Here is a 114,561-nt window from a genome sequence, read left to right on the forward strand (position 1 = left end):
GGGGGGGGGGGGGGGGGGGGGGGGAGAGGGATGCTCACCCAGGGAGAGGAGGTGGCTGCAGATCTCCAGCATCACGTCCCAGTACAGGCATCTCTGGGCAGGGCCCAGCTGCTCCCACTCCTCCCTGCTGAAGTCCATGGTCACATCCTCAAATGACACCAATACCTGTAACATCAAACCCCAGGTCAATGCGAAATTACTCCTTATTGGAAAGAGGTCACCTGCAGACCTGTTCTTAATGATTTTTCCCCATGATGTACATGGCTCTCCACTAACCACCCACTGCATGTTGTATTTTGGGGGATTAAAACTTTTTAGAAATACCCTGCAATCTGACTACATACTCGTGATATTGTGGTTAGCTTCAGCTGTCTGGCACAGAGCTCTTAAAACACTTGAAAAAAAAAAAAGACATTCAGATCAATGCAACAGAATAGAGAACCCAGAAATGGACCCACAAACATATGGCCAACTCATCTTTGACAAAGGCGGAAAGAATATCCAATGGAATACAGTCTCCTCAGCAAGTGGTGCTGGGAAAACTGGACAGTGACATGCAGAAGAACAAACCTGGACCACTTTCTTACACCATACACAAAAACAAACTCAAAATGGAGGAAAGACTTAAATGTAAGACAGGAAGCCATCAAAATCCTCGAGGAGAAAGCGGGCAAAAACCTCTTTGATCTTGGCCACAGCAACCTCTTACTCAACACGTCTCCGGAGGCAAGGGAAACGAAAGCAAAAATGAACTACTGGGACCTCGTCAAAACAAAACGCTTCTGCACAGCAAAGGAAACAATCAACAAAACTAAAAGGCAACCGACAGAATGGGAGAAGAGATTTGCAAACAACATATCAGATAAAGGGTTAGTATCCAAAATCTATAAAGAACTTATCAAACTCAACACCCAAAACATAATCCAGTGAAGAAATGGGCAAAAGACATGAATAGACACTTCTCCAAAGACGACATCCAGATGGCCAACCAACACATGAAAAAATGCTCCACATCACTCATCATCAGGGAAATACAGATCAAAACCACAATGAGATACCACATCACGATAAAGGCTTGAGGAAGAAGATGATGGCGTAGGAGGACGCTGGGCTCACCGCGTCCTGCTGAACACTTAGATTCCACCCACACCTGCCTAAATAACCCAGAAAACCACCAGAAGACTAGCAGAACGGATTCTCCGGAGCCAAGTGTAGATGAGAGGCCCACGGAAGAGGGTAGGAAGGGCGGAGAGGCGGTGTACACTACACGGACTGGGGGGAGGGAGCCGGGGCAGAGGGGCAGCCTGCCGGCCAAGCAGAGACCCTGAGTCTGGCTTGCAAAAACAGAGGGGCTGGATGGAGTGTGTTCAGACAGCAAGCGGGACTTAACATCTGGAAGGTTATACGCTAACAGCTCTGCTTGGAGAAGGACAACGGGAGGGAGAGTTGTTGAGCCCCGGACGACAGAGCTCAGTTTGCCGGGGAACAAAGGAGCTCGCCAGTGCCATCTCCCTCGCCCATCCCCCAGCCAAAATCCCAAAGGGAACCAGTTCCTGCCAGGGAACTTGCTTGCACCGCGCAAACATCCAACGCTGTGCTTCTGCGGATCCATCCCTCCGGTGGCGGGTCTGATTCCCTCCCAGTGCTGCAGGGCCCCTCCTGAAGCGGATCACCAAAGGAAAAGTGAGCTGAGCCTGCCCCTCCTGCCCCCGTGCACCTTGCCGATCCACCCCAGCTAATAAGCCAGATACCCAGCACCACAAGCCTGGCAGTGTGCAAGTGGCCCAGACGGGCCACGCCACCCCACAGTGAATCCTGCCCCTAGGAGAGGGGAAGAGAAGGCACACACCAGTCTGACTGTGGCCCCAGCGGTGGGCTGGGGGCAGACATCAGGTCAGACTGCGGCCCCGCCCACCAACGCAAGTTATTCAAGACAGCACAGGGGAAGTGCCCTGCAGTCCCGCACCACTCCAGGGACTATCCAAAATGAAACGGATGAATTCCCCTCAAAAGAATCTCCAGGAAATAACGACAGCTAATGAACTGATCAAAAAGGATTTAAACAATATAACAGAAAGTGAATTTAGAATAATAGTCATAAAATTAATCGCTGGGCTTGAAAACAGTATAGAGGACAGCAGAGAATCTATTGCTACAGAGATCAAGGGAATAAGGAACAGACAGGAGGAGCTTTTAAAAATGCTATAAATAGCTGCAAAATAAAATGGAGACAACCACAGGTCGGATTGAAGAGGCAGAGGAGAGAATAGGTGAACTAGAAGATAAAATTATGGAAAAAGAGGAAGCTGAGAAAAAGAGAGATAAAAAAATCCAGGAGTATGAGTGGAAAATTAGAGAACTAAGTGATGCACTAAAGAGAAATAATCTATGCATAATTGGCATTCCAGAGGAGGAAGAGAGAGGGAAAGGTGTTGAAGGTGTACTTGAAGAAATAATAGCTGAGAACTTCCCTGATCTGGGGAAGGAAAAAGGCATTGAAATCCAAGAGGGACAGAGAATTCCGTTCAGATGTAACTTGAATTGATCTTCTGCACGACATATCATAGTGAAATTGGCAAAATACAAGGATAAAGAAAATTCTGAAAGCAGCTAGGGATAAACGTGCTCTAACATATACAAGGAGACCGATAAGACTCGTGACAGATCTCTCTACTGAAACTTGGCAGGCCAGAAAGGAATGGCAGGAAATCTTCAATGTGATGAACAGAAAAAAAAAATATGCACCCAAGAATCCTTTATCCAGCAAACCTGTCATTTAGAATAGGAGAGATAAAGGTCTTCCCAAACAAACAAAAACTGAAGGAATTCATCACCACTAAACCAGCCTTACAAGAGATCCTAAGGGGGGATCCTATGAGACAAAGTACCAGAGACACTGCTACAAGCATGAAACCTACAGACATCACAATGACTCTAAACCCCTATCTTTCAATAATAACACTGAATTGTAAATGGACTAAATGCTCCAAACAAAAGACACAGGGTGTCAGAATGGATAAAAAAACAAGACCCATCTATTTGCTGTCTACAAGAGACTCATTTTAGACCTGAGGACACCTTCAGATTGAAAGTGAGGGGATGGAGAACTATCTATCATGCAACTGGAAGTCAAAAGAAAGTTGGAGTAGCCATACTTATATCAGACGAACTAGACTTTAAATGAAAGGCTGTAACAAGAGATGAAGAAGGGCATTATATAATAATTACAGGGTCTATCCATCAGGAAGAGCTAACAATTATAAATGTCTATGCACCGAATACGGGAGCCCCAAATATGTAACAATTACTCACAAACATAAGCAACCTTATTGATAAGAATGTGGTAATTGCAGGGGACTTTAACACTCCACTTACAGAAATGGATCATCTAGACACACGGTCAATAAAGAAACAAGGGCCCTGAATGATACACTGGATCAGATGGACTTGACAGATATATTTAGAACTCTGCATCCCAAAGCAACAGAATATACTTTCTTCTCAAGTGCACACGGAACATTCTCCAAGATAGATCACATACTGGGTCACAAAACAGCCCTTCAGAAGTATACAAGAATTGAGATCGTACCATGCATACTTTCAGACCACAATGCTATGAAGCTTGAAATCAACCACAGGAAAAAGTCTGGAAAACCTCCAAAAATATGGAGGTTAAAGAACACCCTACTAAAGAATGAGTGGGTCAACCAGGCAATTAGAGAAGAAATTTAAAAAATATATGGAAACAAACGAAAATGAAAATACAACAATCCAAACGCTTTGGGATGCAGCGAAGGCAGTCCTGAGAGGAAAATACATTGCAATCCAGGCCTATCTCAAGCAACAAGAAAAATCCCAAATACAAAATCTAACAGAATACCTAAAAGAAATAGAAGCAGAACAGCAAAGACACCATAAACCCAGCAGAAGAAGAGAAATAATAAAGATCAGAGCAGAAATAAACAATAAAGAATCTAAAAAAAACTGTAGAGCAGATCAATGAAACCAAGAGTTGGTTTTTTTAAAAAATAAACAAAATTGATAGATAAACCTCTAGCTAGGCTTCTCAAAAAGAAAAGGGAGATGGCCCAAATAGATAAAATCATGAATGAAAATGGAATTATTACAACCAATCCCTCAGAGATACAAGCAATTATCAGGGAATATTATGAAAAATTATATGGCAACAAACTGGACAACCTGGAAGAAATGGACAAATTCCTAAACACCCACACACTTCCAAAACTCAATCAGGAGGAAATAGAAAGCTTGAACAGACCCATAACCAGCGAAGAAACTGAATCAGTTATCAAAAATCTCCCAACAAATAAGAGTCCAGGACCAGATGGCTTCCCAGGGGATTTCTACCAGACGTTTAAAGCAGAGATAATACCTATCCTTCTCAAGCTATTCCAAAAAAATAGAAAGGGAAGGAAAACTTCCAGACTCATTCTATGAAGCCAGTATTACTTTGATTCCTAAAGCAGACAGACCCAGTAAAAAAAAGAGAACTACAGGCCAATATCCCTGATGAATATGGATGCAAAAACTCTCAATAAGATACTAGTAAATCGAATTCAACAGCATATAAAAAGAATTATTCACCATGGTCAAGCGGAATTCATTCCTGGACTGCAGGGCTGGTTCAACATTCACAAATCAATCAACATGATACATCACATTAATAAAAGAAAAGAACCATATGATCCTGTCAATCAATGCAGAAAAAGCATTTGACAAAATTCAGCATCCTTGGGGCGCCTGGGTGGCGCAGTCGGTTAAGCATCCGACTTCAGCCAGGTCATGATCTCGCGGTCCGTGAGTTCGAGCCCCGCGTCAGGCTCTGGGCTGATGGCTCGGAGCCTGGAGCCTGTTTCCGATTCTGTGTCTCCCTCTCTCTCTGCCCCTCCCCCGTTCATGCTCTGTCTCTCTCTGTCCCAAAAATAAATAAAAAACGTTGAAAAAAAAAAAAAATTAAAAAAAAAATCAGCATCCTTTCTTAATAAAAACCCTCGAGAAAGTCGGGATAGAAGGAACATACTTAAACATCATAAAAGCCATTTATGAAAAGCCCACAGCTAACATCATCCTCAATGGGGAAAAACTGAGAGCTTTTTCCCTGAGATCAGGAACACTACAGGGATGTCCACTCTCACCGCTGTTGTTTAACATAGTGTTGGAAGTTCTAGCATCAGCAGTCAGACAACAAAAGGAAATCAAAGGCATCAAAATTGGGAAAGATGAAGTTAAGCTTTCACTTTTTGCAGATGACATGATAGTATACATGGAAAATCCAACAGACTCCACCCTAAGTCTGCTAAAACTGATACATGAATTCAGCAAAGTTGCAGGATACAAAATCAATGTACAGATATCAGCTGCATTCTTATACACTAATAATGAAGCAACAGAAAGACAAAGAAACTGATCCCATTCACAATTGCACCAAGAAGCATAAAATACCTAGGAATAAATCTAACCAAAGATGTACAAGATCTGTATGCTGAAAACTATAGAAAGCTTATGAAGGAAACTGAAGATATAAAGAAATGGAAAAACATTCCATGCTCATGGGTTGGAAGAATAAATATTGTCAAAATGTCAGTACTACCCAAAGCTATCTACACATTCAATGCACTCCCAATCAAAATTGCACCAGCATTCTTCTCGAAGCTAGAACAAGCAATCCTAAAATTCATATGGAACCACAAAAGGCCCCAAATAGCCAAAGTAATTTTGAAGAAGACCAAAGCAGGAGGCATCACAATCCCAGACTTTAGCCTCTACTACAAAGCTGTCATCATCAAGACAGCATGGTATTGGCACAAAAACAGACACATAGACCAATGGAATAGAATAGAAACCCCAGAACTAGACCCACAAAAGTATGGCCAACTAATCTTTGACAAAGCAGGAAAGAACATCCAATGGAAAAAAGACAGTCTCTTTAACAAATGGTGCTGGGAGAACTGGACAGCAACATGCAGAAGGTTGAAACTAGACCACTTTCTCACACCATTCACAAAAATAAACTCAAAATGGATAAAGGACCTGAATGTGAGACAGGAAACCATCAAAACCCTAGAGGAGAAAACAGGAAGAGACCTCTCTGACCTCAGCCGTAGCAATTTCTTACTTGACACATCCCCAAAGGCCAGGGAATTAAAAGCAAAAATGAACTATTGGGACCTCATGAAGATAAAAAGCTTCTGCACAGCAAAGGAAACAATTAACAAAACTAAAAGGCAACCAACGGAATGGGAAAAGATATTTGCAAATGACATATCGGACAAAGGGCTAGTATCCAAAATCTATAAAGAGCTCACCAAACTCCACACCCGAAAAACAAATAATCCAGTGAAGAAATGGGCAGAAGACGTGAATAGACACCTCTCTAAAGAAGACATCCGGATGGCCAACAGGCACATGAAAAGATGTTCAACGTCGCTCCTCATCAGGGAAATACAAATCAAAACCACACTCGGATATCACCTCACACCAGTCAGAGTGGCCAAAATGAACAAATCAGGAGACTATAGATGCTGGAGAGGATGTGAAGAAACGGGAACCCTCTTGCACTGTTGGTGGGAATGCAAACTGGTGCAGCCGCTCTGGAAAACAGTGTGGAGGTTCCTCAAAAAATTAGAAATAGGCCTACGCTATGACCTAGCAGTAGCACTGCTAGGAATTTACCCAAGGGATACAGGAGTACTGATGCATAGGGGCACCTGTGCCCCAATGTTTATAGCAGCACTCTCAACAATAGCCAAATTGTGGAAAGAGCCTAAATGTCCATCAATTGATGAATGGATAAAGAAATTGTGGTTTATATACACAATGGAGTACTATGTGGCAATGAGAAAGAATGAAATATGGCCTTTTGTAGCAACGTGGATGGAACTGGAGAGTGTGATGCTAAGTGAAATAAGCCATACAGAGAAAGACAGATACCATATGTTTTCACTCTTATGTGGATCCTGAGAAACTTAACAGGAACCCATGGGGGAGGGGAAGAAAAAAAACAAAAGAGAGGTTAGAGTGGAAGAGAGCCAAAGCATAAGAGACTTAAAAAATGAGGACAAACTGAGGGCTGATGGGGGTGGGAGGGAGGGGAGGGGGGGTGATGGGTATTGAGGAGGGCATCTTTTGGGATGAGCACTGGGTGTTGTATGAAAACCAATTTGACAATAAATTTCATATATTTAAAAAAATTGTAAAAAAAAAAAAAGATACCACCTCACACCTGTCAGAATGGCTAACATTAACAACTCAGGCAACAACAGATGTTGGCAAGGACGGGGAGAAAGAGGACCTCTTTTGCACTGCTGGTGAGAATGCAAACTAGTGCAGCCACTCAGGAAAACAGTATGGAGGTTCCTCAAAAAATTAAAAATAGAACTACCCTACGACCCAGCAATTGCACTACTAGGCATTTATCCACGGGATACAGGTGTGCTGTTTCGAAGGGACACATGCACCCCATGTTTATAGCAGCTCTATCAACAATAGCCAAAGTATGGAAAGAGCCCAAATGGCCATCGACAGATGAATGGATAAAGAAAATGTGGTATATATATACAATGAAGTATTACCCGGCAATCAAAAAGAATGAAATCTTGCCATTTGCAACTACATGGATGGAACTGGAGGGTATTATGCTAAGCGAAATTAGAGCAAGACAAATATGACTTCACTCATATGGGGAATTTAAGACAGAACAGATGAAGGGAAGGCAAGCAAAAATATAAAAACAGGGAGGGGGACAAAACAGAAGAGACTCATAAATATGGAGAACAAACTGAGGGTTACTGGAGGGGTTGTGGGAGGCTAAATGGGTAAGAGGCAGTAAGGAATCTACTCCTGAAATCATTGTTGCACTATATGCTAACTAATTTGGATGTAAATTAAAAAAAAAAAAAACAACAAAAAACCTTGAAAACTTTTTAACTTTTTTTAATGTTGATTTTATTTTTGATAGAAAGAAAGAGAGTGCAAGCAGGGGCAGGGCAAGGAGACAGGGAAACACAGAATCCGAAGGAGGCTCCAGGGTCTGAGCTGTCAGCACAAAGCCCGATGCAGGGTCGAACCCATGAGCTGTGAGATCATGACCTGAGCAAAAGTTTGCTACTCAAGTGACTGAGCCACCCATGTGCCCCAAACCCTTGAAATTTCTTAAGTGAGGAAGAGTGATAAAGGTGTCCTCTTATTATGTTGATGAGTTGAGTTTTAGGAATGGGGGGCTGGTTGCCAGGGGAACCAGAGCAGTGACTAGAGGGTTAGAACTGACCCCCAACCTCCAGGGAGGGGGGAGGAGCTGGAGGTGGAAAATGGCCAATGGCCGATGATTTCGTGCACCCTGCCTGTGTCATGAAGCCTCCATAAACACCCACAAGGGCGGGGTCTGGACAGCTTCCCGACTGCATAACCAGATCCAGTCCCCAGGGCACCCTGCGGGGCCTCTGACTGGGGACAGAAGCTCCTTTGGAATCTCACCTGATGGATCTCTTCATCTGGCTGTTGATTCTTATTACTTAATATCCTTTGCAGCAAATGGGTATCGTAATAATGGTTTCCTGGATTCTGGGGGCTACTCCTGAAAATTAACTAAACCCAAGGCGGGGATCCTGGGAACCTCCGAAGGCCCCTGGTGTTTTGGTTGGCATCTGAAGTTGGGGAAGAGGGGCTGTCTTGTAGGCTGAGCCCTTACCCTGTGGGATCTGACCCTATCTATGGTTAGACAGTGCCAGAATGGAGTTCAATATGATAACAAAAGGGGCACCTGGGTGGCTCAGTTGATTAAGCGTCTGACTCTTGATTTCTACTCAGGTCATGATCTCCCAATTCATGAGTTTGAGCCCCGCGCCACGCTCTGTGCTCACAGCACAGAGCCTGCTTAGGATTCTCTCTGCCTCTCTCTCTCCGCCCTCCCTCTTGCTCATGCTTGCTCTCTCTCAAAATAAATACACTTAAAGAAAAAAAGAAATTTTTTTAACGTTTATTCATTTTTGAGAGACAGAGACAGAGCATGAGTGGGGAAGGGGCAGAGAGAGAGGGAGACACAGATCTGAAGCAGGCTCCAGGCTCTGAGCTGTCAGTACGGAGCCCGACGTGGGGCTTGAACTCATGAACTGCGAGATCATGACCTGAGCCGAAGTCAGACACTCAACTGACTGAGCCACCCAGGCGCCCCAAGAAAAAAACTTTTTTTTAACATTGAGAACAAAAGACCCCAATAATCAGACAGCAACAGCTAACGGACAAGATGGGTTCCCTCATGGCAAGGGAGAGAAAACAGAAATTTTCACCAGGCCAGATGACCCTGAAGAATAAAAGTCAGCATGGCCTGTGGCCATGGGCCTGCACAAAATTCAGCAAAATTCATGGGAAGACACACGGTATCGTGCTCCTCCTCAGCCGCCACACCCTGGAGCCACTGCCGGAAACGGAGGGCTGGGTCCTGCTTGTCGTCTGCTCCTGAGGTTGAAGTCTGGGGTCTGACCACCCTCGACAAGGGGACAAACTTGCGGGTTTTGCCTATTTAAGCCTAAACCTTCCCCTCTGGAGTGGGCTTTCCGTTCACAGCCGAAGGCTGTGGTCTCCCCAGTCTGCATATCGTGGCAGCAAAGCTTCCCCTCGCCTGTGACCAAATCGTGGCATCCCAGGAGTTTCTGCTGACAAACCGGAGGACACCCAGCTGGCATCACAGGGAAATGAGTGGCTGTGGGGAAGAATCTCCACGCATTTGGTGACCAGGAGAGTCAGAGGCGCCGTGTTCTGTGTGGGTAAAGGAGCCACGCAGGAGAAGCGATTTCCCTTTACAACAGGGACTGTGAGGGTGCCTGGGTGGCTCAGTCAGTTGAGTGTCACAGTTCATGAGTTCGAGCCCCGCGTCAGGCTCCGAGCTGCCAGTGCAGAGCCTGCCTGGGAGTCTCTCTCTCTCAAAAATAAACAAACTTCCAAACAAAACAAAACAGGGAATACTACTCTGAGCAGAAGCTGACCTCTAGGAAGAGTAGGCATGAAGGCACGCACGTGAGTGCTGCGGGTGGAAGAACACGAAAGATGCCAGGTGCCTGGGTGGCTCAGGCAGTTAAGCCTCTAACTTCAGCTCAGGTCATGATCTCAGGTTCATGGGTTCGAGCCCCACATTGGGCTCTGTGCTGATGGCACCCAGCCTGGAGCCTAAGGCCTGCTTTGGATAGTGTGTGTGTGTGTGTGTGTGTGTGTGTGTGTGTGTGTGTGTGTGTCTGCCCCACCCCCACTCACTCTCTCTCAAAAATAAACATTAAACTTTTTTTTTAATCAAAAAAATAAAATAAAGATGCTCAATGGCAACCCAAGCAGACTCTGAGGTAGTGTTTTTTTTTTTTTTTTTCTGGACCAAGTTCCACCATATGGGTGGAGGAAGGGGGATCCCCTCACACCACCAGGCAGGATCCCTACAGTGGGGTGGCCTACAGCTCAACTTAATTCTGACGCCATCTACCTGGAGGTGGCGTCAGATCCCACAGGTGAGGGCACTCTCCTGGAAGCCCCGGCTATCACCCATGCTTCTGATCAGCAAGGGGGTGGGGGGCTGGAATTAGAGGTTCCCATGACCCCCTTCTTGGGCTCAATTAACATGCTAGAGAAGGGGCGCCTGGGTGGCTCAGTGGGTTAGGCGTCCGACTTTGGCTCAGGTCATGAGCTCATGGTTTGTGAGTTCGAGCCCCACATCGGGCTCTGTGCTGACAGCTTGGAGCCTGGAGCCTGGAAGCTGCTTCGGATTCTGTGTCTCCCTCTCTCTCTACCCCTCCCCTGTTCATGCTGTCTCTCTCTCTCTCAAAAATAAGCAAACATTAAAAAAAAGCAAAACAAAAAACCATGCTAGAGCAGCTCGAGGAATTAAGGAAACCCATTTACTCCATTGGATCACTCACTATAAAGATAGTAAAAGATATGAATTAACAGCCAGGTGAAGACATGCCCTGGGCAGGGGGTGTGGGGGAAGGGGGCTAGGGCTCCCATGCTCCCCTCCAGTGAGCCACTCTCGGGGCACCTCCACCCCACCTGGCAGCTCCCAAACCCCACCCTCTTGGGTGTTTCTGGAAGCTTTATTACATAGCTGTGATTGACTTGGCCTTGGGTCACTGATTCCACCTGCAGCCCCTCCCCCATCTCTGGAGGTGAAGAGGTGGGGCTGGAAGCCCCGACCCTCCGATCACAGGGCTGGTTCCCTTGGCAACCACCATCCTTAGGGGATTTCCCAAATTCCCCTTACTTGTATAAACCCAATAGTGGTGGACAGGGGCTGACACACACCACGGTTATGGCTCTAAAGGGTTTGGTTTTTTTTGCCAAGAACTGAAGACAAGACCAAACATTATGACAGAAGATGCCCCTGCTGCTTAGGGCTCAGGAAAATTCCAAGGATCTGGGGGGCTGTGAGCCAGGAACCATGGATGAAGACCAAATATCCTCATTTCTCCTGAATCTCAGTATCACACAGCTGTGTAAGAGTGTCATTAAAAGATCAGGAAGTAAATACCAAAATATTTAGTTAATAGGGTAAAAGTTCATCGCCTCTAAGGAGAAGAGACAATGCTGACAGCTGTTTGTTTGTTTTAAGCTGGAACACTGTGTAAGCCTATGTAACAGCTGGTCTTTGGGAGGAGAGGTAAGTGGAACAGGACAGACCTTCCAGGAGAGGAAGCTTATACTGTGTCACACAATTTCCATCATCTGCCACACAATGGTGCTTGCAAAGACAGCTGTTATTATTTACAAGCCTAGCAAAACAATCTTTTCTATGTACAAATAAAACCAAAACCACCTGCAAAGGAAAAAGTGCCAAATGTCTTAGAAATGTACATATATGCGTGATGAGTATAAAATATATTTGAAAACCAGAGGCCGAGACAAACAAAAATATAAAATATAAACATAGAATATAAATCAAACGGCAAGAAAAAAGTTAATTCACACCCAAAAAATATGCCTGACACCTGTCAGGATGGCTAGTATCAAGAACACAGTAACAGGAAGATGGCGGGGTAGGAGGACGCTGGGCTCACCTCGTCCTGCCGATCGCGTAGATTCCACCCACACCTGCCTAAATAACCCACAAAACCGCCAGAAGACGAGCAGAACGGACTCTCCGGAGCCAAGTGTAGAGGAGAGGCCCACGGAAGAGGGTAGGAAGGGTGGAGAGGTGGTGCGCCCTACACGGACTGGCAGGAGGGAGCTGGGGCGGTGGGGGGGCAGTCCGCCCCGCAAGGCAGAGCCCCTGAGTCTGGCTTGCAAAAGTGGAGGGGCCAGACCGAGTGTGTTCTGACAGCCAGCGGGACTTAACATCTGGAATGTTAAAAGTCAACAGGTCTGCTCTCGGAGAGTGGGGAGAGCGGGGAGGGCAAGAGGACACCGGGAGGGAGAGTTGTTGAGCCCCGGAGGACAGAGCCCAGCATGGTGGGGAAAAAAGGCGCTGGCAAACGCCATCCCTCTCCCATCCCTCGGCCAAAATCCCAGAGGGAACCAGTTCCCCTCACCGAACTTGCTTGCACCACGCAAACACCCAACGCTGTGCTTCTGGGGATCCATCCCTCCGACAGGTCTGCCTCCCTCCCGAAGCGGACCACCGAAGGCAAAGCGCGCTGAGCCTGCCCCTCCCACCCCTGTGCACCTTGCGGATCCACCCCGGCTAATACGCCAGATCCCATCGAAGCAGCACCACAAGCCTGGCAGTGTGCAAGTAGCCCAGACAGGGGCCACACCACTCCACAGTGAGTCCTGCCCCTGGGAGAGGGGAAGATAAGGTACACACCAGTCTGACTGTGGCCCCAGCGGTGGGCTGGGGGCAGACATCGGGTCTCACTGCAGCCCCGCCCACCAACACAAGTTACTCCACACAGCACAGGGGAAGTGCCCTGCAGTTTGGAGCCACCACAGGGACTACCCAAAATGACGAAACAAGAATTCTCCTCAAAAGAAACTCCAGGAAGTAGCGACAGCTAACGAATTGATCAAAAATGATTTCAGCAATACGACGGAACAAGAATTTAGAATAATAGTCATAAAATTAATCACTGGGCTTGAAAAAAGCATAGAGGACAGCAGAGAATCTACTGCTACAGAGATCAAGGGACTAATAAATAGTCACAAGGAGCTAAACAATGCTATAAATGAGGTGAAAAATAAAATGGAGGCGGCCATAGCACGGATTGAAGAGGCAGAGGAGAGAATAGGTGAATTAGAAGACAAAATTATGGAAAAAGAGGAAGCTGAGAAAAAGATTAAAAAAATCCAGGAGTATGAGGGGAGAATTAGAGAACTAAGTGATGCAATCAAATGGAACAATATCCATATCATAGGAATTCCAGAAGAAGAAGAGAGAGAAGGGGCTGAAGGTGTACTTGAACAAATCATAGCTGAGAACTTCCCTGATCTGGGGAAGGAAAAAGGCATTGAAATCCAAGAGGCGCAGAGAACTCCCTTCAGACGTGATTTCAATCGATCTTCTGCACGACATATAGTGAAACTGGAAAAATACAAGGATAAAGAGAAAATTCTGAAAGCAGCTAGGGATAAACACGCTCTAACTTATAAAGGGAGACCCGTAAGACTAGTGGCAGACCTATCTACTGAAACTTGGCAGGCCAGAAAGGAATGGCAGGAAATCTTCAATGTGATGAACAGGAAAAATCTGCAGCCGAGAATCCTTTACCCAGCAAGTCTGTCATTCAGAATACAAGGAAAAATAAAGGTTTTCCCAAACAAAAACTGAAGGAATTCATCACCACTAAACCAGCCCTACAAGAGATCCTAAGGGGGACTCTGTGAGTGAAATGTTGCAAGGACCACAAAGGACCAGAGACATCACTACAAGCATGAAACCTACAGACATCACAATGACTCTAAACCCCTATCTTTCAATAATAACACTGGATTGTAAATGGACTAAATGATCCAACCAAAAGACACAGGGTGTCAGAATGGGTAAAAAAAATAAGACCCATCTAATTGCTGTTTACAAGAGACTCATTTTAGACCTGAGGACACCTTCAGATTGAAAGTGAGGGGATGGAGAACTATCTATCATGCTACTGGAAGTCAAAAGAAAGTTGGAGTAGCCATACTTATATCAGACAAACTAGACTTTAAATGAAAGGCTGTAACAAGAGATGAAGAAGGGCATTATATAATAATCACAGGGTCTATCCATCAGGAAGAGCTAACAATTAAAGTTCTATGCACTGAATACGGGAGCCTTCAAATATATAAAACAATTAATCACAAACATATGCAAGTTTATTGATAAGAGTGTAGTAATTGCAGGGGACTTTAATACCCCACTTACAACAATGGATAGATCATCTAGACACAGGATCAATAAAGAAACAAGGGCCCTGAACGATACATTGGACCAGATGGACTTGACAGATACATTTAGAACTCTGTATCCCAAAGCAACAGAATACAGTTTCTTCTCGAGTGCATATGGGACATTCTCCAAGATCACACACTGGGTCACAAAACAGCCCTTCATAAGTGTAAAAGAATTGAGGTCATACCATGCATACTTTCAGACCACAATGCTATGAAACTTGAAATCAACTTCAGGAAAATGTCTAGAAAACCTCCAAAAGCATGGAGGTTAAAGAACACCCTACTAAAGAATGAGTGGGTCAACCAGGCAATTAGAGAAGAAATTTAAAAAATATATGGAAACAAACGAAAATGAAAATACAACAATCCAAACGCTTTGGGATGCAGCGAAGGCAGTCCTGAGAGGAAAATACATTGCAATCCAGGCCTATCTCAAGCAACAAGAAAAATCCTAAATACAAAATCTAACAGCACACCTAAGGGAAATAGAAGCAGAACACCAAAGACACCCCAAACCCAGCAGAAGAGAAATAATAAAGATCAGAGCAAAAATAAACAATATAGAATTTAAAAAAACTGTAGAGCAGATCAATGAAACCAAGAGTTGGCTTTTTGAAAAAATAAACAAAATTGATAAACCTCTAACCAGGCTTCTCAAAAAGAAAAGGGAGATGACCCAAAAAGATAAAATCATGAATGAAAATGGAATTATTACAACCAACCCCTCAGAGATACAAGCAATTATCAGGGAATATTATGAAAAATTATATGGCAACAAACTGGACAACCTGGAAGAAATGGACAAATTCCTAAGCACCCACACACTTCCAAAACTCAAACAGGAAGAAATAGAAAACTTGAACAGACCCATAACCAGCGAAGAAATTGAATCAGTTAACAAAAATCTCCCACAAATAAGAAATGGTTGTCTCCCAATAACCAACCAGATGGTTTCCCTGGGGAATTCTACCAGACATTTAAAGCAGAGATAATACCTATCCTTCTCAAGCTGTTCCAAAAAATAGAAAGGGAAGGAAAACTTACAGACTCAATCCATGAAACCAGCATTACTTTGATTCCCAAACCAGAGACCCAGCAAAAAAAGAGAACTACAGGCCAATATCCCTGATGAATATGGATGCAAAAATTCTCAACAAGATACTAGCAAATTGAGTTCAACAGCATATAAAAAGAATTATTCACCATGATCAAGTGGGATTCATTCCTGGGCTACAAGGCTGGTTCAACATTCACAAATCAATGTGATACATTACATTAACAAAAGAAAAGAACCATATGATCCCATCAATTGATGCAGAAAAAGCATTTGACAAAATTCAGCATCCTTTCTTAATAAAAACCCTTGAGAAAGTCGGGATAAAAGGAACATACTTAAACATCATAAAAGTCATTTATGAAAAGCCCTCAGCTAATACCATCCTCAATGGAGAAAAACTCAGAGCTTTCTTCCTGAGATCAGGAACACGACAGGGATGTCCACTCTCACCGCTGTTGTTTAACATAGTGTTGGAAGTTCTGGCATCAGCAATCAGACAACAAAAGGAAATCAAAGGCATCAAAATTGGGAAAGATGAAGTTAAGCTTTCACTTTTTGCAGATGACACGATATTATACATGGAAAACCTGACAGACTCCACCAGAAGTCTGCTAGAACTGATACATGAATTCAGCACAGTCGCAGGATACAAGATCAATGTACAGAAATCAGTTACATTCTTATACACTAATAAGGAAGCAACAGAAAGACAAAGAAACTGATCCCATCCACAATTGCACCAAGAATCATAAAATACCTAGGAATTAACCTAAGATGTAAAAGATCTGTATGCTGAAAACTATAGAAAACTTATGAAGGAAACTGAAGAAGATACAAAAAAATGGAAAAGCATTCCGTGCTCATGGGTTGGAAGCATAAATATTGTCAAAATGTCAACACTAGCCAAAGCTATCTACAGATTCAATGCAATCCCAATAAAACTGCACCAGCATTCTTCTCAAAGCTAGAACAAGGAATCCTAACATTTGTATGGAACCACAAAAGACCCCGAATAGCCAAAGTAATTTTGAAGAAGACCAAAGCAGGAGGCATCACAATCCCAGACTTTAGCCTCTACTACAAAGCTGTAATCAAGACAGCATGGTATTGGCACAAAAACAGACACATAGACCAATGGAATAGAATAGAAACCCCAGAACTAGACCCACAAAAGTATGGCCAACTAATCTTTGACAAAGCAGGAAAGAACATCCAATGGAAAAAAGACAGTCTCTTTAACAAATGGTGCTGGGAGAACTGGACAGCAACGTGCAGAAGGTTGAAACTAGACCACTTTCTCACACCATTCACAAAAATAAACTCAAAATGGATAAAGGACCTGAATGTGAGACAGGAAACCATCAAAACCCTAGAGGAGAAAGCAGGAAAAAACCTCTCTGACCTCAGCCACAGCAATTTCTTACTTGACACATCCCCAAAGGCCAGGGAATTAAAAGCAAAAATGAACTACTGGAACATCACGAAGATAAAAAGCTTCTGCACAGGAAAGGAAACAATCAACAAAACTAAAAGGCAACTGATGGAATGGGAAAAGACATTTGCAAATGACATATTGGACAAAGGGCTAGTACCCAAAACTTATAAAGAACTCACCAAACTCCACACCCGAAAAACAAATAATCCAGTGAAGAAATGGGCAGAAGACATGAATAGATACTTCTCTAAAGAAGACATCCGGATGGCCAACAGGCACATGAAAAGATGTTCAACGTCGCTCCTCATCAGGGAAATACAAATCAAAACCACACTGAGATACCACCTCATGCCAGTCAGAGTGGCTAAAATGAACAAATCAGGAGACTATAGATGGTGGCAAGGATGTAGAGAAACGGGAACCCTCTTGCACTTTGGGTAGGAATGCAAACTGGTGTAGCCGCTCTGGAAAACAGTGTGGAGGTTCCTGAAAATGTTAAAAATAGATCTACCCTATGACCCAGCAATAGCACTGCTAGGAATTTACCCAAGGGATACAGGAGTGCTGATGCATAAGGGCACTTGTACCCCAATGTTTATAGCAGCACTCTCAACAATAGCCAAATTATAGAAAGAGCCTAAATGTCCATCAACTGACGAATGGATAAAGAAGATGTGGTTTATATATACAATGGAATATTACTTGGCAATAAGAAAGAATGAAATCTGGCCCTTTGTAGCAACGTGGATGGAACTGGAGAGTGTGATGCTAAGTGAAATAAGTCATATAGACAAAGACAGATACCATATGTTTTCACTCTTATGTGGATCCTGAGAAACTTAACAGAAGACCATGGGGGAGGGAAAGGGAAGAAAAAAAAAGTTAGAGAGGGAGGGAGCCAAACCATAAGAGACTCTTAAAAACTGAGAATAAACTTGGGGTTGATGGGGGGTGGGAGGGAGGGGAGGGTGGGGGATGGGTATTGAGGAGGGCACCTTTTGGGATGAGCACTGGGTGTTGTATGGAAACCAATTTGACAACTTTCATATAAAAAGACAAAAACAAAACAAAAAAACAAAAAGACAGTAACAAGTGTTGGCAAGGATGTGGAGACCAAAGGACCTTCATGCACTGTGGGTGGAAACGTAAATGGGTGCAGCCACTGTGGTAAACAGCACGAAAGGTCCCCTAAAAATTAAAAATAGAAATACCACACAATCTAGTATTTCCACTACTGGATATTTACCCAAAGAAAATGGAAACACTGACTTGAAAAGGTTAGGACTTGTCGAAGTCCTAACCCCCAGTACCTCAGAGTGTGCCTGTATTTGGAGACACAGTCTTTTAAGAGGTAACCTATGTTTATTGCAACATTATTTACACCAGCCAAGATATGGAAGCAACCTAAGTATCTATCAACAGGTGAATGGATAAAGAAGATGTGGTGTGCATATAAATGTTAGACATACGTGTGTGTATATACCGTGTATAGACCGGGAGGGTCTTGTGCTAAGTGAAATAAGTCAGAGACAAATACCGTCTGATTTCACCTGTATGTGGAATCTAAAAAACAAAACGAATGAACAAGCAAAGTAGAAACAGACCCATAAACACAGAGAACTAGTGGCTGCCGAAGGGGAGGAGGATGGGGAGATGGGCAAAGGTGGGGAGTGGGGAGTACAGGCTTCCAGCTATGGAACCAGTGAGTCTCAAGGATAAGATACAGCGTAGGGAACACTTGTGGTGACAGATGACAGCACTTGTCAATATGTTGTACACTTGTTACCGATGTACCATTGTGTCACTATACTCCAATTTAAAAAAATTTTTTTTTTTTTTTAACATTTATTTTTTGAGACAGAGAGAGACAGAGCATGAACAGGGGAGGGGCAGAGAGAGAGGGAGACACAGAATCGGAAGCAGGCTCCAGGCTCTGAGCCATCAGCCCAGAGCCCAACGCGGGGCTCGAACTCACGGACCGCGAGATCGTGACCTGAGCTGAAGTCGGAGACTCAACCCACTGAGCCACCCAGGCGCCCCTATACTCCAATTTAAAAAGACCAATAAAGCAACAACAACATAAAAAATACAAATTAAAGCAGCCGTGGCATCTATTTATTTTTGATCAGATTAACAGGCTTAAAAAGTAGAGAATAACAACACAATATTGGCAGAAGCCGAGGGAAGACCACGATGAAAAGACTATGCGAATGTTGGTGGCAAATAGCCTAACACGAACCGAGAAGCTGAGTGAAAATCTGAATTAGCAACGGGAGGATCTACTGAAACGGCAAAACGAAAACCAGGGCAAGCCGGCAAAATTATTTTCATCATCTAAAAGGAAATGAGCCGATATGAAGTAACTAACATGTATCATAACACCCACTTGAACACGCTTTCAATCCTGCTCTTAACAGTTCAACACATGTCAAGGCAAAAGGAAAGGCATTTACCTACGATGTACTGTTTGTCACCATTTATGGGCTCAACTGTGTCTCCCCTCCAAGCTCCCCGCACCCAAGAAAATTCTTATGGCGAAGTCCTAACCCCCAGTACCATGGAGACATGGTCTTTTAAAAGCCTGGGTGTCTCAGTTGGTTGTCTGTCTAGAGTCTGACTTTGGCTCAGGTCATGATCTCGTGGTTTGTGGGTTCAGAGCCTAGAACCTGCTACGGATTCTGTGTACGTGTGTGTGTGTCTCTCTCTCTCTGCCCCACCCTCCTCCACTGGCACTGTCTCTACCTCTCTCTCAAAAATAAAGAAACATTCAAAAAAATAAATAAAAGAGGTAACCAAGTTAAAATGAGGTCAGTAGAGTAGGCTCTGATCCTGTATGACTGGGGGTCCTGATAAAAGATTAAGGGGCACCTGGGTGGCTCAGCTGGTTAAGCTGCTAGTTTAGCAGCTGACTTGATTTCAGCTCAGGTCTCAATCTCAGTTCATGAAATCGAGCTCCTCCCCAGTGAGGAGCCTGCTTTGGATCCTCTCTCCCTCTCTCAAAATAAATAAGTAAACATTAAGGGAAAAAAAAGAAAAAAAGAAAAAAAGAAAAAAAAAAAAGGAAAGGAAATGAGACACAGACCCCCACAGAGGGAAGATCACACAAGGACAGTCAGAAGCCATCCATCTACATGCCAGGGAGAGAGGCCTCAGAAGGAAGAACCCTGATGACATCTTGACTTTGCATTTCCAGCCCCTGGAATCATGAGAAAATACATTTCTGTTGTTTATGCCACCCAGGCTGTAGCACTTCGTGACGGCAGCCCGAGCAAACTAACAGTCACACAACAAAGATCTTGGACAGTTCTGGGTGAAATTTGGGTGTTTTACCTTTTCATTTTTGACATGCCTTTTAGGGGGCACCTGGGTGGCTCAGTAGGTTAAGCGTCTGACTCCTGATTTTAGGTCATGACTTCATGGTTTCGGAGTTCAAGCCCCACATCAGGCTCTGTGTGGACAGTGCAGAGCCTGCTTGGGATTCTCTGTCTTCCTCTCTCTGCCCCTTCCCTGCTCATGCTCTCACTCTCAAAAAGAAATAAACATTTTAAGTTTTTATTTATGTATTTGAGAGAGGAGACAGTGCAAACGGGAGGGGCAGAGAGAGAGCAGAGAGAGAGCCAAAGAATCGGAAGCAGGCTCCAGGCTCTGAGCTGTCAGCACACAGCCCGATGAGGGGCTCAAACCCTCGAACCCTGAAATCATGACCTCAGTCGAAGTCAGACATTTAACCGAGGGAGCCACCCAGGCGCCCCAAAAAATAAACTTTTTTTTTTTTTTTTTAACGTTTATTTATTTTTGACACAGAGACAGAGCATGAACAGGGGAGGGTCAGAGAGAGGGAGACACAGAATCTGAAACAGGCTCCAGGCTCTGAGCTGTCAGCACAGAGCCCGACGCGGGGCTCGAACTCACAGACCGCGAGATCATGACCTAAGCCGAAGTCGGCCGCTTAACCGACTGAGCCACCCAGGCGCCCCCAAAATAAACATTTTTTAAAAAAGAATGACTTTTAAGTATCTGCGGCAATATCTTTTAATTTTTAAATGATTTTTACTCGGCATTTATTTTTAATAGTTTTAATGTTCTTTGATGTTTTCTATTATCAAATGTTTCTGTCAGGTGGAGTGGATTTTAAACATAATTGAAATATATAATCTTCTCACAGTATGTTGGTTCACAGTGGTAATAACCCATGCATTTACTATACTTAAAAAACAGGACATCTCTCTGTAACTGATTATAAACCCATCACAAGGCAGTGACACACGGTTTATTATTATGGCCATCCATTACTGTTTTAAAACACACAATGTCTTGGGGCACCTGGGTGGCTCAGTCGGTTAAGCGTCCGACTTCGGCTCAGGTCATGATCTCACAGCCCGTGAGTTCGAGCCCCGCGTCGGGCTCTGTGCTGACAGCTCGGAGCCTGGAGCCTGTTTCGGATTCTGTGTCTCCCTCTCTCTGACCCTCCCCCATTCATGCTCTGTCTCTCTCTGTCTCAAAAATAAATAAACGTTAAAAAAAAAAAAATTAAAAAAAAACAACAACACACAATGTCTTTAAATACAGACTAACTTGTAATTTAGGAAGTCTTGAGTATACCCAAGAATCTTTCTTTCTTATTTCCATATATTAAATATTAATATCTGGGGGCAACTTAGAAACACTATTCTCTGGCATTTTTATTCATCGTGAAAACAGGAAAACCCACACGTGTCCTTAGAAGGCAGTTCTTGCTCTAGTATGCTATGTTCCTATAAACCATGCGGAGACGGGAAACCAAGCAAACCCCTGCCAGCAGGTAAAGAGAAGTCAGGTAGGGGGCAAGGGGCTGAGAACACGCGGACACACCCAGTGGTGGATGAAGTTTCGCATTTCCCTGCCAGTGGCTGGGGCTTCTCACCTGGATCAGGAGCTACCTTTTCCTCTTCCTCTGCCCCAGGGCCAACCCTCCCCTCCATCAGCCCGGTTTGGTTTCCTCTACAATACAGATGGCCTGTGAACGAGGGGACATCAGCCCCCGTGGCCCGCTCTCAGCAGGCGGATGCACATGGTCTGAGCGACACAAAGTCCAGAATCTGCTGCTTTCTGTATCTGCCCTCAATTTCTGGAAACTGTCCCTGGAGTGGCTCCTGCTTACCTCGCATGGTCCATCCTGCTCCTCTGAACCCAGGGCCTGGGACCTCTGGGGCAAATTCTCGCCAGCAGTCATGTCTCCTCTAGGCTTCACTTCTCGGTCTCTCTTGTGGGCAAGTCCTTTCTTCCTGGGAGCCCAAAGCTGGGTGGGCATCTGGAGGCTTCAGTCAGAGCTGCGGGGGAGAGTCTGGCTGGGCTTCTAAGGAGACCGGCAGCGTCAATGGTGTGGTCTGATCCGGGGGCTCTGCAGAGCCACCGGAAAGTCCTGGAAAGGGAACACCCACACAGTCATTCATCGAACATTTGCTCCATGCAAGTATTTTCGAGAGTCCTTCGGGGAAGGCCACTGTGCTAGACATAATTTTTTTTTAATGTTTATTTATTTATTTTGAGAAAGAGAGGGAAACAGAATCCCAAGCAGGCTCCAAGCTGTCAGCACAGAGCCTGATGCGGGGCTCGATCCCACGACCCTGGGATCATGACCTGAGCCACGCTTAACTGACTGAGCCACCCAGGTGCCCCTATACTACATACTATTGATGTGGGATCATAAGGCAAGCTAACATCTGCAACCCCCACCCCCACCAGGTGGGATACATGTGATATCCCTCAGGCACCTGTGGCTGCCCAAGAACAAAGGAAAAGGGAAAACGAATGGTTAACTGACCGAGGTCACAGTCAAGCAGGACAGGAATCCCGTGGGTTTACGTAAGTCTTGGTAAATTACAAGAAAAAGACAATCTTATCAATAGCCTAACCTCCAGAAACCCAGACTCCGTCTCCTGGAGCCTTAACATCACCCTCCCCTGCATAAAGATGTGGGGAACAAAGGCAAGAAGGAAACGGTAAATAAGATTAAATTTCCTTATAACCTGCAGTGCATGGAGGCCAGAGTGAAACATTCCTCCCAGAACTCCCTAGAGTCTTAATGTTAATGCTTTGCTAGAGAAAAAACAACTTTAGCTTAACAACAGCTAGGCTTCTAGTATCTTATAAGTCTTCTTTTCTTTAGCACATGAAAATCGTTTTTGGAAACCTCCTTTTGCCTTTCCCTCCCCCAACTCCATAGTATATAACCAGTCACCTGTCACAGCCCCAGTGCGGCTCTTTCTGCCCACGGGTCCTGTTCCCATGCTTTAATAAAATCACCATTGTGTATCAAAGACCTCTGTCTTAAGATTTTTTTTTTTTAATGTTTATTTTTGAGAGAGAGAGAGACAGAGAGAGAACACGTGCATGCACGCACCAGCGGGGGAGGGGCAGAGAGAGAGAAAGAGGGAGACACAGAATCCGCAGCAGGCTGCTGGCTCTGAGCTGTCAGCACTGAGCCCGACGCAGGGTTCGAATCCAGAAACCGCGAGACCATGACCTGAGCCGAAGTCAGACGCTCAACCAAATGAGCCACGCAGGCGCCCCTGAAGATTTCTTGGCCGTCAGCTCTGAACCCCCACCACCACTCCAAAACCCCACTGCTATGGAATAAAAGCTCAGAAGATCCCAGGTTTTTTTTTTTAGGTTTTTTCTTTTAACTTTTTTTTTAACGTTTATTTTTGAGACAGAGGGAGACAGAGCATGAATGGGGGGAGGGTCAGAGAGAGAGAGGGAGACACAGAATCTGAAGCAGGCTCCAGGCTCTGATCTGTCAGCACAGAGCCCAACGCGGGGCTCGAATTCACGGACCGCGAGATCGTGACCTGAGCCGAAGTCGGAGACTCAACCCACTGAGCCACCCAGGCGCCCCAAGATCCTAATCACAGTAAGAGTTTGCTCTAGAGGACGGTTGAATTGTAGCTCTGCCACCTTTTAGCTGTGAGAATATGAAGATATTAGTTTAACTGCAGTTTCCAAAATGGAAATGCAAGTTTTTATCACAGGCAACGGGAAACTGGTGCGTGCGGATGAGGCTTACGACGCCTCCGGCACCTGCGCGGCACGCGGTGAACGCTGGATAAAAATCAGCAAGTTAAGTAAGGTTATCAGGTACCTGGTTCTATTTGCACGTAACCCTGTCAATTAAACATTACCATCACGATTCTACCCATTTTGTGGATGAGGAAACTGAAGCTGAGTGCTGTTACATAATTTGCCTTGCGGTCACTCAGTCCGCAGAAGGAAGGAAAGAGAACCAGACCTTCCTCTGCCTTTTTTTTTTAAACATTATTTTTCAATGTTTATTTATATTTGAGAGAGAGAGAGAGAGAGAGAGAGAGAGGGAGGCAGAGAGTGAGCGGGGAAGGGGGCAGAGAGAGAGAGAGGGAGACACAGAATCCGAAGCAGGCTCCAGGCTCCGAGCTGTCAGCACAGAGGCCAACTCGGGGCTCAAACTCACCAACCGTGAGATAATGACCCGAGCCGAAGTCAGATGCTTAACCGACTGAGCGCCCCAGGTGCCCCTCTCGTGTGCCTCCTAAATTGCACACAGCTGCCTCTATCCCACGTGGTCCCCTACCCAGTCAGCTTCCATAAACACCATCTCTTTCTCCCATTGTCTTCAGAGAGCTGAGGCTTTGAGCCGGCCACGCTGGTGTGTCTAAGCTTCGGGACATTTCCGTGCCCATCCACAACACCCTAGACAGCCCGGACTTTTCTAACAAAGATAAGACTTAAATTTACTGTACTTATGGGGCACCTGCGTGGCTCAGGCGGTTAAGCGCCTGACTCTTGGTTTCGGTTCAGGTCATGATCTCAATGTTTTTGCGTTCGAGCCCAGCATCCGGCTACACGCTGACCGAGCCGAGCCTGCTTGGGATTCTCTCTCCGCCCCTCCCCTGCTTGCTCTCTACCTCTCCCTCCCAAAATAAAGTAAGTTTACTGCACTTAACCCCTACCTTCACCCCAAAACCTGCAGACATGCATCAGGACCCCATCACCTACCATGTCTTGACAATACATAATAAATTGCCTTCCAACGCCGCACCCACATGCAGTCATGACAGCAAGGGCCTCCAGAAATCCCCGAAGAGTGAACCACAGGATGGCCAGAAGGTCGCCTAATGCCTCCCCCGACACAACACGGTCACAGCCAGGCTCCACAGGCTGCCAAGAAATGTCTCTCTCCCAGGGACTGAGTTGCACAGGACCCGGAATAATCCCCAATACCGGCTTCCAATTAATGCAACCCAATAGGAGATCCTCATCCATCTGTTCCACTGCCAATTTCTGACCCTTATCACGTCCACAGGGACCTAAGGAGAGACCTTGGAAACCCCCCTAACAGATTCCTTAGGCCTCCAGTCGATGGGCTCCCATAAGCTACCCTCAGCGCCCCACTCTACTGATTTCTATAGGTCCCCAAGTACACTAGTCCCCGATGTTACAATGGGGCCCTCCAAGTCCCCCAATCCCTGAAGCCGCTTGCCCCTGCATCAATCACTGCCTCCAGGGAGTCACTCCCCCAGCGTCCCCAGTGCCACCTGAGGCCCGTCCAAGAAGCCAGTTCGCCGTCCTCAAATGAACGACTGTCAAGGACCAACAGTATAAAAGTTGGTATTAAAACACACTTGGAATTTAAGTTCCCCCCAAATACTTACACACACGGAAAACACGCAAAGACTGACAATGACCGAGCCAATCACCCAACTCAGATTAGCAGCCGCCGCCTACCCCACAGCTCCCGTCACTAAAGACCCCATCACTCGCAGACCCTCGCCACTCGTCCCCCGAGCCCGTCACACTCACCACAGAGCCGAGTTCCCCTCACTGGCCCCACAGGACGTCCACTGCTGACATCCTAATTCACCGCAGCGTCCCACGCAGGCGACGGACAGGTTAGACCCAGTTAACAACCTAAGCGAAATGGCCGCGCTGGGCCACTTCCGGCCTGGGTTCGATTCCCGTGGGCGTTTCTTGGCGCGCCGGCGATTGAATGGTGCGCAGGCTTAGTAGAAGCCGTGAGGCCACGCCCTGCCAGTAGTTATCATGGCGCACTACAGTCTATTCGGCGGTTCATCTTCTTACAGCGGTTGTCAAGGGAAGGACATGGCCGCGTCCATGAGGATTATGATACCGGAGGCCGCCATTTCCCAAAGACTTCCATTCCGTACAGCCAGGGAGGGCGTTTGCAACCTCACCAAGTCTTGGGATCCATCCCACCTTGGCAGATGTATTACTTACTTGTTTGCATATGTATTTCTAGGAGACACTGGCATTGTATATCCCGAAAAATACCTTTTCTTTGTATTTTCACACTGATTTAAAACTCCACACTCAGGAGGTGCCTGGCTGGCTCAGTCGGTGGAGCATGCGACTCTTGATCTCTGGGTTGTGAGTTGGAGTCCCGCACTGGGTGTAGAGTTTACTTAAAAATAAAATCTTAAGAAATAAACAATTTTAAAGAAAGCTTTAAAAAATGAAAAATAAATAAATGCTCAAAATCCAGGTGTTCTGCTCCCTCTTCCCTACCACAACTCACCCTGCAACAGAGATGCTAATGGTGAGAGGCAAATGGGATCCCAGAGGGTGTTGAGTCTGGCACTCAAACTCTCCATCCATCACCAGATTCCCCTGGAGGCAGCTGGGACCCCAGGCTCTGAGGACTGGGTAGGCTGGGGGCTTGCTTCTCAAGGGTCCAGCTTAGTCTGGCAGGAGTTGCTGACAATCACGGAGACCAAACACAGGGACTGGCCCTTCAGGACTGATAGAGAGGAGCCATTCCCCAGTGCGCTGCAGCTGTGGTAAGAAAATGGTAGAGACAGAAAGAGAGAGACAAAGCCAGACCTAGTGTTCAGAAGTAATTCCTCTCTGTTTCTCAGTCCCCATTGTCTAATTATTTATTTACAAAGTTCTGTAGGCATTTGCTGTTGTGGGGAACAACGGCAGAAGGAAAAGTAGATAAAATTAAATTTCCTTATAACCTGCAGCCCATTGACAGATACTTGAGACAGGTGAGTAGGATGTTCCTCTAGGAACTCCCGACTGTTTTAATGTTACTGCTTTGCTAGAGGGAAAAACAATCTTAGCTTGCGGTAGCTAAGACTTCTGGGATCCCGAACATCTTCTTTAGCATATGAAAATCCTTTTGAAAACTTTCCCAATCTTTACTTCTCCCAATTCCCAAGTATGTAATCAGTCACTCCTCACAACCCCAATGCAGCTCTTTCTGCCCTTGGGTCCTGTCCCCGTGCTTTAATATAAAAACCCTTTTGTGCCCCAAAGACATCTTAAGAATTCTTGGTGATCAGCTCCAAACCCCAATATTTCCACATCATTTATGTATTATGTATAATGTATGTATAATAATCCAGTACAAAGATTCTGGAGCTGGACTCCCTGCGTTTGAAGCCAGCTGTTCAGATTTGGGCAAGTTAGTTAACCCCTCTGTTCTTCAGTTTCTTGTTTCATAAAGTTGTGCTTTTGGTGGGGTACCTAACCGGATTTGTGTGAAAGCCGCGTGGTGGCATGGGTAGTGAAAGAATCCACCCAAGGCAGAACAAAGGAAATAGAAGTTTAATGAATACACCAGAAGGGAACTGGGGAAAAACAGTGAGGGAGACACTGGCTGCAGGGAGGTAGTGGGTGGGGGCTGTATTTAAAGGGGTAAGTGTGGCGTCTGGGTGGCTCAGTCGGTTGAGAGGCTCAGGTAATGATCTAGCAGTCTGTGAGTTCGAGCCCTGCATCAGGCTCTGTGCTGGCAATTCAGAGCCTGGAGCCTGCTTCCGATTCCGTGTCTCCCTCTCTCTCTCTGCCCCTCCCCTGCTTGCTCTCTGTCTCTCTCTCTCTCAAAAATAATAAACATTAAAAAAGAATTTTAAGGGGGAAGCCCCTTTTGGTATTTGGTAGCTGTGCCTGGTTGTAAGTAACCCATTGATTAGTTAGGGCCTATGGATATTTTGAGGTGGGTCACCTTGATGTGGGAGCAGAAGGCAAGCCTTCACCCCACAAACACCCTGCCAGGTGGGATATGTGTGATATCCCTCAGGGACTCCCGGCTGCCCAAGAACAAAGGAAAGGGGGAAATGAATGGTTAACTGATAGAGAGCACAGTCATGCAGGACAGGAGTCTCCATCAGTTTACCTATGTCTTAGTAAATTACAAGAAAAAGACAATCTTCCAGAAACCCATAGACTCAGTTCCCTGGAGCCCCAACATCACCCTCCTCTCCATAGTGATGTGGGGAACAAAGGCAAGAAGGAAATGGGAGGTAAAATTAGATTTCCTCATAACCTACAGCCCATTGACAAATACTTGAGGCAAATACAGAGTAGAACATTTCTCCAGGAACCCCCTACTGTCCAAAAGTTAATGTCCTACAGGAGGGAAAACAACCTTAGCTTAACAATAGCAAGGCCTCCCTTATCTTAGGAGTCCTCTTTAGCACATGAAAGTCCTGGAGGCCTCCCTTTTGTCTTCCCTCCCCCAATTCCATAGTATATAATCAGTCACTCTTCATAATCCCAGTGTGGCTCTTTCTGCCCAAGGGTCCTGTCCTTTAATAAGTCACCTTTTTGCACCAAGGACGTCTCAAGAATTCTTTCTTGGCCATCAGCTCCGGACCCCCACCACCACTGCCAAACCCCATCACCCTGATGGGCCTGGTTGTTTTCAGTTGATGCTCTGTTGGTCTCTGTGGGCCCTTTCTCTATTCCGTTGCTGTTGCCTAAAAGCAGCCTCTACAATGATCGTATTCAAAATGTTCAAAACAGTGCTTTTACGTAATAAGAATGAGCTGTCACTGGAGAAAAATATTCTATTTCATTCATTCAACAAATATTAGGTTCCTATCATGTGCCCAAGGGAAAAAAAAAATGAAGGATTTTATTTTTAAGTAATCTCTACACCCAACATGGCGCTAGACCTCACAACCCCAAGATCAAGAGTTGCACGCTCCACCGACTGAGTGAGCCAGGAGGCCCCCAAGAAAGACTTGTTGAATTTTTTTTTAATGTTTATTTATTTTTGAGAGATTGAGACAGAGTGTGAGCAGGTGAGGGGCAGAGAAAGGGAGACACAGAATCCGAAGTAGGTTCCAGGCTCTGAGCTGTCAGCACAGAACCCGACGTGGGGCTCAAACCCACTAACTGTGAGATCATGACATGAGCTGAAATCAAGAGTTGAATGCTTAACTGACTGAGCCCCCCAGGTACCCCTGTAGTTTAGTTTATAAGTCAACTTCTAATGCTGTCATTCCCAACTCTGAGATTATATATAATGTATATATAATACACAATGTATGTGTGTATAAACACACATATTTATATTTATGCTTATATTTATATCCTGCCAAGTTTTCCTCTTTTCACCTCTGCCCTCCACATTTCCACACACACTCCTTCCCTCTTGCCTTACAGGATTAATTTCCACAACCTGAAAATCCAAGGCCATTTCGATCCACAGCTGTCTTTGCTCTGCTCTTCCTTCTTCCTAGCATGCTTTTCTACTCCAAAATCATCAGATATACACTTCTACTTGTCCATCTTACTCTGCTTAAGTCCCTCTTCCTCCGGGAAGCCCCTCTTGATTGTTGTCTCATTGAGCTGCCTCCTTAGCCTGAGTTACTACATCACAACACTCGTCATCATCATAAATTTCATTAAGCTTAGTCCAAATCTCCTGGTATTTTCTTTCTTTTTTCTTTCTTTTTCTTAGTAGTAGAGTTTGATTTTTCTGAGTTTGAGCCTTGACTACTCTCACCGTCTAGCACAATGACCTTTACCTAAGGGTGCCCGGAAATTTTACGTGGAGACCATATGGGTATTGCCTCTCCAGGACTTTTTGGTGTCTCTGCAGAACCCCCAGGTCAGACCACATCACCGAGGCTGCAGGTCTCTTCACACCCCAGCCAGACTCTTCCCAGCAGCTCTGATGGGAGCCACCAGATGCTCACCCAGCCTGGGGGAAGTGGAGTTGTCAGCAAGAGAGACTGAGAGATAAAGCCCAAAGGACATGCCTGCTGAGGCCCCAGAGGAGCAGGATGGACTGTACAAGGTATGCAGAAGCTCCGGGAACAGTTCTCTAAAACTTGAGGGCAGACATAGGAAGCAGCAGATTCTGGGTTCCCTGCTCCTGAGATACTACTCAGCAATAAAACAAGTGACCCACTGATGTATACGATAGCATGCAGGCATCACAAGAAGCCAGATGTAAAAGAGTCTACAATATGATTCCATCTTATGAAGTCCTAGTGTGACCCAAACTAAGCTACGGCGATAGAAATCAGTAAAGGCTGCCTCAGGGAGGGAGCAGTATGATGGAAATGTGTGTAGTGATGAAAATATTCTACATCTTGATTGGGGGGGGGTGAATACATTTATCAAAACTCATTAAAACCTGGGTACTATATATAAATACACTATACAAAATGTATTTGTTATACACAAATATATTTGCATGTTATATATGATGAGTATATGTCATGCATATATGATAACATGTATGTAAGATAGGGTAATGGTGGATACATGATATTATGCTTTTGTCCAAACCCGTAAGACTGTACAATACACTAACAGAACCTTAGTTTGAACTATGGACTTTAGTTGATAATGATGTATCAATATTGAGTCCTTAATTGTAATAAATGTATTATGCTAATGCAAGATGTTAATAAAGGGGAGACTGTGATGAGAAGTGGGTATATATGGGAACTCTCTGTACTATCTGCTCAATTTTCTGTAAAATGAAAACTGTTCTAAAAAATAGTCTATGAGGGGGGGGGAGCGGTGCGCCTGGGTGGCTCAGTTGGTTAAGCGTCCAACTTCAGCTCAGGTCATGATCTCATGGTTTGTGAGTTTGAGCCCTGCGTCAGGCTCTGTGCTGACAGCTCAGAGCCTGGAGCCTGTTTCAGATGCTGTGTCTCCCTCTCTCCGCCCTCTCCTGCTCGTGCTCTGTCTCTCTCAAAAATAAATAAACATAAAAAATTTAAAAAAAGAAACGGATGGGAAAAGTTGTTTATAATCACACCAATGCAAAATAAAGAAAATATAAATATAAAACTACTTTTCTAATCTTGAATTAGCAAAAGTGAAAAAAAGTCCATCATACCAGGCACTCTTATGGGGTGTCTGCAGATTTAAATGCATTGGAAAATGTCATGTTGGCTTCAAATAGAATTGGAAGAATCATCTCCACTTTCCACATAATGTATCAATGAGGAATGCATTTTGCTCTAAATTACGAGGCAGAATTTCAGGAACCTTAATAAATAGGGTTTTATTTTTCTTTCTTTCTTTCTTTCTTTCTTTCTTTCTTTCTTTCTTTTTTTATGTTTATTTATTTTGGGGGGGGGGGAGATGAACAGGGGAAGGGAAGAGAGAGAGAGAGAGACAGAATCTGAAGCAGGCTCCGAGCTATCAGCACAGAGCCAGACGCGGGGCTCGGACCCATGAATCCTGAGATCATGCCCGGAGCCAAAGTTGGCCGCTTAACCGACTGAGCCACCCAGGTGCCCCAAGGGGCCTTTATTTTTCTCACAGAACACGATGTCTAGAGATGGGCTGCTAGGAGCTTCGATTTCAGCGGCTTGGCAGAGCCCACCAGACATTCTCCGGGGCAAATAAAGAGGAGGGAGAGGGGCCGGCTCCTCCCTGGTTTTCTCACTCCTAGGTGGGCCCAGTCCTGACTCAGCAGCTTTCCTGGCCTGAGACCCTTCCACACCGCCCAGATATTCCTGAACTCGGGACCGCATCCTGCTTCAGCACCACGGACAGCGCCACATCCAGCTTTGGGCGGGAGAGCGCGCTCCCCGGTGGGCAGGTGCTGGGAGAATTGAGAGAGGCTTGCGGACGGATTTGAACGGGATAGGTGCCCACCACCCCCGCTCCAGTCTAGCTTTGCCCTTCCTAGACTCCTTGCCACCGCCGGAAAATTAGGGCCTTAGGGTCAGTCATACCCTTCGTGTGGGACTGCTCACATGCCCTTGGTTTCTTGCCTCTAGGGGCCAACTCGACCCCCAATCTCTTCAGAGATCCCTCCTTGTCTGGGATAAACCTTTATTCTCTTCCTCACCTCTTACAGACAGGAAGGGATTCTCTCCCCAATAAGCTGATCTCTTCCTCCCCCTTTCCCTCCCCCCTTCTCTTTCCCTCCCCCCTCCTGTCTCTCTCCCCCTCTTCCTCTCCACGTGTCCCTCTTTCCTCCTCCTCCTCCTCCTCCTCCTCCTCCTTCTTCTTCTTCTTCTTCTTCTTCTTCTTCTTCTTCTCTCTCTCTCTCTCTCTCTCTCTCGCTCAGTCTCTGGCCAATACCCAAATGGAGCTCTGGAGGACTGAGAACAAGACTCACCACCCTTTCCTGATTCTAGCTGTGTCCCAAATCCTGAAAGATGGTTTAAAAATATGCCTCTGTGTCTGTCAGATAAATGAAGGAATGGAATATCAGGAGCTGACTGAGGCATTGTCTTTGGGAGCCAACGAAGACATTCAAAGTGTTTAGGCACATGTGGGACCTTGCTTAGATTGGGAAGAGTTCTGTGACCTCAGAGATGGAGCACTGTCCATGGGAGACTGGGAAGCTAAGTGAGCCTCCATGGAGGAGAGGAATTGTGGCACCTGGAAGAGTGTGGGGGAAAGGGGGAGAGAGATTCTGTATGTGCAGAGCTCAAGGGAAATGTGAGAAGAGGTAAAGACCCAGTCACAAATTCTACCTCACCCTGAACCCAGGCTACAGATTCAAGTCTGGAGCTGGAGTCAGGGCTCCAGGCTCAGTCCCAACCTCTATCCCTGCAGACGAATTCAACAGTTCAGCCAGTACTTCCTGAGGTCTCCAGGGTGGGTCTGACATGGAGAGGATTTGTTCCCAGGAGTGTCTTGGTGTTCTGTTCCTCCATCTTCATAAGAGAGTCTCCAAGAGGGGCGCCTGGAAGGCTCAGTCAGTTAAGCCTCTGACTTCAGCTCAGGTCATGATCTCATTATCTGTGGGTTTGAACCCCACATCAGGCTCTCTGCTGGCAGCATAGAGCCTGCTTCAGATCCTCTGTCTCCCTCTCTCTATCCTGTTCAAGCTCTCTCTCTTTCAAAACTAAACATTAAAAAAAAAAAAAGAGGGTCTCCCAGAAACCTATCTGGGGAAAACAGACATTTAAACTCCACATCTCTCTTGAAGGAAGTGGACTGGTCTTCAGAAGTTGAGAGGCAGGGTTCTGGGGCACAGGAGGAAGGAAACCCCCTGCCCCCCCCACACACAATGTGGTTCAGAGAGTTAAGGGCTCCACTTTCACTTCCTCTGCAGTGGCCTGAGGGAGAGAGAGGTCTCCCTGTTGAAGGGAGAAGCTGGGGACAGAAACCATCCATTGAATCCAGAAAGCATCCTCCCCTTCTACCATCCCTCAGATGCCTCCCCCTCCAAGCTGGGAGAGGATAATCATAAAGTGTTAAGGGAATCTATCTAGACTATTCTCTGCATCCCAGAGATGCCAATGCTGCTGTGGTGGCCACAACTGTGAGGGCAAGAGAGGTCTGAGGAAGAGGTCTGAATGGGGCTGTGGTCAGACACTCTGCTTGCTACCATGGTCCCGGAGGATGGTGTAAGTATGATTTGTATCCTTCCATCAGTGACAGTGAAGGAGGCCTGTGACTCCTATCCCATTCTGGACCGACTTTGACCCATCCACACACACCTTCAGATCCGAAAAACATCATAATCCTTCTCTGGCCACAGACCCTATCAAAACCAAAAAGTGAGAACCTCCTCTTGGAGGGGCCCCCAGTTGGTCTCTGAGCATCAGATTTCCCCAAATTCAGATGAGTGGAAATAGTTTAGGATACAGAAATATGGGGGCGCCTGGCTGGCTCAGTTAGTGGAGCATACAACTCTTGATCTCGGGATTGTGGGTTTGAGCCCTATGTTGGGTGTAGAGATTACTTCTTTAATCTGCACTCTTAGTGAGGAGCCCAATGAGGGGGTTGGAACTCATGAACTGTGAGATCATGACCTGAGCGGAAATTAAGAGTCAGATGCTTAACTGACTGAGCCACCCAGCCACCCCTGTGTAGAGATTACTAAAAAAAAAAAAAAAAAAAAAAGGAAAGGATAGAGAAATATGGCTTCCAATATATGAGACTGTCTCTGAACATGACAAACAGCCAAAACTCCCCAGGAAAGAACCCCAGAGATGGGAACTCATCTCCTTATCTAGAGGGTGGGGAAGGTGTACAGAGCCCTGAGGCTCATAGAAGGAGAGGACACTGTAGAGGTTGTACCCAGGATCACACTCCAGGGTCTGAGTCTTTTCATCTTCTCCAGCTTGTACCAGATGCCCCAAGTCTACACCCTTCTAACATGTAGTGCAGAGTCAATTCAGAATATAATTAGCACTTTGCCAGGAGCTTGCGTAAGAGGATGCTTCTCTCCTCCCCAGACCCCAAGACCCCCACCCCTGAGTACTCATTCATGTCTTCAGATCCCAAGATCACAACCCCAGCACTACACATCAGGTGACCTCCCTAGGTCTGTGATGGACAGAACCATCTGAGAAGGTCAGCCCATGGTTAAAGCATGTATGTGATTTTCCAGGCCTGATCATAGGCAAATATGAAGGCTTTACCTGGAGGGCAGACCCCTGCGGGTGGGGGTGGGGGGCTGGGAAGCTGCCCTCCCCACTCCAGACTTGGTGACAGCCAGTGCATCAAAATCCCAGAAGGGAGTTCCTCCCGTCAAGGACTCAGATATCTCTGGCTGGTCATAAGCTTTGCACCCTAGGCCAGCTGCCTTCATTCCTACCTCTTTTTATCTGGGTTCTTCAGGTGCCTCCACTGAGGCCTCCTGATGGGGGAAGGAGGAGGAAAACTTGAAGACACTTTCCCCACCCAGACTCTGCACTTGCTACCCCTAGCTCCCCACCCCCATCCCTTGCAGTCATTTCCTCTCAGTAATTCTCCTTCCACTGACCCACCCCCTACTCCTTGGTGATAAATTCCCACTTTTCCTTACTGTATTCAGAGTGGAGTACTGGCCTCTCTCCCCTCCTGCCACACCCTATTGTGGTGGTTCCTGTGGCCCCAAATACAGTCTTTACCTTTCCTTAATAAGTGTCACAAATAATTTTTTCCTTGACAATCATATTTTTTTCCCTTTAGCCCCCAACCACCTTTCTCTGGGGGGGAGGAAATGGAAAGCGGGGGGTGCTTTCTCCGATTTAGCTTCTTGCTTGTACAATATACCATCGCAGTGTGTGATTAAAGGCCTTGTTGTTACCTTTCATTTCGACTCATTGTTGCTTCAATTGCCTACTTAGGTATCTCGCTTAGCTAAGCTCAGCCACCACCTGGCTCAGCACCTACTACTGTTGCTGGTCAGGACACCTGGGTCCCCGAGGGCCTATGTGACCTGATGCCTGGCCAGAGACCTGGCTTGAGGAAGGAGAAGAAAGCCCACGGACAGCCTCCCCTCACCACCCCTCTGTGGATCCAAACAAAGGATTAAAACCAGCCCCTTCCCACCATTGAATTAGAACATGGTGTCATTCTCTGGTCCAAATATTGATAAGAATCTCGCTGTTGGGCCCTGGTAGGAAATGGCGCAGGTAGGGAAGAAAGACTGCTCTGGGGCAGTGATACAGGTGGAGTTTCTGCTGCTCAGGGCAGAGGTGGGGTCTCAGAGCTCCAAGTCAGGGTGAAGTTGGGGTGGGGCTCCGGGAGTCACTCCAGTAGTCCCTCCCCCACCCACCGCACCTGTCTTTCATTTTCAGTTCCTGAAAGTGTCTTAAATCACTCTTGCTTCCATCACCAAGGCTGCTGTCTCCACGTGGGCTTGGGTTTTCCTTTTCCCCAAAGTCACAACAGTTTCCTCTCTGACCTTTTGGCCTCCAGCCTCTCCCTTCCGGCTCTTCCCTACACTGGCCTCAGAGGGATCATGTTGATTACTATATGATCCTGCCCCTTTCCTGCTCAAGAACCTTCCATGGCTCCCCATTGCCTTCAGATAAAGCTCAAGCTTGTCTGTCTTCTCCCACTGCTTGAACTAGTTGAGGGTCAGGACTGATTCAAATCTGTCCTTTTTTTTATTTCTATGATAGTTTGTGAGTGAATGAATGAATGAACGATATAAGTGAGGGTGTGTGTTACTTGTCCAGATGACGACTCTTTCATACCTCTTACACTATGTAGGCTAGCCTGAGACCCATCCCGAGGAGGGCACTTCCACGAGGGTCCCGAGGCTCTGACTCTCCGGAGGGGCTGGCCAGGTGGGATTGTAACAACACTCCGACCTGCTGGAAGGGTGAACTTGCTTCAAGCTTATGCACTCCTTGCTTGCTGACTTCAGACCCTTTATCTGTACCAGAACTAGCTTGCTTTCTTTGAGGTTTGCAGCTCACTGACCTTGAGGAGTGAAGGACCAGACTTTCCCAGAAGAGAGGCGGGACTCCATTCGAAGACAGCTGCCATGGATGCCAGCCAGTCTGTTCAGGGTCATGTATCAGGTCCATGACTAACCACTTGGGCACCTGCTTCTCCTGCACTCAGCTCCCCTCCCTTTTCCTGTGCCGTCTTCCCAGGTTGCCAGCTTCCTGAATAAAGCACCATCGACTCGTCTTTCGAGTATTGATTTTTTTTCTTTTCTTTTAATTCCAGTATAGTTAACATGCAGTATTATATTAGTTTTAGTTATACTGGTTTACATGACTATTATTTATTTCCAAGCGGTGAGTGGCCGCACCTGACTTCAGGACCAGCTTCCTGTCCAGTTAACAGCTCTCGGCTACAGACAACTGGGCATGAGCCCAGGAGGCAGGGCTTGGGGGCTCCTGTCCTTCCTTACTGCCTTACTTGAGCAAGACCCTTGCCTCCTCTGAGTCTCAGGACCCGCCTGCCCCACGCAGAAAGGGGACCAGATTATCTCAAAGATTAATCACAGCTGACTGTGAGTCTGAAGTTCTCTTTTCTAGGTTTGTGGCCTCTTGTACCTACCACAGGCTTCCTGTCTGAACTTCCTCTGTCCTCCCACAGCCCACGGATTCCTTTCTCTGTCAGAGGGGCCACAGAAGGCAAACTGTCCCAGGGCATGACAGAGGGATGCCGCTGTGGCTGCTGCTGCTGTGTGGAGGTGAGTGAACTGAGGGGAGAGGGAACCCCATTTGGGGGAGGCATCGAAGCTCCGAGCTGAGTCTTTTCCTCTCTCTCCAGGGCCCCTGCTTCGGGTTCTGGGCTACCAGCTGGAGCTACAGGAGTCCGTGACTGTCCAGGAGGGCTTGTGTGTCCACGTGCGCTGCAAATTTTTTTTGCCCTGGTTTAGCTTTGGATTCATCCCCATATCTTGGTTCCAGAAAGGGGCAAATGTTTACTACGATCCTCCAGTGGCCACAAACCAGACAGGAAGCTGCATGAGAGGACCCAGGGCCGGTTCTTCCTCCTTGGGGACCCCCAGACCAAGGACTGCTCCCTGTACATCACAGATGTCAACATGGGGGACAGTGGGACTTACTTCTTACGTGTCGAAACACACTCATATCTATATAATATGCTTTCTCTGAATGTGACAGGTATGGGAGGGGCCCAGGGAAAGACCCCAGGGTGTGGGGCATCAGAGATGGAAAAATGAAGGTTCTGTGCCTTTTGGGGGTGGTGTGGAGTGGAGACGGGCATGACAAGACACTGGGGCGGGCTGACAAAACACCGAGGGGCCCCAACATTGTGTCTGTCCTCACCAGCTCTGACCCACACACCTCACATCCTTACCCCGGGGACCCTGGAGTCCGGCCGCCCCGGGAACCTGAACTGCTCTGTGCCCTGGGCCTGCGAGCGGGGAATGCCCCCCATCTTCTCCTGGACGTCAGCCGCCTTCACCTCTCTGGGTCCCAGGACGCGCCTCTCCTCAGTGCTCACCCTCACCCCACGGCCCCAGGACCACGGCACCAACCTCACCTGTCAAGTGCAATTCCCTGCAATTGGTGTGATGGTGGAAAGGACCATCCAGCTCAATGTCACCTGTGAGTGGAGGGCCAGGAGCACCCAGGTGCCTGAGGGGTGGGGCCAGGGCAGAGCTAGGCTGTGGTTTAACAGTGGGGTCTTGGTAGCTAAGCGGGAAGGGAATCCCCTTATCTGTGGCCCCGGGTCCTGGGGGAATGGCCCACCACCCACTCCTCCGTCGCCATGAATGCCGAGGCAGCCTCATCCTTCTGTCCAGATGCTCCACAGAACACGGCCATCAGGATCTTCCAAGGAAACAGAATAGGTAGGAAAGAACCTCTTTTCTCCGGGGCTGAGGTGAAACCCGGGCTCTGCCAGGACAGCCCTACTTGGCTCTCAAGCTTCTGCTGGCCAGGAACAGGCCTGAGACACATACAAGAAGCCGGACACTGAGTTCAGACAAAGGGAGCGGTGGGCCGGCCAGAGGCCTGCACAAACTTGGACTCCCTGAAGTTAATGTTTGTGCACCATATGTATCCCCTGTCTCAGCCCTCGGGCCTCCATCTGCTGGACGGTGGGGGCAGCTCCCGGGCAAACCATCCCGGTCTCGACTGCAGGCCTGCTGCCTGGACTCTGCCAGTCCCCTCCTCAGAGCGAGTGTGGACATCACAAGAGGAGAGAGTCACCGGCCTCACCCAACTCCTCTCTCCCTCTCTGCATCTCTCTCCCCCAAAGCCCTAGAGACTCTGCAAAACACCTCGAACCTTCTCATCCGGGAGGGCCAGGACCTGCGGCTGCTCTGTGCTGCTGCCGGCAACCCCCCCGCCGAGCTGAGCTGGTTCCGGGGGTCCCCTGCCCTGAATGCCACCCCCATGTACAGGACCCACATCCTGGAGCTGCCTCAAGTCGGGGCTGCGGAGGAAGGAGTCCTCACCTGCCGAGCTCAGAACTCGCTGGGCTCCCAGCACGTCTCCCTGCTTCTCTCTGTGGTCTGTGAGTGTGGGGACCCCCAGGGTGGGGGGTGCGAGACGCCCGGAGCCTGGGGAGCAGAGGCGTCGCTGACCCTGCCCCTCCCCCCCCCCTGCAGGCCCCCCGCGGCTGCTCGGCCCCTCCTGCTCCTGGGAGGGCGAGGGGCTGGGCTGCACCTGCTCCGCCCGTGCCCTGCGCTGGCGGCTGGGGGAGGGGCTGCTGGAGGGGAACCACAGCGACGCCTCCTGGACCGTCACCTCCAGCTCCGAGGGGCCCTGGGCCAACAGTTCCCTGAGCCTCAGGGGGCCGCTGGGCTCTGACCTCAGACTCGGCTGCGAGGCCCGGAATGAGCACGGGGCCCAGAGCACCGCCGTCCTGGTGCTGCGGCCAGGTCTGGGGGCTGTGGGGAGGTGGGGTGGGTGGGGGGTGTTACCTGGAGGACTAGGAGCTTGGTCCTTGCACTACATCCCTTGCTAGGGAAGCTGTGACAAAGTCCCTCAAACTGGGCAGTTCAAACAATGGAGATTTACTGTCTCCCAGTTCTGGATAGAATCAAGGTGTCCACAGATCAGTTCCTTCTGAGACTGTGAGAACCTGTTCCAGCCTCCCCCTGGCTTCTGGTGTTTGCTGGCAATCTTTGATGCTCCTCAGCTTGTGCAAGCATCACCCCTTCTCCGCCTTCACGTTTCCCTGGCACCCTCTTGGGTGCGCGTCTGTGTCCCCATTTTATGAGGACACTAGTCATATTGGGTTAGGACCCACCCTAGCGATCCCATTTTAACTTGATTACCTTTGTAAAGACCCTGTTGCAAGGAAAGTCACATTGTGAGGGTGGAGGGATGTACCAGAGGGCTGGGACTTCAGCATAGGAATTTGGCAGGGGACAAAATTCAGCCCCCAAGAGCTTCAGAGAGATGGGGCTGGGGCAGGGAGGCACCTAGGGCCCCAAATGGAGCAGTTGTAGGCTTAAGATCTTTAGTCCTGAGGCTAGGGGAAGGGGCCGGTCCAGCGTGCACAGGGCAATGGAATGCCATGTGATGGGTGGCGGGGGGACACAGGATGTCATGTATTGGAACTGGAGCTTACACAGAACTCAAATGTTCTGCAGATAAGCCAGAACCCAGGGCCAGTGGCGTCCTGGGAGCCGTCGGGGGAGCGGGCATCATGACCCTGCTATTTTCTCTCTGCCTTTGTCTCATCTTCAGGTGAGAGTGGGCTCCAGGGATGGAGGGAGAGGCCTGGAGTGGAAAGGGCATGAGGTCATGGAATCTTACAGAGCCCGAGCTAGAGGAACTTGGGCTGGTTGGAACTCCAAGAGCCAGGGAAGGAGGCTGCGTGGTGGAGTGAAGCATCCCGTAGCCAATTGGGCCAAACCTGGGTTCTCTTCCCAGCCCCTGGTCCGGCTCTTGGATTAGGGGAAGCACTTGGAGACTGGACCCACACCCACCTGCCTCCTTCTGTGCTCTTCGTGGGATGCAGGGGATGGTCTGCCCGCTGCATGCCCCAAATAACCAGACTGAAAGTCCCGGGGCTGTTCCCTTAGAGTGAAGACCCTCAGGAAGAGAGCAGCCCAGCCAGTGCAAATCATGGATTTGAACCCAGCCGGTGACTCAGGCTCTGGGGTGAGTGACAGACCACGAGCTCCTATCCAGCCTATGCCTTTTGGAAGCCACCCTCAGCGAATAATCGAGCATTTCCCTTTTTAACATCCAACACTTGCTCCAGTTCCAGTTTTAAATTATTGACTCAACTGCTCTAATCCTTGTGCTTCTGATAGAGTGGGGATATAATCCGGTTGCTCGTTGGGGGGTATTTATGCCTCCTATGTCAGAGTATTGCATTCCCCTGGAATATTAGCCTTTTTCTTGTGGCATTGGTTACCCAGAAGCGTAAGGGCCCAAGCTTAGCGTGGGTGAGACCCACTGAGTAGGGAAGTGGTGACTCGAGCCCTAGGGTAGAGACTGGGGCACCCCGAAGTCACATTTTGCGCATCACTCCCATTTTGCATCCTTCAAATCTACCACTGTCGATGGTAGATAAATATCAACCTCATTTATTATATGCACTTTACGTATAATAAAACGCACCCATTTGAATGTGAATTTTGACAAACGTGTTTGCCCTGTAACCATGTTCTCGATCAAGATGTGGAACATTTCCAGGGCACCTGAGAGGCTCAGGTGGTTAAGCGTCTGACTCTTGGTTTGGCTCAGGGCATGATCTCACAGTTCATGGGTTCGAGCCCCATGGGTTCGAGCCCCGTGCTATCAGCTGCTTGGGATTCTCTCTCTCTTTTTCTGCCCCTCCCCTGCTCTCTCTCTAGCTCTCAAAATAAATAAATAAACTAAAAAGAAATAAGCCATTAAAAAAAAAGATGTAGAACATTTCCATCGTGTCCCTAAATTCCTTTGTTCCCCTGCCCGGTCAGTTCAACCTTTCCAGAAATCACTGATTTTTATCACTGTGGATTACTTTTGTCCCTTCTGGGACTTTATATAAAAGGAATCATGCAGGGGCACCTGGGTGGCTCAGTCAATCATGTGTCCGACTTCGGCTCAGGTCATGATCTTGCAGTTTGTGAGTTCTAGCCCCGTGTCAGGCTCTGTGCTAAGAGCTTGGAACCTGGAGCCTGGTTCGGATTCTGTGTCTTCCTCTCTCTGCCCCTCCCCTGCTCATGCTCCCTCTCTGTCTCTCAATAGTGAATAAACATTAAAAAAAAAAACCCTGAAAACAAAAAAAGGAATCATGCAATATTTACTAATTTATCTGGTTTCTATCACTTCATGAAAAGACACAAAAATCCTAAACATGTATTCCTTCCATAACAGAGCACCATTCATCAAAATAAGTATACTTGAAAACTGACAGAACAGCAAGGAGAAATAGACATACTGGCAATCGTAGCTGATGATTTCAAACTCTTCTCTCCGTAACTGGTAGAACAAGTACACACAAAATCTTTTTTTAAAGTTTATTTATTTACTTCAAAAGGGAGGGAGAGCACAAGCAGGGGAGGGGCAGAGAGAGAGAGAGAGAGGGAGAGAGAGAATCCCAAGCAAGCTCCATGCTGTCAGCACAGAGCCCAACATGGGGCTCGATCCCATGAACTGTGAGATCCTGACCTGAGCCGAAACCAAGAGTTGGACGCTTAACTGACTGAGCCACCCAGGTGCGCCGCCCCCCCCCCATATCATTTTAAAAGTTTAGTTTACGTAATTCCCTGTCTTGTTTCTCCTTGGTGGATCTTGGGGAACAGAACCCTTAACATGAGCTAAATCCCCATCTTGTCGTGAATCACGACATAGATCTTCCATTTCTTTACCTTCAAATTCTCAATTTTTTTCCTTTAAGCGAACGTCTCTTGTAGTCAGTACAGTATAGTGGTTCAAAGCATGGACTCGAGCTGGACTCCTGCATTCAAATCCCATCTTTCCCTACGGACAAACTGGGTGACCTTGGGCAAGTGGCAGACACCTCCGTTTATTTTTGGTGACATGGGAATGTTAAGAGTATAGAGGGTAGTTACAAGAAGTGTCTAGAACAGTAGCTGGCACGGAGTAAGCACAGCATTCATTACTACAGTCAGAGTCGTTACCTCCTCTAGCAAATAAGTCCTAAGAGCGGTTTGTTTTATAGCTATTGTTTTATTCCCTCTTGTGTCCCCAGAGACCAGAGAAATGCCCAACAGTTTCCTCTTAATCCGAGAATTACTTCTCGTTTTGCCTCTCTCAGCGCCTGTGTGAGGGCTTCTTTTTTTTTTTTTTCTTAAGCTTATTTATTTATTTTTGAGAGAGAAAGAGAGCTAGAGTTTGCAAGTGGGGGAAGAGCATAGAGAGAGGGAGAGAGTGAATCCCAAGCAGCCTCTGTGCTGTCAGCGAGGAGCCAGATGCAAGGCTCGAACTCACAAACTTCGAGATCATGACCTGAGCCGAAACCAAGAGCTGGACGCCCAACCGACTGAGTAACCCAGGCGCCCCTGTGAGAACTTGTTTCTTGCTGCTGTCGCCTGAGGGTGTCACGGGCAGGGAGCAGGTGTGGGCGAGGGTGTCTGGTTGCCATCTTGACTGCGGGAACTGACCTCTGCTCCACCTTCTAGAGCTTGTCCAGAAACGGGATATGTCATCCATGGCCTTGCTTCATATTTCTAAATGTCTCCTAACCCAGATGTAGAACTTGGAATGTATTTGTTTTCTATTTGTTTAGTAATTGCCTCTCCTAGGAAACCATAAGCTGTGTGGTACCAGGATCTGTTATCTGCTTTCTTTGTCACCCCACGCACTGCACCTCACACACTGGCTGGACAAAGGACGGTACTATCATTGGAAAGAATTGGTTTTGAGTCTTGGCTCAATGGTGCCTTTATTTTATTTTATTTTATTTTATTTTACTTTATTTTGAGAGAGTGATCAGGGGAAGGGCAGAGAGAGAGAGGGAGGGAAAGAATCTTAAGCAGGCTCTGTGCTGAGCACAAAGCCTGCTGACACTGGGTTCCATCTCAAGACCCTGAGATCATGACCTGAGCCCAAATCAAGATCCGATGCTTAACTGACTGAGCCACCCAGGAGCCCCAGTGGTGCATTTATATAGATAGGTGTCTTTAGGACAATGTATGTATATAATCTCTCTTAGCCTTGGTTTTACTATTTGTGTGATGAATGTGATAATAATATCTTCTCCCAGCCTTTAAAAAAAAAAAAAGTAGGGACACCTGGGTGGCCCAGTTGGTTAAGCACCTGACTTTGACTTTGGTTCAGGTTGTGGTCTCACAGGTCATGGGTTCAAGCCCCTCACTGAGCTCTCTGCTGTTGGTGTGGAGCCCACTGTTCCCTTCTGTCTCTGCCCCTCCCCTGCTCTCATTCCCTCAAAACTAAATACATTAAAAAAAAAAAACAAAAAAATTTTAAAAACGTAATGCAGTTAAGATAAACACCGACTAAGGGCTGGCCAACCTTAATTATTAAACATTCAAAAATAAATGAATGGGTGAATGATAAAAGTTCCATCAGGGCCCTTCCCCTTCTGGCCCTTGGCTGCTTTCTCCCAGACCCTGCTGACTGGCTCCAAATTCCTCCTCTTCCTTCCACTCAGGCGCATCGGCACCGGGTCTGGACAGACATCCCTGCAGACCCCCCAGCTCCTGCTGGGACTAGCCCCATTTCAGGAGAAGAACAGGAACTCCACTATGCTTTCCTCCGATTTCCCAAGCTGAAGCCTCAGGAACAGGAAGGCATCAACACCGAGTACTCAGAGATCAAGACATACAAGTGAGGAATTGTTTGTCTCATAGTTCTGGAGCCTGGAAGTCTGAGATCACGTGTCAGCAGAGGTCTCTCTCCTTGGCTTGTAGATGGCCGTCTTCTCCCTGTGAACTTACCTGGTCTTCCCTCTGTGTGTCTGTGTCTCAATTTCTTCTTCTTTTTATTTTTTTAAACATTTTTTAACGTGTTTTTTCTTTTTGAGAGAGAGAGTGCAAGCAGGGGAGAGGCAGAGAGAGAGAGAGAGAGAGAGAGAGAGAGAGAGAGAGAGAGAAGGACAGAGGATTCGGATTCGAAGCAGGTTCTGCTGATAGCACAGAGCCCAGTGCAGGGCTCCAACTCACGAACCATGAGATCATGACCGGAGCTGAAGTCAGAGGCTCAACCAACTGAGCCACCCAGGTGCCCCTCAATTTCTTCTTCTGAAAAAAAAATTTTTTTAACGTTTATTTATTTTTGGGAGAGACAGAGACAGAGTGTGAACAGGGGAGGGGCAGAGAGAGGGAGACGTGGAATCTGAAACAGGCTCCAGGCTCCGAGCCATCAGCACAGAGCCTGATGCAGGGCTCGAACTCACAAGCCATGAGATCATGACCTGAGCCGAAGTCGGACGCTTAACCGACTGAGCCACCCAGGAGCCCCAATTTCTTCTTCTTATAAGGACGCCACATATACTGGATTAGGGCCCACCCTAGCGACCTCATTTTATCTGAAATTGTTCCTTTAAAGACCCTACTCCTGTAGTCACCTTGAGAGTCCTGGTCGTATCCCTTCTGCCAATTCCTTCTAGTTTCCTAATGTCCTGGTGTCTTGTCCAGCTTCCCACTGGACAGTAAGTAGTGTGTCCTGGCCAGTCAAATTCCCGCCCTATCTCTTCTCAGAAGAGAATGGACTTCTCCCTATGTGTTTGGAGAATGCAAAGCAACATAAGTTAATGAAAGACTGCCTCCCCATGTTTAGATATTGGAGTGATGAGGCGGGTAAGGCGCCCCTGAAATGTAAGGATTCAGGGGCGCCTGGGTGGCTCAGTCAGTTAAGCGTCCAACTCTTATTTCGGTTCAGGTCATGATCTCACAGTTTCATCAGTTCGAGCCCCATGTCGGGCTCTGCACTGGAGTCTGCTTGGGATTCTTTCTCTCTCTCTCTCTCTCTCTCTCTCTGCCCCTCTCCCCTGCTTGTGCATCCCCTCTCTCTCAAATAAAATAAAAATTAATTAAAAAAAATAAAATGTAGGGGCGCCTGGGTGGCTCAGTCGGTTGAGCGTCCGACTTCAGCTCAGGTCATGATCTCACAGTCTGTGAGTTCAAGTCCCGCATCAGGTTCTGTGCTGACAGCTCGGAGCCTGGAGCCTGCTTTGGATTCTCTGTCTCCCTCTCTCTCTGCCCCTCCCCTGCTCACAGTCTATCTCTCTCTGTCTCTCAAAAATGAATAAATGTTAAAAAAATTATAAAAATAAATAAAAATAAAATAAAATAAAATAAAATAAAATAAAATAAAATAAAATAAAACGTAGGGGTACCTAGATGGCCCAGTTGGTTAAGCTTCCAACATTGACTTAGGTTGTGATCTCACGGTTCATGAATTCAAGCCCCGTATCAGGCTCTGTGCTGGCAGGGCAGAGCCCGCTTGGGATTCACTCTCCCTCTCTCCCTGCCCCGCCCTGCATGGTATCTCTCTCTCTCTTCCTCTCAAAATAAATAAGTAAGCTTAAAAAATAAAATGGAAAGATTCAGAAAGGTTGAAATGACAAGATGTCTAAAGAGATACCATGCACCATGCAAGCACAAAACAAAAGAAAGCTGGTGTTGGTGTCCTAAAATCAGATGAATGAGTCTTTGAGGCAAAAGGCATCAAGAATGGGCACTTAGTAGGGCGCCTGCGTGGCTCAGTCAGTTTAGCGTCCTACTTGTGCTCAGGTCATGATCTCAAGGTTCGTGAGTTCCAGCCTGCTTCAGATCCTCTGCCCCCCTCTCTCTCTGCCCCTCCCCCTCTCGTGCGGGCACCCTCTCTCTCAAAAATAAATAAACATTCAGGGCGCCTGGGTGGCTCAGTCGGTTGAGCGTCCGACTTCAGCTCAGGTCATGATCTCACGGTCCGTGAGTTCGAGCCCCGCGTTGGGCTCTGTGCTGACGGCTCAGAGCCTGGAGCCTGTTTCAGATTCTGTGTCTCCCTCTCTCTGACCCTCCCCCGTTCATGCTCTGTCTCTCTCTGTCTCAAAAATAAATAAACATTAAAATAAATAAATAAATAAATAAACATTAAAAACAATGGGCACTTCATAAAGATCAAAGGCTTAATTCACACACACCCCAAATATACAAGTGTAATATGTAGGCATCTACAAATGGAATTTTGAAACACACAAAGCACAAATAATCACAGAATTACAGTTACTTGTCACAGAGAGCTCCAGGTGCTGGACACTTACTGTTTTACAGTGACTCTTGAGGCAGTGCCCGGGGCTAGTGTGTGACCTCGTAAGTAGGGAAGGGATGCCCACCACGTGGATTCCGAGGGAGGGAGGACAGTGGGCCTCCTCACACCCCCTTCTAGCCTCCCCCATCTCCCAGGTCCTGATACCGCCCCCCCTCCCCCACCGCCCCACCGGCAGCACTGACTTCTACAGACATGTACGGCCTGTGATTCAGGTGGTCTGGCCCAAAGGAAGGAACCCTTTTTCACTTTGCAAAAAAATGACCCCAGAAGGGGAGGGGCATTGGCAGGAAGGCAGGAGATGGGGCTCGAGCCCTGCACAGGGTGTGAATTTGGGCGAGGCTCTCACCCTCTCTGGCCTCTAGGCCCAGGGTCCCCAGCAGTGGAGATGCGGTGGTGGATGGCTGATTCCCAAGGGCTGTCCCGGCCCTGACAGCTTCTGCGTGCGAGGTTCCTTCTCTGACGAAGGCCACTGTTCTGACATCACTGTCACCTTCCTGTCGGGGCCTCCTCTCAGTCTTGCAGCTCTTAGCTTCTAAGAGACAGACCCGGAGAAACAGGCTCCCCGGGGACCCGGCACCTCCAAGCCCAGACATGCTTCTGCTGCTGTTGGCCCTGCTCTGGGGGAGAGAGGGGGCCGAGGGCCAGAGGGGGGCCGGGAGGGGGCCACAGGGGGATTACTGGCTGCAAGTGCAGGACGCAAAGGGGCAGGAGGGCCTGTGTGTGCGAGTGTCCTGCAGATGCTTCTATCCCCGGGAAGGCTGGTCTGAGTCTACCCCAGCTCTCGGCTACTGGTTCCGGAAAGGGGCCGGTGTACAACAGGATGTTCTAGTGGCCACAAACAACCCAGATGGAAAAGTGCGGCAGGAGTCCCAGGGCCGATTCCGCCTCCTTGGAAACCCCCAGGACTACGACTGCTCCCTGGACATCAGAGATGTACAGAGAGGGGACTCGGGGACATATGTCTTCAGGGTGGAGAGAGGGCCTTCTGTGAGATATACTTACACACGTGACCAGCTCTCCGTGCGTGTGACAGGTAAGGAGCAGATTGTGGGAGAAGCCACAGGGGAAGGTTGGGGGTCTCAGGACAACCCTGGAGGGGTTGGGGGTAATGCATGTTGGGACTCAGAGGCAGGGGCTGGACCAAAGCTTGAGGCTTCTCTCAAGGCTGCACCTTGGACCCTCCTCCTGATCCCCGTGTCTCCCCATCTCCCCCCAGCCCTGACCCAGACACCTGACATCCTTATCTCGGGGACCCTGGAGTCTGGACGCCCCAGTAACCTGACCTGCTCTATGCCCTGGGCCTGTGAGTGGGGCATGCCCCCCATCTTCTCCTGGACGTCAGCGGCCCTCGCTTCCCTGGGCCCCAAGACCCACCTCTCCTCTGTGCTCACCCTCACCCCACGGCTGCAGAACCACGGCACTGAGCTCACCTGTCAGGTGACCTTGCCTGGGACCGGAGTGACCACAATGAGGACCATTCACCTCAACGTGTCCTGTGAGAACTGGGCCAGGGCCACCTGGATCCCTGATGGGGTCCTGAGGGCAGTTGGCTGGGGGGTCAGGGCCTGGGACATTGGGTGTCAGGTCCTGGCATGTGGGCTGGGAGGGGGTCAGGAGGATCTCCACCCTCTTCCCATTTATGCAGCTCCCATGGGGACTGAGGGCCAATGTCCACCAGCCCTCTCCATTGCCGCCTATCTGCCATGTCTTTCTGTCCCAGATTCTCCGTGGAACTTGACCGTCGCTGTCTTCCAAGAAAACGGCACAGGTAGGATAGGGGCTCCTCCTAGGGTGCAGGGAGCAAGGGCAGGGCCGGGTCCCTCTTGTGGGTCCCCCAGGGGCCCTCCCCCTCCCCGGCCCCCATGGCCCTGTGAGCAGCTGTCCCCTCCCCCCTGTTATCAGGAGAGCAAGAACAGGGCGACACTCGCCCGGCAGAACTGCCCCTTATCATGCACCTCCGGACACCCTCACCTTTTATTTTCCTACCAACCATTTATCTGAGTACTTTTGAACAGCTAATCTATTCACACGGACACGTATTCAAAACGCACAGCAAAGTCGGCCTCAGATGTCCAGTTCCCTCCCGGAAAGTGTCTCGTGTGCAGAGAATGCTCTGAGCCTCAGTGTGTTTGCTAAGGATCTAAGGGACCCTTTGCCGTCAGTAACACAGACTGTCCTCCTTCTGCTCTGTGACTGCGCAGTATTCCTTCACGTGGGCGGGTTCTGCTTCTGCGTGCGCCTTCCACTAACGGAACATCATGGCGTTCGTTTTATTGTATTAACGGAAACGCTGCAATCGGTAATCTCGTACTCGTACCCACTTTCTCAGGTGTGTGTCTATGCCTTTGGGATAAATTCCTGAAAGGTAAGTAGCTGGGTCACGTGTTCAATTTTTTTCCTATTGAGGCATAACAACTTGACATATAACAACTTATTAGTTTCAGGTGTGTAACGGCACGATTGGATATTTGTATATGTTGCAAAATGATCGCCTTGGTAAAACTGGGAACATCATCGTACATAGTTACAATTTTTTTTTCTTGTTTTGAGGGCTTCAAGATCTATTCTCTCGGCAACTTTCTAATATGCAACGCGGTATTGTTAACTATAATCACCTTGTGCATTACATCCCCAGGATTTATTTATTTTATAACTGGAAGTTTTTACCTTTATAAAAAACCTTTAATGTTTATTTTATGTTATTTTTAAAAAAACGTTTAATGGTTATTTATTTTTGAGAGAAAAAGAGAGACAGAATGCAAGTAGTGGAGGGGCCGAGAGAGAGGGAGACACAGAATCCGAAGCAGGCTCCGGGCTCTGAGCTGTCAGCACAGAGCCTGATGCAGGGCTCAAACTCACCAGCTGTGAGATCATGACCTGAGCCGAAGTCAGACGCTTAACTGACTGAGCCACCCAGGCACCCCAGTTTGTACCTTTTTAAAATGTTTATTTATTTATTGGGGGGGGGGGAGGGAGGGGCAGACAGAGAGGGAGAGGGAGAGAATCCCAAGCAGGCTCCAAGCTGTCAGCTCAGAGCCAGATGTGGGGCTCGAACACACAAACTTCGAGATCATGACCTGAACCCAAGTCAGTGGCTTAACCAACTGAGCCGCCCAGGTGCCACCCCCCCACCACCACTTTGAGTTTTTAAAAATAAACTGTCTGCCTTTCCCCCTGTGGTGTCCTCTCTGAAGGCCCTCCTCTATCCTACACTCCTTAGCGCCGATTCGGTAGGTCCTCTTAGATTTTCTTTGGACATGTTCTGTCCTTGGTTGTCTTTGCACTCTCTGTTCCTCCTTCTTGCCGTGCCCTTCCCAGCCCTGTCATCATTTTGCCGCCCCTGCTTGCCTCTCACACTTGACTTCAGAAGCTGCCTCCTCCAGGAGGCCCTCCTGGATCTGCCAGTCTCATTTACATTGCCAGCTCCAAGGCTGCCCAGCCCAGTGTCCCCACCACCTCAACATGAGTCAGGTGGTGTTGGGATCTCCTGTTCCCGGGTCCTTGTTCCCCACCAGACCATGAGTTTCTAAGAGTAAGACCCCTTGGGGTACCTGGGTGGCTCAGTCGGTTAAGTGTCCGACTTCGGCTGGGGTTATGATCTCACGGTTCGTGAGTTCAAGCCTCGCTTCGGGCTCAGTGCTGACAGCGCAGAGCCTGGAGCCTGCTTCAGGTTCTGTGTCTCCCTCTCTCTAGCTGCCCCTCCCCCCACCTCGTGCTCTGTCTCTCTCTGTCTCTCAAAACTAAATAAATGTAAAAAAAAAAAATGTAAGACTAAGTCCCCTTGGAGATGACTTGTTAAGTCAGTAAACAAGTGTCAAGTGGAAATCCGAAGAAAGGACAGAGTTTGCTGGGTCAGTGTGGGTCCTGATGGAAGGACGCGGCATTTAGGGCAGGAATGACCACGTGCACGGGTGTCCTGAAGGCCCAGGACCCTCTGCCTGTGCTTCCTGGGACCTGAATCCGGCCAGACAGAGTCCATCCGGGCAGAGATAAAGCTATGTCAGATATAAAGTGCAGAGAAAGAAGGGGCCTGAGCAGCCTCTGGGCTTATGCTCAGTGCCTCTCCCTGGATCCCTCTCCCAAAGGGAGACGCCCAGAGTCTCGATCTCCATCCATGTCTGTGTGTCTGAGTCTGCCCCTCTCTGCTGGTGTCCACCTGTATCAATTTCTTTGTCTCTCTGACCCTCAGTCTCTTTTTCTCCGCCACCACAGCCCTTGGAGAATGGCTCATCTCTTTCAGTCCTGGAGGACCAGTCCCTGCGCCTGGTCTGTGTCAACAGCAAACCCCCCCAGTCAGGCTGAGCTGGGCCCCGGGGAGCTGACCCTGTGCTCCTCGAAGCCCTGGAACCCTGGGGTGCTGGAGCTGCCTCGGGCACAGGAGAGAGATGAAGGGGAATACACCTGCTGAGCTCGGAGTGCGGTGGGCTCCCAGCACGCCTCCCTGAGCCTCTCTCTGCAGGGTGAGTGTCCAGGGGCTGCACAGTGGACCCTAACCCCTCAATGCCATTTGGCTCACTGGTCCCCGAGCAGGCAGCCCCAGAGCCCGCTGTCCAGCTGCTGGAAGGCCAGGGCACGGGGTAGCGTGCGGCTCAGGCACATGGGGTGCCACAGCGGTGACGCAGGGGGGCCTGGGGGACCGATGTCCAGAGACCAGCCGGGAGCAGAGGACACGGTGTAGCAGTCAAGCTCATGAATCCACGAATCCATCCTCCTTCGCCTCATCGTCCTCGTGTGAGCACTGCCCCAGGGGGAGGGGAGGCCTGAGGAGGGTGGGGATTGTGGCCGAGTCCCAGAACCAGCGCAGGAGGGACTGAACAGGTCAGAGGGCAGGGCAGGGGGGAGGCTGACCAGGTGTGAGGATTCCACAGTGTCCAGGACGGGACGGGCTGCGCCTGCTGTGCTCATAGCCGTCTACGGGGCCAGACCTGCACTCTCCCACCTCGTCTGCCCTCCAGCCCCTTAACTGGGAACCGGAGTGAATCAGTTGGCCCTGCATTCCCAAGACCAGACCGAAAGGCCCCGGTGTCTTCTCTCAGACTGAGATTCCTCAGGAAGGAGAAGCCAGGCCTGCAGGGGGCGTGGAGGAGGCCAACACCACGCCCAGTTAATCCCTCAGGTGAGTGATGTGGGCAGCTCACCACCCAACATCCCACCATCACCTCCTCCAGGATGGCCCCGGGATTGCTTCACTCAGCACAGTGGCGGTTGAGCTGCCACGTTCCTCTTGAACCTTCATCTCCGCTGAGATTCCCTCACATGGCTGGCACGGCCTCATCTCTAAGGTCAGAACCGGGGTGTGGTTCTCCACCATGACCTCCCTCTGTTCTGCCTGGTCCACTACATCACCTGGTCTTGTCCATCCTTCCTCTAAGCTCATCCTAGCTCCCGTCTCCTCCCCATCCTGACCCTGCTTGTTCCTGCGGCCTCCTCTTTTCCCCGGGCCTCTAACGCACCTGTCTCTTGCCTCCCCCTCCGTCCTCAACACATTGAGTCTCGGGACACCATTATCATCCACTTTCTCCACAGTATGAAGACCTAGGATTCCTCTCCACAGTCCAAACTGAGGGGCAAACAGGCTAGATTTGAAGACCTGATGTGGTCTCTTTCCCACTGAACTCTCCACCCAGGTCCCTTTCTCTCCCTGCATCTTACAACGTCTCCACACCCAGCCGGGTTAGGGTTTTCCTGACTCTGAGGCTTTGCCTATGCTGTTCCTTCTCCTGAAATGCCGTTCCCTCCCCATTCCTGCCTCTCCAAGTCCTAATTACCTTCAGGATCAGTCTTAAATGCCACTCACCTGTGTGTGTATGTGTGCATATGTGTGGTTGTATGGTTTTGAGTGGAAGAGTGATAGCCAGTCATTTACTCATAGACTTATTTTTAAAAAATATTTGTTTCTTTTAAGTTTATTTACTTATTTATTTTGAGAGAGAGAGGGAGAGAGCACAAGCAGGGGAGGGCAGAGAGAAGGAAAGACAGAATCCCAAGCAGGCTCCACGCCATCAGCGCAAAACCCGATGCGGGGCTCGAACTCACCAACTGTGAGATCACGACCCAAGCCAAGATCAAGAGTTGGAGGCTTAACCAAGGAGCCCCACTCATAGACTCGTCCGGCAAGTATCATTGAACACCTGCTATGTGCCAGCATTTTCATGGGTGCCAGGGTACAACCATGAACACAACTTCAAAATCTCTGTCATCCAAAGGACTTGAGTTGGGGCGCCTGGGGGGCTCAGTCGGTCGAGCATCCGACTCCAGCTCAGGTCATGCTCTTGCTCGTCCCCAGTTCAAGCCCCACCTGGGGCTCTGTGCTGACAGCTCAGAGCCTGGAGCCTGTTTCTGATTTTGTGTCTCCCCCTCTTTCTCTGCCCCTCATCCACTCACACTCTGTCTCTGTCTCTCAAAAATAAATACACATTAAAAAAATTTTCAAAGGACTTGAATAGACACTTCGGCAAAGAAGATACACAAACCCCCAAGGAGCACATGAAAAAAATAATCAACATCATTAGTCACTAGCGAGATGCAAGTCTAAACCACATCTGTTAGGACAGATGTTCTACTTAAAAGAAGAAAGTAGGAAACCAGTGTTGGCAAAGATGTGGACACATGGGAACCCATGCACATGGCTTGCAGGAATGAAAAATGGTGCAGCCTTGTGGAAAACTCTTTGGACTTTCCTTCAAGAGTTAAACACGGGGGCACCGGGGTGGGCTCATTCAGTCAGTCGAGTGTCTGACTCTTGATTTTGGCTCAGGTTATGATCTCACCCTTGTGGGATTGAGCTCTGCATCAGACTCCATGCTGACAATGCAGAGCCTGTCTGGGATTCTTTCTCTCTCTCTCTCTCTCTCTCTCTCTCTCTCTCTCTCTCTCTCCTCCTCTATCTGCCCCTCCCCCTCCCCTGTGTGTGTTGTGTGTGTGTGTGTGTGTGTGTGTGTGTAATTAGTATTAGAATTACCATATGGTCCAGTGGCCCCACCTCTGGGTGCATATGCAGGATCGAGAGCAGGGGCCAAGAGATATTTACACACCCATGTTCGTAGCACTATTATTCACGATAGCCAGGTAAAAAGCAGCCCAAGTGTCCCTCAACAGCTGAACAGATAAACGAAATGTGTTCTAACCCATCATGGAATATTATTCAGCCTTAAAAAGGGCAGAAATTCTGACACATGCCGCCACACGGATGAACCCTGAGGACGTTATGGCCGATTGAAATGATTCCATTTATATGAGGTCTCTAAAGTAGTCAAATTCCTGGAGACAGGAAGTACAACAGTGGTTTCCGGGGCTGGGGGGAAGGGGAAATGGGGGGTGGTTCCTTAACGGGAACCGCTTTAAGTTCTGCAACCTGAAAAGAGTTGTTCCTGTTTACCGCAAGTCCAAAATAATCCTGCACTTGGATTTTTAGAAAATAACCAGTAGGCCACCAGGACACATAGCAAAGTCACAGATGCCTGCAGCTCTGCACCCCACGGGGACAGCACCGTCGTCTAGGGAGGAAGTGGTACCATGGGTGGGGACCCTGTCACCGGATTGACCTGGTCAGACTCATCTGTCGTGTTTCCAGCTCCCCCAACACAGATGTTCACTAAGCATTTGGGGAATGGATGAATGAATGAGTGGTTCCTGCCTTCACTTCACCCAGCATCCCTTCTTTCCTTCTACCCCGGATGTTCACAGACCTCAAGAGTCCTCCACCTTGCAGGACCGACCACTCGAGGGTCTGGATGAGGCTCTGGCCCTCCAGGTGTAGACAGCAGTTGACTAGCTCCCTGGTGTAGACAACACTGCTCAGACAACACCTCAGATGGGAAGATCTTAGGAGACTCACCATGTCCCATGCCTCACATGCTCTCAGAGGTCCTGGTCCAGGCCCCGTTGGTGGAGGGAAGAGTGGAGACGGGGGGCAGGACACAGCGTTCTTCTCCTGGTCTCTCCTCCCTGGGTCTCCAGGAGAGAGTGCGGGGGGTCACCAGCACCTTGCAGGTGGGAGGTGAGCTCCGCAGCGGCAGTTCCCCTTTTGCGAAATCGTGAGGCCTGGTGCTCCTCCCCAGCTTCCCGTGGGCCCCCCTCAGCCTCCCTCTGCCTTCCCTTCTTCACCCACAGGAAGCCCAGACATCTGTCTCTAAGATGTTGTTGCCTCTGCTGCTGCCCCTGTTGTGGGCAGGTGAGTGGGCGGAGGGGAGAGGGCCAGGCGGGCGGGGCCGCTACTGACACTCAATTCCCTGCAGGGTCCCGGGCTCAGGAGAGGAGATACTGGCTGCAGGTTCTGGAGTCACTGGTGGTGCAGGAGGGTCTGTGCGTCTCCGTGCCCTGCAATTTCCTCTATCCCCTGAATAGTTGGAATGACTCTTACCCTGTGTATGGCTACTGGTTCCGGGAAGGGGCCAATGTAGCACAGGATGCTCCAGTGGCCACAAACAACCCAGGTCGAAAAGTGCAGAAGGAGACCCAGGGTCGATTCCGCCTCCTCGGAAACCCCCGGGACTACGACTGCTCCCTGGACATCAGAGACGCACGGAGAAGGGACTCGGGGACATACTTCTTTAGGGTGGAGAGAGGGCCGTCTGTGAGATATAATTTCCTAAAGAACCGGCTCTCTGTGCGTGTGACAGGTAAGGAGTGGGGTCAAGGAGAGGACATGCATGGGTCCTGAGGGCCCCAGGGCAGGCCCGGGAGGGGACCCCCTGATTTCAATCCTGGCTGGGAGGAAACGGCTGGCCTGGTGTAGAGGCTGCTTCTGGGGGCACACGCAGGGCCTGCGTCTCTGTCTCTCTTTCTCCCTCAGCTCTCACACGGACACCTGACATCGACATCCAGGGGCCCCTAGAATCTGGCCAGCCCAAGAAGATTACCTGTAGCGTGCCCTGGGCCTGTAAGAAGGGGACGCCGCCGACCTTCTCCTGGATCGGGGATGCCCTCACTTCCCTGGGCCACAGGACACACTTCTCAGTGCTCACCCTCACCCCAGGGCCCCAGGACCACGGCACCGACCTCACCTGTCGAGTGAGATTCCCCGGAGCTAACGTTAGCACAGAGAGGACCATCCAGCTCAACGTGTCCTGTGAGTGCCAGGCCAGGACGCCAGGGTCCCTGAGGACAGTGGGTGCTGGGGGTGGGGGAGGCAGGGCTTGGGCGGGATACTTAGGGAGTATTCTTGGAAGCACAGGTTCAAATGGAGAGAATACCCGGGCCCCCCCCGCCCCCGCTCGTGACCACCTCACAATACTGCAGGTGACCAATTATTTGTTCCTGTTCCAGATGCTCCGCAGAACCTGATCATCCGCATCTTCAGGGGAAATAGCACAGGTGGGAGAGACCTGGGGCACAACTGATGTCTCAGAGGTCAGATAAGGGAATGTTGTAAGGGTCTGATGGAATGAAACCCCATGGCTCCTTATCCCCTCCCTGGTCCCGCCCCCTGGCCGGACTCTCTAGAATCACTGTGAGTCCTATTCCACCGTTTGCTGTCACCATGGCTGCCTCCTCTCCCCTGACCTCTCTCCCCTCATTGCCGTCATTCCCTTTTCCTGATTCTCCGCTTCTCCTGTGACCATGACATTACACTGTCCCACAAGGCACCTTAAATACAGCTTCCTGTTGCCAGGCTCCGGGCCTCTGGCTGCTTCCTGCGTGACCCCGTGGGTAAGCCCGTCCCCTGGTGCTTCCAGTCCTACGTCTGCCCTGAAGACCCTCACAGATCTCTGTCCCGTCCCGATTGTCCTGAGTGCACTCCCCTGCCACTGGTGGGAGGGCCTTCCTCCTGAACAACCTGAGTCAATATCCTGGAAGTCACTTTAGACATTTCTGTGCCTCGCCCAACACTCCCCATGACTCAGTGCGTTTTGCAAACTGGACTTCCTGAAAATGTCACAGTGGCTGTCTTCCTCCACCCCCACAGCAGCAGCCCCGCCTCGGGCCTCTGTCTCTCTTACCTGGACACAGTGAGACCACCTGCACCCTGGTCCAGCCTTCTCTGTTCAGTCTCTGTCCCCTCCCCGTCCTGCCCGCTGCAGTTGTGCCCAAATGCGTCTCTACATGCCCCAGATCGGACCCTGTTCCTCCCCTGCTCAAAACCCTCCCACGGCTCCCCGTGGCCCTCAGAGGAAAGGCTGAGAGCATCACCTGTGTGTGAGCCTCCGAATCTTCCCTGCAAGTGGTCAGACCTACCTGTGTCCACACCCCTCTCGGCATCATGCACCAAGTCCACGTCCTGGGATGTTCTCTGCCAGGTCTAGACATGGCCAACTCTTGCTCAGCGGTCCATCTGCCTGTCCTGGGATCACCGGGTACCTGTCCCTACCTCCCCGATAGCTCTTCACTCTTACTTGCCTTAGCTTGGAACACTTGTCTATGAGACACTATATTCCACCCCCCGTGTCTGTGGAAGGACAGAGGGAGAGAAGGGGCTCTCAGTCCTGCCCTTCTGACTCTCTCTGTCCCCTAGTCCCAGAGGCCCTGGGCAATGCCACCTCTCTGCGAGTTGAGGAGGGCCAGTCCCTACGCCTGGTCTGTGACACTGACAGCCACTTCCCCGCCAGGCTGAGCTGGTCCCGGGGAAGCCTGACCCTGAGCCCCTCCCAGCCTTCAGATCCCGGGGTCCTAGTGCTGCCCCGGCTGGTCTTGGGGGATGGAGGAGAATTCACCTGCCGAGCTCAGCACCCGTGGGGCTCCAACCACGTCTCCCTGAACCTAATTGTGCAGGGTGAGTGCACGCAGGACACCTGCATTCCGAGGTGGGGCTGTGGACAGGACCAAGGTGTGGACTTAAGGAAACTCACTCCCATCCTCTTGCCCCAGGAATCTCCTGTTCCTGCCCCCTGATATCTGGGGAGCCGTGGAACACCTGGCCTCTTGTCCTCACCCTGCTCAGAGGGGCCCTCATGGGGGTTGGCTTCCTTCTCACCTATGGCCTCACCTGGATCTACTACACCAGGTGAGAAGCCCTTTCTCAAGACGTCCCAGATTTGGGTGACCCCTTGGGTGACGTCACATTCCTTGTCCTCTCCAGAGCAAACCCTCCATGGAACTAGTCTCTCATTTCGGAACTGTGTTTTCCACCAGGTTCAGAGGCTCCAAAGAGCATAAGGCTGCAGGTTGTAAGTGAGCCCCCTTCCTCACCGTGATGCCGATGCCTGACGGCTGAAGAACCATCCAACTATTACATCCCAAGACTCACCCTGGCACAGCTCTTGTGGAGCAAGGCGGTGCTGGATGGCGTGGCCCTGCCTCTTCTCCAGAACTAAAGTCTCTTCACCTCTGCTCCCCGAGAAGCTTCCTGGTGGTTCTGCACCAATGGCGGGAGAGGGCAAGTGAGGGGATGGATAAATCTTTGTTATTATTAATTTGAATTATGTAGCCCCTCTGTAACATTTTGCTTCTACCTTAATGTGGTTGGGATAAGCCCATAATTCAACCCCATACTATATTGTTATAAATCTCATAATATTATTATTTTTAAAACAGCGAATGTTAAAGAGATCTTTTTTCTCTCTTTTTTGATGTTTCCTTTCTTTTTTTCTTCCTTCTTTTTGAATCCAAATTAGTTAACATATAGCATAATAATAATTTCAGGAATAGAATTTAGCGATTCATCGCCTACATAGAACACTCAGTGCTCATCCCAACAGGTGCCCTCCTTAATATCCCTTGCCCATTTAACCCCCACCCCCACCCAATACCTCACCAGCAACCCTCAGATTGTTCTCTGTATTTAAGAGTCTCCTAAGATTTGTCTCCCTTTCTGCTTTTGTCTTATTTTTGCTTCCCTTCCCTTATGTTCATCTGTTTTGTCTCTTAAAGTCCTCCTGTGAGTGAAGTCATAGGATATTTGTCTTTGTATGACTGACTAATTTTGCTTAGCATAATACCCTCCAGTTCCATCCACGTAGTTACAAATGGCAAGATTTCATTCCTTTTGATTGCCGAGTAATACTCCATTGTGTATATATATACCACATCTTCTTTATCCATTCATCCATCGATGGACATTTGGGCTCTTTCCATACTTCGGCTATAGTTGATAGTGCTGCTATTAACATTGGGGTGTACGTGCCCCTTCGAAACAGCACACCTGTATCCTTTGGATAAATACCTAGTAGTGCAATTGCTGGGTCATAGGGTAGTTCTATATTTTTAATTTTTTGAGAAACCTCCATACTGTTTTCCAGAGCGGCTGCACCAGTTTGCATTCTCCACAGCGGTGCAAGAGGGTTCCTCTTTCTCCGCATCCTCGCCAACATCTGTTGTTTCCTGAGTTGTTATAAAGAGATCTCTTTTATTAGAAAAAGAAACCATTTCATGTTTATCCACATATTAACCACTCGATTGCTCTTAATTTCTTTGTATACATTAAGATTTCTCTACAGCGTCACTTTCCTTGTGCCTGAAATATTTTCTTATATTTCTTGTGGCATAGGTATGCTGGTGATGAATTCTCTCAGCTCTTTTTTGTCTAAAAGCTTCTGTTTACATTAGCTTGGAAAGATATTTTTTATTGGGTAAAGAATTTTAGGATAACATTGTCTTCCCTTTCAGTTCTTCAAATTCTTTTGGTTTTCATAGTTTCTTGTGAGAATTCTATAATTCTTATCTTTCTTTGTTTGTAGTTTGTCTTTTTCTCTGGCTGGTTTTAATATTTTCTCTTTTTCCCTGGGTTTAAATCATTTGGTTAATATATGCCTTCGGGTGTGTGTGTGTGTGTGTGTGTGTGTGTGAAGGAAGAGACAGGAAGATGGGGGGAGTGGTAGAGGGGAAAACAAAGAGAGAGAAAATATTATCCTGTTTGGAATTTGTTGAGTACCTTGGATCCGTGGATTTATAACACTGATCAAACTTGTAAAAATTGAAGCCAATATTTATTTCAATTCTTTTTTTCTATTCTTATTCTCTCATATCCTCTGGGTCTGTCCTTTTACATATGGTTATGTGGCCTGATAATATCTCTTAGGGCCCTGAACATCTGTTTGACATTTTCCAGCCTTTTTTCCTCTATATTCTGCTGTTTGAACAGGATCTACTGATACATCTCCAAGTTCACCGATCATTCTACAATGTTGAATCTGCTGTTGAACTTATTCAGTGGAACTCTCATCTCAGATAATATATTTTCTTCTTTCTTTATTTTTTTATTTTCTTCTTTAAAAGTTGCATTTCCTTTGGGGCGCCTGGGTGACTCAGTCGGTTAGGCATCTGACTCTTGATCTCAGCTCAGGTCTTGATCTCACGGTTCGGTTCGTGAATTCAAGCCCTGCATTGGGCTCTGCACTCATGGTGCAGACCCTGCTTGGGATTCTGTCTCTCCTTCAGTCTGCCCCTCCCCATTTGTTCTCTCTCACTTTCTCAAAATAAGTAAATGAACTTAAAAAATTTTTTTTAAGTTACATTTCCTTTCTTTTTAATCTTACACTTCTTCTCCATATAATGGTGACGTTTTCCTTTACATCCTGGAGTATATATGGCACATACTTATAATCAGTTTTTTAATGTCTTTGTCTCCTAGATCTGCCTCCTGTGTCATGTCTGACCCTGATCCCATTGGATGAATTTTTCTGTTGAGTGTCACGTGTTCATAATTCTTTGTATGTCTGGTAGGTTTTCACTGAGTGCTGGACAGTGTCAGTTTTATGTGGCTGACTGCATGCTTTTGTTGTATTTCTTTAAAAACATTGGTCTTTTTTTTTTTTTAAAGGCAGTTAGGGGGGCGCCTGGGTGGCTCAGATGGTTAAGCAACCGACTGCAGCTCAGGTCATGATCTTGCAGTTTGTGAGTTCGAGCCCCGTGTCGGGCTCTGTGCTGACAGCTCAGAGCCTGGAGCCTGCTTCAGATTCTGTGTCTCCTCCTCTCTCTGCCCCTCCCCTGCTCATATTCTGTCTCTCTCGATGATAATATCTGCCTCTCGATAATAAATAAACGTTGAAAAAATTAAAAAAAAAATAAAGGCAGTTAGGTTACTAGCATGTTGGGCCAATATTTTTAAGACTTTTTAATTTTAGCCCCTCCTAAGATAGGTCTAGTGTTGGGCTAATTTTCTGTCACTTGAATGCCATCACCCTTTTGGAGCTTTCACTGAATACTCCATAGATTCAAGAAGGTATCTTTACTCTGGCTGGAGGGAATATACACATGTCCAAGCCCTTTGTGAGCTCTGGGAATCTTCCAACTAATAACTCTCTGGTAATTGCTCTCTCCTTAGAAATTGTTCTCATTCGGGTTCATGGGGTTTCACCCTATGCTTGCGCAGATCCAACGACTCCAGGACCTTTCATGGAGACTCTGAACCCTTTCTCCACAATACTCCTGTCTGAAACTCTGACCTACATATTTTAGCCGCATCAGCTTCCTAACCTTCAAAGTCTGGCTGCTCAACTCAGTGAAATTTCAGTCCCTTTCATGGTGCCCTTACCCTTTTTCTTACTCTGCTATCTACAAACAAACTCCTCACAGAAAACCTCAGTGATTATATGGTTCACCTCATTTTTGTCCTTCTCTCAAGGATCACCCTTCTTCCATGTATGAAAAGAGAAGTTTCTTGTATTTTGTTTGATATCCTAGTTGTTTACAGGAGGATAATTCTGGACCCTATGACTCTCTCATGCTCAGAAGCAGAAGTCTCCAGCAGACTGTTTGTTTATTTATTTATTTAATTTAAAAAAATATCTTTATTTCTTTTTTAAATTAATTAATCAATCAATTTTTAAATTTACATCCAAGTTAGTTAGCATATAGTGCAATAATGATTTCAGGAGTAGATCCCAGTGATTCATCCCCTATGTATAACATCCAGTGCTCATCCCAACAAGTGTCTTCCTTAATGCCCCTTATACATTTAGCCATCCTCCCTCCCACAACCTCTCCAGTAAACCTCTGTTTGTTCTTCATAATTAAGAGTCTCTTATGTTTTGTCCCCCTCCCTGTTTTTATATTATTTTTGCTTCCTTTCCCTGTGATCGTCTGTTCTGTGTCTTAAATTCCTCATATGAGTGAAGTCATATGATATTCGTCTTTTTCTGACTAATTTTGCTTAACATAATACCGCTAGTTTCATCCACGTGGTTGCAAATGGCAAGAGTTCATTCTTTTTGATTGCCGAGTAATACTCCATTGTATGTGTATACCACATCCTCTTTATCCATCCATCCATTGATGGACACTTGGGTTCTTTCCATACTTGGCTATTGTTGATAGTGCTGCTATTAACATTGGGGTGTGTGTGTCTCTTTCAAACACTACACCTGTATCCTTTGGATAGATACCTAGTAGTGCAATTGCTGGGTCGTAGGGTAGTTCTATTTTTAATTTTTTGAGGAACCTCCATACTGTTTTCCAGAGTGGCTGCACCAGTTTGCATTCCCACCAGCAGTGCAAAAGAGATCCTCTTTCTCCACATCCTCGCCAACATCTGTCGCTGCCTGAATTGTTAATGTTAGCCATTCTGACTGATGTGAGGGGGTATCTCATTGTGGTTTTAACTTGTATTTCCCTGATGATGAGTGATGTTGAGCATTTTTTCACGTGTCGGTTGGCCATCTGGACGTCTTTGGAGAAGTGTCTATTCGTGTCTTTTTGCCCATTGCTTCACTGGATTATTTGTCTTTTGGATGTCGAGTTTGATAAGTTCTTTATAGATTTTGGATACTAACCCTTTATCTGATATGTCACTTGCAAATATCTTCTCCCATTCCGTTGGTTGCCTTTTAGTTTTGCTGACTGTTTCCTTCTCTGTGCGGAACCTTTTTGTTTTGATGAGGTCCCAATAGTTCATTTTTGCTTTTGTTTCCCTTGCCTCCGGAGATGTGTTGAGTAAGAAGTTGCTGTGGCCATGATCAAACAGGTTTTTGCCAGCTTTCTCCTCTAGGATTTTGAAGCCTTCCTGTCTTATGTTTAGGTCTTTCATCCATTTTGAGTTTCTTTTTGTGTATGGTGTAAGAAAGTGGTCCAGGTTCATTCTTCTGCATGCCGCTGTCCAGTTTTCCCAGCACCACTTGCTGAAGAGACTGTCTTTATTCCATTGGGTGTTCTTTCCTGCTTTGTCAAAGATTAGTTGGCTATGTGTTTGTGGGTCCATTTCTGAGTTCTCTCTTCTGTTCCATTGATCCTGAGTGTCTGTTTTTGTGCCAGTACCATACTGTCTTGATACTTATAGCTTTGTAATACAGCTTGACATCCAGGATTGTGATGCCTCCAGCTTTGGTTTTCTTTTTCGGGATTGCTTTGGTTCTTTGGGGTCTTTTCTGGTTCCATACAAATTTTAGGATTGTTTGTTCTAGCTCTGTGAAGAATGCTGGTGTTATTTTGATAGGGATTGCTTTGAATATGTAGATTGCTTTGGGTAGTATTGACAGTTTAACAATATTTGTTCTTCCAATCCAATAACTTGGAATATTTTTCCATTTTTTAGTGTGTCTTCTTCAATTTATTTCATAAGCTTTCTATAGTTTTCAGTGTATAGACTTTTCACCTCTTTGGTTAGGTTTATTCCTAGGTCTTTTATGTTTTTTATTTATTTATTTTAAAGATTTTAATTTTCGTAAGTGATCTCTACACCCAACTCTCAACCCCAAGATTAAGAGTTACATAATCTACTGACTGAGCCAGCCAGGTGCTCCCCCACCCCCTTGAATTTTTAATAACTGTTTTATTAAGATACAACTTATATAACACAAAATTAATTCATTTTAAGTGTACAGTTCAATGGCTTTTTTAGTAAATTTATAGAGTTGTGTAGTCATTGTCACACATTTTTATTAGCCTAAAGAGGACCCTTGTGCCCATTTGTAATCAATACCAGTGCTTTCACAGCTCCAGGAACTCATTGGTCTGCTTTCAGTCTCTAATGAACTATTTTATGAATATTTCATATACATTGAATCACATAATATAAAGTCTGTTGTGCCTGATATCTTTCACCAGACATTAGGTTTTTGAGGTCCAAACATGTTAGAGCACATGCCATTAGTTAGTGGCATTTTATTCTCAATGTTATTACATTCTATGAATATACACCACATTTCATTTATGCATTCACCAGCCGAGGGACATTTCAATCATTCCCAGTTTTGGCTTTTAAGAATAATGTTGCTGATTCCACTCCCATTCCTGTTCTGGTTCAGGATGATAGAAACTCCATTCCAGTGGGATGAAGCAAGAATACAGGCGCCCTCTCCTCCAAGTCTGAAGTTGAGGGCCACGGCACCCTCCTATGAAAGGGCAGGCGGCTACCCCGCTTCTCATCCCCTGCCAGCTACATGTTGAAGACCCTAAATTCCAGGTGAACACAGCTGAGAAGTTAGAGGCTCTCTTCTTCAAGCTGCCCCCTATCTACAGGGCAGAGGCTCTAACTCTGAATACTGGTACTGGTAGGGAAGGGCATGATGGATAGTATTTTCTAGAATGACAGAAATGTTTAATAGCTTGACAAGGGTTTTAGTTACATGAATAAATGCCAGCTCACCAAGTGATGTCTCTGAGCTCCCAGGGGTATCTGTTTTAGTCAGTTCAGGCCACTATAACAAAGCACCACACACTGGGTAGCTTATGGACAACAGAAATTTATTTCTCACAGTTCTGAATGCTGAGAAATTCAAGACCAAGACACCAACATATCCGGTGTCTTGTGAGAACACACGTCCTGGTTCATGGAGGGCTTTTCACTTGTCCTCATGTGGCAGAAGGGGTAAGGGTGCCGTCTAGGGTCTCTTTTATAAGGGCACACAAATCTCATTCAGGAAACTCTACCCTCCTAACCTAATCACCTCCCAAAGGCCGCACCTCCAAATACCACGGCACCGGGGATTCAGGCCTCAGCACTTGAATGGTGGGGGGAAGATACAGCATTCAGTCCATAGCAAAGGCTAAAGCCACATTTGGTAAATATTCGCGCAGTCATTCATGTTACTCTGGATTAGGGGCGGGGTGAGGGGGGCTGCTGTGTGGTCATTTTGTAGCTTAGATTGTTCTTGTTTGTGTCTGTGTTAAGACAGGACTATGGAGAATCCTCATCCTTAGCTTGTTCCATCTCAGTCACAGAGTGGACTCGTCTGGTGTGATATCCTGTGAGATCATTTAAAAAAAATTTTTTTTTAGGTTTTTTATTTTTGAGAGAGAGAGAGACAGAGTATGAGTGGGGAGGGGCAGAGAGAGAGGGAGACATAGAATCTGAAGCAGGCTCCAGGCTCTGAGCTGTCAGCACAGAGCCCGATGCGTGGCTTGAACTTGTGAACCTCGAGATCATGACCTGAGCCAAGGTCGGATGCTTAACCGACTGAGCCACCCAAGTGTCCCATGATCATTTATATTTATTTTATTTTATTTTATTTTATTTTATTTTATTTTATTTTATTTTATTGTGTTTTTAAATTTATATCCAAATTAGTTAGCATACAGTGCAACAATGATTTCAGGAGTAGATTCCTTAATGCCCCTTACCTATTTAGCCCATCCCCTTCTCCCACAACCCCTCCAGTAACCCTCTGTTCTCCATAATTAAGAGTCTCTTGTGTTTTGTCCCCCTCCCTGTTTTTATATTATTTTTGCTTCCTTTCCCTTGTGTTCATCTGTTCTGTGTCAAATTCCTCATATGAGTGAAGTCATATGATATGTCTTTCTCTGACTAATTTTGCTTAGCATAATACCCTCCAGTTCCATCCATTTAGTTGCAAATGGCAAGATTTCATTCTTTTTGATTGCTGAGTAATACTTCATTGTATGTATATACCACATTCTCTTTATCCATTCATCCATTGATGGACATTTGGGCTCTTTCCATACTTTGGCTATTGTTGATAGTGCTGCTATAAACATGGGGGTGCATGTGTCTCTTCGAAACAGCATACCAGTATCCTTTGGATAAACACCTAGTAGTGCAATTGCTGGGTCATAGGGTAGTTCTATTTTTAGTCTTTCGAGTAACCTCCATACTGTTTTCCAGAGTGGCTGCACCAGTTTGCATTCCCACCAGCAGTGCAAAAGAGATCCTCTTTCTCCACATCCTCGCCAACATCTGTTGTTGCCTGAATTGTTAATGTTAGCCATTCTGACTGATGTGAGGGGGTATCTCATTGTGGTTTTAACTTGTATTTCCCTGATGATGAGTGATGTTGAGCATTTTTTCATGTGTCGGTTGGCCATCAGGATGTCTTCCTTGGAGAAGTGTCTATTCATGTCTTTTGCCCATTGCTTCACTGGATTATTTGTTTTTTGGGTGTCGAGTTTGATAAGTTCTTTATAGATTTTGAATACTAACCCTTTATCTGATACGTCGTTTGCAAATATCTTCTCCTATTCTGTCAGTTGCTTTTTAGTTTTACTGATGATCATTTATATTTAATAGGAGAACACTGGGGCCTGGCTGTGAATGCCAGCAGGGTCTGCTTTACTCTTTATTAAAGGGGAAAAAATGAAAATAATAGAGTAAAAAGATAGGAAGTTGAGAAGTAAATGGGGATCACATCACCGATAGTCTTGTTTCTTCATGTAAAGAGCTGGCATTTCACTTTGGAAAATGGATACTTCACACTGAGTGTCAAAACACACACCAGTGAGTAGCAATCACATCTGATAATAAAATACTGAACCTGCAGAATTTTCCCTTTACTAGAAATTAGCGAATCCAAATGTATCCTAGATCAGTATTTCTCTCAGCATCTTGCTTTTTAATATGCCATCTTGACTTGAAGAGAAAAGGGAAGGCCCCGCTGAGTCTGCCTGTGTGTGATATTACACGACCCCAACCTAGACAGTGGGACCTGAGTAAGACCACATGCTATAGACTGGGTCCCCCCAAAATCTGTATGTTCAAACCTACCCACCAATGTGATGATAGTAAGAGGTGGTACCTTTAGGATGTCATTAGGTCATGAGGGTGGCACCCTCATGAATGGGATTAGCGCCCTTGTGTAAAAGAGGCCCCAGAGACTCCCTTGCCCTTTCCACCACATGAGGGCATGGCGTTTTAGAAAATGGTCATCTGTGAACTAGAAAGTGGGCTCTCACCAGACATGGAATCTGCCAGCGCCTAGATCTTGGATTTCCAGCCTCCAGGACTGAGAGAAGTGAGTGTTCCTTCCTTAAACCACCCGGTCTGTGGTAATTCTGTTATAGCGGCTGGATGGATGAAGATAACACAGGAATGTGTTTTCTTATGCGGCCATCACATGGTGAGTGTGCCTGGGTGGGACTCCATTTGAGAACACTGTGTGAGCAGGGGCAGTACTGAAGTGTTTTAAATTTGGGGGAGGGTAGGGGCCCCTGCGCCGCTCAGTTGGTTGGGCCTCTGACTCCTGACTTTGGCTCAGGTGAGTTCGGTTCGTGAGTTCTAGCCCTGAGTTGGGCTCTGCATTGACAGTGTAGAGCCTGGTTGGGATTCTCTCTCCCTGCCTCTGTCTCTGCCCCTCCTCCACTTGCTCTCTATCTCTCCCTCTCAAAATAAATAAAAATAAACTTAAAAAAAATTGTTGGGGGGCGGTTAGGGGCACCTGTGTGGCTCAGTCAGCTGAATGTCTGGCTTCAGCTCAAGTCGTGATCTCATGGTTCATGGGTTTGAGCCCCATGTTGGGCTTTGCGCTGACAGGCAGGAAGCTTGCTTTCTCTCTCTCTCTCTCTCTCTCTCTCTCTCCCCGCCCCTCCCCCGCTCTCCCTTTCTCTCTCAAAAATAAATAAACGTTACGGGGCGCCTGGGTGGCGCAGTCGGTTAAGCGTCCAACTTCAGCCAGGTCACGATCTCGCGGTCCGTGAGTTCGAGCCCCGCGTCGGGCTCTGGGCTGATGGCTCAGAGCCTGGAGCCTGTTTCCGATTCTGTGTCTCCCTCTCTCTCTCTCCCCTCCCCCGTTCATGCTCTGTCTCTCTCTGTCCCAAGAATAAATAAACGTTGAAAAAAAAAATAATAAATAAATAAATAAATAAACGTTAAATAAAAAAAAATAAAATAAAATTATTTTGTGGCAGGGGAAGGAAGAAGAGTGGTTCCCATGACTGCTTTAGTAGGCTCTCCCTGGCAGAGACTGTGTTTATTGAGGTGCAGTGAAAGGAGCAGTCATAATTTCTAGGTGCAGTGAGAACGAATGCAGCCTTTTGGGAAGAGCCCCGTTTGCAAATGTGTGCGGCACGGGAGAAATACTCCCCGAGTTCTCCAGGACCAAGACCTCACAGACCCTGGGGCCTGGGGCTCCAGAGGGGTCAGTCGGAGCTGCGGGGACGGAGCGCCTCCTGGGGCTACGTGCGGAGCTGCAGTAGAGGCAACGGAAGCCCCAGGGACAGGTCGCGTGCGGGACAAGCGGCAGGAAGAGGCTGGTGTGTGTGCGTGTTGGGGGGTGGGTTTGTCTAGGATGCCCCCTTCCCCAGATAAAGGCTCCTCACCACCCTCAGGGCCTCCACTACAGCCAGACCTGGACTCTTCATCCTGCACTGGGACCCTGCCTCGCATGGCTCTGGTCCTCAGGTCCACATCCCTGCACCCTCCTGGGGCAGAATCCTGAACTAATTACCTCTCTCTCTCCCCTCCCCAACCTCTCCCGCCCCTTTACCTACCCTCCACCCCCACCCATCCACCTATCTACCTTTGACCCCATTGTGAGTTCAGGGGTGGAGGGAGCCTGAGCCCATGCTCAACATCTATTAATGAAACAAGAGGGGAGGCTTGCAGGGCTGGGTGTTTGTTCTAAAGGAATCCGTTCAGGGGTGCCTCGGGGGCTCAGTCAGTTGATTTCTGCTCTGGTCAAGATGAGTTCAAGACCTAGGTGAGGCTCTGTGCTGACAGCCTGGAGCCTGCTTGGGATTCTCTCTCTCCCTCCCTCTCTGCCCCTCACCGGCTCTCCTTCTCCCCAAAATAAACATTTTCTTTTTTTAACATTTATTTATTTTTGAGAGCGAGCGAGAGACAGAGTACAAGAAGGGATGGGGCAGAGAGAGAAGGAGGGAGACCCAGAATCCTACGCAGGGTCCAAGCTCCAAGCTGTCAGTACAGAGCTTGGTGCCAGTTTCAAACTCACAAACTGGGAGATCGTGACCTCAGCCAAAGTCAGACGCTCAACAGAAGGAGCCACCCAGGTGCCCCTAAAATAAATAAACATGTTTTTAAATTTATTTTTTTAAATTTTTTTAATGTTTATTTATTTCCGAGAGAGAGACAGAGCATGAATGGGGGAGGGTCAGAGAGAGAGGGAGACACAGAATCTGAAGCAGGCTCCAGGCTCTGAGCTGTCAGCACAGAGCCCGATGCAGGGCTTGAAATCACAGACTGTGAGATCAGACCTGAGCTGAAGTCGGAAGCTCAACCGACTGAGCCACCCAGGCGCCCCTAAACATTTTTTTTTAAATGAATACTTTCAGAAAAAATCTGAACATTCTTTGGCCCAAAAAAGATTCTCATGGCCTCAGCTAGCTGCTTGGCCCTTGTCTGGCCAAGGCTGGGGGATGGGCAGAGGTGATCTGGTCACACTGAGGAAGGGTGGAGAATTCTGAGGGAGGCCCAAGAAGCCACAGGAAATTCAGAAGGGTGTGGGGGTGGGGAAATGTTGGGGACAACTCTGAACTGAGAACAGTGGGAGGGGCAGCCACGGGAAGAGCATTCCTGGAAGTGACAACCCCAAGTGTCACACATCACTGCCCCCCAAGTGGGAACAAACTTAGTAAATGTGAGAAACAGAGCTGGGATTACTGGTGGAATGCAAAAGCAAAGCAAAAGAGGGTTCAAAGTGAGTTTGAGGAGGTCATCGGGAGATAGGGTGAGCAGTTTGGATTTTCTCCTAAATATAACAGGACACCCCTGCAACTTTTAAGTAAGAGAGGGACTCGGTCTGATTTATATTTGAAAACATTTTTTAATGTTTATTTATTTCTGAGAGAGAGAAAGAGAGAGCACGGGAGCAGGGGAGGGGCAGAGAGAGAGAGGGAGACACAGAATTGGAAGCAGGCTCCAGGCTCCGAGCTGTCAGCACAGAGCTTAACTCGGGGCTCGAACTCACAAACCACGAGATCATGACCTGAGTTGAAGTCAGATGGGTAACCGACTGAGTCACCCAGGTGTCCCTAATTGAAAAGTAACTCTGGTTGCTGTGTTGACAAGGCACCTTGGAGAGAGCAAACTAGAAGCAGGAATAATCAGTCACTGCTGTCCTACAGATGAGTGAGGGTGATGGCTTGGACCCAGGAAGTGACTCTCCATTGAGGGTGATTCTGCCATCCAGGGGACAGGTGGCAATGTCTGGAGTGTTTTTAGTTGTCACAGCTGGGGTGGACGGGGTGCTACTGACATCTGAAGGCTGGAGGCCAGGGCTACTGATGAACATCCTGCCAGGGACCCCACCCCTCAGGAACTATTTGACTCAAAATGTCAGTAGTGCTGGTCAGCCTGGGTGGCTCAGTCTGTTGAGCATCCAACTCTTGATTTCAGCCCAGGTCATGATCTCATAGTCATGAGATTGAGCTCCAAGTGGGGGCTGCTTGAGATTCTCTCTCTCCGTTTCCCTCTGCCTTTCCCCTGCGCTCTCTCTCTATATAAAAAATTTTTTTTTTAATTTTTGAGAGAGAGAGAGCGAGAGAGAGAGATAAGCAAGGGAGGGGCAGAGACAGAGGGAGAGAGAGGATCCTAAGCAGGCTCCCGTGCTGTCAGTGTGGAGTCCAACACAGGGCTCATCCCACAAATTGTGAAATCATGACCTGAGCCCAAATGAAGTGTCAGATGCTTAGCCGACTGAGCCACCCAGGCAACTGCCCCAAATTGAAAAAAAAAAAAAAAGTGTCAATGGTGCTAAGATTGAGACATCTTGGATGAGAGTAATGAATGGTAGTGGGGTGGGGATAAGTGGATGGAATTTTTTTAATACCTAAGAAGTTGAGCTGATGGGTCTTGTGGGTAATTGTACATGGGAGTAAAGAAAGTAAAGGAAGCCGTCAGGCCAATGCTCAGGTGTGGGCAGGGCTTGGTGCCGCATAATATTTAGAGAGATGAAAAGCAGGCTTGTGGTGAGAAATAGTGCTGCATGATGCATGTTAAGCTTGAAATGCACACTGCAGATTCCTGAGTAGGTGTCTAATAGACAGGGAAGGGTCAGGGCTGAGATACAATTTACAGTCATCAGCTCGTTTATTGTTGTGTTTTGTGGTTATCTATTTTGGCTTGCTTTTTATTTTTATTTTTATTTTTTTTTTGTTTGTTTTTTTAACATTTTTTATTTATTTTTGGGACAGAGAGAGACAGAGCATGAACGGGGGAGGGGCAGAGAGAGAGGGAGACACAGAATCGGAAACAGGCTCCAGGCTCCGAGCCATCAGCCCAGAGCCCGACGCGGGGCTCGAACTCACGGACCGCGAGATCGTGACCTGGCTGAAGTCGGACGCCCAACCGACTGCGCCACCCAGGTGCCCCGATTTTTGAAAGAGAGAGATAGAGTGAGCTGGGGAGAGGAACAGAGGGAAGGAGAGAGAGAGAATCTCAGGCAGTTTCCATGCTCAGCATGGAGCCCAACACAGAGCTCAATCCCATGATCGTGAGATCATGACCTGAGTTGAAATCAAGAGTCAGATCTGGGTGCCTGGATGGCTCAGTCATTTAAGTGTCTGACTTTAGCTCAGGTCATGATCTCATGGTTCGTGGGTTTGAGCCCAGCATCGGGCTCTGTGCTGACAGCTCAGAGTCTGGAGTCTGCTTCCGATTTTGTGTCTCCCTCTCTCTCTGCTCATGCTCTCTGTGTCTCTTTCTCTCAAAAATAATTTAAAAAAAAGCGGCACCTGGGTGGCTCAGTCGGCTAAGCATCTGACTTCGGCTCAGGTCATGATCTCACCACTCGTGAGTTTGAGCCCGCATCAGGCTCTCTACGGTCAGCATGGAGCCCGCTTTGGTTCCTGTCTCCCTCTCTCTCTGCACCCGTCCCCCAGCTCGTGCTTTCTCGCTGTCTCAAAAATAAACAAAAACATTAAAATAATAATTTTTAAAAAAAGAGACACTCAACTGGCTGAGCCACCCAGGCTTTTAACCTCATTTTGAAGAACCTTTAGACTCACAGGAGTTGCAAAGAAATGTACAGGGACATCCCGTGGACTCAAATCTCCCCCCTCCTCCATGTTATCATCTTCCACAACTAAGTACAATCTGAAAATCAAGGAACTGTCTGCACACAATCAGGGCAAACCCATGTCAAGACCCAGTCCTCCCTCCTCTCTGGGAGGCCCCTCCTCTGTGAGCTCCATGCTGTGATATCTCTAGACAAGAGCCTACCCTGGGAAAAGGGACCCTGGCTCTCCCCTGATAGAGCCCAGGTTGGGCAGTGGGGACCTGGATCAGAGTGCAGAAGGAGGTGGGTATTAGGGGCTGGATTGTGCCCCCTTTGCCGCGTTCATATGTTGAAGCCTTAACCCCAGTACCTGCGAATGTGACTGTATGTGGAGATAGGGCCTTTAAATGGGTAATTCACTTAAAGCAAGGCCATAGAGCAAGCTTAAGTCCAGTAGGCTGGTGTCCTTTTTTTTTTTTTTTTTTTATGTTTATCTATTTTGAGAGAGAGTGCAAGCAGGGAGGAGGCAGAGAGAGAGAGAGAGAGAAAGCATCCCAAGCAGGCTCCGTGCTGCCCAGAGCCTGACTTGGGGCTCGATCTCACAAACTGTGAAATCATGACCTGAGCTGAGATCAAGAGTTGGCAGACTGAGCCACCCAGGCGCCCCAGGACTGGTGTCCTTCTACGAAGAGATCAGGACACAGACACACAAAGAGAGATGGCCACGTGAGAGCTCAGTGGGAAGATGATGTCTACACCCCAGGGAGAGAGGCCTGGGAAGCAACCAACCTGTTCTTCCAGCCCTACTGACGCCTTCGTCTTGGACTCCAGCCTCCGAACTGCGGGCAAGATGTTTTCTGTCATTTGAGCTGTTCTGTCTGTGGTGCTTTGTTACGGCAGCCCAAGCACGTGACACGAGAGCAAGGACAGAGGTGGCCACAGGTCACCTCCTCCAGGAGGCCTCTTCTGGTTTCCCAGGAAGAAGTGACCACACCTTTGTCGTGAACATCTGTCCCAGCATTGGCTGGGGGGTGGCAGTGAGGGGGAGCAGTTACGAGCACTTCAGTGCTTTTCCATTTCTCAGAAGCTTCATTTACCAAACTGGGTCCCCTTGAGGTCAGACACCGTGACTGATTTGCCTGTGTCCTCAGGAGGCCGCGTGGCACCTGCACACACCAGGTCCCAGGCACGGAGGTTGAATGTGGGGGCAGGTGCTCCCATCACAACAGGTATTACCAGTAGGTGCATCCAACCTTAGGGCAGAAGACGAAGGGGAGCTTGAGAGGTGGACTGAGGTCTTGGCATGGGTGCTTCCAGTGGACCTGGGGGCGGAAATCAGCGAGCCCTCCCAGTGAGGAGGAAGGGGTGGGACTGACACCAGCCTAGGGGTACCAGATTTGGCAAATAAAAACACAAAGGCGCCCAGTTTAATTTGCATTTCAGATATGAACGCCGAATAATTTTAGTATAACAATGTCCCGTTGCGATATTTGGGACATACTTCTAAAAAAAAAAAAAATCATTCATCATTTAACTGAAAGTCAACTTTAACTGGGGCACCTGGGTGGACCAGTCGGTTAAGTGTCTGGCTTCAACTAGGGTCATGATCTGCACGGTTCGTGAGTTGGAGCCCCTGATGGGGCTTTCTGCTGTCAGCACAGAGCCCGCTCCAGATCCTTTGTCCCCCTCTCTCTCTGGCCCTCCCCTGCTCTCTAAAGTCAACTTTAACTGGAGATTCTGAATTTTAACTGGCAAGACCCGTCAGCCCCCCACCCCCCACAACCCCCTTCCTGCATCCACTCTTGCTGTTCCCCACTGCCCTCCTTCCCCAGGGGCCCCCCGTCTGAAGAAAGGCTCATTGTACACTTTCACTTCTGCTTCCTCAGCCACCTAAGGCCCAGCGGGAGAGCCCCGACCCTCCACCCACCCAGGGCCCATGGCCTCACCCACCTTCCACTCCCTCCCCACCCCCAGGGGACCCCCAGAAGGACCAGCTCTGCCATCCCAAGCACCAGGCAGCCTCCCCCCGCCCCGCCCAGCCCCCCAGGAAAGATTCAGAGTCCTAGCGGGTGAGATGGGGCTGGAGAGTGACAAGATAGGGCGGGGGGGGGGGGGGGGCGGGCGGGAGCGAGTGGGGGTGGGGCTCAGGACCGGTCACCTGGCCCCGGGTACAGCTTTCGCAACTGGCGGTTCCCCTTCGTCAGTGGAGGCGTCCGGGGGACGAGCCTGTGTGAGGGCAGGTCCAAGTGCACCCTCGTGCAGAGATGGCCCTGTCACTGCTGTTGGCCCTGCTGTGGGGCGGTGAGTGGGCCACGGGGCCAGAAGGGGCCTGGGTGGGGGCGCGGGCTGGGCTTGCAGCTTGAGCCCTCTGTCTCCTTCAGGGTCTCAGGCTCAGGCCCCAGGATTCTCCCTGCAAGTGCAGAGCGTGGTGACGGTGCAGGAGGGCCTGTGTGTGCACGTGCCCTGCACCCTCTCCTACCCCCGGATAGGCTGGACGGAGGACACCCCCGCCCTTGGCTCCTGGTTCGTGGTCGGGACAGACACGAACAAGGGAAGACCGGTGGCCACAAACAAGCAGGATCAAGTGCACGGTGGCTCCGGGGGCCGGTTCCAGCTCACTGGGGATCCCCAGAACCGCAGCTGCTCCTTGCTGATCAGAGACGCCCAGGTGGAGGACTCGGCACAGTACTTCTTTCGGGTGGAGAGAGGCAGTTACGTGCGGTATAATTTCGTGGAAAGCCCGTTCTATCTGGAAGTGACAGGTATGGACCGGGCTCCAGCAGGACTGGGCGGGAAACTCTCCTCCTCCCTGCCGTTCCCCAACCCCCCCCACACACACACACTGTGGGGAGCAGATCAGGGGTCACCCCTGCAGCACCCCCTCCCAGGGCTAGGATTGTGCCCTCTCTCTGCCCCAGCCCTGACACAGAAGCCCGATGTCTACGTCCCAGAGACTCTGGAAGCAGGGCGCCGGGCGACACTCATCTGTGTGTTTAACTGGGCCTTTGAGGAATGTCCAGCCCCTACTTTCTCCTGGATGGGGGCCGCCGTCACCACCCCAGGGCCCGGACGCAAATCCTCCTACTTCTCAGTGCTTTCTCTCACACCGAGACCCCAGGACCACGGCACCCACCTCACGTGCCGGGTAGACTTCTCCAGAAAGGGCGTGAGCGCAGAGACAACCTTTCGACTTAACGTCACCCGTGAGTCTGGTGGCCAGGGCATCAGGGTGTGCAGACAGGCACGGCGGGATGTGGCCGGGCGGGGGCATCCAGACAGGTCGGTGGGGAGTCGCATCACGCTGCCTCGGCCCTGGGAGGGCTTGGGGACGCCATCTGCTCCCCAGCCACAAGCATCTTTGACACCAGTTCGTCACTAGCCTCCCGGAGGATATCACGCTTTCTTTTCCCCCCCGAGGGGGTTCCCTCTTACTGCCAGGAGCCCCACGGTCCTCCCCCAAGCCAGGTCTCAATCTTGTTGCAGATGTCCCCAAAGACCTGGTTATCAGCGTTGCCAGAGCCAAGGCATCAGGTACGTATTGAGGGCCTGGGAGGGTGGGGCTGGTCCTCTGCGGAGGGTGGAGGCGAGGGAGACAGAGGGTGAGGGACACTCTGTTCCTCCTTCAGCTTCTCTCTCTCTCTCTCTCTCTCTCCCGGCTTCTGTCTCTGCAGCCCCGGAGCCCCAGGGAAACAGCCCACATCTGGAAGTCCAGAAAGGCCAGTTCCTGCAGCTGGTCTGTGCTTCCGAGAGCCAGTCCCCTGCCACCCTGAGCTGGGCCCTGGAGGACAGGATCCTCTCTTGGTCTCACCCCTGGACCCCCGGCCCCCTGGCTCTGGTGCTGACCCGGGTGATGCCTGGGGATTCAGGCTGCTACACCTGCCGAGCAGAGAACAGGCGTGGCTCCCAGAGCCGCACCCTGAACCTCTCCGTGCAGTGTGAGTGCGACCATCAGGAGCCTGGTTTCCAGAAAGGGAGAAGGAAGAGGGGGGCTGGGGCTGGGGGGCAGGGCCCCGGAGCTCGAAAGGGACCCGGAACCCCAGGCTGAGGGGGCTAACAATTCCGATTCCAACTCCAACGTGGGTTTTCCACCACACCACCAAACAATTCTCTGGCGCCAGCGGGGTGTTCTGCAACTCAACTCGGTTGAACACTGTCTACCTGGAGGTGGTGGCAGATCTCACAGGTGAAGGGCTCAGTCCCACAAGGTCCCCCCCGCTCCTTGGGCCCCCACCTCAGAGGCCAGTCACAAGCCGAGTCGACCAACTGGCTCTAGATCGGAGTTTCCCATGACCCCCCCACCCCCACCTTGAATTCAATTGATTTGATAAAATGGGGCACAGAACTCAGAGGAACACTGCACTTACTGGATGGGGGGTCATTATAAAATGATACAACAGCAGACAGAAGAGATGCGTGGGGGGCAAGGCCGTTGCCCGCGTACCTCCCCGTGTTCACCAGTAGGGAGGTTCTTCAAACCCCATTCTCTTGGGTTTTTATGGAGGCTTCGACACGGAGGCAGGATTGACCAAAGCTTTGGCCACTGCCATCCGATCCCACCTGCAATCGCTCTCCCTTCCCCGGAAGTCAGGGCAGGGATGGAAAGTCCCAAAGCTTCAGTCACCGAGGTTGGTTCTCTGGCCACCAGCCATCCCCCCCCCCCCAAGGTGCTTTCCAACGGTCACCTCATTTACATCAACCCAGGTGTGGTTTGAAAGGGGTTTGTTATGAATATCAAGACACCTTTATCGCTCTCATCTTTTAGGAAATTCCAAGGGTTTTAGGAACTCTATGCCAGGAATGGGAGAGATATGTATATTTATTTAATTTTTTTAAGTTTATTTATTTTGAGAGAGAGAGAGAGTGTGTGTGTGTGTGTGTGTGAGCAGGGGAAGGGCAGAGACAGAAGGAGACAGAGAATCCCGAGCAGGCTCCATGCTGTCAGCAGAGAGCCCAATGTGGGGCTTGAACTCACAAATCGAGAGCTCACGACCTGAGCCAAAACCAAGAGGCAGACACTTAACTGACCGAGCCACTCAGGTGCCCTTATATATTTTATTATAAATCACAAGCATAGAGACCAGCCCTTCTTACCAGTCTGTTCCCTTGGGCCACTCAGTGGAGAATCAGTCACTAGGTGATTCCATGCTCGGCAGCCCTGCCCTCTTTGTCTCCCAGGACCGTTCTCTGCCCTGAGGGAACACCCCTCCCCTCCCTTCTAGAGCCGGCACCCTGTCTCTGTTTCAGATGCCCCAGAGAACCTGAGAGTGATGGCCCTACAAGCAAACAGGACAGGTATGAAGGGGGACAGAGAACCTGGGGCCTCTCGGTGCCACACTGGGGGCCTCGGCGTCTGGAATGCTGCCATGCAAAAGGGTCCCTGTGCCCTCAGCTGAGCCTCTGATCTTGCCTCTTCCTTCCCGCAGTCCTGGAAAACCTTGGGAATGGCACGTCCCTCCCAGCCCTGGAGGGCCAAAGTTTGCGTCTGCTCTGTGTCGCCCACAGCAACCCCCCAGCCCAGCTGAGCTGGGCCCTGCGGGGACAGACTCTGAGCCCCTCCCAGCCCGCAGACCCCGGGATCCTGGAGCTGCCTCAGATACAAACGGAGCATGAAGGAGTCCTCACCTGCCGAGCTCAGAACTCGCTGGGCTCCCAGCACGTCTCCCTGCTTCTCTCTGTGGTCTGTGAGTGTGGGGACCCCCGGGGGCGAGACGCACGGGGCCTGGGGAGCAGAGGCGCCGCTGACCCTGCCCCTCCCCCCCCCGCAGGCCCCCCGCGGCTGCTCGGCCCCTCCTGCTCCCGGGAGGGCGAGGCGCTGGGCTGCACCTGCTCCGCCCGAGCCCGGCCAGCCCCCACCCTGAGCTGGCGGCTGGGGGAGGGGCTGCTGGAGGGGAACCACAGCGACGCTTCCTTGACCGTCACTTCCAGCTCCGAGGGGCCCTGGGCCAACAGCTCCCTGAGCCTCAGGGGACCGCTGGGCTCTGGCCTCAGACTCAGCTGCGAGGCCCGGAATGCACATGGGGAACAGAGCGCCGCGGTCCTGCTGTTGCCAGGTCTGCGGGCCAGCTGGAGGCCCCACCCCCACCCCCGACGAGTGGAGGCTGAGTGGGGGCAGGGGCAAGGTCCTGTGGTTGGAGCAGGACCTGGGAAGGTGCACGTGGCACCTGCGGCTGGGAATGCAGAGGGCAATCCAAACTGGAAGGCCTGTCGCCTGGGCCCTGGGCGCAGAGGGGTTTCCAAGACTTGGACAGAAGGGGTTGCAGATAAAATCCTGGAATGGGAGCTGGAACCTGAGTGCCCGGTGGCAGGTGGGCGTGAGGCCCCACGTTAACGGGGGAGGCTCAGAGCTGGCTGACCGTCTCCTTGCACAGATAAGAAGGGACTCCTCTCAAAGGCGTTGGGTAGCGGAATATTTCTGGGAATGGGCATCACGACGCTCCTTTTCCTCTGCCTCATCCTGGTCACGTGAGTTAGGAGCCGGCGCGATGGGGCGTGGGATCCGGGGCTGGGGACCGGGGAAGTGCCAGGGCGCACAATCAAGGGTCTTGTTCCCCGGGCAGGAAGACTCTGAGGAAGAAACAGGCCCAGGCAGGGACTCCGGCCCACGCAGGGGCTCCGGCCCACGCAGGGACTCCGGCCCAGGCAGGGACTCCGGCCCACGCAGGGACTCCGGCCCAGGCAGGGGCTCCGCCGAAGCCCAAGGCCACGCGGAGAAGCACGATCCTGGACTACATCAACGTGGTCCCCAATCCTGGTCCCCTGGTGAGTGGCTCCGTGTGCTGCCTCTACTTTCCCTGCTCAGACTCCCAGCCCTCGCCCTCGCCCCTCCCCTGCCCTGTCCCAACCCTTTTCCCCCAAGGGACATCAAGGTGGAAAAGGTATGGGTGTTGGATTCGAGTCCTGTGAGATCTTGACCAAATCACTCGCTCTCTCTGAGCCTCCATTTCTTCCTCTGCTTCCTTCGAGAGCTGGTTTGAGGATGAGAACACATCATGCACTTGCTCAAAATGTAGCAGCTCGCCCGTTCTTATCACCCCGATGAGGTTACTAATTCTAATTAATGATGTGATCATTCTTAATATCACGGAGAGTCCGTGTATTTAGTGATGAAGAGCGCGGCTCTGAAGTCAGCTCGTCCGGGTGCACTCTTGGTTTTATCGCAGTGTGTTCTTGGACAAGTCTCTTAACTTCTCTGTGCCTTAGTTTAAAATGGGGGAAATGGGGGCGCCTGGGTGGCTCAGTCCTTAAGAGTCTGACCTCAGCTCAGGTCATAATCTCATGGTCTGTGAGTTTGGGCCCCGCATCGGGCTGTGTGCTGACAGCTCAGAGCCTGGAGCCTGCTTCGGATTCTGTGCCTTCCTCTCTCTCTGCCTCCCCTGCTTGCACTCTCTCTCTCTCAAAAATAAACATTAAAAAAAATTTTTTTAAAGAAAATGGGAGAAATAGTAGTATCTATTACCTAGGATCATTCTAAGTACTCGCTATGCTCCTGGAACCTGTAAACATTTAGAATAGTAGCCGGCACCTAGTAAGTGTTCTACAAATGCCGGATAGTTTTAGGAGAGAACATTTATTTGTTTATTTACTTATTTATTTTTATTTTTACTTTTTTAAAGTTTATTTAGAGGGAGGTGCGCATGCGCACAAGCAGAGAGAGAGAGAGAGAGAGAGAGAGAAAGAAAGAGAGAATCCCAAGCAGGCTCCCTGCTGTCAGCACAGAGCCTGATGCGGGGCGCGACCCCACCCCAGACCACGCCCCACCACGACCCACCCCCCCCCCCCCCCCCCCCCCCCCGCCAGGCGCCCCCAGGAGAGAACATTTGTATGCTGATGACTCCAAAACTTGCATCTCTCAAACTCACCCTTGACCTTTAGACTCCTATCCAACGGTCCGGGCGGCATGTCTGTTTGAGTGTCTAACAGGCGTCTCGGATTTAGCCCGTCCGAGTCGAATTTAGGACTAACTCCACTGCTTACGCTCTCCATGCGGCCCGGCTCTGCAAACAGCACCACGTCCGCCTGGCTGCCCAAGCCCGTCTTTCGCTCCTCTGTCCTCCACCACCCCACGATCAACCCATTAGCAAGACCCCCTTCCCAATACACCCAAACCGCCTCTTCCGGTTCTGCCACTTCCTGTGTGTGCCCCCCTGCTTCCGCTCTCGCCCCCCCCCCCCCCCCCGCCTCTCGGCTCTCTTTCCGTGTGCATGGTATCCTTTAAACCCAAATAGGGAGGCCCCTGGGTGGCTCAGTCGGTTAAGCGTCTGAGTCCTGATTTCAGCTCATCATGATCTCACCTTTGGTGAGTTCGAGCCCAGCATCAGGCCCTGTGCTGACGGTGCAGAGCCTGCTTGGGCTTCTCTCTCTCTCTCCCTCTCTCTGCCCCTCCCCTTCTCTCTCTCTTTAAATAAACTTAAAAAAAAAAAAAACCCAAATAGGGACAACTAACCCCCGTGGAATACTACTCAGCCATCATAAGGAACAAATGATTGAAAGAAGCTACTGGTTGAAAAAACCTTAGAGACCAAAAAAAAAAAAAAAAAGGAAAAATGCTGATCTCCAATGGTCACATATGCAGGATTCCATGTTTATAACACCCTGCAAACGATCAGATTGTAGAGACCGAGGACAGATTAGTAGTGGCCAGGTTTAGGGACAGGAGGGCAGTGAGGACTAGAGAGGAGCAGCAGGTGGGGAGAGCTTTGTGGGGAGGAACAGTTCTGTGTCTTGACTGTGCTGTGGGCTGCACGGATCTCCGTGTGTGTGTTCGCTGTGGCTGCCATAGCAAAGGACTGCAGCCGGGGTGACTTAAACCACAGACATTGTTTATTGTTTGTTCCTGCCCCAAGATGTAATCCTAGTTCTTTTTTTTTTTTTTAATTTTTTAATGTTTATTTATTTTTGAGAGAGAGAGAGAGAGAGAGCCAGCAGGGGAGGGTCAGAGAGAGAGGAAGACCCACAATCCGAAGCAGGCTCCAGGCTCTGAGGTGTCAGCACAGGGCCCGAGGCGGAGCTCGAACTCATAAAACGTGAGATCATGACCTGAGCCGATGTTGATCACTTAACTAAGCCACCCAGGCGCCCCAATCCCAGTTCTTAATTAGTGTCTGGTGCATGGTGAGCTCTTGAGTATTTGTGGAAGGAGGGAAGGAAGGAAGGACACAGGGAGAGAAGGAGGGGAGGGAGGGAAGGGAGGAAGGAGGGGAAAGAGAGAGGGAGGAAGGAGAGGAGGGAGGGAAGAGGGGAAGGGAGGAAGGATGGGAGAGAGAGGGAGGAAGGGGAGGAGGGAGGGAGGGAAGGAAGGGGGAGGGAGGGAGGAAAGAGGGGAGGCAGGAAGGAAGAATAGAAGGAGGGAAGGAAGCCTGGTTGTTTCTCTCCCAGGCTCGCAATCGCAATCGGAACCAGAACCGGAAGGCCATGCCGAGCAGTCCTTCCCAGGCCTCTCCTCCAGGCGCTCCCTCCCAGGAATGTAAGAAAAACCAGAAGGAGCTACATGCTGCTCCCCACACTTGTCCAGGACCCAGATCATCCACGCAAGCCTCAGAATCAGAGAGTAACCAAGAGAATCTCCATTATGCTGCCCTCACCTTCTCGGGCCTCAGACCCTGGGACACCTGGGAGTCCAAGGACACAGGCCCGGAGTACGAGGACATCAAGTTTCACTGACGGTCTCCCGGGCTGCAGGGCTGGGATCCAGGGTAGGCAGAATGGAGAGGGTGAGGAAGACAAGCATCCTCTCTCTCTCTCTCTCTCTCTCTCTCTCTGTCTCCCTCACCCTCTTGGTCTCCAAGCATGGGTCCTCCCATTCCAGACCCGATCATTTGGAAAAGCTGGACGCATCTCTCTGGATGCACTATTCTGAGAGGCAAGAGAAATCTTCTCTGCCACCACAGCCCCCCCTCCCCCCTGCAGCTGATCACACAGGCTCACAGTTTCTCAAAGGTGGGAGGGACTTTAAAGGCAATTAACCTATCATCTTTGCGAGGTCAGCCAGCTAACCTCACAGGTCAAGTCTGACCCGCTGCCTAATTTCGAGCCAAGAGTGTTTTCCACATTTTAAATGGTTGTGGGGAGGGGCCAGCTCAGATGGGAGAGCTTACAACGCCTGATCTCCGGGGTGGTGAGTTCAAGCCCCAGGTCAGGTGTAGAGATTACTAAAATAATAATACTAATAAACTTAAAAAAATAAATGGGAGCGGGGAATCGAAAGCAGAAAAATGTTTCCTGATACGTGCTAAGGATATGAAATTCCAATTCCGGTGTCCATAAATAAAGTTTTATTGGATCACAGTTGCGCCCATTCAAAAGAATGCAGGACTCTGGCCCACGGCAGGCAGAGCTGAGTCCGAGATGTCTGCTGTCTGGGCATCTGCAGGAAGAGTTTGCAGAATCTTCACCTAAAGTAAACACAGCCACTTATTTTTACAGAAGAGGAACAGAAGCAGATGTTCAGAGTGAGTTCAAGAGCAGCCACCGTAAAGATGTCCTGCTAGGCGACAAGACAGGAAGTCCCTCAGGGCAAGGACACCACGTGGAGACTGGGCGCAATTGTGCCCTCCAACCCATGAACCTGAGGAAGAACGATCGCAGGAGGGCATGGTACTGGGAACGCTCTCAAAATGTAATGGAAAGCAAAGCTCACCATCTACCCTGAATCAACCAGCCAGTGAAGAGAGAAGATGGGTCTATTTCTCCGAGGGGAGCAGGTCCTTCCTCCTTCCCCAGAGGTCAGAGTCCTAATTGCTTCACAGAAAGCTCTCATGGGGGATGGTTGCTACTTGCCAGGCAGAAAATTGAGGAGCCCAGAAGAGATGTTGGCCTTTGCATTAAAAAAAAAAAAAAAAAAAAAAGTTGGGGGCACCTGGGTGGCTCAGTCGGTTGAGCGGCTGACTCTTGGTTTTGGTTCAGGTCATGATCTCCCGGGTTGTGGGTTCAAGCCTGGCATGGGGCTCTGTGCTGACAGAGCAAAGCCTGCTTGGGATTCTCTCTGCCCTCTCCCCTGGCTCTCACCCTCTCTCTCTCTCTCTCTGTCTCTCTCAGAAATAAATAAATAAACATTTAATAAATAAATAAATAACAGGGCGCCTGGGTGGCTCAGTTGGTTAAGCGTCCAACTTCAGCTCGGGTCACAATCTCACGGTTCGTGAGTTTGAGACCCACGTGGGGCTCCATGCTGACAGCTCAGAGCCTGGAGCCTGCTTCGGATTCTGTGTCTCCCTCTCTGTCTGCCCCTCCCCTGCTTGCACTCTCTCTCTCTCTGTCTCAAAAATAAACATTTTAAAAATTTGATAAATAAATAAATAACAATAATAATAAAAATAAAGCCACACTGGAGAAATCTGTGGAACCAAGAGCGTGTCCACACCCCAACAGCTGCCTGGCTCTAAAAATCTTTCCCCACTGCTTTGCCATCCTGCCTGAAGGGGGCGCTCTTGAGCGAAAAGGACTCGGAGCCTTGGGGGGCTTTTGGCTGGACTGGGACATAAAAGGCCCGTCTCTGACCATGCTTGTGGTCCACAGGGTCAAGAGCTAAAGACCAGGGAAAGGGTTAGAGGGGAGGGCATATCATTTCAAAGGGTGACAGCTTCCACGAAGAGGAAGGAGCTGGTGGTGGACAGGTTCACGTTTTCCCAGGTATTTGACTAAGGTCCTGAGGCTTTGTGTCCTGAGAGAGAGAATAACCGGATGTTCGCAGACAAGCCCCACTTCACCTAAACCCTCTCAAATTCCAGAGCTATTGATCTGTGGAGACATTTGTAACACGGACTAACACATATTGAGCACTTACGCCAGGCGCTTCGGTGAATGCTTATTATATTATCCCACTCAACACAGAAACTCTTAAGGGAATTTTTGACTGAAGACTGGGGAAGTCTCCCTTCATCTTGCCAGATCCCAATTAACTGGTTCATGTAAGGCAGCCCGAAAAGGTTCAGAACTTTAAGAAAGAACAGATGTTAATCCAGAAGAATTTAACAAAACCTCTTAATTTGTCTACCCAAGGTAATCGTCAGTACTAATGAGCTGAGGGGCGCCTGGGTGGCTCAAGACAGTTGAGCATCTGATGTTTTTTTTTTTTAAGTTTGTTTATTTATTTATTTAGAGAGAGTGTGTGGGAGGGCCAGAAAGAGAGGGAGGGAGAGAGAGAACCCATACTGTCAGCACAGGGCCTGATGCGAGGCTCGAACTCGCGAACCGCCAGAACGTGACCTGAGCTGAAACCGAGAGTCGGATGTTCAACCCACTGAGCCACCCGGGGCACCCCAGGCATCTGCCTCTTGATTTTGGCTCAGGTCATGATCTCAGGGTCGTGGGATCGAGCTCTGTGTGGGGCTCCACATTGAGCATGGAGCTGGCTTAAGATTCTCTCTTTCTCTCCCTCTGCCTCCCTTCCCTATTCATGCGCTCTCTCTCTAAAATAAAGTAATAATAATAAAATAAAATAAAAATATAATAATAATAAGCTGATTCTTGCACTGGTTTCTTAGCCACTACTGGCAAGATTTATCTAATTCTGTTCATCCTTTTAGGGACTAAAGATCCCTTCTCTCCACCCCCCCCCCCCCACCATAATCTTAGAAAGACAAAAACAAAAAACAAAAAGCAAATCTTCCACAGTGGCCAGCTGCGTGGACACAGTCTGGCCGCTGCTTCCTCCAGAGATGAGGTGACAGACTCTCTCCCTCTCTCTTTTTTATTGTTTATTTACTTTTTTTTTTTTTTGAGAGAGAGAGAGAGAGTGAGTGGGGGAGGGACAGAGTGAAAGGAGACACAGAATCTGAAGCAGGCTCCAGGCTCCGAGCTGTCAGCACAGAAGAACCTGAAGCAGGGCTTGAACTCAGAGACAAGATCATGACCTGAGCCAAAGTCAGTCGCTTAACAGACTGAGCCACCCAGGTGTCCCTGGGCTCTCCTCTCTTTATACCTGAAATGATTGACAGGACTCCTGTCCAATCACAACTTTTCTCCTCATTCGAGCCACTAAGAGGCAGGTTCTGACTTTTCTCTAATACAAATGTTACAGAGAAGTTAGCATGTGAAAATTTTGATGACTTAGGGCCAGATGTGAAAACTGAAGACCAGCTCATAACTTTTTTCCTTTTATTAATCACAGCTTGCAAAACTTCCTTCTTGTGAATGAAATGGCCTGAGCTTTGTGGTACCAAGATCTCCTGGTGACAGTTTAACAAATCACTCTGGTTCTCAGATGAAGATCACTGTGCAGCAAATAATGAAGAGGGAGAAAGAAAGGGGAGGGGGGAGACTTTGAGATGGAATTTTCCAAGGGTTTCGTGATGCAGATATTACGATCTCTGCTTTATAGCTGAGCAGACTGAGGCACCGGAAGGTTGCAGACGTGCCCAACACCACATGATTAGTAAGATTCAATCCCAGGCAATCTGATTCTGGAGCCCCAGGCTCTTAGTCATGATCCTATATGGGCCTCCTGATGAATTGTTGACCAGAGGTGTGGCTGGGCACCTGGGTGGCTCGGTCAGTTAAGAGATTCTTGGTTTCAGCTCAGGTCATGATCTCACGGTTCATGAGTTGGAGTTTCTCTCTCTCCCTCTATCTGCCCCTTCACTCTCTCTGGAGCTCTCTCTCTCTCAAAGCAAATAAATGAGCTTAAAAAAAAAGAGGTGTGGCAGGTACAGCACATGGGAAGGACAAAGGATTTGTCCTTGTGTCCAGATTCTACCACTTACTAGCAGAGTAAGTGTAGGCCAAGTGAGTTTCCCTCTCGGAGCCTCTATTTCCCCCTGTATTCAAATGACGGTAGCACCCTTGCTCAAAAGTGGGTTGTAATGACTGAATAGAGACTTTAAATATAGTGTATAAACTGTAAAGCATCATTTAGACATTAACTATGCTTATCTGAGTACAACGAAGTAGGATTATTTAAGTATGGTGGAGAGCCTTCAGAAGAACAGAGAATTTATCTATCGGGATCCAAATCTCACGTTTGTTGAATGGCAACTATAATATGTGAAATCTTCTCAGCTCGTAAGAGGCTGCCCATTTGCATTAGCCATGGCGCCCCAGTCTGCAGGAGGGTTGCAAACAGCTTTGGAGAATAAGATACAGAGCGAGGGCGAGCACTGTGGTCACTGTCTCCCGTGCTCTTTCTGTTCTTCCTCCCATAGTCACCGTAGGAGCCCCGATTGGGCTGTTATTGGGTAGCTGGTGATATACCAGGGAGACCCCCTCAGACCTGTTTTGCCTTCTTCAGTGAGTGAGCCAACGCTCCTGGGGACAGCGTGAAGTACAACAGTGAATTAGGTGCAAGGATTCAAGTTGGCCACTAGGAGCCAGTGTACACAGAGTGAGAGAATTAGGGACTCGGCTTAGGATCACCCAATGCAATCCCCTCATTTTAGAGATGGGGCTTAGAAAGAGGGACAGGGTCTTGCCTAAGGCCATGCAGCAAAATGGAGGAAGTGAAACTCATACCCAGCCAGGTCCTAGAATGGATGAGCATTGACTGCACAGCATGAATCCCTTTTAACAAATTTGGAGCGGGGAGGATGCCGGAGGGGCTTCTGTTTCCATTCCTGTACCCCCAAATCCTGCTATGAGAGCCACCTTTCAAAGTTTGTATGACCTAGGACATTTCTTTTTTTTGTAAGTTATTTATTTATCTATTTTGAAAGAGAGAGAGAACAAGCGGAGAAGAGGCAGAGAGAGGGAGAGAGAGAGAATCCCAAGCCGGTTGGGCACTTTCAGCTCAGAGACCAACTTGGAGGGCTCAGTCTTGCAAACCGTGTGATCATGACCTGAGCTGAAATCAAGAGTTAGATGCTTCACCGACTGAACCACCCAGGCGCCCTGACTTGGGAAATTTCAAGAGTGCGTTGCTAGGGCAACAGGTTTGGCCAGGGGTCACTAACTTTGAAATATGTGAGCTAAGGTCCTGACTTACCAACTTGGGATTCGGAGGGAGCGAGGACGGTGTTATCCGGGACTCTGGGGAAGGGCAACGTTGTGTAAATGAAAATATGAGTGACAACAGGCTTGGAGGCAGAAGACCCAGCCTGGACTTTCCCCCTTGTCACGCAGTCTCTATAACCAATTCACTAGGAACTATCAGCCCCAGGAAGTATAAATACAAAACAGCTCTATGTTTCTGATCACTGATCCGATCATTCTCTCTCAAAACATTTTTTTCTCAGTTCATCTGACTGGCTCAGTCAGTGGAGCATGTGACTTTGATCTCAGGGTCATGAGTTCAAGTCCCTATTGGGCATAGGGCCTGCTTTGAAAAAAAAAAAAAAAAAAGAATATTTTTCTTCTCAGCTCCTAACTATGTCTCAGATACTCTGCTCAGCCTGGTCTTAAGCCTTCCCCTCAGATTCCTCTCCATCCAGTAGTGGTTCAAGCTGGGACTTGCCTCCTTGGAGAAGAGAGGGACACCAATCATCCTGGACACATCTTTTCTCCATCCTCATTTAAAGCCTTGATTTCCCAAAGTTTAGGGGCCTAGAGGAGGGATGGGCATGGGGACAAGTGACTCTTGACCCGACTGGCCACAGCAGTAGCTTCTTGTTGGCTGAAGCCTTCTCCGGGCTAACTCTGGATGTGTCCAAAGACTGGCTCTCTTGCGGAGCAAGAACGTGAGAACCTGGGTGGGTCCAGTGAGGTTTTCTGAACTCCTCTGTTTTTTTGTTTTTTTTTTGTTTTTTTTTTTTTAAGTAATCTCTACGTGTTGGGGCGCCTGGGTGGCTAAGTCAGTTAAATGTCTGGCTCTTGGTTTTGGTTCAGGTCGTGATCTCACGGTTCATGAGTTAAGCACTGTGTCGGGCTCCACACTGACAGTGAAAAGCCTGCTTGGGATTCTCTCTCTCTGCCCCTCCCCCCACTCGTGCTTCTCTCAATTAAAAAAAAAAAAAAAAGCCTTAAAAAAAGTAATCTCTAGGGGCGCCTGGGTGGCTCAGTCGGTTGAGCGTCGGACTTCAGCTCAGGTCATGATCTCGTGGTCCATGAGTTCAAGCCCCACATCCGGCTCTGTGCTGACAGCTCGGAGCCTGGAGCCTGCTTCAGATTCTGTGTCTCCCTCTTTCTCTGACCCTCCCCTGTTCATGCTCTGTCTCTGTCTCAAAAATAAATAAACATTTAAAAAATTAAAAAAAAAAGTAATCTCTACATACAACCTGTGGCTCAAACTTATAACCCCAAGATCCACAGTCATATGCTCTAATGACTGAGCTAGCCAGGAGCCTCTGGACTCCTCTGTTTCTTTTCTTTTTAATATATACCCTTTAAAATTTTTTAAATGTTTATTTTTGAGAGACACACAGAGAAAGAGATAGAGACAGAGCATGAGCAGGGGAAGGGCAGAGAGAGAGACAGAACCCAGAGCAGGCTCCAGGCTCTGAGCTATCAGCACAGATCCCCACACGGGGCTCAAATTCACAAACTGTGAGATCATAACCCGAGCACATCTGAAGTCGGATGCTTAACCGACTGAGCCACCCAGGCGCCCCTGCAGGGTTCTGATTAGAAAGAAGGTATAACTTCTGGGTCAAAGTCTAAAGGTGAGCAGTCCCCCACCGCTACCTTGAAGGGTATGGGAAGAAAGCAGTGAGGTCAGAGCCTCTAGAGGTGGGGAGAGTCTCCAAGGGAGGCAAGAAAGGCGGCGGGGGAGTGGGGGTATGGGGGGGGGCGGGTATTAAGGGTGGGACGGCAGGGAGAGAAGCCCTCAAGACCAGGAGGCCCTGGTGCCTAACGGCACTTGGAAAGTCTCCCAAGTTGGAACGGTCCCCTGGAGGGGGACAGAAGTGGGGACTTAAGGGAACCCGTGAGCCCAGTAGGCTGGGAGGCCCTGAAAGTCCAGTCTTGGGACTACGCCCGAGGCCCTTGGGGGGGGCAGTGGAAGGAAGGGGCTGAACCTAAGGCGGGGATGGGGCAACGGGGCTCCCTGGTGGGCCATGGAGACGCCTGCGCGGGATTCCCTCCCTCAGCCCGGGATCCTGTCGCCCCTCCAAGCTTCGCTCGGCATCTCCAGGCCTGGGCTAGGTATCCCCGGACGCAGCAGACGCCACCCTGCGGAAGTAATAGCCATCGACTCCATTGAATTCCATAGCAAGAAAGTCCGGAGTAAGCCCTGAGAGAGGATAACCAATCAGAGAGCGAGCCGAGTTCGCGCTCAGAAATATAGCCAATTAAAGAGCGAGGGTGCCGGCTCGCGGATCTGCGGGATGCGGGGAGGGGACTCGGGGGCAACGCGAGCTCACTCACCAATCAGAGCCGAGAATGACCGTCTCGCGCGGCTGTCTAACACGGAGTGGGCGGAGCTCAAACGCAACGCTGCTGGAGTTTCCCCACGAATCGGAAGTTTCGCTGCCCCCGACGCAGGAGTTGATTGGTCACTTGCAGAACTTGCCTCCCAATGTTGGAAAACGGATGCAGGACATTCCCTTAGAGACACTAGAGCCCGCCTCCGCTCCCTAGCGTGGGAGGAGGGCCTTAAAGGGCCAGGTTCTTGGTAAGTCGACGTCGGACCTCTTCACAGAAATAGAAACAGTAGCAGAACAAAATCGAAAGCCATTCCATTATGTTGGAATTGACCAGGAAGGGCTATCTCTCGAAGAAACAGGGGACCCCAAAAGTTTAAGCAGTTTGCTTTAGGTCACGGACTTGTAAGTAGCGGAGCGGGGATTCGAACCTTCATTTCCAAGCCCTGTGTCTCGACAAAATAGCCACGCCTCTTTGCGATACGACATAACCAAAGGATGAGACCCGAATCCTAATCACACTCGCTGAGAAAGTCTTGGCTTCAATGATAAAATCTTTTCGGTCCAGCCACCTGGCCTTTGCTCACACCATTTCTTCTCACTCTAGACCTAGCCCAAAGTCCACCTCCCCTAAACAAAACAAAACACACAAAAAACCAAAAACGAAACCAACCAACCAACCAACGCTGCCCCTTGCTGGCAGGCAGCAAAGTTTTCCTGACCCCCTTCCCTCACGTCACCCCTTTGCCCCCAGGCAGCATTCCCTTCCCTCCCGGGCTTGGGGCTCTCACTGGCCTGTTCCAGTGTCCCGGCTCTGATCGCCCTGGAATGTTACCGTCGTCCATCTCTGTGCCTGTCCCCCACTCCTCAAGTCAGCCCTTCAAGGACCGGTGATACCTCCGAGCCATCAGCATCATCCAGCACAGGACCTGGATTGGAGAGAAGGGCAAAAAGTGAAAGCTCGTATCTGGGCTTTCCCTTCCTTAAGGTGGGATGTCGTGAACCTTCTAGTTAAAAAAAAAAAAAAAGAAAAAGAAAAGAAAGAAAGAAAAAAAGAAAGAAAAGAAAAGAAAAGAAAAATCATATTCACTGGTCTGGCTGAAAACTTTGCATTATCCTCGATTCCTCATTAACTTATCACCCCCAGCAGCCTTGCTTGCTACAGGTTCTAACAAAATACCTTCTAAATCCCTTCACATCTTCCCATTCCCACTCCCCTCCCTACAAGTCACTGCCACCCCTTGCCTGGAGGATAGCGGCAATTTCCCTGGGCTTCCTGCAACCACTCTTGGCGTTCACCACAGCCTATTCTCCAAACCGCTGACACTGTGCTTTGCTTAAAACATAAATCAAATTATGTCACACTTCTGCTTACAAATGTTCAAAGTCATCTCAATGTTATAAGAAAAAAAAAATCCAGTGTCTCCACTGCAGCCCACCAGGTCCTACATAATCTGGCTCCTGCTCGTGTCTCCCATCAACAGCACAGATATGAGCCAGGCTGTGGAGTTCAGATCTCACTTGTGCCACTGACCAGCCCTGTGACCTTGAGTAACTTACTTAGACCCCTTGAGGCAAGGTCTGATCACCTGTGAAGTGAGGATTAAATGAGTTAGAATTACTAATTAAAAGAGACCTCTACTGTATAAAATAACTAACTAGTATTCCTCAAAATGGTCAAGGTTGTGAAAAGCCAGCAAAGACGAGAAGCTGCTGTACCACAGACGAGTCTGGTAAATGGTATCCTGCACCAGTTCTAGAACAGAAAATAGAGGACATTAGTGTGGGAACTGGTAAAATCCAGTAAGTCTGGAGTATGGTTAACAGTCATGTTAGTTTCTTAGTTGCAATGAATGTTCCACGACAATGGAAGAAGATACAGAGTAAGCAAAGCTGGGTGAGGACTGTATGGGAGCTCTCCTTATTATCTTTATAATTTTTCTGTAAATATAAAAGTATTCCAGGGGCCCCTGGGTGGCTCAGTCGGTGAAGCAGATGACTTTGTCTCAGGTCATGATCTCGAAGTTCATGAGTTGGGGCCCCGTGTAATGACAGCTTGGAGTCTGGAGCCTGCTCCGGATTCTGTGTCTCCTTCGCCCTCTGCTCCTCCCGGGATCATGCTCTGTGTCTCTCTCAAAAATAGATAAACATTAAACAAATTTTAAATAAAAGTATTCCAAAAGAAAAATTGTATTTAAAAGCAAAGAGACCTATCCCTCACCCCCTCCAAGCTCTGTCCTTCCCAGTGCTGCAAACGCTGTGCTCCTTCCACCCTCAGACCTTTGCACTTCCTGTTCCCTCCACTAGGAATACTCAACACCAACGTCTTCTGGCTCCTTCCACAGTAGCCTTCCCTGACCATCTTAGTCAACTAAACTCACTGCCCCCTGTGCTTCTCTGTCCCCTTGCCCTGTCTTCACACTTTCACAGTCCTTATTCTTTTAAAAACATTTTTTTTTAGGTGTGCCTGTATGGCTCAGTTTGTTAAGCATCTGACTTTGGCTCAGGTTATAATCTCAGGGTTGGTGAATTCAAGCCTCCTGCTCTGACAGCACAGAACCTGCTTCGGATCCTCTGTCTCTCTTTCTCTCTCTCTGCCCCTCCCCCACTCATGTTCTCTCTCTCTCTCTCTCTCTCTCTCAGAAATAAACTTAAAAAATTTTTTAATGTTTAATTTATTTCTGACATAGAGAGAGAGTGAGAAAGGGGCAGAGAGAGGAGAGAGAGAGAGAATCCTGAACAGGCTCTGAACTATCAGCGTGGAGCCCGACACGGGGTTTGAACCTGCAGTGAGATCATATCCTGAGCTGAAACCAAGAGCTGGATGCTTAACCGACTGTGCCATCCAGGCGCCCCCACAGAACTTATTCTAGGAAATGTATACTTGTGTCTTGTCCCTCTTGTTCTCTCTTAAGAATATGGGCTGAGTCTATTTTGTCCCGGGGCTACACCCCCAAAGCCCAGTATGGGGCCTAGCATACAGTAGGCACTGAATACATATTTATTTTTTTAATACATACTTCTTAAATGAAGAGATTAAGAATGACTATTGTTTCCCAATAAAATACTACCAACACTCGCAGCAATAATGATAAGTAACTCTCATTTGTTGAAACAAATTAGTCTAGACTCTGTGTTGACTATTTTACACAAGTCGTATCTTTAAACCTCACAAGAACCTGGAAGGTAATATTCGCCCCATTTCTCAGATGGAGAAACGGAAGCACAGAGTCTAGAAGGACTGAAGGTCACAAAGTCAGTCAGAGACAGGGCCTGGGTGGAATCCAGCTCTCGACTCCAGCCCATTGACGATCCCCTCTACCCTGAGGAATGTCCAGATGTCCAGAATTCCCTATCTAAATGCCCCTTTAGTCCTAAAGAACCATGGGCCCCCTGAGGAAACGGCCAGAAATGCAGGTGGAAAGAGAGGAGGGGGCTAATGCCCTGACTCCTGGGTCTGAGAGGAGGGGGCTGGGGGACTGGACTCCTGGGTCTGAGGGAGGAGGGGCTGGGGGCTTGGACTCCTGGGTCTGGGGGTGGAAGAAGCTCAGGGGCTGTACTCTTGGGACTCAGGAGGTAGAGAGCTGCGACCCCGGATACGTGGTGTTGAGAAATTAGGTCCTGAGACCCCAGCGCCCTTTCCCGCGGCTCCGCACGCCCCGAAGGCCACGCCCCACTTTGAACAAAGTCCCTCCCACTTTCTTCCAGACCTCTCTCCGCCTCTCAGGGCCCTGAAGACATTCAGGCGAAGGTGCTAGAAGAAACTGGGGAGATCTCTGCAAAGATGGAACAGCAGGAGGAAGGGACTGGGCCCGAAGGGTAAGAGACACGAGGCCCTTCCCACGGGGAGAACAGAGACCGGAGAGGGAAGGGAACAGAGAAAATCAGAGACAGAGTGGACAGACTCAGAGAGACTATCAGGAAAAAAAATTTTTTTTTTCCAGTGTCATCAGTTGTTAGAAACAGAATCTTGGAGATCTTGTGGTCAGATTTGAGCGAGATACTTAGGGATAGGGACACAGATATTTGTGGAACAGGGAGAAATTTCAAGAAGGAATGAGAAGAAATCGGTGATGTCAGGAACAGTCACAGGGCTGAAGAAATAGTGATAATAATCGTCAGACCCAGGTCTTTAAAAAAAAATTTTTTTTTCAACGTTTTTTATTTATTTTGGGGACAGAGAGAGACAGAGCATGAACGGGGGAGGGGCAGAGAGAGAGGGAGACACAGAATCGGAAGCAGGCTCCAGGCTCCGAGCCATCAGCCCAGAGCCCGACGCGGGGCTCGAACTCACGGACCGCGAGATCGTGACCTGAGCCGAAGTCAGTCGCTTAACCGACTGCGCCACCCAGGCGCCCCTGACCCAGGTCTTTAATATGCACCTTTGCCACTATGCGAGGCCATCTTTTGGTGTGAAAAAATTAAGGTTCAGCACAAGGAAATGATTAGCCCAGAAACACACCGTGAGCGAGGCAGCCTGGAGCTGGGTTCTGTCTGATGCTTAAGTTCTGGTAGAGCTGTCTGTCTGTCTGTCTGTCTGTAAAGAGAGACGGGAAGAAAGAATGAGACAGAGATAGAAAGAGGGCACCTGGGTGCCTCAGTCGGGTAAGCGTCTGACTCCATTTCAGCTCAGGTCATGATCTCAGTTTAGTGAATTCGAGCCCCACGTCGGGCTCTGTGCTGACAGTGTGGAGCCTGCTTGAGATCCTCCTCCTCTCTCAAAAATAAATAAATAAACTAAATAAAAAAAAATAAATAAAAGGAGGGAGGAGGGGGAGAGAAATGGAGAGAAGGGGATAAGGAGGTCAGAGGTGGATGCCCAGCTCAGAGGACTCCCAGGAGAAGTGTGGGACCACAGTAGGAAGGATGTAGAGAGATGCTGAGATCTGCTGACCTGTCCTCTTGTCGTTCTAGGGACAACCCGTCCCTGCCATCACCTGGGCCTGAGCCGTGGCCCTCTGGGCCGTTTCCAGCCTTGCCACCTTTTCCCCTGGGGACCCCAGATCCAGCCCACCTGGGGCTCCCTGAGAGCTTGGCCTCTGTCACCGTCCCCATCCGTCTGGACGCCCTCTCCTACCTCCTGCACAGTGCCCTGCTGGGGGCCCACACCCTTCAACAGTCCTTGCCCTCCTGCCCCTGCAACTCACAGGCATGCTGCTCCCAGCCAGGCACCGCCACGAGGCCATCCAGGGGACGTGGGGGCTGGGACGTCCGACGCAGGCCAGGCCGGGGCCAGGGCCAGCCGCGATGGGGACCCAGAAGGGTGGAACAGCTGGAGAAGGGCTGGCGGGGGGGGTCTGGGGCTGGCCCCAAGACTCCCCCGGTGATGCCAGCCTCACCACCAAGGCTGCCTGCCCAGGATGGGAAGACGGAAGCTGGAGGTCGGGAGACACCCCAGGACATGCCAGCTGCTGCAGCAGAAAACTGGGACTCAGAATACTAGGACCCTGAGGGTCCAGCTCCCCAAACTCCTGAGAGGGCCCCTCAGGGTCACCAGGAGGGTTTTCCTGGAGCCCCAGGGTGACCTCAGCTATGGCAGAGATGCCCCAAGAAACATCGTGCTCCCATCTCTTTTCCCCCAAAACCATAGCCTCCTGCCAGTCACCCCATGAAACATGGACCCGACCTAGGATCCCACACCAGAGAAAACCCTGAGCCTCGCCCCCGTGCCCCAAGCCATCCCCAGCTCCCCACCCCCCATTCCAACCCCATCTACAGTGACAACCTCAGTCCCTCCCATCCCCACCTTCCCCTGCAAGCCCTTTCCGGTCCCCACTCTCAATACCACCTTCCCAATCCCACTCATTGCCATTTCTGTCCCCATCTGCACCCTTGCTCCCAGCTTCTCTACCCACCTCAGGCCCAACCCAACCCTCAACTGTGTCCTACACTTGAGCCCTAGTCCAGTCCACCCTGGACCCCAGCCAGCCCCATCCCATCCTGTTTCCCAGCCCCAACCGTGACATGCCCTGTGACCCACCGGCAGAGAACCCCATTGGCCCAACAGACCTGCAACCTCCCACCCCTTTTCCTGCCCTTCGGTGCGGGAAGCCTGGTTGAAAAATAAATGGAAGACTTGCCCCATATCTTGTGTCTCTGTGTGTGTGCTTACGCAGCTCAGGCTAACCCAGCGGGTGCTGTGAGCAAGGCCTGTGAAAGGGGTTAGGTCGTGGGGAGGGTCACAGAGAGAGGCCAGGGTGGCCGGGGCCGCGGGGAGGGAGGGCCTGGATCCCTGTTTCAGCGAATTCTATTTGGGGCCTCTGCCACCACTGCACTTCTAGCTGCTGGAAGCTTCTGGGCCATGGGGCCATTGTGTGGGGAGGCTTAAGGGATTTGGGGGACCCAGGCAGCAGAGAAGCCTGCAACCTGGCTCGGCTCAGTCTGCACAGAAGGGCCGAGGCAGACAGAAGGCTTGTCACAGGCTCTGCCACTCAGGTAGGGACCAGGCATCAGACCTGTAGACCCCTCCTCCCCCAAGATCTAGGGGTCCATCCTCCAGCTCCTTCCTCTCCCAGGGGCCTCGTGGGGTCCCAGTCCCTAGCCCCCTCCTCACCTGGGATCTGGGAGTCCAGGCCTCCAGCCCCTCCTCCCGGGACCCAAGGGCCCAGCCCCCAGCTCCTTCCTCTCCCAGGGAACTGTTGTTCCAGCCCCTGGCCCCCTGGTCACCTGGGATCTGGGAGTCCAGGCCCCCAGTCCCTTCCTCTGCCAGGACACAGGAGTCCAGCTCCTGACCCCACCTCTCGCCTTCTCCATAGATCACCATGTACAGCTTCATGGGTGGCGGCCTCTTCTGTGCCTGGGTGGGGACCATCCTCCTGGTGGTGGCCACAGCGACAGATCACTGGATGCAGTACCGGCTGTCCGGGTCCTTCGCCCACCAGGGCCTGTGGCGGTACTGTCTGGGCAACAAGTGCTACCTGCAGACAGAGAGCATCGGTAAGGCTCCGGGGCCGGGTCGAGGCCGTGCCTGGGGTCACAGGCCCTCTCGGGACAGGGGGCAGAGCCCCCCACAGGGCAGAACCTCCCCACCTGTTTTGCAGGTGGAGAACTGTGTGGTTCAGAGAGGGAAAGGGACCAGCCAAAGATCACTCAGCATGGAAGGGGCAGAATTGGGATTTCAGTATTTTCTTCTAGTACAGTTAGGAGATGTATGAGAAGTTAAATAGAGAGGTGGCATTTCCCAGCACGAAATAGATGTCAGGTACAGCACTTGGGGCTGAGGTTGTCAGAACAGCATTTTCTAAGTATCTACTGTGTATCAAGAACCAGGTTAGGGGAGCGCCTGGGTGGCTCAGCCGGTTGAGTATCCGACACTCGATTTGGGCTCAGGTCATGAACTCACAGTTCGTCAGTTCGAGCCCTGAGTCAGGCTCTGCACTGACAGCACAGAGCCTGCTTGGGATTCTCTTTCTCCCTCTTTCTCTGCCTCTCCCCTGCTCTCTCTCTCTCTCTCTTTCAAAAATAAATATACGTTAAAAAAAAATAAAGCGTTCATTGTTAAAAAAAAAAAAAGAACTAGGTTAGGTGCTATGGGATACAGAAGCAATATGGACCCTAAATTTGCTAAGTACTGGATGGTAGTTTTTAATACCTACTGTGTGCCAGGCTATGTAATATATATGCCTCTAAGTACATGCATATGTATATATGTGTGTGTATATGTGCATATTATAATATATATTGCAAAAATGGGGATAAGAAAAGCTCTTCCAGCCTAGGGTTCTTGAAAGCTATATTATAATCATATATATTATATATACAAAATAATGTTATATGATATACTATATATCTCTATTTTCTCTCTCCATATATATGTATACAAAATATATGTACATCCATGCACGTATACAAATGTATTTGGAGAGAGATGCTCGCATGTATTGTATGCTACTTTACATAATATATATTGTATAACATGCATTATATATTAACAAATTAATAATATATAATGTTACATATTTTATAAGTACCAAATACTAGTGGTAGTAGTAACAATGGCCGGTATTTATTGAATGTTGTTGTGTCCTACACGCTGTTCTAAATGCTTGACATGGATTAATGCCCTTTGGTCTCCCAACAACACTGAGGGTGACACTTCTGCAAAGAAGACATGAGATGCGCCCTCAGAAAACCAACCATTCTCTTTACGGGGCTTGGGAGGAGGAGACAACCCTCCTGAGCCCTTCCACCCGGATTTCAGCCACCCCGGCTCACTGAACCTGCCTAGGGGAGGCAGCCGGAGGCCCATTTTGCAGGAGGGGTAAACTGAAGCAGGAAGCAGGGGAAAGATTTGCCCGGGCCTCAGGCTCCAGAGCCCGGTCTGCCTCCTGACTTCACGCGCCCCTTTCATTCCTGGCGGTCTCCTTCATCACATGTCTACCATTTCTCCTGCTTCAGCCTGGGAAAGCCCCAGGGACAGCCACCACCCCCCCCCCCCATCTTATCTGTGTTGGGGGTGGGGGAGAGGGAGGCACGACGGATCACATCGATAGATCGATAGATCGGTGCAGCTTCATCTGACCAACGTCGAAATCCTCAGGGACGTCCCTCACCCTGACTGATTGCCAGGGAGCTGTCCAAGCAGCTGGCTCGACTTGCACATCAACTGTAACTGGCTCGCCAAAATCAGAGCAGGGGACGCGAGCTTGCAAGGGGCCAAACCCAGCCACAGACGTGTGTGGCGGTTTGAAGGTTTCTGAAGCGTCTGCCAGGATTTTTTTTTTTTTAAACTTAAAAAACATTGTTTTTGAGTATTTATTTTTGACACACACACACACACACACACACGTAGAGAGCGAGCAGGGGAGGGGCAGAGAGAGAGGGAGACACAGAATCCGAAGCAGGTTCCAAGCTCTGAGCTGTCAGCACAGAGCCGGGGGCGGGGCTGAACTCATGACCTGAGCGGGTTAACCGACTGAGCCACCCAGGCGTCCCCGCGTCTGCCAGGATTTAAAAATTTGGAGATTTGGGCGCCCCCAGTCCTCCAGGCTTTTATTTTAATTATAAAACAAAAGTTTATTTACTTATTTTTGAAAGAATGAGAGATAGCACGTGAGCGGGGGCGGGGCGGAGAGCGAGACGGAGACAGAGAATCCCAAGCAGACTCTTCAAGCTCTCAGCATAGAGCCCCGTGCGGGGCTCGAACCCAGGAACCGTGAGATCATGACCTGACCCTTCACGGACCGAGCCACCCAGGTGCCCCCCGGACTTTAAAATACCCAGCGGCATCTGTAACTTCCTGGGGCTGCCATTACAAAGGACCACAGATTGAGTGGCTTAAACAACAGAAATATACTGTCTCACGGCTCTAGAGGCTGGAAGTCTAATATCAAGGTGTCAGTAGAAGCGGGTCCTTCCGAGGCTGTGAGGGAGAATCTGTTGCCTGCCTCTCTCTCCCGGCTTTTGCTGGTCATCTGGCAGTCTTTGGCATTCCTTGGCGTGTCCATGCATCATCAGGATCTCTGCCCTCACCTTCACACGGTGCCCCCTGCATGTCTGTCTTCCTCCAAACCTCCCCATTTTAAGAGGCTACAAGTCATTTTGCATTAGGAATCCACTCTACTCCGGTATGACCTCATCTTCACTAATTACACCTGCAATGACCCTATTTCCAAATAAGGTCATATTCTGGGGGCGGTTAGAGGTTCAACACATGAATTTGAAAGTTTGGGGAGAGACCCGAATGGACCCCACACAGCATCCATGGAGAAACAGCCAGCCGTTTTTCTTGGTGGCGTTCGCACAAGACAAAAAGACTGCATTCTGCAAAGACCCGGACTTTGTACTTTTCGATGGCGGGATCCAAGCTCTGCCCCGGGAGCACAGGTGTTTTCCGTGCTCCCAGAGACAGAAGAGGCAAGCAGTTAAGAGCAAGGGCTTTGGTGCCTGGGTTTCAAGGCCAGTCCTACTGCTAATTATGGGACTCTGGGCACGTCGCTGTACCTCCGAGCCTTGGTTCCTTCACCTGAGAAATGGGGATAAAAATAGAACGTCCAGCTTAGGGAGGGAACCAATAGACTCATGCATGGAATGCATGCCCGGCACGCACTTGGCAGTTGCTAAGTGGAGAATGAGATCATAACTGTTATTGCCAGGGCATGTCCTAAAGGGCCAGCGCAGAGCCAGTCACCAAAGAAGAATAGTGCTCAGTGCCCCACATTCATTCGTTCAGCGGGTGCGAGGGGTGTTGCGGTGAATGAGAAAGCAAGACCTTTGTCCTCACGTAACTGAGAAACCAGCAGGGAGACACAGATATAAACAAGTTAAAGAATAAATAGACAGGGGCACCTGGGTGGCTCAGTCGGTTGGGTGTCCGACTTTGGCTCAGGTCGTGGTCTCGCGGTTCGTGAGTTCGAGCCCCGCGTCGGGCTCTGTGCCGACAGCTCGGAGCCTGAAGCCTGCTTCAGATTCTGTGTCTCCCCCTCTTTCTGCTCGTGCTCTGTCTCTCTCTGTCTCTCAATTATAAATAAATGTTAACAAAATAAAAATAAATAGACCATTTTCTTTTTCTTTAAAGTTTATTTATTTGAGAGAGAGAGAGAGAGGGAGGGAGGGAGGGAGGAGGGGGAGGGGCAGACAGAGATTCCCAAGCAGACTCCCCAAGGTCAGTACAGACACTCTTGCAGGACTTGAACCCACGAACCGTGAGGTCATGACCTGAGCTGAAACCAAGAGTGGGACGCTCAACTGACTGAGCCACCCGGTGCCCCTAAACAGGCCACTTTCAGATAGGGGCAAGTGGTGTTAAGGAAATGAAAGAGAGCGATAGGAGGGAGGACAGGAAGTGATCATCAGGAGGGGAGTGGCTTTCGTTCGTTCTTGTACGTTCATTCATCCACCCAGTGAACGTTGTGCTGGGGGTATTTGTGATATAGAATCCTATCCTCAGGGAACCATCGTGCTGGAAGGGGAAACAGCCTGGAGCGGGGAAGGATGTTGCCCGAGGGCTGAAAGGGTGCTTCCTAGAGGGGATTTGGGAGCTGGGCTGTGGAGGACCAATGGGAGTTTGCCAGGTGAAGAGGACAGTGTTTGTTTGCAAAGAGGTACAGGATGAGCTGGGTCAGGGATGTGGAGAGAGGCAAGGCCTTCAGGCCTCAGAGGCAGCCCCGTTCACCGCTGAAGGCGGGGGTGGCAAGGGAGTGACCTTCTGGTGCTACCACAGCTTACTGGAATGCCACCCGGGCCTTCATGATCCTGTCGTCCCTGTGCGCCACCTCGGGCATCATCATGGGTATCCTGGCCTTTGCTCAGCAGCCCGCCTTCACACGCCTCTCCCGGCCCTTCTCCGCGGGCATCCTGTTTTTCGCCTCCAGTGAGTGGCCCCCCCTTCACCCCCCCACCCCCGCCGTCCCCTTCCCCACTCCCACCCACTCCCACTTCCTGCCTGTTCCGTCCCGAACTCCACTCTCATCCAGGGTTCCATGCCCATCCTAGTCCCACCCCGGCCCCAACCCCAACTCCTGGTCTTTCTGGTGACCAGTTCCTACCTAGGGTCATCTCAGCTCATCAACATAATTTCGTGTTGACCGGAAAGGCTCAGCAAGAACAAAGACACTCCTATTACCCAGAAAGTTCCAAGGATTTAGCGTCTCCCTTCCAGGAACCAGAGCCCCAGACCAGCCCAGGCAAATTCTTTATTGCACAGCACAGCCCTGGCCCATCCTCGTCCCAACCCTACTCCCCTCACATACTTACCTTTTTCCTTTCCCACCCCCACCCGGCCCTCCCCCTTCCTCAATCTCATTCCCACCCTCCCCTGCAAACCCTACCCCACCCCTTTTCTCTCCCCCCTCCCCCCACCTTCTCTCCCTAGCCTTTTTTGTCCTGTTGGCCTTGGCCATTTACACTGGAGTCACTGTCAGCTTCCTCGGTCGCCGCTTCGGGGACTGGCGTTTTTCCTGGTCTTACATCCTGGGCTGGGTGGCCTTGCTCATGACCTTCTTCGCAGGTAAGGGGGCTTGGGGGTGGCAAGGTCAGTATCCGTGGCAGAGTGGGCGGCACTCTAGAGAGCAAGATGATGGGGTGTCCCACACGGGCCTCCCAGCACAGCACGGAGCCAGAAGGCAGACTGCAGGTCTGCAGACACGCAGGGAGGAAGAGAGTGCTGTGTTGGGGTCTTGGGTTGGGAGCCCAGCCTAGAAGGACTTGGGGGGTCAACTGGGATCTCTTCTGACACAGGGATTTTCTACATGTGTGCCTACCGGATGCACGAATGTCGGCGCCTGTCTGCTCCCCGCTGAGCCCAATGTACCCCGACTTCATCTGGAAGTGAAAATAGGGCCGCTGAAAAAGAGGGGGAGGGTCTAGAGGCTACAATCCTGGTTCCTTGTGGGCAGGAGGGGGCCCAGTCCTGGACTCTGGGTGGGGGGGCCTCTGATTTCTGCATCCCAAGGGGGAAGGAGGAAGAGTGGGGCCTGGTGGGAGGCAGTTGAGAAGACCCGAGGTCCAGCCCATGATGGGGGGTGTTAGAGAAATGGAATCTCCATTAGAGCGACTTTTTGAGAGTCTAATAAAACTGATGTGAAACGACTGACGTGTGGTTCCTGAGGGGTTGGGGTGGTGACAGGTGTGAGCGGTGGATGGGGTGGGGGTAATTGTACTACTGCGGCCTAACCCACTCAGTTTGTGTGGGGACAGGGACAGACATCAGCCACACAGTCCCCACCCAGGTGTTAACTACCCTTCAACTTCTAGGAAACTGATGTGTCAGGGCCAATTCTGACAGCAATTCTGCTGTGTGTGTGTGTGTGTGTGTGTGTTTAATGTTTATTTAGAGAGACAGAGCGTGCGCACAAACTGGGAAGGGGCAGAGAGAGAGGGAGACAGAGCATCTGAAGCAGGCTCCATGCTGACAGCACAGAGCCCAATGCGGGGCTTGAACCCACAAACCGCAAGATCGTGACCTGAGCTGAAGTTGGACACTTAAACGACTTGAGCCCCGGGGCGCTTTTTATCCCACATCGCCAAGTAACTCACTTCTGACACTGTCTGGTGGAGGTAGCATCAGATCCCTCAGGTGAAGGGCTCAGTCCTACAGACCAGCCCCCCGGCCCTGCCTCATGCTGTCACAAGTGCAGGGGGTCACCCAGGCTTCTGGTCGACCAGCAGTAGAGTGGAGTTTCCCCCCACTATCCTGGGGTTTGGTTAATTTGCCAGAGCGGCTCACAGAACTCAGAGAGACATTTTACTTACCAGATCACCAGTTTACTATCAGAGGGTATAACTCAGGGACAGCCAGACAGAAGGCATGCACAGGGCAAGGTGTGGGGAAAGGGCATGCTCTCCAGGGGGCCACCCTCCCCATTATCCATGCGATCACCGACCTAGACGCCCTCTGAACCCAGTCCTCTTGGGTTTTTCTGGCGACTTCATTGCACAGGCGTCATCACTGACCACTGGTGATTCTCAGTCTCCAGCCCCTCCCTCCCCAGGTTGGGGGCAGGGGCTGAAACTTCCAACCATCTAGTCACGTGGTTGGTTCCCCCGACAACCTGCCCCTACCCTCCGGTGCTTTCTGTGAGTCGCCGCATTAGCGTAACAAATACACCTTCAAGGCTCTCCTCACCTATGAAATTCCAAGGCTTTTAGGAGCTTTGTGCCAGGAACGGGACGAAGACCAACTATGTACACGTTTCTTATTATGAATTAGCAAAGCGGTGCGAAAACAGGATAAATGAAAAGATCTGTACAGAAAAACCACCTCGTTGTCCGCTCACACCATCTCCACGGAGCTCTCCTAGACGCCCCTCCCCTCCCCTCCCCGTGTGGGTCCCTCCAGTGGAAACACCCCATCTCCGATTGGTACCCCCTCCTGCACCTGCCTGTTCACACACCATTCATGACCTTGATCTTCTCATTCATTCACTCATTATCTCATTCAAGAAGCTGATGCCTATTGCCATGAGATTTACGGATATCTATCATAAAATAATAAGACTCTTTAGCAAGGCCGGTACTAATGATAAGAATATTAATTAGAGCCTATGCTCAAACTGTCATGTTAATAGAGGCTTACTCCTTGGAAATATTTATTGGGCCCTCCACAAATAACAATAGTACCGTATTTATAGAGGCTTGCTCTGATAATAATGGCAATTGAGGCCATCTCTAATAATAATTTATTGAGGCCTATTTAAGTGGACACATTTACTGAGGCTTATGCCAGTAGTCATATTTATAGGTGTTGTTTTTTTTTTTTCTGGCAATACTAATGATGTTGTAACTCCAGACTCCTCTCTAATATCCACTTGAAAGGAAGAGGCATCGCAGATCTGGAATCTCACATATCCTGGTCTCTCCCGCGTCCCTAACGGCCTCCCCATCTTGCTCCATTGTCATCCATCTCTTCCAGCCAAGAATGTTGGGATCATTCTCAGATGCTTTGTTTCGTCCCACACCCCATGTCTGATTCGTCAGCAGGTAGCCTTGGCTGTACCTTAAAAGTGTGTCCAGAATTTGACTCCTTGCTCATCCAGTCGCCCTGCTGATCTGGCCTCACCTGGCTTAGGGCCACAGTCCCTCAAACAGCTCTATCAGTGCCCCTACCCATGGCCTGTCCACTGTGGTCCTTTCTCTACGCAGCATTAAAAAAAATTTTTTTTTTCAGTTTATTTATTTTGAAAGAGAGAGAGAGAGAGAGCAAGAGAGAGAGCATGCAAGCAGGGTGGGGGCAGAGAGAGAGGGAGAGAGAATCCCAAGCAGACTCTGCATTGACAGTATGAAGCCCGATGTGGGTCTCGAGCTCACAAACCTTGAGATCATGGCCTGAGCTGAAATCAAGGGCCGGATGCCTAACTGACTGAGCCACCCAGTTGCCCCTCTACACAGCATTTAGAGGGATTTTTGTGAAAGCATGATTCAAATCACGTTATCCTCTCAATCGCCTCCTGACTCCCCCCCCACCCCCCGCCCAGGTGGCTCCCAGTTCAGATGAACAGCTAGACGATCAAGGTCATACAAGGTGCCACATGTTCCAGACCCTGCCACCTCTTTGACTTAATCCTCCTTCCCTCACTACACTGACAGCATGGAACCTATTTGGGATTCTCTCTCTCTCTCTCTCTCTCTCTCCCCCTCTGCCCCTTCCCTGCTTGTGTGCATGTGAGCGCTCACTCTCTCTTTTCTCAAAATAAATATTAAAAAAATAATAAAATAAAGGGAAAGAGCACATAACCCATTTGTAAATTATAGGCTACACAACTGGAAAGCATTACTTTTCCATGGATAATATACACAACACATGTATTGCCTCCTTTACATATGGTAGCAGGTATTTTTTTTTTTAATTTTTAAAATTTATTTATTTTTGAGAATGAGAGAGACAGAGCACGAGCAGGGGAGGGGCAGAGAGAGAGAGGGAGACACAGAATCCGAAGCAGGCTCCAGGCTCTGAGCTGTCAGCACAGAGCCCCATGTGGGGCTTGAACCCACGAACTGTAAGATCATGACCTGAGCTGAAGTCAGACGCTCAACTGACTGAGCCCCCCCCCCCAGGCGCCCCTGGTAGCAGATATTTTTATTACTTTTTTTTAAAGTTTACTTATTTTGAGAGAGAGAGAGAGAGAGAGAGAGAGAGAATCCCAAGCTGGCTCCATGCCATCAATGCAGAGCCAGACATAGGGCTAGATCTCATGAACCCGTGAAATCATGACCTGAGTGAAATGAAGAGTCAGACACTTAACCAACTGAGCCACCCAAGTGTGCCAAGATTTGTATTTTTTATTTCTTTATTTTTTATTTTTTAAAGTAATCTCTACCTACGGTGTGGGGCTTGAACTTGTAACCCCAAGATCAAGAGTTGCATGCCCTTCGGACTGAGCCAGCCAGGAGCCCTTCAGCTCACTATTTTTAGCTGACAGTTTCCATCTAACATTCTTTATTTTTTACATCAGAGTGGATACATTAAGCTAGATTCTACTCGGCAAGGAGACTAACAGACTTAGTACCTTTTTATCATCATAATAGACTGCATTAAATATTATTAATAGAGTAGGCCTCAGTAGAAATGAGGGCATCTTCCATAATAACCGTTTATAAACAGCATTCACTTCTTTACTACAGTGTAGGTTCAGTGAGAGTGAGGGTCTCATGTGCCTTCTACACCAGTGTTTCCCCGGAGCCTGGCATACTGCCTGACCTATAAGAGGCACTGGTTGGATTATCTCCAGAAGCCTCCTATGGGCCAGGCCCTTTGCTGGGCCCTGGGGGCCCCCAAATTAATCAGGCCTCGTTCCTGCCTTGGAGTTCTTGACGTCTGAGCATGTGTGGAAAGTGGTGGAAGGAGAGACACTTTGGATCACGCCAAGTAAAGGTGGTCCTGGGAGATAATAATTGGGCTAGGGGTGTGGGAATAGCGTCCCGGACTGAGGGTGGAGGCTTGGGATTGGAGGACCTCAGCTCTGAAGACAGGACCAATAGAATAGAAAGACCAGGTGTCTAGGTGATCCAGGTGGGCCCGAGGACTGGGCAGAGTTTCTGCAGGATGGAGCCTCAGAAGGAATTCCCTGGGGCTGGGAGAGGCTGGAGAAAGTTAGAAGGGACTGGGGTGACCTGGAAACACTGGTGGCACTTGGGCAAGACTGGTAGAGACCCAAGGAGACCAAAAACTGGGACAGTGTCGGGGAGCCAGGGACCTGAGGTCTTGGGAAAAGCTTCAACACACACATCTTGTCAAGAAAAAGGATGGAGGTTCTGGAGGGCAATTCCATTTTCAACGTCACGTCAGCTGATTCAGGCTCTCCTGGAGGCTGTAGTCTGTCCTTATTGGCTTGAGGGGCATGTGCTGGAGGGCACCAAGAACCTGGGCCCAAAGACAGCCTTTGATGCCAACAACTGCAGAAGCCTGTTGGAGCCTGGTGTGGCCACGTGTGTGTGCACACGCGCGTGCCTGTGCCTGTGTGTGCATGTGCCATGGTGAGGGTGGGACTCAGGGAGATGAAGCAGGAGGGGTGTCTGGCTGGTTCAGTTGGGAGAGCATGTGACTCTTGATCTTGAGAACGTGAGTTTGAGCCCCAAGTTGGGTTAGACATTAAATCAATAAACTTAAAAAAAAAAAAAGAGATGAACCAGGGTTAAAGGCTTGAGACTGGAGGTGGAATGTAAATGAAAATGAGTGGGATTGAGGTAGGATTTATAGGACTTGGGGTGGAGTAGGAGGAAGAGGGGCATGGGGCCAGAAATATGATCCGGCATGGGGATGGGAGTGAGGATAAGGTTAAGTCTCAAGATGAGGATGGGTTTGAGTTGGGGGTTGAGCTTGGGTTTGGAGATGGGGTTGGGGTTGAGTTTGGAGCTGGGTTTGTGAGTAAGAGGATGGAGGTTAGGTCAGGTGGCAGGACAGGCTTAAGGAGTAGGTTGTGCTTGTGCTTGGGGATGGGACTGACCTTAGCGTTGGTGTTGGTGATGAAAGTGGGGTCTGGTTTAGGAATTGAGGTGGAGTTGAGTTTGTTAGAGCTGGGTAGAGCTGGGTTATAAATGGGGCTGGGTTTGGGATTAGGGATGAAGTTATGGATTGGGTTGAGTTGGGGTCAGGTTTGGGAATGAGAATAGGGTTGGGTTGGAGAATAAGGATGGAGTTAAGGATGGGGTTGGGTTTGAAATGGGGTAGAGACTGCAGATGGGCTCTGTGATCTGACACCTCCTTCGTCACACCTCCACGGCCCAGACTTCCTGAAGCCTGTCTGTTGCTCTCCTCTAGAGCTACATCCACCGCCATTTTTGTGTCGGCGCCCTGCTGCTTATGATCTGAATCTCTCTCTGGGAGCCTGCCCTTCTGAGCATGTTCTCAGGAGTGGCCAGCTATCTCAGTGGTGAGGGTCTGGGTGAAGGATGGGGGTTTGCAAACTGGAGTCTCCGATAATGGAAGAGGACCTGGGCTCTTGAGTCACTGTGTTGTGGGGCTGCTGGCTCAAAGTCATCTTCATGACAGAGGTCCTCTTCTAGGCCATTCCCCGGTTCATAGAGGTCAAGTGTGCCTGAGCCTTCTACCTGGGCTGCCACACCTTCACCTGACACTTGCTCATCTGTGAGGCATTACCTAGGACCTGGTATTGGTATGGGCGGAGGGGGCTTGCTCTTGGAGGGTGGGAGGGTCCTGTGCCCCTGCCCCTGCCACTCAGGCACCCTGATGAAGGCCACTGGACTGGAGGCCCCGCTCAAAGCAGAGCTGTGTGTGAACTCTTCTTACCAGATAAGGATGTGGGCATGTCTTCCTCCCCACAAACTTTTAGAATTGTGATTCTCCACCCTCTGCTTGCCTTGGGTATAAGCTCCAAGCCATCGATCCGGAATCTGAGCCCCTGCCTGCCTGCCTCTTCCTCGAGACCTGAGTCCAGCCCTCCAGACCTTTTGCCCCCTCAGCCCCAAGTATCTTGGCCTCCGGCCCCCTCTTTCTGCAGAGACGCCAAAGTCGGGGCCCCTCTCTTCCAGGATGGAAGGTTGCAGAACCCACAGGAAAGCATGACACAACCCTCAACTGTCCCCTCTGGCCACATCCCCCATTTAACTCACACCCTGGCCTCACTTGCCACCTCCCACCTTGAGGCCCCCAAGCCTCTCACACCTCTTCCAGGAAGCATCCTCTGATGTTAAGGGCTCTAAAGGTGGGAGGTACAGAACCTAAAACAGACAGGCAAGTTCTGAACCACCCCTCAAACCACTGATGAGATGACACTCTCCACCACACACTATGAGGGGACTTGAATCTCCTTGGGGGGAGGGCATTGTCAGGGTAACCAGGAAGGGAGGGCTTACTGCAAGAGTCAACTACCGGGAAGTGCAGGAGACCACACCAGCCTGGTTTCAAAGGCTTAAAGGCTTCTCTTTCTGGAGCTCAGAGGACCCACGATCACCAGCTTCTTCATCTCCCAGGCCCCAGACACCCAACTGCTCATCTCCATGGAGCTCTGTCGGTCCTTGGCCTTATTCACTGGCTGCCTGGGCCTGGTGTCCATCCTGATCGCTCTGAGCACGGATTTCTGGTTCGTGGCCATGGGGCCTAACTTTTCACTTCACTCGGGCCTCTGGCCAGAGGGGTTTCACAATATGGTGGCAGGTAAGGGATGGCAGTCTCTTTTGGTGGGGGGGGAGAGGGGCTGCGTGAGGGGCAGGCACCCAAATCTTCTCTCTTGCACAGCCTACATCCACGTGACACAGAGCTTCAGCATTCTGGCCGCCCTGTGTGGCCTGGTGTCGGTGATCCTCATGGTCCTGTCCTACATCCCCTCACTGTCCATTCCAGGCCGCGGGCCCCTTGCCTCCTCTGTCACAGCCATTGTTGCAGGTAGATTCCAGGCTGTACCTGGGGACTGGGGACTGGTGAGTTCCCACAGAGGTGCTGAGCAGTCTCTTCTGTCTTCATCCTCAGCCATCTTCATGATGGTGGCCATGGTCGTCTACACCAGTGAGCGGTGGAACCAGTCCCAACACCCCCAGATCCAGTCCTTCTTCTCCTGGTCCTTCTACCTGGGCTGGGTTTCGATGATTCTCTTGCTCTGTGCAGGTAACTGCTGCTCCAGGAACTGGAGAGGCCGGCTGGGGGGCCTCTGAGAGAGCAGGGTGGGGCAGGTGTTAACCTCTCTCTGTCACCCCAGGTAGCCTGAGTCTGGGTGCTCATTGCAGTGCCCCCCGGCCTGGCTATGACACCTTGTGAGCGAGAGAGGCGACAACAGCAAGATGAGGCGCTATTCTCTGAAGACACCATCAGGAGCCTCAGGCCCCCGCAGCCCCCCCTCCGGCCCTTACCCCCAGCCCTCCCCCAACCCCTTCATTTGCTTCTTTACCCATTCAACAAACATTTGCTGGGATCTGGTAATTCTGGGATTAATTCCTTCATGACATAAGCTGAGGGCAAGCCAGCTCCATGCTGGGTGACAGAAAGGACTCAGAGCCCTTACCTGTCATCCGTCTGCTACCAGCCGGTATAGGGGCCACTGTGGCCCCCTGTCAGCTCCCTTCTCCAGGCCTTGCCTTTCTCCCTGTTTCCATCTCAAGACCCTGTCCTTTGTCTTTCCCACACTAGTGCTCTTTCCTTCTTACTCCCTGATTTTGCCACCCCTGTCTTCCCTATGGTCCTCCTTGCTCATTTCATTCACTCATTCATTCATTCATTCACTCCTTCAGCTGGCTTCTCCTGAGTTCATCCTTTCTGTTGGGTCTCCCTGGGGATGCTGATGGGAACCTGAGACCTGGGCCTTGCCCACTGGGGGCTGCAAGTCCGGTGGGGAATTGAGATGGCAGGGCAGAGCCTGGGATGGTGGGGAGAAAGGCCGCGTCAGGCGGTGGTGGGGGGAGGTGAGCTTTCTGGGGAGAGGGTGTTTAGGGGTTTCTTGAGGGCCAAGGCAAAGTCATCCGGGCAGTGGGGCCCAAAGGTGTGGAGAGGCTGGAGGTTTTCAGGGGATGGAGAACAGTGCTCTGTGGCAGAATGTGGAATGCAGAGGCCATTGGGGTGTGAGGGTGGAGAGGTGGGTGAGAGCCAGGCCCCTAAGACCACAGTGACTCTCTCTTGAGAGCAATGGGGGGCTAGAAGAAGGTTGTGAGGCGGGGAGGGACAGCACCAGCTGCAGGTGCCCTATAGATCCCTCTGGGATATGCAGGGAGGTCAGAAAGGACAAAGGAGCTCGGCAATGCAATGGGTATGACTGGGACCGGGGCATGAGACGGAAAAGAGGGAAGGGGCCAGAAAGATTCAGGGGCCAGAAGGAACGGGACACAGGGATCCAAGGGCTTTGTGGAGTGATGGGCAGGAGGGGGCCAGGTTAGTGCCCAGGGTTCTGGTGCAACCAACTTGGGTGGGATGGTAGGGTCATCCCTGTTTTGGTGGGAGATGTTGAGCTCAGTTGGGATGTGGTTGGCAGGGGTCTGGGACAGAGAAGTGGGCTGGAGATGGTTTGGGTTGCTATCAGAGAATCAGTGGCCGAGGGAGCCGTGGCTTCGAGGAAACTCATCGGGTAAGAAGGTGCAGGATGGAGATTCCAGGAAAACCAGCCCTGGGAAGTGGAGGGAAGATCAAGAACAGGAGCCTGCATGGGGGTCTGAGAGGGCACAGCCAGAGAGTTGGGGGCCTGGAGAGCTTCTGGGGTCAAGGGAAGAATTTTCAGAAGGATATGGTCTATCGTGTCATGGCCATCTGACTCTGAGCTGTCACTTTGTTAGAAAAGCTGTGTGTATGTGGGTTTATGTGTCCGTGGGGGTGTGGGTGGGTGGTTGTCTCTTTAAGTGGCTGATGGGAGAGGGGGTTCTGGAACTCCTCCTGCCTCACAGAGACCCAGTCTCCCTTCCCCCACACCTCTGGACTCTGTGTCTAAGAAGCCCCCCTGAGCTGGGTGTCAGTCATTTAGGTGGGTGTGTGCATGGGGGCTGGGGGAGGGCACTGGACAGGTTACAGGCACACTCCACTGAAGAATGGAGATCTTTGAAAGACAGAGAGGTCCTTAAGCTGTGACTCCCTGTGGGTAAGGTCTCAAAGCGCCCAATAGTAGCAGTAGGACATGGAGGAGAAGGAGGTCTTGGGTTTGGGAAGGGCCTGAGAGAGGGGTCCCCAGACAGGGGTGCTGGGGTGAAGTCTGGGATATGTAGGGACATGTGTGTGTGGGTCTCAAGGGCTTGAAAGAGCTGAGACAGGGGCCTGGGGGCGGGAGGGGTGTTGGCCAATCTTGCGTGTGTGACCCTCCGCAGCAGCCTCCCTGGCATGGGGGTGAAGCGGCGCCTTCAGAGCGGGGGCACCTTGCTGGGCTTCTTGGCCCAAATCCTCACGATTCTCTCCACTGCCACCAACTACTGGATCCGCCACCCAGGGGGCCACAGTGGCCTGTGGCAGGAGTGTAATGGCGGCATCTGCTCCAACATCCCCTGCCAGAGTGAGGCCCCGCCCGCCCAGATGTCCCCCACTGGACAGACAGCACCCCCCCCCACCCCGGCACTGAGCCCAGCTGGCCCCTCGCCTCACACAACAGCTGGGTACATCCTGCGGCGCCCCCACCCTCACCCCTTCCTCTCCAGTCTCAGATCCACCTGCTCCTCCGCGACAAAGACTACCACGAACCCCCACTTTGGGATCTGCTTCCCTGTTGGGACCTTAACCGCCCCTCATGAAGCAACTTGCGAGTCCCTATCCAAACTAGACCGGCAGGTGGGGGTGGTGGCCCGGGGCGGCACCAGCGCGCGGCTGAAGCGGCCGCTCCCCCCAGCCATGCTGGCGGTGGCGGGCGCGTGCATGGTGCTGGCGGCGTGCTCCGCCGTCGTGGGTTTGGTGATGGGGCTGCGGATTCTGTACCACGAGGGTGACTCGCGGGGCCAGACTATGAGCGGCACCTTCTTCCTCTGCGGTGAGATGGTAGCGGGCCCCCAGGCATAGGGCGGGCTTGGGAGTTGCGGGGGACAGGGGCCCAGGGTCTCGCACTTGGAGGCGCTCGGAAGGGAATGAGGGGAGGGGCCGGAGACCCAGAGGAGGGCGTGGCTGGGAGGAGGGGCGTGGCCTGGGCGACCTGCGCGGTCTAGGGGCGCCTCGGCTCTGCGCCCTGGCTACGCTCACCCAGGGCGCGGGGCCCAGGGCTGCTGCTGCTGATCGCCCTGACAGGCTACACCGTCAAGAACGCGTGGAAAAACGACGTCTTCTTCTCATGGTCCTATTTTTCGGGGTGGCTGGCTTTACCCTTCTCTATTCTCGCGGGTAACCTGGACAGCGGGAAGAGGGTGGAGGAGACTGCCCTGAGCACCCCCCTCCCCACAGACTCCCCGTCGCCCTCCCAGGGACTCCCCAGCACACTCCGCTCCCGACTCCCGCACACCCGGCAGGATCGCCCTTAGAGCTCCGAACCCCCGTCCCGGGGAGCTCCCGGTCATCCGCCCCAGGACCCACCGTCCCCCACCCGCCCTCCGCTCCTCTCCCGCCAGGCTTCTGCTTTCTGCTGGCGGACATGATCGTGCAGAGCACGGACGCCATCAGCGGATTCCCCGTGTGCTTGTGACCGCAGCCTGCCTGGGGCAGAATAAAGGAACGGCTTTCACCGCCGCGGCTCGTGTGCCTTTCTGGGGGACACGAACGCACATGGGAACATGGATATGAAGAGCACGGGGGACAGGGACACGGGGATCCCTGGGGGCTCAGGGAGGACATAAGCACATGAACCTACAGGGAACGTGGAACATGGGGACACGAGCTTGGAGTGGACAAGGCACACGGACTGGGAGGGGGAACGGGAATCAGGGGTAGTGGGGTCAGGAGCGCACAAGGTCGTTTGGAGGGGATGTAGGGACTTGCAGGGAAAACGAGTATAGGGGAACATAAGGGGCATGATCATGGGACGAGGAACATGGCAAAAAGAAAATGGGGAGACACAAGAGGACGTAGGGGACACGAGCATGGCGACTTGTACAGTTGAGGAAAAGGCGGGGGACTGGGGAAGGGGATAAATCGAGGACACTGGGAAAAGTTTAGAATTCGTGGGAGGAACTCCACTCCGGGAGCATCTCCCTACACTCACGGCCTTTCCCCTAGTTCCCGGCCACGCCCCCTCCTCTAGGTCCGTTTCCTTTCCCCTCGGGTCCCGCCTCTTTGTCCAAGATTCGTTCCCTATTGGCCCCAATCCTCTTGCCACACCTGCTTCCCTTCCGGGCCTCCGGTTGGTCCTCTGTTGGGGCGGAGGCGGGCACCACAGCGGTTGACTGGCTGGCTGCGTGGGGCGCAGGCGCAGAGAGGGGCGGGGTGCGGGGGCGGGACGAGAAGTCTCGGTCTGGGCGCCCAGCGAGCTCACTGACCCCGGCAGGTGGCAGAGGCAGGAAGATGGCGGAGCTGCGTGCGCTCGTGGCTGTCAAGAGGGTCATCGACTTCGCTGTGAAGGTGACCGCCCCCCCCCCAACCTCCCCGAATCCCGCGGCCGTGTGCTTCCGGGGTCACTGTATGGGAGGTCTTCTCATACCTCTGATCTCTCCCGCTCTTCCCCCAAACGTCAAAGTACACCAGAGGGCAAAGATCAAGGACTGTGAGGTTCAGACTTCAGATCTCTCTTCATTCAGACCAGGCCCCTCTGGGGTCATGACCCCGTTCCCTTTTCTCGAGTCTGGACTCGCTGTCTTCATAGGGTGCAGTGCGAGTTACCTTCTCTATTTCTTACCTGCTGGAGGTGTCATGGCCCCTATTTATTAACACATGGAGAAACTGAGGCACAGAGAGGTCACTCAGCTAGGATGGGATAGAGCTGAGATTTCCGCTCCAGGTCTGTCTGACTCCTCAACCCAACTAAATGCTTTGCACACAAGCCACACTTTAACCTTTAGGCTGCTTTGCACACCCCGTTGATTATTCCAATACCGGGCGCTGTGGGAACCCAGAAACTGTCTTTTACCCTACGTAGCCACAGGGTGAGTGAAGAGGTCCTGCTGGGAAGGGAGGGTGGAGTGTTTGCTGGAGACGGAATCCCGTCGGACTGAGCTGGTGGAATGACTCACATTCTCCATGAGGGGGCTGGGGGCAGCGTCTCTGAGGGCCTGGCTTGCCCCCAGAGAGAAGCTGGTCTGGACAGAGGCGAATCAGACGCAGTCTCGCAGGCCCGTGTCTCCTATTACTTGGCTTAAAGCAGACTGAAGGTGGTGACTGCCCGTCCACGTGTGTCCCCACCATCAGACTGGGGTTCCACCTCTGCGTCTCCAGCATTGCCCAGCATAGGGCCTAGCTTGCCAGAGGCCTCGGGATGCATGAAACCAGGGCCCCTGCCAGTTTGGGGGGTGGGGTGGGCAGGAGGTCCCGGCAGCCGGGCTTGGCGTGGAAGCTTCAGTGATCATAACTGCCCATGTGTAGTGAGCGATTACTACGGAGGGGCAGGGCTCCAAGTCCTTGACAGAGATTAACCCATTCAGTGCTTTCAAAAGCCGCTAGGTGTTATCAGTCCCGTTGGACAGGTGAAGAAACTGAGTACCGTGGAGGTTCTGTTACCTGCCAGGTCACCCCGCTCCAGGCCACCAGAGTCAGAATCACAAGTGCAGGCAAGTCCCGCTCTGGTCTCTCCTCCTCCCCTTTTCACTCAGCAGCTGGGAGGCCTGATGACAGCAAATGGCAGGGATGTTGCTCGGGGTCCTGGGACCTGCTCTCCTGGTTTCCCCCGACCTGTAACTGTTCCTTCGGGCTCCGTCGCCCCCTGGGTCTCCTTCTGCCCCAGTCCTGGTCTCCATGGCCTGAGATGCCTAGGTCGTATTTGTTTCCCCGACCCGGCAGGCTCCAGTTTCATGGGCTTTGGGTCGCAGCCGCATCCAGCACAGGGACTGGCATGGGTGTGTGCCAAATGAGAGAACAAAGAGGGGGTGTCAGCTGCTGTCCTGTCCCTCCGGTCTATCCTCTCCCAGCCTCACAGCTCTTCCTGCACTGGGAGCTGCCCCGAGGCTCCCCAGCACCCTCAGGACAAAGTCCCAGCCCCTCAGTGTTTGAGACCCTTCGTGGTCCGGCCTTGGCCCCTGTTCTGCCGTCCACGGTGCCCTGTTCCTCCCTTACCCCTTGTGCTTCCATAGCTCCCACCTAATCTTTCCTGACAGACAGGGCCCCTTCTTGGCTAGGGCCCTTGTCCCCGCTGGGCCTTCTGCTTGGATACCCTTCCCTCTCCAGCCCTACTTGTACCTCCCTTGTCCTGCTTAACGCTGATCTGTCAATCACATCGGCATTTAGTGATTCTCTGGTATCCCCTGTCCCAACCCTCTCATGCTCCTTGTTGTGTCCTTGGACACTCCTGCAGCCCCCTGGGCTTGCCTCTCTGCACTCTTCTCCCACACTGGATTGGGATCCTCTGTCCACCCAGATGTCCCCTCCCCCCCATCGGTGGCTCCTCAGGGTGCATGCACTTCGTTCCACTCTTGCCTCACTTGTCACCTTCTCTGGGAGGCCTGCCCTGGATCCTGACTTAAAGTTGCAACCCCCATTGTTCCTGTCCCC

The 114,561-nt window shown here is 50.0% G+C and overlaps 10 protein-coding genes across 22 annotated transcripts in view; 9 read left to right on the forward strand and 1 right to left on the reverse strand.

Moving 5' to 3' along the window:
• Positions 1–25,887, reverse strand: part of ZNF175 (zinc finger protein 175) — a 32,457-nt gene extending 6,570 nt beyond the window's left edge. The window contains exons 1-3 of the mRNA XM_049621375.1: positions 25,668–25,887; positions 21,994–22,254; positions 39–165 (exon numbers count right to left, since the gene is read on the reverse strand). Of these exons, the coding sequence (XP_049477332.1) occupies positions 39–165; positions 21,994–22,143 (277 nt within the window). The 5' untranslated portion in view covers positions 22,144–22,254; positions 25,668–25,887. The remainder of the gene's footprint in view (positions 1–38; positions 166–21,993; positions 22,255–25,667) is intronic.
• Positions 25,888–36,855: 10,968 nt separating this feature from the next.
• SIGLEC6 (sialic acid binding Ig like lectin 6) lies at positions 36,856–44,444 on the forward strand. The gene is given in 10 exon segments (XM_049621521.1): positions 36,856–36,963; positions 37,044–37,217; positions 37,220–37,399; positions 37,568–37,846; positions 38,044–38,091; positions 38,502–38,759; positions 38,854–39,126; positions 39,844–39,940; positions 40,279–40,357; positions 43,824–44,444. Coding segments are annotated over 10 exon segments (1,599 nt in total). The 5' UTR covers positions 36,856–36,932; the 3' UTR covers positions 44,004–44,444.
• Positions 44,445–46,544: 2,100 nt separating this feature from the next.
• Positions 46,545–48,896, forward strand: LOC125915535 (sialic acid-binding Ig-like lectin 8). Its single transcript, XM_049621466.1, has 3 exons — positions 46,545–47,459; positions 47,643–47,921; positions 48,147–48,896. The coding sequence occupies exons 1-3, from the start codon at positions 47,018–47,020 to the stop codon at positions 48,425–48,427; spliced, it is 1,002 nt and encodes a 333-aa protein (XP_049477423.1). The 5' UTR covers positions 46,545–47,017; the 3' UTR covers positions 48,428–48,896.
• Positions 48,897–53,765: 4,869 nt separating this feature from the next.
• SIGLEC10 (sialic acid binding Ig like lectin 10) lies at positions 53,766–81,933 on the forward strand. 5 transcript variants are annotated; one of them, XM_049621370.1, is made up of 13 exons: positions 53,766–54,599; positions 54,664–54,771; positions 73,911–74,183; positions 74,340–74,624; positions 74,905–74,952; positions 75,093–75,356; positions 76,666–76,713; positions 76,845–77,102; positions 77,187–77,471; positions 77,790–77,883; positions 77,979–78,180; positions 80,797–81,113; positions 81,844–81,933. In XM_049621370.1, exons 1-12 carry the CDS (start codon positions 54,563–54,565, stop codon positions 81,079–81,081), a joined length of 2,187 nt encoding a protein of 728 aa, XP_049477327.1. In that variant the 5' UTR covers positions 53,766–54,562; the 3' UTR covers positions 81,082–81,113; positions 81,844–81,933. The 5 variants fall into 5 exon arrangements, 4 of the variants coding, with proteins under 4 accessions (XP_049477327.1, XP_049477325.1, XP_049477326.1 ...); XM_049621368.1 differs by lacking the exons at positions 53,766–54,599; positions 54,664–54,771 and adding an exon at positions 73,588–73,722 and having other exon boundaries at positions 73,803–74,183; XM_049621369.1 differs by lacking the exons at positions 53,766–54,599; positions 54,664–54,771 and adding an exon at positions 73,588–73,722 and having other exon boundaries at positions 73,803–74,183; positions 74,514–74,624.
• Positions 55,748–59,247, forward strand: LOC125915568 (sialic acid-binding Ig-like lectin 14). Its single transcript, XM_049621511.1, has 4 exons — positions 55,748–56,721; positions 56,880–57,137; positions 57,233–57,368; positions 57,497–59,247. Exons 1-4 carry the CDS (start codon positions 56,628–56,630, stop codon positions 57,537–57,539), a joined length of 531 nt encoding a protein of 176 aa, XP_049477468.1. The 5' UTR covers positions 55,748–56,627; the 3' UTR covers positions 57,540–59,247.
• Positions 81,934–92,200: 10,267 nt separating the features above from the next.
• CE2H19orf84 (chromosome E2 C19orf84 homolog) lies at positions 92,201–94,732 on the forward strand. The gene is made up of 2 exons (XM_049620782.1): positions 92,201–92,465; positions 93,561–94,732. Exons 1-2 carry the CDS (start codon positions 92,431–92,433, stop codon positions 94,087–94,089), a joined length of 564 nt encoding a protein of 187 aa, XP_049476739.1. The 5' UTR covers positions 92,201–92,430; the 3' UTR covers positions 94,090–94,732.
• A 675-nt stretch (positions 94,733–95,407) lies between these two features.
• Positions 95,408–101,341, forward strand: LIM2 (lens intrinsic membrane protein 2). The gene is made up of 5 exons (XM_049621202.1): positions 95,408–95,618; positions 95,650–95,717; positions 99,795–99,957; positions 100,459–100,593; positions 100,824–101,341. Exons 1-5 carry the CDS (start codon positions 95,408–95,410, stop codon positions 100,883–100,885), a joined length of 639 nt encoding a protein of 212 aa, XP_049477159.1. The 3' UTR covers positions 100,886–101,341.
• Positions 101,342–107,281: 5,940 nt separating this feature from the next.
• NKG7 (natural killer cell granule protein 7) lies at positions 107,282–108,949 on the forward strand. Of its 2 annotated transcripts, none has more exons than XM_049621651.1 (4): positions 107,282–107,697; positions 107,779–107,925; positions 108,010–108,144; positions 108,264–108,949. In XM_049621651.1, exons 1-4 carry the CDS (start codon positions 107,541–107,543, stop codon positions 108,482–108,484), a joined length of 660 nt encoding a protein of 219 aa, XP_049477608.1. In that variant the 5' UTR covers positions 107,282–107,540; the 3' UTR covers positions 108,485–108,949. The 2 variants fall into 2 exon arrangements, with proteins under 2 accessions (XP_049477608.1, XP_049477610.1); XM_049621653.1 differs by having other exon boundaries at positions 107,293–107,697; positions 108,236–108,396.
• Positions 108,950–108,963: 14 nt separating this feature from the next.
• Positions 108,964–111,651, forward strand: CLDND2 (claudin domain containing 2). Of its 8 annotated transcripts, XM_049621649.1 has the most exons (5): positions 108,964–110,095; positions 110,319–110,500; positions 110,831–110,968; positions 111,193–111,312; positions 111,537–111,651. In XM_049621649.1, exons 2-5 carry the CDS (start codon positions 110,332–110,334, stop codon positions 111,608–111,610), a joined length of 501 nt encoding a protein of 166 aa, XP_049477606.1. In that variant the 5' UTR covers positions 108,964–110,095; positions 110,319–110,331; the 3' UTR covers positions 111,611–111,651. The 8 variants fall into 8 exon arrangements, with proteins under 8 accessions (XP_049477606.1, XP_049477602.1, XP_049477605.1 ...); XM_049621645.1 differs by having other exon boundaries at positions 110,319–110,968; XM_049621648.1 differs by having other exon boundaries at positions 111,193–111,651.
• Positions 111,652–112,349: 698 nt separating this feature from the next.
• ETFB (electron transfer flavoprotein subunit beta) overlaps positions 112,350–114,561 on the forward strand; it is an 11,747-nt gene continuing 9,535 nt past the window's right edge. Inside the window, exon 1 of the mRNA XM_049621650.1 lies at positions 112,350–112,482. Coding sequence (XP_049477607.1) covers positions 112,426–112,482 — 57 coding nt within the window. The 5' untranslated portion in view covers positions 112,350–112,425. The remainder of the gene's footprint in view (positions 112,483–114,561) is intronic.

The sequence above is a fragment of the Panthera uncia genome, assembly GCF_023721935.1.
Source record: "Panthera uncia isolate 11264 chromosome E2 unlocalized genomic scaffold, Puncia_PCG_1.0 HiC_scaffold_19, whole genome shotgun sequence".
NCBI classification, from domain to species: domain Eukaryota; kingdom Metazoa; phylum Chordata; class Mammalia; order Carnivora; family Felidae; genus Panthera; species Panthera uncia.

Excerpts from the sequence above, each read along its gene's own strand:
- LIM2 (XM_049621202.1), top strand. The coding sequence starts at position 95,408 with ATGTACAGCTTCATGGGTGGCGGCCTCTTCTGTGCCTGGGTGGGGACC. Across the intron at positions 99,958-100,458 it reads CATCCTGTTTTTCGCCTCCA|CCTTTTTTGTCCTGTTGGCC; the intron begins GTGAGTGGCCCC and ends TTCTCTCCCTAG. Across the intron at positions 100,594-100,823 it reads GCTCATGACCTTCTTCGCAG|GGATTTTCTACATGTGTGCC; the intron begins GTAAGGGGGCTT and ends CTTCTGACACAG.
- CLDND2 (XM_049621643.1), top strand. The coding sequence starts at position 110,332 with ATGGGGGTGAAGCGGCGCCTTCAGAGCGGGGGCACCTTGCTGGGCTTC. Across the intron at positions 110,969-111,192 it reads CGGCACCTTCTTCCTCTGCG|GGCTGCTGCTGCTGATCGCC; the intron begins GTGAGATGGTAG and ends CGCGGGGCCCAG.
- LOC125915568 (XM_049621511.1), top strand. The coding sequence starts at position 56,628 with ATGCACCAAGTCCACGTCCTGGGATGTTCTCTGCCAGGTCTAGACATG. Across the intron at positions 56,722-56,879 it reads GCCTGTCCTGGGATCACCGG|TCCCAGAGGCCCTGGGCAAT; the intron begins GTACCTGTCCCT and ends TCTGTCCCCTAG. Across the intron at positions 57,138-57,232 it reads CCTGAACCTAATTGTGCAGG|GAATCTCCTGTTCCTGCCCC; the intron begins GTGAGTGCACGC and ends CTCTTGCCCCAG.
- CE2H19orf84 (XM_049620782.1), top strand. The coding sequence starts at position 92,431 with ATGGAACAGCAGGAGGAAGGGACTGGGCCCGAAGG. Across the intron at positions 92,466-93,560 it reads GAAGGGACTGGGCCCGAAGG|GGACAACCCGTCCCTGCCAT; the intron begins GTAAGAGACACG and ends TTGTCGTTCTAG.
- NKG7 (XM_049621651.1), top strand. The coding sequence starts at position 107,541 with ATGGAGCTCTGTCGGTCCTTGGCCTTATTCACTGGCTGCCTGGGCCTG. Across the intron at positions 107,698-107,778 it reads GTTTCACAATATGGTGGCAG|CCTACATCCACGTGACACAG; the intron begins GTAAGGGATGGC and ends TCTCTTGCACAG. Across the intron at positions 107,926-108,009 it reads TGTCACAGCCATTGTTGCAG|CCATCTTCATGATGGTGGCC; the intron begins GTAGATTCCAGG and ends CTTCATCCTCAG.
- LOC125915535 (XM_049621466.1), top strand. The coding sequence starts at position 47,018 with ATGCTTCTGCTGCTGTTGGCCCTGCTCTGGGGGAGAGAGGGGGCCGAG. Across the intron at positions 47,460-47,642 it reads GCTCTCCGTGCGTGTGACAG|CCCTGACCCAGACACCTGAC; the intron begins GTAAGGAGCAGA and ends ATCTCCCCCCAG. Across the intron at positions 47,922-48,146 it reads CATTCACCTCAACGTGTCCT|ATTCTCCGTGGAACTTGACC; the intron begins GTGAGAACTGGG and ends TTTCTGTCCCAG.
- SIGLEC10 (XM_049621367.1), top strand. The coding sequence starts at position 73,686 with ATGGCCCTGTCACTGCTGTTGGCCCTGCTGTGGGGCG. Across the intron at positions 76,714-76,844 it reads CCTACAAGCAAACAGGACAG|TCCTGGAAAACCTTGGGAAT; the intron begins GTATGAAGGGGG and ends TCCTTCCCGCAG. Across the intron at positions 77,884-77,978 it reads CTCTGCCTCATCCTGGTCAC|GAAGACTCTGAGGAAGAAAC; the intron begins GTGAGTTAGGAG and ends TTCCCCGGGCAG.